This window comes from Gopherus evgoodei, chromosome 2, assembly GCF_007399415.2.
Source record: "Gopherus evgoodei ecotype Sinaloan lineage chromosome 2, rGopEvg1_v1.p, whole genome shotgun sequence".
NCBI classification, from domain to species: Eukaryota; Metazoa; Chordata; order Testudines; family Testudinidae; genus Gopherus; species Gopherus evgoodei.
This window is the reverse complement of record NC_044323.1, coordinates 213411175-213555353: the sequence shown is the minus strand read 5'-3', so window position 1 is coordinate 213555353 and position 144179 is coordinate 213411175. Positions and strand designations below refer to the sequence as shown.

General features: G+C 42.6%; 1 protein-coding gene across 4 annotated transcripts; it reads right to left on the bottom strand.

Annotated features, from left to right (window-relative positions):
• Window positions 1–58254: 58254 nt before the first annotated feature.
• RBBP8 (RB binding protein 8, endonuclease) lies at window positions 58255–136281 on the bottom strand. Of its 4 annotated transcripts, XM_030552907.1 has the most exons (20): window positions 128073–128197; window positions 126044–126167; window positions 124275–124496; window positions 116690–116732; window positions 105324–105419; window positions 98933–99045; window positions 97495–97570; window positions 92670–92839; window positions 90072–90176; window positions 86535–86623; window positions 79663–79790; window positions 77619–78513; window positions 77393–77519; window positions 76225–76316; window positions 75148–75259; window positions 74164–74328; window positions 72029–72098; window positions 69224–69320; window positions 63620–63761; window positions 58257–60305 (listed from the first exon to the last, which is right to left on the bottom strand). In XM_030552907.1, exons 3-20 carry the CDS (start codon window positions 124384–124386, stop codon window positions 60184–60186), a joined length of 2754 nt encoding a protein of 917 aa, XP_030408767.1. In that variant the 5' UTR covers window positions 124387–124496; window positions 126044–126167; window positions 128073–128197; the 3' UTR covers window positions 58257–60183. The 4 variants fall into 4 exon arrangements, with proteins under 4 accessions (XP_030408771.1, XP_030408767.1, XP_030408768.1 ...); XM_030552908.1 differs by lacking the exons at window positions 126044–126167; window positions 128073–128197 and adding an exon at window positions 136143–136281; XM_030552910.1 differs by lacking the exon at window positions 126044–126167.
• Window positions 136282–144179: the final 7898 nt, after the last annotated feature.

Below are 144179 nucleotides of genomic sequence, written 5' to 3'. Positions count from 1 at the left end.
TGTGAAGGGGAGTCCCTGTGCTGCATTTACTGGAAATTGAGTACATACCCAGCAATCACTTCTATTTCCTAAAATACGAGTTTTAACCTCGTGGGAATATCTAATAAAAGCATTATCTTCATAAGCAGAAAATAAACTGAAAAAGCATAAAAAACATACAGTTGTCAGAATAAAGGGTCCTCTCATTTTTTTCGAGTTAATTTAAGTCTAATGTCTGAGAGAGGTAAGCTGGTCCACTGGTCGAAGGCAGTGTCCTCAGTGGTGACAAGAGCTGCTGGTCCGTCACTGTGGTCCACTACGGCTGGCTTGACGTGGGAGTGGTGGATCCAAGATTTGCGTCCTTCCAGGAACACTGCAGTCTGGGTTGTCAAAAGAACCTGGTGGGGTCCAGTAAACCTTGGCTGGAGGGTGTCGTCACGAACGAACTTTTTGGCCCAGACGAAGTCCCCTGGTTGGAACGGGTGGATTTGTTCCTCCAGCGGCACGGTCTGGGAAAACTGCGAGGCTTTCCAAAGGGTACGGAGGCGAGCCTGTAGGGAGAGAAACTGACACGCAGTCATATGATCCCCTCCCAATAGTGAAACATCAGCACGTGGTAGCGCCCCGCCTTTGAAAGGGGGGTGTCCATAGAGCAGTTCAAAGGGGGATAATCCCAATGCGCGGGTTGGGCGAGTACGAAGGTGAAACAGGACCAAGGGAAGTACCTGAGGCCACTTTAATCCTGTTTCCTGACAGTATTTAGCCAATGTAAACTTAAGTTCCCTATTCATACGCTCAACTTTCCCGCTAGACTGGGGGTGGTAGGGTGTATGAAAGGAGTGTGAAATGCCCAGTCCTTGTTCTAAATGGCCAAGGACATGACCAGTAAAGTGAGGTCCGCGATCTGAGTCGAGCACAAGAGGGATGCCAAAACGGGGTACAATATCTCTAAGGAGAATCTTCGCCACTGTGGCAGCAGTACAATTAGCAGTAGGAAAAGCTTCGACCCAGGAAGTCAGAGGGCAAACCAAAACAAGGAGGTGCTTTTTCCCAAAAGCCTTTGGCATATCTACAAAATCAATTTGAAGATGTTGAAATGGAGCAGCAGGCGGAGGTCTTCCACCCTTAATTTTGTTAAGAGGTGGAGCAGGTCCATTACGCTGACATGTGCTGCATGCTTTCACTATTGATAGGCAATAGGGTTGAATGCCTGGAGCATACCAAAAGCGAGCGATAGTGTCCACGAGGGCGTGCGTGCCGTAGTGACCCCCTTTATCATGGTGCCAGCGAACTGCCACAGGGTATGTGGAGCGAGGGAGGCAGGCTCGGCCATCTGGCATAAGCCAGGTCCCTTTGACCAGAGTGGCCCCGAGGCTTTCCCATGATTTTAGTTCAGCAGCGGGTACTGGTACGGGGTGCGGTGGAGTAAAGGAGGAGGTTGCAATAGCCAATGTGGGCATGGCTAAAGGTAAGGTGGCAGCCTTCTTGGCGGAGGCGTCAGCCAGGGCATTCCCACGGGTAACGGGGCTGCTATCTTTAGTATGGGCCCGGCAGTGAACTACAGCCAGGACGGAGGGTTTTTGGAGGGCGTCCAAAAGCTTGTGGATGAGGGGGAGGTGCTGAATGGGTTTACCGGCAGCTGTCTGGAAACCTCGAAACTTCCAGAGGTGGATATGACAATGCACAACTCCAAAAGCATATTTGCTATCAGTAAAAATGGTAACGGTCTTACCAGCGGCCAACTGGCAAGCTCGGGCCAGGGCATAGAGTTCAGCGGCTTGGGCTCCCCAGTTGCCTGGCAGTGAGGCGGCCTCTTGAATGTCCCATTCAGAGGTGACAGCATAACCAGTGAAACGCTTGCCATCAACATAGAAGGAGCTTCCGTCCGAGAAGAGGATGCAATCGGGGTTGTCCAGTGGCACGTCAAACAGGTTGTCTCTTATCTGTAAGATGCTGTAAACTACTTCCACACAGTCGTGCTGGTCCTGGGGGACTGGCAGGTCAGGAAGCAAGGTAGCTGGATTAAGGGGTCCACACCTTTCAAAAAGTAGGTTAGTGTCTTCTAAGAGTTCGGCCTCTAGCTGTTGCTGACGATGGGCCGAAAAGACTTGGGTTGTGCCCCTACGCAGAAGGGCTGACAAGGCATGAGAGGTCCAAACCGTGGTAAAATGACCCAGGGTTAGGCTCTTTGCCTTTGTGATCAACAGGGCAGCTGCTGCCAGAGTCCGGGTGCAGGATGGGGTTCCCTGAGCGACAGGGTCGATTTGCTGAGAGTAAAAAGCAAGCGGGAAATGGTGGGGCCCGCTCAGCTGGGTAAGGACACCACTAGCAATTCCGCCCCTCTCGTGGACAAAAAGGTGAAAGGGTTTGCTGTAATTGGGGGGGCGGAGAGACATGGAGGAGGCCACACTGTCCTTGAGTAACTGAAAGGCTTGAATAGTGTCCGGGGACCACTGCAAAGGGTCAGGAGCAAGGTTAGCAGTGAGTCGGTGGAGCGGTTTGCTTAACTCCCCGCAGGACGGCAACCAGGGGCGACAGAAGCCAATTAATCCTAAGAAACCTCGAAGTTGTTTCTTGGTGTTCGGTAGAGGGCAGTTTTGAATAGTCTTTATGCGGGCTGGGTCCATCTGTCTTCCTTCTGGGGTTAACAGGAAGCCCAGATATCGGACCTTCTGTGAGACCCACTGAATCTTTTTAGGGTCTACCTTGTGGCCTCTGGTGTGTAGGTATAATAAAAGTGCCTTACCATCGATGCGGAGGGCAGCTTCTTCGCGATTACCTAATAGGATGTCATCTACGTATAGGACCAATGTGGATCCCTGCGGACTGGTGAAACCTTCCAAGTCGTGGCGGAGGCACTGGCTGAAAATCGTGGGGCTGTCTCTGTAGCCTTGAGGAAGTCGTTGCCAGACATAACTTTGTCCCTCCCAGGTGAAACCAAAGAGATACTGAGAGTCTGGGTGCACAGGAATGCTGAAAAAAGCTGATTTTAAGTCAATAACAGTGAACCACTCAGCATCCCAAGGGATTTGGCTGATGATAGTAGCTGGGTCAGGAACTACTGCATGAAGAGGGACCACATACTGATTAACAACTCGTAGATCCTGTACAAAGCGCCAACGAACAGGGTCTCCGTCCTTTTTAGGAGGCTTTTTGACAGGCAGTATAGGGGTGTTACAGGGAGTGCGCTGAGGGCGGACTAGCTTTTGCGCAATGAATCCCTCGATAATGGGGCGGATGCCCTCCCGGGCTTCCAGCGACAGGGGGTATTGAGGGACTGACGGGGGGGTTAAGGAAGGCTTTACCTGAATCCTTACAGGCTCTGCCGAAAGGAGCAGGCCAACATCAGTGTCAGAAATTCCCCAGAGGGTTGAAGGCAAGTCAGTGAGGTCAGGGGAGAGAGAGAGAGGTGTTTCCCAATTACCCTGAGTAGGGGCCGAATCTCCTAATACTGTCATCAATAATCCTACCCCTTCAGGAGTGCAGGTTAAAGTAGCCTCAAGCTTACAGAGTAAATCCCGGCCCATCAAAGGGATCGGACAAGCTGGGGAAAAAAGAAAACGGTGAGAAAAACATTTATCAGCATAAATAACATTCAAAGGCAAAGTGAGTCCCAGAGACTGTGGGTTGCCCTCCACCCCAGTCGCAGTTTTAACCTCAGAGGATAGCCAGGGAGAGGGGGCATGATTTAAAAGAGAGAAAGTAGCCCCAGTATCAATGAGGAAAGAGACAGGCAGTCCCTGGACTGAAAGGGTTAAACGAGGCTCTTTGCTGGGAGGGCAGAAAGTGAGAAAGGAGCCGGCTAAAGACATTAAGGAAATAAGACCATCACATTGTTTGCCTTCGCCCCCGGGGTACCGTCATTGAGGAGGCTGAGTTTGCTGCGGCTGCTGCTGTTTCCCGTAGTTGATCCAGGCCTGGGGGATGGGCTGAGCTGGTGGTGCAGGGGTGTATTCCTCACTTGTATAAGCATCTGCGGATGCAACCAGACCCTCTGGGCGTCCCCAGGGGCATTCACGTTTAAAGTGACCAGGCTGTCCGCACTGAAAACAATTTCCTGATGGCTGGGGTCGCCAGGACCCTCTTCCCCGGGCACCCTGGAATCCCCTGCCACGGCCACGGCCTTTGCCTCGAACACCGCCGTGAAAAGCTAAAGCCATCAGCTTATATTCTTCCTTTTTCTCTTTCTTTTTACTACTTTCCCTTTCTTTCTCCCAGGCAAAATCAGCTACTTCCAACACTGAAGTGACTGACTCACCTCCCCAACCAGGGCGAAACTTTAAGAAGTAATCCCTTACAGGGGGCACCGACTGATTCACAAAAAATGAAATAAGAGTAGGGTGGTCTGCTTCTCTCTCAGGATCCATCTGAGTGAACATTCGGGCCCCCTCCAATAGCCTCGACCAGAACTTTCTGGGCGGCTCATCATGCGCAGGCCTCCCCTTCCTGGAGGGTGTGAGGAATGCAATCGACAAGATCTGTGTCCTTTGATGCTACACAATACCCCATTTGCCTTCAAGGGGCCATCCTGTGTGCAGGAGAAGCCACACTTAATGCTTCTTTGCCTATTTGTTGCGATACACAATTACAGAGGTTTACAATGCAAGCTCTCAATACAACTTTATAACATGGAATACAGATATTATAAGTAGGATTAACACATGCAACATCCTAGAAGCATTCTGTAATGTCTAAACACTACCCACATTATTATAACACTAATATCTATTTTAACTATTCTAACCCACAGGTAAGCCACACTGGTTCCCAGCTATGCATGGGTGCCAATTTCAGTGGGTGCTCCAGGGCTGGAGCACCCACAGGGAAAAATTTGTGGGCGCTCTGCACCAGTGGCAGCCAAGCTCTCCTCTCCCCCTGCCCCACCTCACCTCCTCCCCCACCCCCAGCGCTGTGTCCCTGCTCTTCCGCCTACCTTCCATCTTCCTGCCACCAAACGGCTGTTTGGTGCCACTTAGGACTTCCGAGGAGTGAGGGGGGAGGAGTGGGGATGCAGTGCTCAGGGGAGGAGGTGGAGAAGAGGTGGGGCAAAGGCAGGGACTTGAGGGAAAGGGATGGAATGGGAGCGGGAAGGTGGCAGGAACTTTGGGGAAAGTGTGGAATGGGGGTGGGGTAAGGGTGGTGCAGGGGTGGGGCCAGGTGCAGGGGTGGGGTTGAGCATCCACTGGGAACAGTGGAAGTCGGTGCCTATGCAGCTATGCATTTGTCAGTGTTCTGTGAGGCGTGGGGCCTTAGCATGAGCTGACACCAGGCCTGCCAGCATCACAATCTCCATGCAACAATATTTCATCATTCTCCCCAGAAGCCCTCTACTCTGCTGCCTTCCTCATTCCCCTGATTCCGGCCTCAATAGACCCCCCGTCTCCTTCTCTCACACCTTTTTCCATGCTGTCGCTTAAACTTGAAACTCCATCCTTAAGCCTGTGTGTCAAGCCACCTTCCTTGCTGCATTTAAGTCCTTCCTAAAATTCACTTCTGCCATCCAGTCTACAGCAGTTAGGTGTGTACATGCCTTATTGAGAAACTGCATGATTTTTTTTTGTCATCCTTCTCCTTCTCCATCCCTTTTGCCCTGTCTATGACCCTCACTGCACCACACAGGATCCTCAGGTACCACTGTGCAACCAATCAACAGCCAACCGCCTTTACGCAGAACGCGTGTGGGACTTACATGGCGCAAAGGACCTTCTACTGGCATTCTGCACTGTGGGGAATTTCACTGATGAGTTGAATGAATGTCACTCATGTGATTTGGGAGATCATGATTGTGGCATCTTTTAAAAAAAAATACATTCCTGGCTTCATCAAAATCTACAAATATTTATCTAATTCTTTCCAGGGTCACTAGTGCTATCTCATTACCTGTGAAACCTCAGTCATCTTTCTTGTGTCCGTTTACATATACCTGGAAACATCACAATTCATTTCCCATGAAACAGGACTTTTTTTGTTTTGTTTTGTTTTGTTTAGTTGAGGTCATAATTTTATCCTATTTTCCCTCCCACACACAAACTGGAAAGTCCCAACGAGAGTACAACAACTTTCCACCACAAACGTTTTCTTCACAGCTTCTTTAGTTACACATGAGGCTGGAGAGCTTGACAAATTAAATGCAGATTCTGTTACCACAGATAGATTCAATTTAGTTTCCAGCTGGTGTTCTACTACATCAATCAGGTAAAGTTATCCCAGCTTGCCTTTTTAATACTTTTTTTTTACTTAAATGCATGTGATTGTTTTTTTAAATGGCAATTTCTGTTGCAAAATAATAATTCTTACTGACGTAGGGTGTGTTTGTAGTGTTGTTGTAGTTGTGTTGATCCCAGGATATGAGAGACACAAGGTGGCTGAGGTAATATCTTTTACTGAACCAACATGTGAGATAACCTTTCAGGCCACACAGAGCTCTCCTTCAAGTCTGAAAAAAGCTGTATAGCTCAAAAGCTTGTCTCTTTCACCAACAGAAGCTGGTCCAATAAAAAAAAATTACCTCACCTTCATTTTACATGGTATTTTAGGATTATCAAATTCCATTTTAGTTGGTGCTTGTTATTTCTAACATTTGATCTCTTTTTAAAACAATCCACCAGTACTTCAAAATTATGACATTCTGACATGTAGGGATAACATTATGACATTCCTCTAGTTTTACATCCTTTAAAAAAAAGCAAATCATACAGCATTATTAAAGTGATTCTCACTATTAGTAGGTCTAATCACACCCAAGAAGATAAAGTGGTGTGAAGGGAGGAACCTTGGGGATAAATCCCATAAAACAGGTGTTCTCTTCTTCCCCACCCAATTCAGCCTGTTTTTAAAAAATAATCAATCAGAGGCTTTGGTTGGCAGAACTTCTCCAGGAATTTCCACTTCCTTAGAGACACAGCTGCAAAAGAAGACTATCCCTGGGGAATCCCCACTAGGAGAGTCAAAGAGAATACATAAAGGTATTACTAACTCAGGAATGTGAAAAGAAAAATCCTTAAAACCTTAATATTGCCAGTATATTCATAAGAACATAAGAATGGCCATACTGGGTCAGACCAACAGTTCATCTAGCCCAATATCCTGTCTTACAACAGTAACCACTGCCAGGTGCGCCAGAGGGAATGAACAGAACTAGTGATTATCAAGTGAGCCATCCCCTGTCACCCATTCCCAGCTTCTGGCTAACAGAGGCTAGGGCCACCATCCCTGCCCATTCTGGCTAATAGTCATTGATGGATCTATCCTCCATGACCTTATCTAGTTCTTTCTTGATTCAGTTGATAGAAAAATATCTCTATCTTAGAATAGCAAAATAGGTAATAAATGCTGGCACTGGTACCCTTCAAAATACAATATCGGGCCTGATTCTGCAGCCTCGCTCACTCACACGTGGATAACTTCATTGGCTTCAAAGTGTTACTCAATGGGTGTAATTCATCCCAGTGCAAACAGATCTGCATCAGGGTTATACGACTTAAACAGGTTTATGTGAGACTTAGCGGTGCACAGGCTTTTTGCTGCTTCTTTGCCCAGGGGTGAATTTAAATACTTTCCTCATCGCCCATGAGTAAGAGTTACTGATTCAAGCCCACAATAAACAGAGTTCACTATGTCAAAAGAGTGTTTAAAGGATCATTACAAATTCCTTTGATAGCAATTCAACTTTAAATATTGACAGAAACACAAAAGTAGATTCTCACTGAAAATCTTGGACATCAGGCGGGAAAGCTGGGCCCTCGCAAAAACCCTCACTGAAGGGAAGCAGGGAAAGTCCAATGTCTTATGTATTAAAATAATGACTGTTCATGTTTGAGCCTCAATTTGAAGTCAGTCTTTCTTGAAGAGACTAGCTACAGGGTCGGGGTGGGGTGTCTCTATTGTCAGTAGAGTTGGTTGAAGTTTTTCACATTAAATAATTTCCTGTCAGAAAATGTGGTTTCATCTATGGTGACACTTTCCATGGAAAAAGTCAGTTTTGATTAAATGTTTCAGTTTATAGATTGGTTTTTTTACTCATGAAAGCTTATGCCCAAATAAATCTGTTAGTCTTTAAGGTGTCACCAGACTCCTTGTTGTTTTTGTGGTTACAGACTAACATGGCTACCCCCTGATACTTGAAAATGAAAGGTGTTGTGTCAACTAATTGAATCATTTAGTTTCGAGTGGAAACATCAGTTATTTTGTTTCAACATTTCAGATTCAAAATTTCCAGAATATTTTTATTCCGTGAAACTATTCAACGTTTTGACTTCCTGTTCGGAGTCAGAAGAGAAACTAAGTTAGAAAAGTCAAAATTTCTTATGGGAAGAAATTTATTTTCTGCATAGCTCTACCAGTAACCTCCTTTTCAAGGCATCCATAGTTTCTGTGAGTGGAATCATCTGCTTGCTCCACAGAGGAGCAAACCCTGCCTGTCAATAGATGATCTAAGGAAACCTACCCAGGAATAATCTCCAGCTTTCCTGCTCCATTTGCCATGTGTGGGGTGGGGTGGGCTGGAGGGTTATTCAAAGAAACAGTCTGTTTCACAGTTTGCTTTTATTGCTTACATGTTAGATAACATACAGTTCAGTAAGTCCCGTCCTAGTTTCAACAATAAGGGCTAACGTGTTAAAAGTCAGAATTTTTGAGACAGAATGGGAAATTGTTACCATTCTGAAAAGACTCCCATTGTTACATTTTTAACCATTTTAAATATTGTTGAAACCTACGAAAGGTGCAACTATCAAAGGTGAAGAAACAGAGCAAATTGCAGATGTAACGGTATTCTTTTGGTGGCTATGGGCAAGCTACCATTAGAACTTGAACCAGTCCAGTGAAGCATGTTATTATGCCTTGAAAACACACAACAAGAGAGCTGTTTGACTGCAGTATGATGAAATCATGCCAGTGAAAGTGAGCTCTTGCATCTGGGCAATCAAACTTGTAAAGCTCTGGAACACCAAAAACCTAGCTAAAGATCCAAGGAAATGAAGTTTGATGAAAACGAACAATGATTTTGTAAATCAAAAGGCTTCCCATGCATGTGTTTATTTCGCACACAGAGGTGCTGGAACAATTTTCATAGCAGGAATGAGAGCCATTGAACCAAATTTGTAAATATTGTATATAATGGAAACCACTTCAAGCCAGCGGGTGCAGCAGCACCGCCAGCACACCTAATTCCAGTACATCCGTTAGCACCATCCTGTATTCCCACTTGATACGGGCCTAAGTTAGTAAGGTTTTCCTGTCAACAAGAACTGCTGGAAATAGTAGCTTCTCCTCAGACTTAATGAGAAACAACTGTGTTTATCTTGCTGACCTTACCCTCACTCTCTCTCTCCCTTGCCTTTTCCTCCTGGTTCTCTGGAGATGTGTCACAGGAGTGCTTCATAAAGAGATATTTTAGATAGATGCATAATAGAAAAGAAGCCAGGAAATGGCGCTCAAGAATATGTAGCATAGTTCCTTGATTTTATAGTACCCATACAACTACTTTGTGCTGCAAATAGCTTCTTGTGTGCAGCCAGGACCGGCGCTAGGGGTTTGAGTGCCCTAGGCGGACGGGAATTTTGCCGCCCCGCGCGCTGGTCCGGGGCTCTGGTGGAGCTGCCGCAGTGGTGCCTGCGGAGGGTCTGGTGCTCCGCGGCTCCGATGGAGCTGCCGCAGTCATGCCTGCGGGAGGTCCACCGGAGCCGTGCGAGCAGCCGACTGTTCGCAGGAACCACTGCGGCAGCTCCACCGGAGCCGCCTGCCGCCCCCTAGGGCAAAACGGCGCCCATCATTTATTCTGGCACCCTAGGTGATTGCCTAGGCTGCCTAAATGGTAGCACCGGCCCTGTGTGCAGCTCTTACAATGTGTCTCTCCTTCATGAAGTGGAGGTCTGACCCATCCTAGGGGCCAAATTCTGCTCTTCTAGCTTGTATCTGGATGGCTGACCTTGGACTCTGATATGCTGAGCTCCCTAGGATATGCTGATCCCATAGGAGCTGGAGTGGGGACATGGCTGCTGCTTCTGGGAGCCGCTTGAGGTAAGCACCCGCCCGGAGCCTGCAACCCCTAGCCTTTCCCCACAGCCCAACCCCTTGCCCCAGCCCTGATCCCCCTCCTGCCCTCTGAACCCCTCAATCCCAGCCCAGAGCACCCTCCTGTACCCCAAACTCTGCATATCCAGCCCCACCCCAGAGTCTGCACCCCCAGTCGGAGCCCTCACCCCCACTCCCAGCATCCCAACCTTCTGTCCCAGCCCTGATCCCCTTCCTGCCCTCTGAACCCCTCAATCCCAGCCCAGAGCACCCTCCTGCACCCCAAACTCCTCATACCCAGCCCCACCCCAGAGCCTGCACCCCCAGTCAGAGTCCTCACCCCCCAGCCCCTGCATCCCAACCTTCTGTCCCAGCCCTGACCCCCTCCTGCACCCTGAACTCCTCATTTATGGCCCCACCCTGGAGCCCTCACCCCCTCCCGCACCCCAACCCCCGATTTCGTGAGCATTCATGGCCCGCCATACAATTTGTATTCCCAGATGTGGCCTTCGGACCAAAAAGTTTGCCCACCCCTTGCCTTACATGCATGGAATGCCCAGGGCTGTGACGTCTAGCTATTGCTCCCTGTGGAATTCTCACTGAGGAGCCACGTAGATCTAAAAGAATACTTCTCTGCAGGGCAGTAACTCTTTGGAAAGGGTTCTGCCTATAGCTAGTAACCAATCCGCATGTTTTCAGATACTGAACTTTCTTGCACTGGTCACCCAGTTATTTCAGCCTGTGCCTCCCTCTAAATTTAATTCCTCAGATACTATAAAATCAATCCCAGAATGACTCAGTGTATAGATGAGGCTTCAGTTTAATTCTGCCTTAAAACGGTTCTCTAATGCTTGTTACAATTATATTTAAAAATGAATACGTTGAAATGCATATGTGAGTTTCTTGTGTTTGTGCAAAAATTATGTAGCATCCAAAAGGTCATAACTAGCTGTTTGCAATTTATCCTGGGTTACACCACTTCCTATTTAGTCTTAAGCACATTTAGAACATTGCTATTTCAAAGAGCCCAGTCGGGAGCCTTGATTAAAAATGTGCATAAAAGAAAAATATTCAGAATCTGGTACTTCTGCAGACGAGTAGGGCAATGACCGTTTGTTTTTCGGTTATTGTGAATGTTATTGTGGTAGGCTGATCTCTAGTACCCATTAGCCATATAAACACAATATGGGGTCTGATCCAAAGCCCACTGAAGTCAAAGAGACGCTCTCCCCATGGGCTTTGGATAGGGTTGCAAACCCTCCCGGTTTTGCCAGGAGTCTCCCTGAATTGGACTCTATCTTCCTGAGGTTACTGAAGCCAAACTAGGAGATTTTAGGCCATTAAAAGTCCAGTGGTGCAGTGGGGAAAAGGCAAGCTTCCCACCTGCCCTGGCCCTACGCTGCTCTTGGAAGCGGCCAGCACATCCCTGCAGCCCCTGGGAGAGGGGCAGGGGGTTTCCATGTGCTAACTGCGTCCCGAGCATTGACTCCACAGCTCTCATTGTCTGGGAACTGCGGCAAATGGGAACTGCAGCGGCAGTGCCTGCATGCAGAGGCAGAGTACAGAGGTAAGCGTCACCTGGCCGGAGCCTGCACCCAGAATCCCTCCCGCACCCCAACCCCGAGCCCCGAGCTCCCTCCAGCACCCAAACTCCCTCCCACATCTTGTATCCTGTATCCCCTCCAGGACCCCAACCCCCTGTCCCAGCCTCAGTCCAGAGCCCCCTCCCACACTCCAAACCCCTCAGCCCCAGCCCAGAGCCTGCACTCCCTCCCACACCCCAACTCCCTGCCCCAGCCCCAGCCCAGTAAGTAAGTGAGGGTGGGGGAGTGTGAGCGATGGAGGTAGGGAAGATGGAGTGAGAGGGGAGGCACCTTGAAGAAGGGGTGGGGCAGGGGCAGGGGCATGGCCTTGGGGAAGGGGTGGGGCAGGGCAAGGGTGTTTGGGTTTGTGTGATTAGACAGTTGGCAACTCTAGCTTTGGTTCAAGCATCTAATCAGTATTTTCACTCACTTCCACTCTTGTGTGGTGGCTTCGGATACAGCATGCTATACTTTTTTGTTGTGTATATACACTGAGAATCTCTGTCCAATCAGCTCTCACACCAAACTTGTTCATCTTGGCAATGGGAAATAGCACACTTAGGTTTCTGTAGAAAGACTATGGTCCCAATAGGTAATCTAATGTGTGGGGAGAGTGCCTCTCTCGTCTTCAAAGGCTTTGTTCCCATGCTCAGTGACAAAAGTTGCATTGACTTTAAATGGAGTAGGACCAAGGAGTCCCCATAGTGCACCACTGAGGTAATCCATAGTCACAACAAACTGCTTATTACGGTGTAAGTTTTAAAACAATATCTAACTAATTAGTGTTTGGGTAAAATTAGCATAGTGTTTTGAGAGATGTACGTCTCATTGTCTTGTGAGTGTTGTTGGTTTTAATTTTGAAGGCCATATTGGACTTTCACAGACCACAAGGCAAGTGAGTCCAATCAAATGTTGCAAGTCAGCCTGACAGTTGCATAATGGCAGTGTAATTTATATGTGGGCTCAGCTTAGAGATTTGCATTTTGTAGCGGGCTGTTATTTATTACTGATCTAGCACCTTAGATGTGAATGGTGCTCAGATACTATGGGAGTGACGGCCATTTTAAGTACCTGAATAGGTAGCTAAAAATGGATTCCTGGGCCCAGTTGCAGGGCTCTGCATAGATGCAGGGTCCTGCCTGTGCAGGCACTGGGCCTTGGCTAAGAACAAACAGCAGATGACAACACAGTGACCGAGAGAGGGGCACATGCAGTTGTCAGCTGTCCAGTTGTGGATACTCTTTGTTTTGAAACAAAATAAATCCTTTGAAAGTAGAATAGACACATTTTCCAAGTCAACAACTCTTTAGTTAGTATTACAGGACTGGTCACAAGTGTTGTCGTTGGTGAAAGATCTAAGGTACCATTGACCTGGGTTCTTTGGGACTGGAAGTAACTTGGAAATTGTTGTGATTTTTGGTGTAAGGGATCACCTATTGAAAAGACCAGCTTGCCTAGGTGCAGGCTTGGATTAACCATTAGGCTAATAAAGCTATAGCTGTAGGCCCTCCTATTTTTAGGCCCGACTGGTCAGGTAGGGGGCGTGGCCAGGCCTGAGTGAGCGAGGTGAGCTTGCTCATGCAGCCCTGCTGGAGCGCTCCTGCCAGCAGGAAAGGCAACGCAGCCCCCTGTGACTTGGAAGGAGCACAGCCAGCAGGCAGCTGCTTCCACTCCCTATGTCTGAATCTCCCCACACCACAGAAACACACTTCCAGGTATCTGGACACTAAAAATCCAGTTACCATGGGAATCCATGCCAGTCGTGGGTGTAGTTTGAACAGGCATAGTCCTCCCCTGCTCCACCCCCAATTTCTCCAAAGCTCTGTTTAGCTGTCAGGGAGGGAAGAAACTCCCTCTGTCCTTCTCCTCAGCTGAGGCTGGCAGGCAGCTCCAGGACGCTGACTCCTGGGACCTAGTGCCCATCACTGTTATCTTCTATGTGTGCTGGGTCCCATTTCTGGACAACTGGTGAATGCCTGTGGCGGGGGAAAGAGGCAGTACCAGTGCGGTAGGGTGGGAAGCTTGCACAGAACCTGCACACACTCTATCCAGCTCCAGCCAGAACTATTGCCCCTTCCATGGATAAGGAACGAATTCCCACACATTTGTAGGAAAAACAATAAAAACATCCCATTCTGGATACCAGTACTTTAACTTGTACAGTACCTTCCATTGAGGGGCTTCAGATTTATGATGCATTGCATTCAATACTATATTGAACTGTACTAAAAATCAAAGAAATCCAAGTTTTTTTCTTTTATGTATTTTTCTGTACTGAGATGCACAGGCAATCAAGTCCTTTCCTTATGTTCAGCCTAGTTCCATAGGCCAACACAACTTTATACTTTTAAGGGGTTGCAAAAGCACTGGAGGTAGCTCAACACACAATGTTGTAGATTTCTCCTTGTAACCGTGCCCCAGTGGGCCACAACTGAGAATGCCAAAAACACGGCAAACACAACCCCAAACTGGTGGTTATTCTTCCCTAAGATATACCAAACCAGCAACAAAAGTAAACTTTGGGGTTTCACCACACTGGCTAACAAGAAGTCATAAAAGCAGTTTCCTTTGGCATTCTAGTCCTTATATCACCACCAAAAACACTGGATATAGAGATGAGTGGTCCTTTAAAACCAACCTCTTCAAATAAAAGGTTCTTCTGATCCCAAAGGACCAGCCACACACCCAGGTCAATATATAACTTAGATCTTACTCAAAAATCATGCTGATGCCAATCCTTTAGTACCTAAAATCTAAAGATTGAATCATAAAAAACAAGAAAGAAAGGTGAGAGTTAAAATTGGTTAAAGGAATCAAATACATACAAAATTGTAAAGTTCTTGGATCAGGCTTGTAGCAGTGATGGAATAAACTGCTGGCTTGTTAAGTCTCTGGTTGCTTCCAAATCATTGGAAGGACCTTAGTCCCTTGCTTAGAATGCTCCCATTAGTATAAGTCCAGAGGCTGGAGGAGGATAGAGGCAAAATGAGGGAGTTTCCAGGGCCTTTTATCTCTTCTGCAATGTAGAGGGACACCCGCTGTTTCAAAATAAAGCCCTCAGAACAGCTAGTGGAGAATCACAGGTGACCAGATCGTGTTTGGAGTCACATTGGCAAGTCACATGTTCATGCCCAATTTCTCTCAGTTATTGCAGGAAATTCCATTAAGTGTAGATGGGCGTATCCCATGGTCCATTGACAGTTAAATGTTCTTTCCATAAGCCACTCAATTTGAATAGTCCCTCCAAGCTGTGCTGGCTAGCTACCTTGTGGGTGGTACCCCGGGAGCAAACATTTAAAATCCAACTGTAACCCCCAAGGAGACTACATAGATTCCTGGAGCTCTGTCTGCTGGCCGCTCATGGAGGAGGAGCCAAGGCAAACTCAGAGTCTGCCCGGCAACCAATAGGGAGTGAGATGCCCTCCCAGGGAGCTGAGGAGAGGGGAGAAGCCATTTTGAAGAGGCGGGAGCCAGTGAGGGCCAGGGCAGGACTGGTTGTGTGGGGAGCTGGTGAGTCCCAGGCCTGCAAGCAGGGTTCCCCCTGCGAACTGGCCTCTAGGGACCTGACCGCAGATCCCTCAGCTGGGTTTTCCTTCCCCACACATGATTCCCAATTGGTAGCGATGGCTGAGAAATTTCCCCAGCCAGGCTGGGTTCACCTCCAGCTCCCCTGGTGAGACTAGTCACCACATGGTCAGCTCTGCTAGTCCAGGGAAGGGCTCGGAGGCTACAGTTTGGATGTTAGGGTAGTTGTATAACCTACACCTTGAGCCCTGCGCCCCTTGTGATGAGGGAAGATCTTGGGACCAACGCAGCCTGATTCCTGCCTGAGGAGGATCCCTGACAGCAGACAGCAGGCCCTCTGCAATGACTGCGGAGTCCAGCGTCATCTTCAAACCTGAAGATCATTCATGGAGTTCGTGAGTGCACTGACTTTAGTTAGCTAGTCAGGGAATTTGTTTTGGGGACCCTCTACTCCCTGAACTGTGTCCTCATGCCAGGAAGTAAGGGTTTGAGGATTTTATAACCTACTGCTTATTACACCTGTGAAGGGATTCACCACCTCCTCCCACTTGTGGGTCCTTTGGGCTGTACTGAACCCAGTCAGCCACACTGCTAAACCACTGCAGAGAATTTTATAGGTCATCAAGGGCCCCAGCAAAGTACGCGTACCAACAGGACACTAATTTTACACTTGTTACATCAAGTCACGGGTATTTTAAGTGTGGGCACCGGTGACCCTAAAAATAGTGTTTCACCCTGTTATATTGTATTTGTTGCCTGTTTAATATAATTGTTGTGTTGAATATATTTTTATGTGTTGTGTTATTTCTTGGAAGTCTCCAACTATCTGGCAAGTAAGTGGGGATTCCTCTGTAGTTAGAATTTTCCACCTGAGGTGCCCTGGTGACCCTGCCAGGAAGGAGTGAGAGGGGTGGAGGCACCGCCAAATAATTTCATAACAAAAAAGAAAAAAGATTCACCCTGCTGAGTGGGTGGCGGGCTCCAAAAGAACCCAGACTTGTCTATCAGAACCTGTAAGTGGATTTCCATTAAAGGAGGTAATCAGGTGGAGGGGGCGCTACATTGGAGGCACCACTGGGATCCCGTCTTTTAAACTCAGACCTTATATACACCCCTTCTGTCTTCCTGGGAAATTAAGTAAATTCCCACTATGGATTACCAGAAGAGGCTTGTGACTTGGTGTGAGTTGGAGGGGGCTGACCCTGAACGCCACTTCCTGCTCACTAATGTACCCACTGAATGGGAAGTTAGAAAAATTGTAGATGAGATTGCTAATGTTAAAGAATGGGGAACCTGTGTGGTTCAGAGTCAGATGCAAGCAAAAGGGGAAGCTACTTTATCCCTTCTTGTAGAGAGCAAGATTATCCTGTCTACTGTGGTGACTCCCCATGTAATTCTGCCAGATGGAGAGAAGGATGGATGGAAGGTGACCATACAAGCACAATCACGTTTTCCCTCCCCATCAGCCCCACCATCTGAAATGATCAATTTTCAGTCCAAATTGGGAGACTTGCTTAGGCAGGAAGGGAAGACCATGACTGAATTAAGACTCTTTTCGGAAGCAGTCCTGTGCCTCCCCGCAGTTCTACGGACCAAATAATTTTTGCTATGGGACAAGCAATAGGGGAGTCCATAAAGACAGCATATGAATCTAGTCCTTACAGAAAGCTGAACTTCTTTTCAGGTATTAAGCCAGTGCCTGTAGGGGAAGATGACTATGACACCTGGAGGCATCACCTAAATCAGGTGATGCAGGAATGGCAATGTAGTGAGGCTGAAAAGAGGAAACGTGTTGCAGAAAGTCTGCGAGGACCTGCAGGGAATATAATCTGTGCATTAAAGGCCAGCAAGCCGGTTGCCACTGTTGATGACTATCTCTCAGTAATGGAGGATGCCTTTGGGAGCCTAGAGACAGGGGAAGACCTCTACTTTCAATCTATCTTCCTATCTTCACAGATTGGAACCATCCCTTCAACTGTGCATCCGCCGTTAAGGCACTGAGAGGAGCAAGGAACACCGAGTATGACCAGAACAGGTCATACAAGGTGCCATTTATGACTTTCTAATTATGAAATTGAAACTTGTAGACTGCTTGGACAGTCCTCCAGAATTCCATCAATTGCTGTGAGAAGTCCAGGAGGAGGAGGAAAAGAGAACTGTTAGAGAAAGGAATAAGATCTTAGTGAGCAGGACCGTTGCTCCTAACAAACTGAAGGAAGATCCTTGTCTGTCCACCACTGAGGACCTCCATCAACAGCTTAAAACCCTGACAGCACAGCTCACGGAACTGATGATGAGTAAGATGCCTTGGGGGTCACCTAGCGAAATTCTTCCACCAACTTTGACGGAAAGAAAGTACCCTCCTTTTCGCCCGGGAAGAGGAGATCCCCAACAGAGACCCTGTAAAGAAAACCTTGATGGCCCTCCCAAGGAACAAGAGATTCTGCTACCGATGTGGTGAGGATGGGCACATTTCTACCCAGTGTGACAACCTGAGGAATGAAGAGAAGCTAGCACAATGAAAAAGGGAGCTACAGGGAAACTCCCAAGGGTCCCAGTAATGGAGCATACTGGGAGCCATCACAGGTCGAGCTCCACTAAGTTGTGTTATGAACAGCCTTCCTGGAGCCCATTCCCAGAGGGATTGATAGGCCCAGCCATGGTAGTTAATGTAATGGTGAAAAGGATTCCTTGTAGGGCCCTGCTGGACAGTGGATATCAGGTCACCATCATTACTAGAGAATTCCATCAGAAATTCCTGCCTCAAGTGAAGATCTATCTTCTAGAGGGATTGACAATGTGAGGTCTTAGCAATGCTAGTTACCCATACTGTGGGCATGTACTAGTGACTCTAAGTTTTCCTGCAGAACTGGCTGGATGTCTCCAGGATTGTGATACTCTGGCTTTGATTTGTCCTGAGACGCAAAATTCTGATGGCATTTCCATATTGATTGGAAACAACAGTAACATGTTTCAGTCTTTGGCCATTCTTTGTGGTCATTTGGGCCAGAAGACTCCAGGCCTGGTTCGCCCTCCATGGCGAGGGCTGACCCTGGGCTCATTCATGATGCATTATGACCATGATAGCTCTGTTGATGAGTCACTAGGGAAAGTTGAAAGAGTATCCAAAGCTGTTTTATCCATACCCCCACATGATGAGATTGACTTGAGAGGAAAACTTCAGAAGCACAGTCGCAGCCTTCCTCCCACAGTGATGATGGAGCCTTCTGATGGAGATAACCTCCCTAGTGGCCTGATGGTTCAAAGAGTTTTATTATCCTTACCACAGATGGAGGAAGCTGGCATTATGGTAAGAGTAAGAAATGAAACCAACCATCCTATAGCCATCAGGAAAGGAATGGTGTTGGCATGATTGTATAGGGTAGAGAGTGTCGTGAGCCCTGCAACTGCAGCCAGAAAGACCTGTAAAGCATTGGATCCTGATCTTTTTAATTTTGGTGATTCTCCTGTATCTCCCAGTTGGAAAGACCGATTGAAAAAACAGCTAAGTGAGAGACCTAATGTGTTTTCCACTGAGGAATGGGATGTGGGGTGTGCCATTAACATGGAATACACCATTCATTTGGCAGATGGCAGGCCTTTTAGGGAGAGGTCCCGAAGACTGGCATCTGCAGACACCGAGGATGTGAGAAAGCATATCCACAAACTATTGGAAGCAGGAATAATTTCTGAATCCCGTAGCCCCTATGCATCCCCCATTGTGGTGGTGCAGAAGAAAAATGGGACTGTACGCATGTGTGTGGACTATTGCACACTGAATAAAAGGACCATCCCAGATCAATACACTGTACCCAGGGTAGATGATGCCTTAGCTTGCCTAGCAGGAAGCAGATGGTTCTCTGTCTTAGATTTACGAAGTGGCTACAACTAGATCCCGATGAGCTCTGAAGACAAAGAGAAAACAGCTTTCATTTGCCCTTTGGGATTCTACCAGTTTGAGAGGATGCCCCAAGGTATCTCGGGAGCTCCTGCTACATTCCAGCGTTTGATGGAAAAGACAGTGGGGGAATATGAATTTGTTAGAAGTGCTGGCGTATTTGGATGACTTAATTGTTTTTGAGAAGACTCTGGCAGAGCATGAAGCTCGACTAATGAAAGTGTTAGACTGCCTGGAAGCTAGTGGGTTGAAACTGTCACTTGATAAATGTCAATTTTGTCAGATCCGAGTAAAATATGTAGGCCATATTGTGTCAGCAGGAGATGAGGGGACTGACTCAGAGAAGATTGAGGCATTAACCACCTGGCCTATACCCAAAGACCTGAAAGCTTTACAATCTTTCCTAGGTTTCTGTGGATATTACTGCCGATTGGTAAAAAATTACTCCTCCATTGTGAGACCGTTCACCAATTTGACAAGGGGCTACCCCCAGCGTGGAAGAGATCACCCCACCATAAGCTTGCAAGTCCTCCTGAGAGGTATTTCAAGGTGAATGAGCCCTTTGGGGACCGTTGGACTGAGGAATGCAATAACGCTTTCCATACCCTTATTGAGAAACTCACTACTGCACCAGTGTTAACCTTTGCAGACCCTACCAAGCCCTATGAACTTCACGTAGATGCCAGTCTTGATGGATTAGGAGCAGTTCTATATCAAAATTATGAGAATCAATGGAAACCCGAGGCCTTTGTCAGTCGAGGGCTGACTGCATCAGAAAGACACTATCCCGTGCACAAACTTGAGTTCTTAGCTCTCAAATGGGCTGTTGTGGACAAACTTCATGATTATTTGTACGGAGTGACCTTTGTAGTAAAAACTGATAATAACCCACTTACTTATGTGCAGACCACAGCTAAACTAGATGCTACTGGTCAGCGATGGATGACTGCCTTGGCTGCTTATGACTTTAAGCTGCATTACCATTCAGGTCAAACCAATGCAGATGCAGATACATTGTCCCGTCGCCCTCATAACCCATTTGAGAAAGAGTCTGAGTGGATGGAAATATCTTCTCCTGCTATTCATGCCACCTGCAAGACCATTACAGGAAACTTGCAGTCCCCTTATGTAAATGAGGAAAGATATGCTGATATACTGGGGTTATCTGACAAGGCTATACCTACAATTTATGCCAACCTCATTGGGCTAAAGACTTTTGAATTGCCCCATTTAACTCCGACTGAATTGGGAAGAGCTCAGTGGAAAGATTTAGACATTGGGCCTGAACTGGAAGCTGTGAAAAGGGTGAAAAACCCATCTCCAAAGCTAACGTTCCCCCCGGCACAATTCTTCTCTTAAAAGAGTGGGATCATTTAGTGATCAACAAAGGCTTGTTATTCCGGACCATCCAGATTATAAGGGGCCATATGCGAAAACAACTGGTCTTACCCCGAGAATACCAGGAGATGGTCTTGAAGTCTTTGCACAATGACCATGGCCACTTGGGGGTAGACAAGACTTTGGAATTGGTCAGAGCCCAGTTTTATTGGCCCAAAATGACAGCATCTGTGGAAAACCACTGCAACTGGTGTTCTCGGTGTATTAAGCGGAAGACCCTGCCAAAAAGGGCAGCACCTATGGTGAACATCACTACAGATGCACCCATGCAATTGGTGTGCATTGACTTTTTGTCATTGGAGCCTGATAGAAAAAAACACTCCAGTATACTGGTAGTTTCTGACCATTTTACAAGGCATTACCAAGCATATCCCACAAAAGACCAAAAAGCCAGTACAGAGGCCAAAATTTTATGGGACAAATTCTTTATACATTATGGTTTGCCTGCTCTAATCCATTCTGACCAGGGAAGAGATTTTGAAAGCAGACTAATTCACGAACTGACAAAAACCCTGGGAATAAGGAAGTCCAGAACCACTCCTTACCATCCTCAGGGAGAGCCACAACCGGAGAGATTCAACCGGACTTTGCTAAACATGTTGGGAACCCTGCATCCATCCCAAAAGACCAGATGGAGTGAGCATGTCAGTTACCTTGTGCATGCTTATAACTGCATTAAAAATGAGTCTACTGGATTTTCACCTTACTATTTATGTTTGGTAGAGAAGCAAGGCTACCAATTGACTTACGTTTTGGGATATCCTCTGACGAAACAAGCAAAACAACTTATCTCCAGTACGTTCAAAGTCTTAGATGTGACTTGCGGGAAGCTTACAAACTGGCCTCCCAAGCAGCCAGGAAAAGCAACCTTGCCAACAAGTAGAGATATGATAGTTGTGTCCGTGAACAGGATCTGCAGGTAGGAGACAGAGTCCTAATCCGAAATCTAGGTCTCACCAGAAAGCAGAAATTTGCTGACTGGTGGAATGCAGACTCCTACATAGTGGTTGATAAGCTACCAGACTTGCCTGTATACCGCCTTAGGATAGAAAATGGAAAAAATGTTTGTAATACTATTCACCGAAACCACCTCTTGCCAGTGGACAGTTAATAGGTGAAGAAAACAATAGTGAATGTGGTCCCTCCTGGTGACCCATTACTCGTTCTAGACTAAGGACACAAGTTCCTGCAGAAAGAAGCCTTACTGCACAACTTGAATCTGCTGAGGAGGCAGATAGCGAGTCTTTAACCTCTCCTGGAGAAAATGATCCTCATTCACAGAGTAGCAGTGAGAAGGAATTCTTCTCCTATTATCCAACACCTCCTATGCTTCATGAGCTATTACCTGAGGTAGAAATTATTAAAGAGGGAGAATCTGGGCCTTCTCTAGCTCCAATACTGAACCCTGAAGCTGCACCATTTGTCCCCCATCAGTCAACAATACAGCATGATAACCCCTGCTGGCTGGCACCGCCTGAAGAAGTGGTTTACCGGCTAGTACGGTTCCACCTCTAGAGGATGTGAGAGAAGCCATGCAACCTGCAGAGAGGGAAATCATTGATTGTCCTACAGTCATTACTATTGAGAGCCCTGAGAATGAAGAAGCTCCTGTACTTTGACGTTCAGAATGAGAGCGAAAACCTGTGCAAAAACTCACTTATGACATTCCAGGGACCTCCACCTCTCTCCCTTTGCACTTAGTAAACAGATGGGTGTGGGTGGTCTATTATTGTTTGTGTCTGATAGTTAACAATGGAGACTCCAAGGTTAAGTCATTTATTTCAGTATAATAAGAATGTTATTAAGGTACATTGAACAATAATTTAATGTTATTTGAAATTAATATTGTATGTGGACACGGCAATACCTACTTGTTGGTAAATGACATTTATGGTCCACTAAGCAATGTCTATTATTACCTGATGAAGAGGACCTTGCATGCTGTGTTGTGGTTAAATGACCCTTGCCGAGGACAGCGAGGACTTTTGCCCAGGGAGAGTGTAACCCCCAAGGAGATTACATAGATTCCTGGAGCTCTGTCTGCTGGCTGCTCACGGAGGAGGAGCCAAGGCAAACTCAGAGTCTGCCCGGCAACCAATAGGGAGTGAGATGCCCTCCCAGGGAGCTGAGGAGAGGGGAGAAGCCATTTTGAAGAGGCGGGAGCCAGTGAGGGCCAGGGCAGGACTGGTTGTGTGGGGAGCTGGTGAGTCCCAGGCCTGCAAGCAGGGTTCCCCCTGCAAACTGGCCTCTAGGGACCTGACCACAGATCCCTCAGCTGGGTTTTCCTTCCCCACACATGATTCCCAATTGGTAGTGTTTGCTGAGAAATTTCCCCAGCCAGGCTGGGTTCACCTCTAGCTCCCCTGGTGAGACTAATCACCACATGGTCAGCTCTGCTAGTCCAGGGAAGCTGTCTGCGGAGTGTGTGACTAGAAGTTGGGCTTGGAGGCTACAGTTTGGATGTTAGGGTAGTTGTATAACCTACACCTTGAGCCCTGCGCCCCTTTGTGATGAAGGAAGATCTTGGGACCAACGCAGCCTGATTCCTGCCTGAGGAGGATCCCTGACAGCAGACAGCAGGCCCTCTGCAGTGACTGAGGAGTCCAGCATCATCTTCAAACCTGAAGATCATTCATGGAGTTCGTGAGTGCACTGACTTTAGTTAGCTAGTCAAGGAATTTGTTTTGGGGACCCTCTACTCCCTGAACTGTGTCCTCATGCCAGGAAGTAAGGGTTTGAGGATTTTATAACCTACTGCTTATTACACCTGTGAAGGGATTCACCACCTCCTCCCACTTGTGGGTCCTTTGGGCTGTACTGAACCCAGTCAGTTGCACTGCTAAACCACTGCAGAGAATTTTATAGGTCATCAAGGGCCCCAGCAAAGTACGTGTACCAACAGGACACTAATTTTATACTTGTTACATCAAGTCACGGGTATTTTAAGTGTGGGCACCGGTGACCCTAAAAATAGTGTTTCACCCTGTTATGTTGTATTTGTTGCCTGTTTAATATAATTGTTGTGTTGAATATATTTTATTTCTTGGAAGTCTCCAACTATCTGGCAAGTAAGTGGGGATTCCTCTGTAGTTAGAATTTTCCACCCAAGGTGCCCTGGTGACCCTGCCAGGAAGGAGCGACAAGGGTGGAGGCACCGCCAAATAATTTCATAACAAAAAAGAAAAAAGATTCACACTGCTGAGTGGGTGGCGGGCTCTGAAAGAACCCAGACCTGTCCATCAGAACCTGTAAGCGGATTGCCATTAAAGGAGGTAATCAGGTGGAGAGAGGCACTAAACAAGTATAGAGCCAATACTTATAACTTCAAATACAAAAATGATACATGCATAATCATAACCAGCAGATCATAACCTTTTTATACACACCTCACTTGACAACTTTTGTACAAGATTTGCTGCAAATATATACCAGTGGTTACAACAATGATCTATATGGTCATATTTTAATCAGATAATGTTACACTCCCTCAGAGATTTTAAATTCACTTCTTAGCAGGCTATACTAGAAAGACTGGCTGAATAGGCTAAAGGCAGCTTCTGTCCATTTGCTGGTTCTCTAGCAGTTCAATCCTCATAAAAGAACCTCTTTGGAGTTTTATTCCAAAATCTTAAAGCTAAATAAACCTGAAGTTAGTCCTCATTTTTCTGCCCCAACTCAAACTAACTTCTTTCCCAAATGGAAAATGTTGGGTAAGCATGGATGTGTGATTTGAGAAGGGGAAGGAGAACACTGGCCAATTCCTGCTGACAGTTACACCTGTGTAGCCTTATTGACTTCAGGGAGAACAAATTTTTGCACAAGAATAGATTTTGGTCCCTTCTACTTTTTCACACCTGGTATAAGCAGAATCTCATTCACTTTCCTCCCGTAAACTCTGAGCACTTAAGGAAAAAAAATAAGCAAGGTCTGCTTGAGTTACACATGCAAAGGAAACAGGAAGTTCTCACTTAATTTTACACCAGCCTTAAATAAACACCAGACCTGATGTAACAAGGGTGTCACTACAGCAGCCTTGGTTGGACTGTTCTTTTGAAAGATCCTTAATGGTTCTTTTAAGATGCTGATTTTCAATTAAGTTTTTTTGTTCAGGGGGGCAGAGAACACAACAGGGAATAGTTCTGTTTTGTTGACTCATAGACTTTAAGGTCAGAAGGGACCAATAAGATCGTCTAGTCTGACCTCCTGCACAACGCAGGCCGAGAATCTCATCCACCCACTCCCACAACAAACCCTTAACCTATGTCTGAGCCATTGAAGTCCTCAAATCATGGATTTAAAGACTTCAAGGTGCAGAGAATCCTTCAGCAAGTGACCCCTGCCCCATGCTGCAGAGGAAGGTGAAAAAACCCCAGGGCCTCTGCCAAGCAATTAATTGCCAAAATTCAAGGCCGCCTAGAGGATTCAGGGGGCCTGTGGTCTTCAGTGGCGGGGGGCCCCTGCCACCAAATTGCCACCAAAGACCTGGAACTTCGGTAGTGGGTCCCGGCGCGGAAGGACCCCCCCGCCGCCGAATTGCCGCCGAAGACCCAGAGCGAGTGAAGGACCCCACTCCCGGGGCCCTGAAAAACTCTCATGGGGGCCCCTGTGGGGATTGGGGCAAATTGCCTCACTTGCCCCCACCCCGGGTGGCCCTACCAAAATTAGGCTATCCCATCATACCATCCTCCCCATAAACTTATCAAGTTTAGTCTTGAAGCCAGATGTGTCTCTTGTCCCCACAGCTCCCCTTGGAAGGCTGTTCCAGAACTTCACTCCTCTGATGGTTAGAAACCTTCATCTTATTTCAAGTCTAAACTTTCTGATGGACAGTTTATATCCATTTGTTCTTGTGTCCACACTGGTACTGAGCTTAAATAATTCCTCTCCCTCTCTGATATTTATCCCTCTGATATATTTATAGAGAGCAATCATATCTCCCCTCAGCCTTCTTTTGGTTAGGCTAAATAAGCCAAGTTCTTTGAGTCTCCTTTCATAAGACATGTTTTCCATTCCTCGGATCAGTCTAGTAGCCCTTCTCTGAATCTATTCCAGTTTGAATTCATCCTTCTTAAACATGGGAGACCAGAACTGCACACGATATGCCAGATGAGATCTCACCAGTGCCTTGTATGATGGTACTACCACCTCCTTATCTCTATTGGCAATACCTTGCCTAACGCATCCCAAGACCGCATTAGCTTTTTTTCATGGCCATATCACATTGGCGGCTCATAGTCATCCTGTGATCAACTAATACTCCTAGTCATTCAAAAGCTGAAAGGCTTTAGATTGTTTGTTTAATGTTTGTACAGTTATTTTGAAGAGCTAACATAATACAGCAGTGCTAAATATTATGACTGGGCAACCATCTAAAGATCTGTGTCACTTCTAGCTGTTATCTTTTTCTTACAGAAAGCTTAAAACAAACAAATGCAAGCCTTAGGGGGCTGGTGCACACCGAACTCACACTTAAAAAACCTCATATCAGAGCTGCTGATGACACATTCTAGAACAGATAATACTTAGTCCTGCCATGAAGTGGACCAGACTAGATGACCTCTTGAGGTCCCTTCCAGTTCTATGAGTCTATTCTATAATTCTAGTTGTGGAAGAGCTTGGTGGCAGAATGGCCTGATGTGGTGAATCACTGGAGATTGACTATACAAACTGGGTATCATCCCACAAATATTTGGGTTCAATGTGAAAATAGTAATTCATTGTCCTCAGCTAGTGAAACACTGGGAGGGAACTTTCAGAGCAAGACAGCCTAAAATACAGTGCCACCCAACATAAGTGAATTTTACACCTGAGTGGTTTTCTTTAACATAATAAAAGCTGGCTGCCTCGCAGCCTGCAGTCAGAGTGAGACAGGGTATGTGGTATAGAGTCCATAACTTCGGGGAAGCACCTGCAGGGCTTGGCTTTGTACTGCACCATGTGGAGAGCTGAGGGTAGAAGCACAAGGTGGAAAGAGGTGAGCAGGATGGGGAATGTTGCAGTATTCATCCTCGTACAGAGGAGCACTCCACTACCTCGGAGGAAGGAGGCCTAAGAGAAAGACAGCGCAGCATCCCTCATGCAACCTCTGACTCAGAAGTATCTGTCTGGAGAATTGAATATAGTGAGAGTAGAACAAACTTAATTTTACATAAATAAATGATATGTAAATATGTATGTAGATAAACGTTTGATGACTTCATAAACTTTTTTGTAATGTGTAATTCCTATTTAGGCTCCTCGTAACCTTAATCCGGCCCTGCCTGGGTGCTGAGATAGACCAGAGTGCTCAAGGAGATTATCTGTGACTCTATGTCAAGGCTGTTATGGGGTTTGAAGAGTTCACACTTTATATTTGGTTGGTGAAATCTAGTTATAAAGCACACAACCAATTTGGGAGGTTGTGGCCTGATTCGTAAGAGCCTGCCCTGAGGTTGGCACCCAGGTTCATGAGCTTGACAGAGGCTATCAGCCCTGTAATGCTGACAGTCTACCCTCATGTGTTGGATCAGTTGTCCCAAATACAGGCAGTGTTTACAGCTTGATACACTATCGCAGGAAATTAAAGGTGAACAGTTAGTTTGATTTTGTTCTTAAATACCTTCCAGTCTTTTTGTGTTTCAGAAAAGAGTCTCTTGAGCTTTTTACTATGTCATATTCATGAGTGTATATTCATTAGAAACAACCTGGTGTTCACAGACCTGAATAAAATAGACAATGATCAGAATAATCTGCCTCTACCACACTATCCAGAGCTATGCAGCTGAAGTAACGCTCTAAATAATGCAAACAAGTTCCTTTATGTAGGACCCAATCTTGCAGACCAGGATCGGGCAAAGATCCCACAGCAATCAGTGGGAGTTGTGCCTGCGCAGCATTGTGTAATATGTAATAAGGGTTCTCTAGTTCTTGTTTAGAAGGTGCTCTAAATTATTTACTAGTGTGCTCAGCACAGGATGTGAAATGGTTCCTCTCAGGTTGGTTGTTATCAGCGACACCTTCCTGGCCTTTCTAGGGGAGGGGATCACTTATTGGAAAGTTCCCACGTAACACTGGGCAGCCAACAGCAGAGGAGGTATCTGCAGCCTCAGGCCCTCTATCTGTTTAACTTGGTTTGGAGTTGCCTAATCTGCACACAGTGAGGGAGTAAGGCTCAGAATAGTGACAAATAGCCAAAGGATTGATCCTGCTCCAGCTAAAGTCAATGGCTAAACTCCCATTGACTACAATAGCCATAATATCCAGTCCCAGATACCCTCACACACAATTTCTTTCTCCATTCTATTTGTAAAGTTTGGGTACAGCCTGCCAGCCTATGGCTTTGGGTTGAGATATGCCACTTTAGTGACATCTAGGGCTAAGTTTTCAGCCACTGGCCTCCTCCTTTTTGCACAGTAATCATTAGATTTATAAAAACAGTTACAAGAGATACTTATATGGACACAGTAGCTGCCTCTGACGTCTATTTTAAAAATATGATTGGAAAAGATTGGAAGTCATACAAACAGCACTACCATAACAACACTCTAGACCCTGCCAGCACAAAAAGGAATCCAAGTTTCCTCTATTACATTAAACATCCCCCCAACAACACTCATTTCTTCAGCAGCTCTTCTATGGGAGTGCCCAGCAGCCTAAGCCCATATCTGTGCCTCTGTAACTCATGTCTGCTTGGAGTGGCATTCTGTCCCCCTCTAGTGGTGGCTAGATCTGCTAGAGATTGATGAGTCTGCTACAGGTTTGGCTGAGAGAGCTGTGCCTTTCAGTTCAGGCAGTACAGGCTTATGTATTAAGCTCTAGAAGGCTTGTGTTTGATCCCTGCTGCTGAAGACTGGGGTCTGTCAGCATTACAGCTGCATTTTGTATGTGCCAACTCCTGCACCGCACTTATATCCCCAGCTGCACTTTTTAGTTGGATGCCTATGTCCAAGGATTTTGCATGTGCAAAGACTAACACTTGTGTGTGCACTGCTATTATAGTACTTTAAGGTGTACGCACAGGAGTTGGACTTCCTACAGTACAAACACAAGCTTTACACATACACTTTTGTGTGTACACATCTGGAGATTGAGTAGTGGCGTCTCTGACAAGAAAAGGTGGAAGAAGTTAGTGTCACAGTGGTGTGGTGTAGCTTGTGGTTTTGGGATGTGAGTTACTGCTGCATTGCAGGTGACAGTCACTTCAGTGCTGAGGGTCCAGCATATGCCCCACTTGAATTGGACTCGGACCCAGGGCCAGTGCAACCATTTAGGCGAACTAGGCGGTTGCCTAGGGTGCCAAGATTTAAGAGTGCCAAAAAATGGCGCCCCTCAAAAATTTTTTAAATGGTTGCAGCCGCTGCCGCTGGAGAGGCAGTCAGAGCTGCCCGCGGCAGCAGCTACCTACAGCCGGCAGCCCAGGGCGCCCCCGGGGTCAGCGAGCAGCTGCGGCAGCCCAGCAGCCCGGGGCGCCCCCGGGGTCGGGGCGCCGGCGCGGCAGCCCGGCAGTCCAGGGTGCCCCCGCGGTCAGCGCGCAGCCGCGTCAGCCCAGCAGCCCGGGGCGCTCCCGGGGTCAGGGCGCCGGCGCGGCAGCCTGGCAGCCCAGAGCGCCCCCGGGGTCAGGGCGCCGGCGCGGCAGCCCGGCAGCCCAGAGCGCCCCCGGGGTCAGGGCGCAGACACGGCAGCCGTGGCAGCCCGGGGCGCCCCCGGGGTCAGGGCGCAGCCACAGCAGCCCAACAGCCTGGGGCGCCCCCGGTATCAGGGAGCCGCTGCGGCAGTCCGGCAGCCCAGGGTGCCCCCAGGGTCAGGGCAGCAGCCCAGCAGCCCAGGGTGCCCCCGAAGTCAGGGAGCCACTGAGGCAGCCCGGCAGCCCATGGCGCCCCCCGGGGTCAGGGCGCCGGCGCGGCAGCCCGGCAGCCCAGGGCGCCCCTGGGGTCAGCGCGCCGCTGCGCGGCAGCCCAGCAGCCAGGGGCACCCCTGGGGTCAGGGAGCCGCTGCGGCAGCCCGGCAGCCCAGGACACCCCCGGGATCAGCGTGCCGCCGCGGCAGCCCAGAGGTTTGGGCTGACCGTGGCTGCACTGACCCAGGGGAATCCCTGAGCTGCAAGCAGAGGCTCAGAATCCCTCTCCCTCCCCGAGCAGGGGCTCCAGCCTCTGCAATTTTTCTCGTTGCCCGGCAGGGGCGCCGGCGGCTGGGCAGAGCTGTGCAGCTCTGCTTAGGGCACGTGGCAGGGGCCCTGCGACAGCGGCGCAACACCAGGGCTTTGCTTCTGGAGGAAAACCGCAGCTGCCCCCTGGCTCAGCCTCCATGTCAGCCCCAGCGAGGGGCACGGAGAAGAAAAGAGCCTCAGCAGTGGTCTGGTGGAGCGGAGGAAGAAAGAGGACCCTAGCACTCATGCATTGGGCAAGGTAAGCAAGTGCCTCCCCACAGGTCGGCCTCAGGTGCCTGTGCTCCTGCCCCCTTGGTCCTTAGCTGGTCCCTGCTCCTGTTCCCCTTGTGCCTGGACGGCTGGAGGGAACAGCAGCCTGCAGAGCTGAGCTGCCCCAGTGCCCCCAGGCACCCCCCTGACCCCATCCCCCCCACAGCCCTGACCCCCCAGCTCCGAGCCTAGTCCTTCTGAGCTGAAAACCCCCTCGACCTCATCCCCCCACAGCCCTTACCCCTAGCTCCGAGCCCAGTCCCTCTGAGCTGGAAACCCCCTCGACCCCATCCCCCCAACAGCCCTGACCCCCAGCTCTGAGCCCAGCCCCTCTGAGCTGGACACCCCCCTGACCCTATCTCCCCACATCCCTGAGCCCAGCCCCTGTGAGCTGGGCACCCCTGAACCCAGAGCCCAGCTCCCCACCCAGCCGTGGGCAACAACAGCACCACCCCCAGGCAACGACAGCCCATTGGTACCAACTATCACAATCACCCAGCAACTGCCCATTATGTAATTGCAAATGTATACAGACCATTACAGCTTTTAATGTTTTTAAATAATGTATTTAGTTTATTTTCAAATTATTACAAATTAATTTTTGAATGTATTTCACTAGTTATTTTTTACATTTCCTAATACATGTTACTATAGTATTGCAAATGTTTTATGGAAGGGGCCCCTGATTTTGCTTTGCCCAAGGCCCCCTGAGTCCTCTGGGCGGCCCTGTCTGAGTTTTAAGCCCTGCTGCTGTGTTTTGCCTGTAACAGGCAGGCCTAAGCCTGTGAGTGACCCCCATAGCAGCTGCCTGAAGAAGTGCTTGGGGGAATCATGCAGAAGGAGCGTGATATTTGTTTGAGTTCTCTCTTCATGGAGGCTGTGCTCCACTTGGTGCAGGACAGCAGTCTCAGCAGGACTCTAGGCCCAGCACCTTGCCTCAGTTTGTAGATTTGTAGTGCACCCATCACCGGGCTCAGTCTGGCACCGCTACCCCTCACCAGTGCCCAAGAAGCAGTCAAAAAAGTTGGATGGACTGGTTAGCTTAGTTGTCATGCTGTTGCTTGGCCACTGTAGAGACCACTGAATGCATAGTATTCCTCTATGATATTCTGTCCTGAGCAAAATTGGCATGTTATGAGGTAGTGCCTGTGAGGGACAGGTGTCTGTTTATGTATCCAGCCATCATGTCTTAGGTCTTCTGCGGGGGGAGCTTTTCCATCCTGCTTTCATTGGTGACATCTGTGATGCTCTGGTAGACATCTATGAAGACAATACTCTGACAGGATCATCTGGCAATACATCACGAGTTGATGCAAAGGCTCTTACAAAAGCCATTTCTAGTTTCAAGTTTCTTGTTTCTCTTGTTTTGTGGTATGACATATTGTTTGAGATCAACATTACTAGCAAACAACTTCAGGCAAAAGAATTTGATATATGTGATGCCATTAATCAACTTGGAGAAACCAAGAAGTTTCTTGTGGGCCACAGAAGTGACGCAGCCTTTGAGAAAACATTGGTAGATGCAGGTGAACTTGCGGAGGAGTTGGATGTACCGGCACTTTTTGAACCAGATCCAATCCGTATTAGAAAGAAGAGGAAGCAGTTCACATATGAAGCAGATGACGAACCTATTTATGATCCGAAAGAAAAATTCAAAGTGAACTTTTACTTTGCAGTCATTGACACAGCAATACATTCGGTTGAAGAAAGATTCACATTGATGCAGCAAATTAGTTCAGTATTTGGCTTCATATATGATGTTTACAGTTTGCAAAATAAAACACCAAAGCAAATTATGGAACATTGCTTGAATCTGGAGAAAGCTTTGCAACATGGTGAATCCAAGGATATTGATGCCTTTGACTTGTGCAATGAATTGCAAGCTATTGCAAGACAAGTCCAAAGGAGTTCATCACCGCAAGATGTATTGAACTTCATATGGGAAAATAAGCTGACAGATAGTATCCCTAACACAGTTATTGCTCTTCGCATCCTCTTGACTCTCCCAGTTTCTGTGGCCAGTGGTGAGCAAAGCTTCTCGAAGCTCAAGTTGATAAAAACATATATGCGAACATCAATGTTGCAACAAAGACTTGTTGGGCTATCTACCTTGTCAATAGAACATGACATTGCTCACAGCATTGACTTGGAGGAACTTGTTTCTAAATTTGCTAAACTTAAAGCGCGGAAACATAAATTCTAAATTATAACGTTACTCTGTGACCGTGTATTGCGTATAATGTATGTGATGGTGGGGGGGGGGCGCAAGATGGAATTTTCGCCTAGGGCGCAAAATATCCTTGCACCGGCCCTGCTCGGACTCTATGTTGAAGGCTGAAGTAGCACATAGACCTTCTGCTAGGTCAGCTGCAGAGAAGTGAATTTGTGAACTCAGGCAGTAGAGGTCTCAGTGCCTCTTGTCCTGTATAATGAATACTCACTCCAAGTGCTTCTGGCACAGCAGAAACCCTGATCTAAGGCAATTATACTTCAGCTCACATGAAGTTACATTACACATGCCACAGCAATCTTGGCTCCTATCAGTCGTCGTAATCATTTAAAATGAAAACCAAGGTGCTCATGTAATCACTTGACTCTTGGAACAGAGGCTTTAAAAAATGCAATAAATAGTGCGATATTCATCGGAGTTGCCAACACAATAATGACAATGAGCAAGTGAATAAATACAACAAACTTAACATGCACACAGAGTGCTTGGCTACACTGGAGAGTTGCAGCGCTGGTGATGGGGTTACAGCGCTGCAATTCACTCTGTGTCCACACTTGCAAAGCACAGCCAGCGCTGCAACTCCCTGGCTGCAGCGCTGGCTGTACACCTGGTCTGCTTGGGGTGTAGCGATTCCAGCGCTGGTGATGCAGCTCTGGTCATCAAGTGTGGACACCAAAAGTGCTGTAATTGGCCTCCAGGGTATTAAGAGGTATCCCAGCATACCTTTTCAGCCACTCTGCTCATCGTTTCGCACTCCACTGCCCTGGGCTCAGGTGACCCGCCCTTCAAATCCCCTTCCTGTTTGCTCAGCCAGGTGTGGAGTGCAATCAATCAATCAATCAATCAATCACTGACCATTCCTCCATGCCCCAAACGAGCCCGAGCATGGAACATTTGCGAGCTGCAGGACCTCATCAGTGTTTGGGGTGAGGAAGCTGTGCAGTCACAGCTGCACTCCAGCCGTAGAAATTATGATACCTATGGCCAGATATCAAAGTCCATGCTGCAAAGGGGCCATGAACGGGACGTGTTGCAGTGCAGGGTTAAAGTAAAGGAGCTGCGGAGTGCCTATTGCAAAGCCCATGAGGGAAACCGCCGCTCAGGAGCTGCCCCCACGACCTGCCGTTTTTACAAGGAGCTGGACGCTATACTTGGGTGTGACCCCACTGCCAATCCGAGGACCACGATGGAGAGTTCAGAGCAGGGAGAAGAGGGGGAGGGTGTAGAGGAAACCGAGAGTGAGGCTACTTGGGTGGAGGGAGACACCCCGGAGTCCCAGGAGGCATGCAGCCAGGAGCTCTTCTCAAGACAGGAGGAGGCTAGCCAGTCGCAGCAGCTTCTTGGTGAAGAAGAAGCAGAGGAGCGGGTTCCCGGTAAGCAGCTTTTATTTTAAGGATGGAAATGTTTGGGGGGGGGCTTATGGCTGCATGCATGCATGCCTAGGTGTGGAATAGCCCATTGATTTGGTCTATCACGTCTCGGTAATTGGCCTCAGTAATCTCTTCAAAAGTTTCAGCCAGAGCGTGGGCAATGCGCTTGTGCAAGTTTATAGGGAGAGCCACTGTGGTCCTTGTCCCAGTCAGGCTAATGTGTCCTTGCCACTGTGCCATGAGGGGTGGGGGGACCATTGCTGCACACAGGCAAGCTGCATAGGGACCAGGGCGGAATCCACATTGCTGTAGAAGACCCTCCCGCTCTTCCCAGGTAACCCGCAGCAGCGATATATCTGGCAGTAGAAAATCCTGTGGAAAATGTAGGGATAGTGTTCAGTGCAGTTTCTCCCCAGCTGCTCTCTGCTTTCCCCAATGCACAGAAACCCCAGTGAGCCCTGACTCAAGCAACTTCCCTTCCCAGGTGAGTCGCGGCAGAAACACTGGTTCGAGGAGTAACTGCTGTGGCAATTGTAGGGGTGGTGTTCAGTGCAGTTTCCCCCTAGCTGCTCTCCGCTTTCCCCAATGCACAGAAACCCCAGTGAGCCCTGACTCAAGCAGCTCCCCTTCCCAGGTGAGTCGCGGCAGAAACACTCACCCCATTACTCACCATGTCTTCGCTGCTGTGGCCTCTCTGTGCTATGTTTGCTATGTGTAAATGATGCTACAAATAGTCTATAAACTCCTTCACTGTGATTATAAACAATGCAGCCTCTGTATTAAATGTTTCTATTTCTGTTTTTTTTATGTGTCCTTGAATCCTCCGGCCCTATCATAGCCTGCTGAAAGACTACAGAACTTGAAGCGGAAACCAAGGAAAAGCAAAGAAGATTTGGTGAAAGCAGTTATGAATCAGTATGCCAGAGAGAACACTGCTCTACAGCCAAAATGCTTCTGAAATAAATGTAGTCCAACTTTACTAATTCTGGGTCACTGAGAATGAAAATGATGCTTAAAATTGTTGATTGGCTCTAGTTTTCAAGATATGCTATTGGGTCAGTATATACGACCCTTGACTTGGGAAGGCGGAGGATAAGTGAGTTATAAAGGGAAGAGATCTCAATTTAAACCAGAAATGACTAAAATACATCTTTGTCTGGATCTATAAATAAATCTATGACTGGGTTTGGACAGTACTTGCTTTTTAGGCAAAACAATGAATGATGCAATCTGAAGCTGGTATTGCATCATACATGATATGAATTGCATCATGTTATTCCTAGAAGTCATGGATGATGCAATCATAACGAAGCTTACATCACTCTGCTGAACAAATTGCCCTATATCAGCTCTAGAAATCATACAGTGTCGTGCTCTCTTATTTATCAGTGTTTGAATTTGCAAAGGGACACATTTCTGTGTGAACAATGCAGATAACTTCTGCTATGTTTGTGGTGAAGTGACTTTTGCATCACAAAAGCGCAGTATAACCACTGTGTTTAAGAAAGCCTATCACCTTTATTTTGGCTGCAAAATTGGAGATCAGGACAAGAGGTGGGGCCCACACATACGCTGCGACACTTGTGCAACAAATCTTCGCCAGTGGTTGAACAGGAAAAGGAAATCTATGCCTTTTGCAGTGCCAATGATTTGGAGAGAGCCAACAGATCATACAAGCAATTGTTACTTCTGCGTGGTGCCTCCAGCTGGGAAAGGTGTGTCAAAGAAGAAAAAGTGGACTGTGCATTATCCAAACATTCCATCAGCTATATGCCCAGTACCCCACGGAGAAGGACTGCCAGTTCCTGATGCACCAGAATTTCTCACTTGAGTCAGACGAGGAAGAGGAAACTTCTGGTCCTGACCCATCAATGTCACAGGACCCACATTTTCTCCCATCCTCCTCCTCTGAACCACACCTCATAACACAAGGTGAACTGAATGACCTTGTCAGGGATTTGGAACTACCCAAGAGTAAGGCAGAGGTGTTGGGCTCCAGACTACAGCAGTGGAATCTCCTGACAGGCTATCAGGGCAAATGGAGCCCATCAATGCTTGCAGACTATTGCTGGACAGTGACAAGAGACGCTCCATTTAATGAATACAAGAGACAAGCCAAGAAGCGCCGAGTAGACACTGAATAGGACTAAACTATTTCCATAATAAAATGTATTATGAAACAAAAGGCAAAAAACTATTTATATAACCCTTTTGCTGATTTTTAAAGTGTTACATAAACAGGACAGGTGAAATATTATCATGTAAAGCAACCATAAACACATGAAAAGACCTAGGTTTACAATTTATGATTAAAACTCTACTATCTACACAATATACATAGACATAAAATGTAAAAACTTAAATATCTTAGAAACAGTAGCCAATCAGTTGTTTTAATTGTCATATTTGAATTCAGCACATCAAAATACATAAGAAATATCACATTTTATCTCTGAAGCAGACGACTTTTCAAAAATTGTAGACCAGTGGAATAAGAGGCTGCAGGACTGGAGAGAGAAAATGCATCAGTGGAGGGAAACACAAAGCAGAAGAAAGGAACTGGCTACCAAGAAAAGCACAAAGCAGCTGATAAGCCTCCTGGCGCGCCAAACGGACTGTATGCAGTCACTTGTAGCCATGCAGGCAGATCACTACCGTGCTAACCCCAACCCGCCCCCCAAAGCTCTCTCCCTTATGCCCCAGCGTTTGCTCAAAACCCCCTTCTCCAGCATCCTGGTTCTTACCACCACCAGCTGCCCCCAACACCTGTACGTTCACCTACCAGCCCTGAGAACTACCACCCTTACCCTATGCACTCAACCCCCATCACCATGCAGCATATTAATCCTGAAGTGCAGCAGGCATTGCGCAGCAATCCAGGCAGGACATATTCAAACCTCTGAATGTACAGTTCAGCACCCTACCCCCCTGCCCTTTTATGTACTGTATTTTGAATAAATGATTTCTTGGCTTTTAAAACATTTTTTATTATTGCAGAAAGTGAAAGATACTGTACCCCACGGGAAAAACAGGCACTGCAAATCATTGTAACCACTGCACTTCACTCCCGTGCAAGGCACCAAACATTACTGTTGACTTTCAGCCTCAAATTGCTCCCTTAAGGCATCCCTAATCCTTGAAGCCCTGTGCTGGGCCTCTCTAGTAGCCCTGCTCTCTGGCTGTGCAAATTCAGCCTCCAGGCGTTGAACCTCGGAGGTCCATTCCTCACTGAATGTTTCACCATTCCCTTCACAAATATTATGGAGGGTACAGCACGCGGATATAACCACAGGAATGCTGCTTTCCCCCAAGTCTAGCTTCCCATAAAGACATCTCCAGCGCCCAATTAAACGGCCAAAAGTACACTCCACAGTCATTCTGCACCGGCTCAGCCTGTAGTTGAACCGGTCCTTGCTCCTGTAAAGCTTCCCTGTATATGGTTTCATGAGCCATGGCATTAACAGGTAAGTGGGGTCTCCAAGGATCACAATGGGCATTTCGACATCCCCTACTGTGATCTTGCGGTCTGGGAAAAGAGTCCCTGCCTGCAGCTTCCTGAACAGGCCAGTGTTCTGAAAGATGCGTGCATCATGCACCTTTCCAGGCCATCCTGTGTAAATGTCAGTGAAACGCCCACGGTGATCCACAAGCGCTTGGAGAACCACAGAGAAATACCCCTTCCGATTAATGTACGCGGATGCCAGGTGGGGTGGTGCCAGAATAGGAATATGCGTCCCATCTATTGCCCCTCCACAGTTAGGGAAACCCATTTGGGCAAAGCCATCCACAATGTCCTGCACGTTCCCCAGAGTCACGGTTCTTCTTAGCAGGATGTGATTAATGGCCCTGCAAACTTGCATCAACACTATTCCAACGGTCGACTTTCCCACTCCAAACTGGTTCGCGACCGATCGGTAGCTGTCTGGAGTTGCCATCTTCCAGATTGCAATAGCCACCTGCTTCTCCACTGACAGGGCAGCTCTCAATCTCGTGTCCTTGCGCCGCAGGGTGGGGGCGAGCTCCTCACACAGTCCCATGAAAGTGGCTTTTCTCATCCGAAAGTTCTGCAGCCACTGCTCGTCATCCCAGACTTGCAGGACGATGCTTGTTTCCCGAGCCCAAAGGTGGTGTTCCACGGTGCTGAGCACGTCCGTTACTGCCACAAGCAATTTAGTGTCACGCGCGTCAAGCGAATCGATATCATCGTCGGACTCCTCACTGTCACTTTGGAGCTGAAGGAATAGCTCAACTTCCAAACATGATGTGCTGGCGACATTCATCAGCAAAGTCCTCAGCAGCCCGGGCTCCATTTCTAACAGAAATCACTTTGCAGACTCACAATGGCACCAAATTGCTGGGATGTGTAGCGATGCACCACGGGGCATTGGGACAGGAAGCGGAATGACCCGCACCCTTCCGTCCCCTTCCCACAACCCACAGCGCCAAAATAGGACGAGGTGCTCTGTGGGATAGCTGCCCACAATGCACCACTCCCAACAGCGCTGCAAATGCTGCAAATGTGGCCACACTGCAGCGCTGGTAGCTGTCAGTGTGGCCACATTGCAGCGCTTTCCCTACACAGCTGTACAAAGACAGCTGTAACTCCCAGCGCTGTACAAATGTAAGTGTAGCCATACCCAGAGAGAGAGACATTAAAAGAGATGGCAGGAGGCCAGGCAAAGTCTCAGAATTGCCTTATGGGACATGGATTTCTTGACATACACAGGCCACTGTTAAGTAACAAATGACTGTCTTCTCTACAGCAAAGCTTTAAAAATGAAGTAGGGCTTGGCTACACTGGAGAGTTGCAGCGCTAGTGGTGGGTTTATAGTGCTGCAACTTAGTAACTGTCCACACCTGCAAGGCACATCCAGCACTGCAACTCCCTGGCTGCAGCGCTGGCTGTACACCTGGTCTGCTTGGGGTATAACGATTGCAGCACCGGTGATGCAGCGCTGCTCGTCAAGTGTGGCCACCAAAAGCGCTGTAATTGGCCTCCAGGGTATTAGGAGGTATCCCAGAATGCCTGTTCACAACAAACCAGAAGAGTGGCTGAACTCCGGGCTCCCCGGAGCTGCTTATCTAAAAAACAAACACAGCTTCTGTTTGCTGGAGAAGAGGCAGGCAGGGGAATTGCTTTGGAATGTTCACAGCTGTTTGCTTGAGGAGAGAAGCCACACGGCAGAGGGGGTGGGGGGAGTCCGTGTTGAGCAGCTGCTTATGGGGTCTGAAGGCGATTTAGGAGTGCATAATTTGCATTTAGTGAATAAGAGAGGGGTGGGGGAACGGGTCGAAAATGATTGAAGGTAGGTGCTGTGTATCTTCCAGTCCTTAGAACTTGCAAGGCAGGGAGCTGACACGTCAACTCCAAAAATCCACTCTCTCTGTCTCCCCCACGCTCCCTGTCACACTCCACCCCACCCCCGTCTTTTGAAAAGCACGTTGCAGCCACTTGTATGCTGGGATAGCTGCCCACAATGCACCACTCCCAACAGCGCTGCAAATGTGGCCACACTGCAGCGCTGGTAGCTGTCAGTGTGGCCACACAGCTGCGCTTTCCCTACACAGCTGTACAAAGACAGCTGTAAGTCCCAGCGCTGTACAGCTGTAAGTGTAGCCATGGCCGTAGTCAGTGGGCTAAGCTACTGTTCTGATGCACAAAATCCTCTCTTGGAAACACTCGCCTTTGGATCACTTGTAATGCTATAGCTTTAGATTTTCACAGTCAATCATCTTGCCCTTTGAAAGAATGACAAATCTGAAGCCACCTGCATGGCAGTCAAGTGTAGTGCCATGCAAGGGTGTGCCAGGTCTGGTTCAAAGACTCAAAGGTCTACGTGATTGGAGACTCCTTACTGAGAAGAATAGACAGGCCTGTGACTAGAGCTGATAGGGAGAACAGAAGGGTGTGCTGTATGCCGGGTGCTAAGATACAGGATGTGGACCTGAGGCTGAAAAGGATACTAGCGGGAGCAGGGAAGAATCCGTTGATTGTCCTTCATGTGGGAACAAATGATACGGCTAGATACTCTCTGGAATGTATCAAGGGAGACTATGCCAGACTGGGGAAGATGCTTAAGGAAATCGAGGCTCAGGTGATCTTCAGTGGGATTCTGCCGGTTCCTAGAGAAGGGCGACAAAGGTGTGACAAGATTATGGCGATCAACAGATGGCTCAGGCAGTGGTGCTATAAGGAGGGCTTTGGGATGTACGACCATTGGGAAGCATTTACGGACAGAAGACTGTTCTCTCGGGATGGACTTCACCTGAGCAAGGAGGGAAATAGACTTCTAGGATGGAGGCTTGCCGACCTGATTAAGAGAGTTTTAAACTAGAAATTTGGGGGAGATGGTTGGGAGATGTTCGGGAGATCTCCACGCCGGAATTTAACCTTGAGAGGGAAGTAAACAAAGTAAGACGGGATACAGCCGTGGACAGAAGAATTGGCATAAGGAGGAAGGGTAGTGTAGATAACAGACTAACAGGTGATGTTGGTGGTAGAATGTCTGTGCCTAACAGGGTACAGAATGTGAGTGAAGCCAAACGGCAAAAATTAAGATGTCTGTACACTAATGCGAGGAACCTAGGGAACAAAATGGAGGAACTAGAGCTACTGGTGCAGGAAGTGAAACCAGATATTATAGGGATAACGGAAACGTGGTGGAATAGTAGTCATGACTGGAGTACAGGTATTGAAGGCTATGTGCTGTTTAGGAAAGATAGAAATAAAGGCAAAGGTGGTGGAGTAGCATTGTACATCAATGAGGAGGTTAACTGTAAAGAAATAAGAAGTGATGGAATGGACAAGACAGAGTCTGTCTGGGCAAAAATCACACTGGGAAAGAAAGCTACTAAAGCCTCCCCTGAGATAGTGCTTGGGGTGTGCTACAGACCACGGGATCTGATTTGGATATGGATAGAGACCTCTTTAATGTTTTTAAGGAAGTAAACACTAATAGGAAATGTGTGATCATGGGAGACTTTAACTTCCCAGATATAGACTGGAGTACAAGTGCTAGCAAGAATAATAGGGCTCAGATTTTTCTGGATGTGATAGCTGATGGATTCCTTCACCAAGTAGTGGAAGAACCGACAAGAGGGGATGCCATTTTAGATTTGGTTTTGGTGAGCAGTGAGGACATCATAGAAGAAATGATTGTAGGGGACAACCTTGGTTCGAGTGATCATGAGCTAATTCAGTTCAAACTAGATGGAAGGATAAACAAAAACAGATCTGGGACTAGGGTTTTTTATTTCAAAAGGGCTAACTTTAAAGAATTAAGGAAATTAGTTAGGGAAGTGGATTGGACTGAAGAACTTGTGGATCTAAATGCGGAAGAGGCCTGGAATTACTTTAAGTCGCAGCTGCAGAAACTATCGGAAGCCTGCATCCCAAGAAAGGGGAAAAAAACTATAGGCAGGAGTTGTAGACCAAGTTGGATGAGCAAGCATCTCAGAGAGGTGATTAAGAAAAAGCAGAAAGCCTACAAGGAGTGGAAGAAGGGTGGCATTAGCAAGGAAAGCTATCTTAGTGAGGTCAGAACATGTAGGGATAAAGTGAGAAAGGCTAAAAGCCAAGTAGAGTTGAACCTTGCAAAGGGAATTAAAACCAATAGTAAAAGGTTCTATAGCCATATAAATAAGAAGAAAACGAAGAAAGAAGAAGTGGGACCGCTACACACTGAGGATGGAATGGAGGTTAAGGATAACTTAGCCATGGCCCAGTATCTAAATAAGTACTTTGCCTCAGTCTTTAATAAGGCTAATGGGGAGCTTAGGGGTAATGGAAGGATGACAAACGGGAATGAGGATATGGAGGTGGATATTACCACATCTGAGGTAGAAGCCATACTTGAACAGCTTAAATGGGACAAAATTGGAGGGCCCGGACAATCTTCATCAGAGAATATTAAAGGAACTGGCGCATGAAATTGCAAGCCCGTTAGCAAGAATTTTTAATGAATCAGTAAACTCAGGGGTTGTACCGTACGACTGGAGAATTGCTAACGTAGTTCCTATCTTTAAAAAAGGGAGAAAGAGTGATCCAAGTAACTATAGGCCTGTTAGTTTGACATCTGTAATATGTAAGGTCTTGGAAAAATTTTTGAAGGAGAAAGTAGTTAAGGACATTGAGGTCAATGATAATTGGGACAAAGTACAACATGGTTTTACTAAAGGTAGATCGTGCCAAACCAACCTGATCTCCTTCTTTGAGAAGGTGACAGACTATTTAGACAAAGGAAATGCGGTAGACCTAATTTACCTCGATTTCAGTAAGGCATTTGACACGGTTCCACATGCGGAATTATTAGTCAAATTGGAAAAGATGGGGATCAATATGAGAATTGAAAGGTGGATAAGGAACTGGTTAAAGGGGAGACTACAACAGGTCGTACTGAAGGGTGAACTGTCAGGCTGGAAGGAGGTTACTAGTGGAGTTCCTCGAGGATCGGTTCTGGGACCAATCTTATTTAACCTTTTTATTACTGACCTTGGCACAAAAAGCGGGAATGTGCTAATAAAGTTTGTGGATGACACAAAGCTGGCGGGTATTGCTAATATGGAGAAGGACCGGGATATCATACAGGAAGATCTGGACGACCTTGTAAACTGGAGTAATAGTAATAGGATGAAATTTAATAGTGAAAAGTGCAAGGTCATGCACTTAGAGATTAATAATAAGAACTTTAGATATAGATTGGGGACGCATCAGTTGGAAGCAACAGAGGAGGAGAAGGACATTGGGCTATTGGTAGATCGCAGGATGACTATGAGCCGCCAATGTGATATGGCCGTGAAAAAAGCTAATGCGGTTTTAGGATGCATCAGGCGAGGTATTTCCAGCAAAGATAAGGAGGTGTTAGTACTGTTATATAAGGCGCTGGTGAGACCCCACCTGGAATACTGTGTGCAGTTCTGGTCTCCCATGTTTAAAAAGGATGAATTCAAACTGGAACAGGTTCAGAGACGGGCTACTAGGATGATCCGAGGAATGGAAAACCTGTCATATGAAAGGAGACTCAAAGAGCTTGGCTTGTTTAGCCTAGCCAAAAGAAGGCTGAGGGGGGATATGCTTGCTCTTTATAAATATATCAGAAGGATTAATATTAGGGAGGGAGAGGAATTATTTAAGCTTAGTACCAATGTAGATACAAGAACGAATGGGTATAAACTGGACACTAGGAAGTTTAGACTTGAAATTAGACGAAGGTTTCTAACCATTAGAGGAGTGAAGTTCTGGAACAGCCTTCCAAGGGGAGTAGTGGGGGCAAAAGACATATCTGGCTTTAAGATTAAGCTTGATAAGTTTATGGAAGGGATGGTATGATGGGAGAGCCTAATTTTGGCAATTGATCTTTGATTATCGCCAGATAGGTATGCCCAGTGGTTGCTGATGGGATGTTGGATGGGATGGGATCTGAGTTACTGCAGAGAATTCTTTTCTGAGTGCTGGCTGGTGAGTCTTGCCCACATGCTCAGGGTTTAGCTGATCGCCATATTTGGGGTCGGGAGGGAATTTTCCTCCAGGGCAGATTGGCAGAGGCCCTGGAGGTTTTTCGCCTTCCCCTGCAGTGTGGGGCATGGGTCACTTGCTGGTGGATTCTCTGCAGCTTGAGGTCTTCAAACCACAATTTGAAGACTTCAATAACTCAGGCATAAGTTAGGGGTTTGTTATAGAAGTGGATGGGTAGGGTTCTGTGGCCTGCTTTGTGCAGGGGGTCGGACTAGATGATCACATTGGTCCCTTCTGACCCTAGAATCTATGAATCTATGCCCCCCCCCGCCTTCTGACCAAACCCCACCCCCCACAATCATCACTGGTACTTTTACAAGTGACCTTCCTAGTTGTATCTGAAACAATCTCATTAATTAGCTCTATCCGCCTTGCTGCTGAGTTCTCTGTGGAAATGCCTGCCAGATAGTTTAACCTTTTCTGCCCCATGCATGTTCTTAGCTAGCTCTTGATTAATTTTAGCTTGCTGAAACCCCTTTCATTAGCAGCCATGGTTACAGGAAGACAACAACAAACATATGGTGCCATTTCTGTGTCAGGAGAACTTGTATCTAAAACCTTTTTGTGAATACAGCTAAGGAGATCAATGGGCATCTTCATTTCCAAATCACCCTTAAAGATTTGCTTGCAAAAAATCACAAAGAATTCAGTTTTGTTCTCAAAACATTGAGTTTAAATTCTCAGGGTAGCTCTTGCTAAGTTTTGAGCATGCTGCTTTATGATTTTTCTGCTGAGACTTTGCAGTTTCTGGCTCATCAGAAAAGCAAACCTTTCTCCAACTCCATTGTGCTTATGCATCCTATGGTCCATTTATATTAATATTGCATCTAAGATGGAGTTGAAAACCTCATATTCAAAACCTTTTTGGGGGGGATCTGATGATCTTTCATCCTTTGAAGGATCGTCTGGCATTACTTTTCTCCTTCAAGATCAAGGCTTTTTGAACTGCATGGTTATTCCTACCATTTCAACTTGTGAAGCAGCTGGTTCCTTACATGCAACAAACCCAGATTATCATTCTGATAAAGCATTTCAAAGCTATCAAGTAAACTGTGAGCCATTTGACTGTCACCATCCGGACTTGGCAAGTTTTTGCTCCAAACATTAATTTTTGATAAGATAGCATGCCACATCTTGGCAAAAACACTGAAAGGTTTGTTTGCAAGCTATCAGCTTCTGATTTAAGCTCTCGTGTAAGAGTGCATGAAGCCTTGACCTTATCTAAAACGTGATGAACACCCTCAACCTGACTTGATAGTGAGCAGCTTGCCTTCTCCCTCCCTGTCATGCTTTGGCCTATTAATGTAAGGTAGTATGATTTTGCAACACATCTCAATGCTTAGAAGTGGAAAACAATTCCAAAAAATAGAACAATGGAGGGCACAACCGTTGTGGTAGCTTCTCCAATAAGATTCAGTGAATGGGCAGCACAGGGAATGAAAGAAGTATACTAATTTACCTGCTGAATTTGATTTTTGATCCTGTCTGTGCTGCAGCCATGTTAGCTCTGTTTGCAAGAAACAAATCTAGGACATCAGGCAAATGCTAAACTGTCATTTTGCTACTTCTCTAAAATACCCTCTGTACTACCGTTCCTTATTCTTGGGTGCATATTATAGGTGCCTACTCCACGAGTGCTCCAGGGCTGGCGCACCCATGGAAAAAGAAACAGTGAGTGCTCAGCACCCACCAGTCACAGCTGTTCAGCAGAGACTCCAATCAGTTGTTTGGCAGCACCCCCAATCAGCTAATCAGGGGCGCTGCCAAACAAACAGTTGATCGGAGGCTTGGGGGATGGGGGAGAGCAGTGGGCAGTGGCCTCAGGAAGGGGGTGTGAAGAGGCAGAGCGAGGGTGGGATCTTGAGGAGGGGTGGGAGTGAGGGAGGGGTAGAATGGGGACTGGAAGAGGCAGAGTGAGGGCAGGGCCTTGGGGGAAAGGTCAGAGTGGCCTTAGGGCAGAGTAGGGGTGGAGCACCACAGGCGAAAAAGAAAAGTCAGCATCTATGGTGCATATCAATGAAATCTACAAAACCCAAAATGGGGCCCTGACTACACCATTCAGTACACTAAATGGAGCTGGCTAGGGCCTCATAACAGAACAAAAGAGCGAGGACACAAAATAACTCACAAAAATATCAGGAGCCCTGCCTGAGCCTGGCCTGGGCCTGGTTCTACTGGAATTGGCTGAACTCTCTTTGCATGGCCCTGGTCAAGTGTTTGTACAGGGGAACTAATAAAGCAAAAATGGTTACTTTTAAATTTTCATTTATCTTTGTACTTGTGATTTGTCCCCTTTTATTATATAGAAGGGCATAGGTGAGAATTTATTCTAAACTTTGCCCATGAAAAACCATAAGGGCACCATCCCTGGTTGAAAAAATAATGACATTTTCAAAACTTTAGCTCCAGCAATCGTGTCTTCCCCTTCACGTATAAAACATGCTACTGACTTTAAACAATGCATTTTGGGCAAATAAACTAGCAATTGAATAAAAATTCACTCAGCTGTAGCACCCACAAAAATATATTCCCTTTGCCAGTGACAAACCCTGTGGCCAAGACTTTAAAAAGTGACTTGTGACCTTGGATGCCTCAATTTTTTGCATGCTCAATTTTGAGGTACCTTAAAGGGGCCCTATTTCCAGAAAGTGCTGAATTCCCACCTTTTGACACTAGGCCCCTTTAAGTTGTCAAGTTGGGTACTAAAAAATGGGGGCATCCAAAATCACTAGTTGCATTTTGACAGCCTTGGCTTATGTTCTATGGGTGCAGAGCTTGGTAGAGGTGCTGGGAGATCATTAAATAAAAGAAAAACAACAAATCACAAAGAAAGCAGCCAATGCCACTTGCCAAGTAAATGCCACGTGCCGGAAACATTTAAATTTTGTTCCTGAACTGTACACGGAGTATAACAACCTGTATAGTAGTACTCAACTTATGTACAAAAACAAATCCATCTGTGCAAGGGGTATGAAAATGTTCATGGGTGAGAATTTATTTTTAAATTACTGGATGCTCTGTGCAATCAGGAACATTCCAAAGCCCCCCAAAATGAACCCCCTCCCCTGGCTCTTTAGATTTTTTTCTGAGCCCTAGGATAAAAGCCATCTCTCACAGAGGTGAGCTAACAGAATTCAGAGCAGGTGGTGATTAAGCTAAAGGCAGGAAAATCCTCTCTACCTTTAATTTACGTGGCAGAATTTTGAACGAGAGGCTTCCAGGAGCTCCTGAGCACCCCCTCTAGTGCATTGCTGGCTTGTAATTAGGAAGCCAGTTGATACTGCTGATTTCACACTGCTCCTTCATCGGGGGTAAAATCCTGACCCCACTGAAGACATTGACAAAACTCATTAACTTTCATGGATCCAGGCTTTCATCCCAGATGTGCATGGGTGCTGGTTATTTACTGTTAGTATCCCCGCGGTGGGACTTGATACTTGTGTTCTTTGCACTTTGCCACCAACGTGATAGATGATGGGGTTTGCCATAAAGACTTTATAGGCTGCAAAACTGCCTCATTTATAGAGGGGGCAACTTTCCCCGCTGTAGTCAAGTGTAAAACGTCTGATTCTCCGCCACAAGTGCTATCTGTAGCTCTGGGGACATAGCCATCCTTTTCAAGAGCTCTTGGTATGACTTAAAGTCATCTGGTATCGGAAGAGACATCTCTGCTACCAGGGTCTCACCCAGTGACAAGGATGAGGTGTTCAAAGGAGGCACATTAGAACCTTCTTGAAGCTGGTGTTGAACTGCCAAAGTAGGCCTGTCCAAAGCAGGTAATGGGTAGTCCCAATCCTCTGTTCCCCACAGGAGCTCAGTAGTAACATCGAGTTGCCTGTCGGTATCAGGTAGAGAAACTTGACCCCTCAAGGCTAATGTAGTGGTTGCCTGGTACTGACTTTGGACTGACTATCTGCACCAAACAGGGAAACTTTTCTTCTCTGATATTGATTTCTGTAGTACAGCAGAGACGAGGCCTTGATGCCAGAGGCATCCCCCTTAGTATCCAGTAGGGCTAGTATGATACCAAAGGCCAATTGTGCCTAGATCAGGCACTGTACTCCTTCGATCTACCCTTGTCAAGGTGACTCCTACAATGCAGGGATGATCCCTGGAGGAAGACCTGGTTTCCCCATGGGAGACATAGGAACTCACTTAGACTCCAAGGAGGAGGAAAAGTACGTGGAAGAACAGAGCGGAGCAGTACTGAGCATCGGTGCCAGAGATTGGGACTGTGATCTGCGATGGGCCTGTGGTACCAGCAGCAATATCTGAGGCATCCTGGCTATTGATACTGTGCACTGGAGCAGACTGATTACTTGTGGTCTCAGGGCTAGCACACAGATTGCTGGTAGTGGTACTAGACCTGAAGTTGCTGGTGCTGTAAGAGGTCCTGACATGGAAGCCAGTGAGTGCTCCACATGCGACAGCCCTGCCTGGGCATTGTTTCTGAATGATCAGTGAGGGTGTTACCGGGAGACTCAGCAGATCTTTTGCAACTGTATAGGCCTCTGGGGTGGTTGGGCCTTTGCCCCACTGTGAGCAGGGGCAGTGGCTCCAATGCGTGCCACGGAAGTAGCTGGCCTAGAATGCCCTGGCCTGAGAACCAGAGAGTCAACAGCTCTGTTCTGAGTGGGCTATTGGAACATTGTAACAGGGAGCACCAGACTGAAGGATGTGCTCTGCCTTCGGTATCCGAGTGGCTAGCCTCTGTAGTTGAGGAGTCCTGTACTGAAGATTTTGATGATGAAGCTGTCTTCTTTTTTGGCTTCAGAGGCTGAGGGTGCTCAGAGCACTTGTACCTCTTTTAGGACTGCTCCAATGAGGGGTCTTCTCCAATGTCCGTCCGCAGGTAAGGCCAGGGGAGCACTCCTGGACGGAATGAACGAAGAACTCCCTTGAGCTGACCCCCAAGGGGTTCTGATGCTGAGTGAAGGATGGCCTCCAGGAGATGTACCAGAGATGCTCTTCTCTTTGCTGCTTAGTTCTCATCTGGAAACCCTGGCAAACTGGATACCTGTTCCCAATATGACCCTCATGCAGCGCACTTCAGACAGCAAGAGTGAGGGTCACTCACAGGCATTGGCTTGTAATGCCTGGAGCCAGGGGACCTTGGCATAGGCTCCCTGATACTGGGTGGAGCCCCAGAGTCCACTGACTACTGACAGCAGGAACAACTAGTAGGAGAAAGAAAGAACAAGAAAGCAAAAAAGGATCCAAAACTGAACACTACTAATGGCATGTTCACAGAAGGAATGAGCTGACAGGATGTGCTGACAACAGATGGGAAAAAGGAATTGGAGGATGGGTGAGGTGGCTCTGCCCCTTTATATCCTGGGCTCAGAGCATAAAGCATCATGCCAGGACACAGGCATGACTGCCCTATGGGTACCACTAGGGAAAAATCCCCAGCCCTGATGTATGAGATGCATGTAGTGTAACAGATATACGCAATCACTCAAAGAACATCATCACCAATTGCTTTGTTTCAGTGCCAGCTTATCTTTGCTGTAAAAAAAATTGCAGTCAATCATAGTAAATACCTTTCTTTAGGGAAAACTGTAACAGTTAAATCCTACTAAGTGTATAAGTGGCACAATTACTAATTTACAGGGAGAATCGTATGGTGGGGAGGCTGGACTGCTCACTGAAGAGTAGGTTTGAGTTTTTGGTCTACTTCCATTGTGTTATACTGATCCCATTCACACTAATATAAAAGAAAAAAAGCATTTCAAAAAGGTTGGTTTGATAGTTCCAAAACTAAGTTAGTCAGAAACTTTGTTTTGCAGGAATTTTTTACTTTTTATTCCCATTTGGGACAAAAAGAAATTGAATAGTTGGAATTTCCCAGAGAATGGTAATTATAAGATGATTATAAAATTGTGAAGTAATTCTTACTTGCCTACTTGTGAGGATTAATGTTATTTCACTAATGCAGTTATTGTAGCAGTGCCTGCAATTCCTCAAAATAATTTGTTTATAATTCAGATTTTTAATATTATTGGTAGCTTATCAGTTCTAGGACATCTGGTTAAGATTAAAAGGAATATCACTTTAGAATCTATTCTGGTTGAATTCTGCACAGCCTAGCTTCTTGTGGAGTCATTTATGCTTGTGGATAGTGGATGTAAAATACCACAGTTCTGAGCTGGTAACACTTTACCTCCATTCTAAGCAGGGCTAAAGGACTATACACAATGGACAAAACAGTGTCCAGGCAGGCCCACTGGACTTATGGAAATGCTTGACAAAAGTGTGTTTCAGGAAAACTAGTTCATGCTACCACTTCGGGAAGAGATTTAAGACCTTACTTTCTACCTCTTGCAGCAGTTGCCATTTCACGCTTCATGGCTAAACTGAATGTATGGTGGTATATTTAAGGCACTCCATGGTCATAGGAGTGTAGTGGTTTAACCCAGGCTATGGTGAGATGCCACTTTGAAACCTGTCAAATGTTTCATATGGGACGTGAATATGTATCATCCTCAGCCGCATAATTTTTCCGTGTCCTGTATATGCAGAGGATGCAGATTGCTCTCAGGGTGTGTAAATGAAAGGAACAGGAACATTTTTAGTAATAGTTTACCTTGCAGACCTTTTGCCTATCTAATCATTTAGTTACATCTTCCACAGAGCCTGAATTTAGGTGTGATTCTCTGCTGCCTTGGCCCCTTCCTTGTGTAGCTATTTCTATTTGTGCAAAGAGTGTTAGTGTTCTGATTTGTTAGTTTTGCATCATGTCTGTATGAGGACAAGGCATGAACAGTCTGACTTTAATATTACAAGTGCCTTTGTATGTATCCAGTCTATTATTTCCAGTTATTACCTGAATTGATTTGTGGGTTAGCATATGAACCTGATTTATTGAACAGGGATGAGAAAACAAGGCTGATCTCCTTGGGTTAGTTAACAAGGAGAAATCAGATCTTTGAGACTCCATGATAAAAATCTGAGGATATCACATACTGGATTAAAAAAAATACATAAAATATCTAAAACAAGCTGTGGAGGTCTTCTGCTGTAACTTGCGTCCCTGGCAGGTGTCTGGCGTGATCCATCATCAGAAGGACATGGCCTGCTTCCTGCTTCATTATTTTTGTTCTTTTTAAACATAAGGCACTGTTAAAGAAACAATTACTTCTGAGTTACTGAATTAAATTGGGTTAAAGTGATTGGAAACTATTTTTTCTTGGAGTGGGTATCCACTGTAGATGTACATGTGCCTCATGCATAACAGTGTTGTTGGGATTTTTTATAGCAGTGTGTGAGGTGGCTGCGGAGGATGGGATGCCTGTGCCCTGTACCTCCTCGTGCTCCCATACAAGGGCATGAAGTTACTTCAGAAATTGAGGCCGATACTTACTGAAGAGCTCTTGGTACCGTGGACGGTACTGGATACGTAGTGACATCCTCCAACTCTGAGTTAGCCAGAATGACAAAGGCTTCCGTTGCTGGAGCCTGCAGTGTTGCAGGTACCAGTTGTTGGTGTGTTGAGTAGTTGGTACGGGATGTAGGTACTAGGGTTGTCTTGCTGCTACTCTGTGCTGGTTTAGAAGCCAAAGTTTCATCATGTGCCCTAACAGTATGGGAAGGCCTTCTGATTAACTCCTGGGAAGAGAGGGAAGGCAAGTAGCTCGTGTCATAAACAGATAGCTAAGGGTTAATGTCTCTTTCACCTGTAAAGAGTTAACAAACAGTGACCTGCAACACCTGACCAGAGGACCAATCAGGAGACAAGATACTTTCAAACCTCGGTGGAGGGAAACCTTTGTTTGTGTTTTTGGGTTTGGCTTTGTTCTCTCTGGGTCCTGGATGGGACTAGAGGTGCAACCAGGTTTCTGCCAATCTCCCTGCTACAGTCTCTTATCTATTCAGAATAGTTAGTAAGTAAAAAGGAGGTTATAGTCTTTTAACTTGTTTTTCTTTATTTGCAGATGTGTACTTGCTGGAAGTAGCTTAAATTGTGTTTCTGCTGGAGAAAGCTTCTTTCTATTGTCTATAAGCTAGAAAGACCCTGTAATATTTCATCTTGGTTACAGAGACAATTTTTATGTTTTTCCTTCTTTATTAAAGTTTTCCTTTTTTTTTTGTTAGAATCTAATTGATTTTTTGATTATCTTTTGTAAGACTCCAGGGAAGGGAGTCTGCACTCACCAGGGAATTTGTGGGAGAAAGGAAAGGGAGGAGGGAAGAAAAACCTGCTCTCTGCATTTATTTCTGTATCTCTCTCCGGGGAAGAAGGGAGGGGGAAGGTAACATTCCTCTTGGTGTGGGGATTCAAGGAATTGAATCACAGTGGTCTCCTAGTGTACCCAGGGCGGGAAAGAGCTGGGAGGAAGAAAGGAGGGGGAAGGGAAATGGTTCATTCCCCTTTGTTGTGAGACTCAAGGAATCCAGGTCTTGGGGGTCCCCAGGGAAGGTTTTGGGGGGACCAGAGGGTATCAGGCCCTGGAATTCCTGATTGGTGGCAGCGCTACAGAATCTAAGCTGGTAATTAAGCTTAGAGGACTTAGGCTAGTACCCATATCCTGGACGCTAAGGCCCAGAGTTGGGAATTATACTATGACAGCTCGCCTTAGACCTCTCCATTTTCCCTTTCATGGAAGAGAAAGAGCCATCTGGTGCTTTGATATACCTTGGCTCAGAATGGAAGAATTGGTGTCAGGGCAGCCATTGGTGCTCAGCTGGTCTTTGGCAGCCATGGCTTCTGTGTTGATGCTGAATCAGATCTCCTACCAGTAGTGAGAGTGGCATCCTGGCTGACAGGGGAATTGACTGGGAATTTGAGACAAAAGGTCCTGATATAGGGCTTGTTCTTAATTGGAAATGCCCCTTGGATTTATCCAGAAGATGTCATTTCAGCCTTGTCTCTGTGGATTTTCTTGTTCTTGATAAGATGTACTAGCAGATGGCAACATTGGTCAGGCACATGGTTTTCACTTGAACAAACCAGGCAGCAGCTATGACTGTGAGATAAAGCCATCCTGGGATGTGCAGGGTTTAAATCCTGAAGACTCTGATGCCACTGTTAAAGCAGCAGGGCACCAAAATCAAATAGGGATTTTTTTTTTTAAAGCTGAAATAATTTTTATGGAAATTTTACCTGGATTATTAGAAGTAAATTGTAAGGGTATGTCCACCTTGCAATGTAAGCCCAGGCTGAGTAGAACTCAAGTTAGCAGACCTGGGTAGCGTGACCAGATGTTCCGATTTTATAGGGACAGTCCTGACTTTTGGGTCTTTTTCTTATATATGCTCCTATGACCCCACACACCGTCCCGATTTTTCATACTTGCTCTCTGGTCACCCTAACCTGGGGTTTGTTAATGAAGAGCTTGAGCAGCTACAGTCATTTGTAACCGCAGGTTACGGATTGTTGAACCCTGGATCCCAACCTGGCACGCCGGCATCTACACTGCATTATGGGGACTTGAGTGCAACAACTCATATCCCAGACTTCCTGATGCCCTCTCAAAATGTGGCCACTCTAGCCATTTGTTCATGGTGCAGTGTGGGGAAACTTGACTGTCCAGAGGACAAAGACCATCAGCATGTGGGATACTTTTGGCAGACTCCCAAAGTCCAGTGAAGCTGCATCTAAACTGCAAAGCCATAGGGCTTGAACCCTGGGTTCTCAGGCTCTCCCATGGGGACAAGGGACCCTGGGTCCAAGCCCTGGCTTAGCGTGATTTGTGTGTAGATGGAAGTTAGGCTTGAGTCTGACTTCAAACCTTGGGCTCACATTGCAGTGTAGATGTACCCTAAGCTGTTTTATTAACTTTTCTTAAATCATTGGAAATGTATAAATGGTTGCAGCACTGTGCCTTTTGGAGAGTGATGGAAACCTGATTGCTCAGTGTTTAAACATACACCCTATTTTAAAAAAAGCATAAGGCTACCCCAGGTTTTTGAAAATTCCTGGGTATTTTTCTCTCTATTTCTGGAAAGTGTGATGTACATCTATCATCTTACCCATTTCTCCTGTTATTACCCGCTCTAGCTTTTTCTAGCTGTCGAGGTGCAGTCCATTGTGGTGAAGCTGTGTCGGTCACAGGATATTAGAGAGACAAGGTGGGTGAGATGTCTTTTATAGGACCAACTTCTGTTGGTGAGAGACAAGCTTTCGAGAAAAGCTGTGTAGCTCAAAAGCTTGTCTCCCTCACCAACAGAAATTGGTCCCATAAAAAAAATTAGCTCAGTCCCCTTGTCTCTCTAAGATGCAGTCCAGTTTATAATAGCAAAATAGCCTTTTGTAAGAAAATGACAGCTGTGCAACTCATCTTTATTGTATACAAACCCCTAGTTTGTGCAGAGGCTACTGAAGGCAGAAAATTTTTTGAAAAGCAATTTGACTAAATTCTAAGTAAAAAGGAGACTTAAAAAAAAAACTTTCCAAAGAACAGCCACAACTGAGTTCATGACAATAGGCGTAACTTCCATAGAAATGTAGGGCTGGAAGGTCTCTTGAGAAGTGATCTGGTCCACCACCCCTCTGCACTGAGACAGGACTATCTAGACATCACCTGTCAAGGATGGTCTAACAACCTCTTCTTAAAAACCTCCAGTGATAGGAATTCCACACCATCCCTTGGCAACCTACATCAGTACTTAGCAACCCTTACAGCTAGGAAGTGTTTCCTAATATCTAAACTAAATCTCTCTTGGTGCCATTTACTACTTGTCTTCCCTTCAGGGGACATGGAGAGCAATTGAGCACTGTCTTCTTTATAACAGCCCTTAACGCATTTGAAGATTGATCAGGTTTCTCCTTGTCATCTTTTCTCTAGATTAAACGGAACATGCCCAGTTTTTTTTTTTTAACCTTTTCTCATAGGTCAGGTTGTCTAAACCTTTTCTCATTTAGACTCATAGACTCATAGGTCAGAAGGGACCAATCTGATCATCTAGTCTGACCTCCTGCACAAGGCAGGCCACAGAACCCCACCCATCCAAATTTATAACAACCCCTATCCCAGGACCGAGTTATTGAAATCCTCAAAATTGGTTTGAAGACCTCAAGCTGCAGAGAAACCACCAGCAAGCGACCCGTGCCCCACGCTGCAGGGGAAGGCGAAAAACCTCCAGGGCCCCTGCCAATCCGCCCTGGAGGAAAATTCCTTCCCGACCCCAAATATGGCGATCAGCTAAACCCTGAGCATGTGGGCAAGACTCACCAGCCAGCACCCAAGAAGGAATTCTCTGCAGTAACTCAGTTCCCATTCCATCCAACATCTCCCCGCAGACCATTGAGCAGACCTATCTGGTGGTAATCCAAGATCAATTGCCCAAATTAACAATCCTATCATAACATCCCCTCCATATACTTATCAAGCTTTGTCTTAAAGCCAGGAAAGTCTTTTGCCCCCACTACTTCCCTCGGAAGGCTGTTCCAGAACTTCACTCCCCTAATGGTTAGAAACCTTCGTCTAATTTCAAGTCTAAACTTCCTAATATCCAGTTTATACCCATTCATCCTCGTGCCTACATTAGTACTAAACTTAAATAATTCCTCTCCCTCCCTAACGTTAACCCCCCCTGATATATTTATATAGAGCAAGCATATCCCCCCGCAGCCTTCTTTTGGCCAGGCTAAACAAGCCAAGCTCTTTGAGTCTGCTTTCATAAGGCAGTTTTTCCATTCCTCGGATCATCCTTGTAGCCCGTCTCTGAACCTGTTCCAGTTTGAATTCATCCTTCTTGAACATGGGACACCAGAACTGCACACAGTATTCCAGATGGGGTCTCACCAACACCTTGTATAACGGTACTGACACCTCCTTATCCTTGCAGGAAATACCCCGCCTGATGCATCCCAAAATCGCATTTGCTTTTTTAACAGCCGTATCACATTGGCGACTCAGTCATCCTGCTATCAACCAGTACCCCAAGGTCCTTCTCCTCCTCCATCGCTTCCAACTGATGCGCCCCCAACGTATATCCAAAATTCTTATTATTAATTCCTAAATGCATAACCTTGCACTTTTCACTATTGTATTTCATCCTATTTCTATTACTCCAGTTTACAAGGTGGTTCAGATCTTCCTGAATAGTATCCCTGTCCTTCTCCGTGTTAGCAATACCCCCCAGCTTCGTGTCATCCGCAAACTTTATTAGCACATTCCCGCTCTTTGTGCCAAGGTCAGTAATAAAAAGGTTAAATAAGATCGGTCCCAAAACCGATCCTTGAGGGACTCCACTAGTGACCTCCTTCCAGCCTGACAATTCACCTTTCAATACGACCCTCTGGAGTCTCCCCTTTAACCAGTTCCTTATCCACCTTACAACTTTCATATTCATTCCCATCTTTTCCAATTTGTCTAACAGTTCCCCGTGCGGAACCGTGTCGAACGCCTTACTGAAATCTAGGTAAATTATATCTACCGCATTTCCTTTATCTAAGTAATCCGTCATCTTCTCAAAGAAGGAGATCAGATTGGTTTGACACGATCTACCTTTACTAAATCCGTGTTGCAATTCGTCCCAATTACCATTGACCTCTATGTCCTTAACTACTTTCTCCCTTAAAATTTTTTCCAAGACCTTGCATTTCTGTTGCTCTCCTCTGGACTCTCTCCAATTTGTCCCCAGCTTTCTTAAAATGTGGTGCCCAAAACTGGACACACACCTCCAGCTGAGGCCTCACCCCTGCCAAGTAAAGCAGAACAATCTCTCTTGTGTTACATACAACATTCCTGTTAATACACCTCAGCACATACGCTTTTTTTTGGCAACTGCATCACAATGTTGGCTCATTCAATTTGTGATTCACTTTAACCTCTGGATTCTTTTCAGAAGTACCACACACCCAGTTATTCCCCATGGTGTACTTGTGCACTTGATTTTTTTTCTTTCATAAGCAGGAGTACTTTGCACTTGTCTTTTTATTGAACTTCATCTTGATTTCAAACATATTCTCTAATTTGTCAGGAATTCCTATCTTGTCCTCCAAAGTGCTTGCAGTCCCTTGCTGTCATCTGCAAATTTTATAAGCATACTCTCTACTTAATTATCCAAGTCATTAATGAAAATGTGGACTAGCAACAGGCAGAAGACAGGCCCCCTGCAGGACTCCACTACATTCATCCTCCCAGTTTGACAGTGAACCATTGGTAATTACCTTTGAGTAGGGATTTTCAACCAGCTGTGCACTTATGTGACAGTATTTCATCTTTCCATGACAGAATATCAATAGGATTTAACACATGAACACAGCAGGAGATGTACATCAGCATCAGAATTTAAGCATTATTTTTTTTCCCCTTGGGCTGGGAAAGTTTCCTATTGAGACCATAAGTGTTCTGCATAGATAAGTTTATTAACAAAAAGACACGCTTACTGGGTACTATTTATAATTTAACTATTCCTGTCTTTTTATTGTTTAGATAAAACTTTCCCAAGTACTGTGGTTTCTGTGCTTTCTTGGATATTTCAATTACTTTAAAAAAATTCAGTTGTCCTAAAATTAAGAATTTAGCAGCAATAGAATATTACATATTTCCTTTCATTTATCTACCATATTTCTCATGCAGTCGGTTTTTTTAATCCTTTGACTTGGTTGACCAGCATTCCTCCACTTGCAACTTAAACTCTGTCAGGTCAGTCATTTTAGCTAGTCTATGTTATCAAAACATTGTACTTCTGCTTAACATCAAATACTCGAAACCGATTAATGCAATGGGGCAGTTTAACACATGCAATGTGCCTTATTTACAACAGCATTAACTTTCACCCATGCTCATTGGTTATGAGGGCTTTGAGAAGATGACATAGCTAGCTCCCATTTCTATTTTTCTAAACAAAGTTTTAAAAAACAAATCTCTGAATAATTGCCCAGTTTAAAAGATTTGGTTAACTGGAAGTACAATGGCAGTTTCTTCCCCATATTTTAATAGAGAGCAGATCCTTGCTGTCCTCTGGTGGAGTACTAGCCTCATAGAAATTAACTGCCTTTTAAAGCAAACTGCATTATTAGACTTTGGTTTATATTGCAGAAAACATTTATGTATTGAAGAATTATGTAGGGTCCCTCCCCTTCTACTTTTTAAGCAACCCTAGAAACACTGGATGTACTAGTGATCTTAAAATAAGCAGAAATTACTATTAAAAATGGCAGAAAATCCAATAATCAAATAGAGGGATGTTTCAACATTAAGTATTAGAGCTAAAGATTTAGGGGGCATAGGTGTCATTGAATATGCAGCAAACCTTAACTCTAGTTGTCTAACCTATTTCTGTGTTGGTGTACAGACCAGGCGACTTAATACCTCACATGCACATATAGGAACCTCCCAGAGATAGGAATGGTATCTCTAACAGTTATGCCCGAGCAAGAGAACGGAGGCCTCTCGTTGGCACTGTGAACATTTGATGGACATAGTACTAGCAGACAAGAACCTTATCACATCTAAAAAGACACAGAAATGAGAAATAGTTCTGGATGGGAACACGGTCAGTGGGAGTTAAGCTCTTTCCTGCTACACTTTTTTTAAAACCATATTATTTCTATGCATGAAGGTTGAAGTGGAAAATAAAGCACACACCTTCACACTTTTACCAGTTTTCTAGTTAATCCACAGACATCTGGTCACTTCTTAATACAAGAATCACTACAGAATGGTGGAAAATGGTGTCCTGCAGACGTACAAGCTAACTGGATGCATGGAAGGGAGAAGCCAAACTCTTTAGTACCCAGGCAAAGCTTTCAAGATTGGGTTAAGACTACAGGATCAAGCCCTAAATGAGCTATTCGTATAATTGTTTCTGAGTGGCATTTATACTTTACATTCTCAGCTATTCTCTCCCCTCAGTCTTTGTTGCTAATAGCATCCTTAGGCAAACAAATATTTGTTTACAAGTTCAAGTGTTGTCAATCCCTACTTTCTTAAATCAAATTAATTTTAAACCATTAATGTGTTTGACATCTCAACTAATACGTGTGGAGGTGACTGTCATTAGGGGACTAATTTGGCTGTAAAGAAAACATTGTAAAATAAAGAACCTAATATAGTACACACTGAAGAACTACATTAGTGAGCGGTAAACAAGTATGGTTGTGAAGATACCATTTACTCCTGAGGCACTGGGAGCACAGGCCACTGGCTGCACAGAGGTGGGAGATCACTGTACAGCCTCCCCTGACCCTGGGACCCAGATTTGGCAGTGAAGTTGCACCCAACCCTAACACAGCACAAAAACTGGGTCAGTCCCAGGAGTAACCATTATAGTGAAACAGCAGCAACTATATAAAAGCTTTGTCACGATATTTCATGGCTATAATGATCTGAGGAGGAACAACTAAATCAAGTAGTTCCAAAATAATTTAGTTTCAAGTTTTTGAAAGTTCACAATTTTCTAAAAGTATAAAGAAGTGTTACAAAAGCAACTTTATAGATGTAGGCAATAGTACTCAAATGGCAGGATTTAAAGCAGTTATAGCACACCCCAAATTTTGATGAAAATAAGAGAAAAACTAAAGCATACCCATTATGGCCTCTAAACACCAAATTAAAGCACTGCATATTTAGGATTTTATTATATATCTGCAAATACTGAGAAAGTAAAACTTTGTTAGAGTGCAATAATTTTTAAACGTTTTAGAAAATGAGCCTGATTTTTTTACACTAAAGGCCCATTTTACACTGCCAGGTAAGTGTAAAGAATTAGTATAAATGAGATTTGGGCCCAATAACTCTAGCACAACAGTTTGTCTCTTAATTTTTATAAACAGGTTTTTACAGTTGTCTGGATATTTCAAGTTATTTATACTGCAAGATTTCCAGGGCAGGAATGGTGTCTTCCTATTTATATGTACAGTGCCTACTACAATGGGTGTCTAATAAGGTCATCTCTAACCATCCAAGAGCCCTTCTGAAACTAATTAGAAACATACCCCACACTTACAGCTTCTGATGCAAGGATCTGAAAGCATTTTGCCAACAAAAAAAATGTCTTCAACACTGCTCTGAGGTAGGTATTAACTTTCTTCTGTAAAATGGAGATAAGTGACATGTCTCAGGCATAACATAGTACACGCAAAATAGCTTTTCAATTGATAAAGATAGTTGTGATTAGGGGTTATAAATAAAAGCCGTTTTAGTAATTGTATTAAAAATACCATTGGCTTTATATTCTTTTGCTTTTGTTATTCACACAAGTTGGATAAAAGTCTTTTTGAGTGGAAGGAATATTTCCTTATAGTGCTGTATATAGGAGGTATTTTTAAACTAGAAAAATCTCTCACTTTGGCATTGTAGACATATTCTGCTGAGGTTTAAATATTGCAGCTCTGTCATCTTAACGATGTTTCACAATACTACATTCCACCTTTTAATTTAGTGTAGTACTGAGACAGCTGGACTATATGGTGAGGTATCAACTTGTGCACTTTGTTGTGCAACATAGAAATTTACAACACTACATTAGAATACATGTCTTAAGAGACCACTCAGTCTAGTGGATAGTGTTGAAGATCTTTAAGAGGAGTCTGGGCACAATACATTCCAAATGGTATTGACTCTTCCCTCAATTCAGACATTCCTAGCGATAGGTGAGACATTGTAACTTTGGGTACTATGAAGGAAGGGTATACAGATGACACTGAATTAAAAAGACAGCCATATATGATAAGCTGGAGCAAAAAATTTTAAGATTCCAACTTAAACCACTGAAATTGTGAGGACATAAGTACCATTTTGGTATGCACCAATGGGACAAGAAATTATGACTGGCGATCTCTGCTGGAGAAAGTTTTGAGGTGATGAAATCATTAATAAATACTACTTTGTTTATTGCAATTAGATATATCACAATTATTACAAAAAAGGGAAGGTGATAAATCCTTTAAGTTATCCAGTGCAAAATGGAAGCACCCCACCAGGTCCAGTCCTGCTCCCACTGAAATTTATAAGCAATGTTTAGACTTAGAATGAGCAGGTAGAACTCCACTGAGCTCAAAGAAGTCACACCCACCTTACTTAAAGTTTGGATATGGTCCAATGGGCATTTAGCCATTGACTTCAATGGGAGGAAAAACAGGAGCAGATCCCCTGTCTTAAAGGTGCAAAATCAAGACAAAACATTTAACACAAAATGAAACAAAGACACATTAAATAGTAGTGTTTCCTGATACATACTTCAGATTTTCAAATGAGCTTTCTAAGAGGGAAATGATTTACATATCTAATGAAATGATTTATCATTTTGAAAAAATCCATAGTATCTTTATTTCAAGTTTATATTAACTATAAATATCTAATGACAGGAAACACTTTCCCCACATTTATGTGCTTTGTTGCCCCATCATATATGTCTTCTGTTCTTTGCCTTTTGGAGAAAACATCACATTGTAAGGCTGCCTTCTTTTTGGACGGTGACAGGGTGCAAGATCCTCTTTAATATAGCCTTAAAAGAATAAGAATAAAATCAAGGTAAAGATTTCAAAACAATCTGGTTGAGAGATGGTACAGTATAAAAGCAAAAGTAAAATGCATTTAACAGACCACTAAGTTTTGCCTACCACAAAGATTTTTGTTTAAAGTATTTTTCATTTTTGGAAACTAATCTGACCCTGCCAGGGATCATTTAGAATGCCCTCAGCCAATGAAAACATTATCTATTAAAAAATTGAACATATAGTTATATTGATTTACAGTAGTTTCCTAATAGCTAATACAGATTGAATATACTGAAGTGCTACTGAGAAATCAGGTGGTCAAATGTTCAACTATTTTGCAACTCATTACACATTTCACTGTCCTCCCTAATAGAAGCTTTTATATTTTATTTTAGTAGGTTATTTCTGTAAGATATATAGAAACACTGCAAAATATGAGTTATTTAACACAAGAAATCTGTTTCTGAAAATATTCGCTACATTCTAATCTATCAAAAGCACTCAATACAACTTCTCTGGACACATGTATCATACTTAACATAACACAGACCTCTAAAAAAAGGCTGCTGTCTCTGCTTATTTTTGTGGATAAGTACAGGATTTATATCTGCCTTCATATTTGTCAACTTTGCTCTGTTCACAAGTACTAAATTCATTAAAATCAAGTTTACTGGTAGATTCCTTCTTTGCAACTGGTGAAATGCTTTGTGTGACACACAATTAAAATATACAAGATCACTTCAAGGGATTGCCAAGGACTAGCCATAACGTACCACCCATTTAAATAATGACATTCTGGTTTTGAGTAACAATTTCAAATATCATATTATATATATAGTGTTCCATTTAGGGAACGCAGCAGTGACTTATGACTACTAATAGGACCAATAGTCTGAGCCCAAAGTTTGAAATTCCTTAGAACAACAGGTTCAAATTTCAGTAAGATTGACTTAGCCCTTTATCCTTTTTAAGTAGCTTATTTAGTACTGCTGTTCATTGTTTGACAGTTTATTGCATAAGACCTTACACATCAAAACCTAAATTCCCTCTAAGCTGTGCGGCCGCGCAGAAGGCTATCAAGGGCCATGCAGGCGGGGAGAGACGCCTCTCCCCTGGCCCCAGCCTTGGAGCTGCTGCAGCCAGGGAAGAGATGCCGCTTCCCCGTCACTCCCCATCACAGTCCTGGGGCAGCCTGCACCCCAAGCCCCTCATCCCCGGTCCCACCCCAGAGCCTGTACCCCCAGCGGGAGCCCTTAGCCCCCTGCACCTTAACCCTCTGTCCCAGCCTTGAGCTCCCTCCTGCACACCAAACCCCTCATCCATGGCCCCACCCGAGCCCGCATCCCCAGCCAGAGCCCTTACCCCCTCACACCCCAACCCTGTGCCCCAGTCCTGAGCCCCCCTCCCACCCTCCAAACCCCTCAGCCCTGTCCCCACCACAAATCACCTCCATATTAATGCACATAACAAAATTCATTCTGCACATAAAAAATTAGGAGGAACATTTATCAAAACTCCATCTCTTCTGAGAGTGGGCTGAAGATCCCATAGCACTTTTTGACAAGGTATAGCCAGTCACTTAATTACACTTGTGGCTTAACGTTGAAAATATTCAAGCAAAGCTTAGTCAGTTAATTAGTCAAAGACAGAGTAGTACAATATGAAAAGGAGACATACACACTGACAATCAGTCTTGCAGCGTTCACCTTACACAGGTCTTTTTCAAATGTATGCGTTTTCGACTACCTATATTTATACTACAGTTGTTTCTCTGTACATCAGCCAAGATTCAACCCACCAGTCTGTACCAGTTTTTTGTCTTGTTTTTCTGTATTGTCCTCTACCTTCCTTATCTTTGTGTTGGATACCACATACCAGGTACCAGGAGGTGCCTCCATGGCCTACTAACTGTATGAGAACACACTATGTGTACACATCTTGTCTCTGACAGGTTCTGTATTTGCCTGAACCAAGAGCAGAGTTGTGCTGTTGTAAAGCGCTATGGGATATACTTTTGTATGAGTGAACAGAACTCTAGGAAAAGCATAATGCAATTGACATTGATATAGCTTAGCATAAACTACCCAATGTTCATACATGATATAATGTGTAATACACATTAATGTCATGTGCAGTATGCATAATATATGTTGCCTAACATTCTACTTGGAAAACATGGGGATTCAACCAATTATCCCAGGTTAAGTTTTCCTGCAATCCACCTTAAAACCTTGGAGAACAGATAGCTCTGCATACCTCTATAATTATGTTATAATTTATTAACATTTAGAATGTAGATGTATTGTTGTAATTAGATAAAGAGCTCAAAAATGCATAGGGCTCTTAATTCAGAATTTCAGTCCCTTTGAAGATATAGATGCAACTCCTTACAAAATGTACATGTTTTAAAGCCATGACCCCATTCAAGGGAATGGTGGGATTGTTTGGTATAATCAAAGTGAAAATTCTAGCACAGGAACATCTTGTCAAACAAATCTTTCAACTACTTCATTGTTTTCCACTCAAAATATCTCAGTAGTTGGATCCACTCTAAAGGAAAGCTGCCTGCAAAATCTGGTTTTAAGGCTAGAGTATTTGAAATGTGAAATATTTTGAAGCACCATTACTCTAGAACAGCATAATAAAAAAATCCACACATTTTTAATCCAAACAGTAGATCCATGTGTTAGTAACTCATTACTGTGCCAACCTACAATGGCTTCTTTAAAGCTATTTATACAAAGAAACTATAATCTGTGTAAAGAAAAGTCTTAAGAGCAGTTTGTGTTTTTGCAATAAATCAGGATATATGCATAAGAAAGAACAAACCACAATGTTCAGAAGGCAACCACAGACAACTGTTGACAGTACAGCCATTTTATCGTACATCCCCATTCATTGTGGTACCTAAGAGAGCTATGAAGACATATCAATTCATCTTGTTATTTGAGGCCTTAAGTAACACAATCAACCAGATTTTCACCACTGAAAATTCAGTTCAAGTCTAGCTCTAGGTTAGAAATAAATATGGTCTTAATTTAGTTCTGTGGGAATTCTTCCAATATCCTCCCACTCTATCCCAGTTCTTAGGACTTCTCTTCACATTCCCCTTTCCCAATATCCCAGAAGCCATTGAACAAATGGCAACATTTACTCAGGACTTAATAGCTGGTGGTCAAATGGAATTTGACAGAGCTGTGTAGGGAATCTTTCATTATGAAATGAGCATTGTCTTAGTGTTTTTAATACTTCAGTTTTCTCAGCATCAAGTTTAAAAACAAAAACATACAAACTTTCCAACACAACGATTTTATATACTCACCTCTTTCCACACAAGTTTGAGTGGAAGGAAATCCAACCTCCCAGAAGTTTTCTGGTGTACTAGGAGGAATGTAACGGAATCTATGTCTTGAACAAGCAGCTAGCTTCTTTTCTCTCTCCCCTTCTGGAATATCTGCATAATACTAAAAACAGAAATTGGAAAATATGTAATAGGTCATAAAAATGAACAATGATATATAAGAGGCAATTACATTACTTGTATCGCACTATCACTACTGATTATTGTGCTTAAATACATACACATTGGTGAGGCTGGCCAAAATTACAGATTTAGGTTTGCATGTCCCTGACCTCAAGTGTTAGTTTGTTAAACTTGACTTATTACATATTTCATCCTTATTACTATAACTTTAAAAATGCACCCTAAACTAGCAACTGTGTTAGTTCTACACACTGTAATATGAAACAAAACAAACAAAACAAAAACACACACGTGTAACTACTCGTGTGTAAAATTAAGCATGTACATAAGTCTCTGCAGAATTGGGGCTTAAAACAGTTTGGAATACACACATAGATCAATAGAAGAATCAAAGTTAACCAATAAAAGTAGTAATATTCAGATTAAGATAATTGCATTTTCAGGTATTAATGAAACACAAATAGTCCATGGGCCAGATTCTATGTTGCAAATACAAGGCACAAATTAGAGCAGCTAAGCAGCTGGTCTAACCTATGCCCACGAACTATGATCCCTGATGAACTATCTGGAGCACACAGTGATCTGGTTTCCTCTTCTCCCCTCCCCACCAACTGTGCTATGGGCTGCAGGGAGAGAGGCATAGCAGTTAGTTCTATGCCAGCTGGAAACTCCCCACTCACAGGGAGAATCCCATGCAGGAGACTTATGGTGACTCTCTATATTCCGTTTGTGCTACCTGAACAACTCAAAAGAATTAGATCAGGGTGAAAATCTGCCCTACATACACTGAACCAAATTCTGCCTTCATTACAACTAGCGCAATGTCACTGACTTCAGAAAGAACACAATATATTCCAGTACACCGTGAGTAATACAATAGTTAAAAATAACTTTTTTAAGAGTCTGGTTTACATGATTCGGTCATTTATTAGAGTGGCTATAATGTGCATCATGAAAGGGAATAATTTTCATCCTTCTTCTAGCATTATAGACCATGCTTCTGGCCAAAAGCTCCTGTTAATGCCAGTCTGCAATTTAGACATTATGAAGTACTGCAGTATTTATGCATCCAGCACTGTCTTTCCAAAGCTTGAATATATGATTTAATTCAATTAGCAATCCAACAGTCTTGTGCTATCCAAACTTTTATAGTTGGAGCTCATCAAAAGAGTAAGTAATCTTGCCAAAATACTACAATGGTATGACCAGAAGAGAGAAAATCAAGTTAAAATCTTAGTCCAGCCAGGCAGAAAGTAATCTGAAGTAAGAGACAGGAAAGAAATGGAATGCTCATCCAGTACAGGGTTGCTTTTATTAACGGGATGCCCCAAAGTTTTGTTTTGTTTCCCATCTCCATCTAGTGCTAGTAAGATGCCACACAAGGCCTGCCTACTGGGAATCCTAAAGAACACTTGCAAACTAATTCTCTCAATAGTTGTTGGAGAAACATAAAACAGTCAAAACCCAAAAAAGAAAGGGTGTCAGTAGTGGTGATGGTGTGGACAGCAAAACAACCAGAGCACTGAGAGAGTTAATGAGAGACGACATACAGTAAGATGAAGACACGATTGATTGTACTGTTTCTGTAGTATGGGGTAAGTGCAGGCCTGCCTAAGACTGAGGTACTTTAATATAAAGTATTATATAAGATATAAAAGGTTGAGTTGGTGTAATCCAGCATCAATCTGACAGCAGAACAAAATCTGTTCTAAATGTCATAGTAAGTACATATTCTCATCATCTGGTGGCAATCAGGCTCTCTGGGTCATCAAAGAAGCAAGAGGTCTTAAAGAGATTCAGTTCTTTAATAGGCTGTACCAAGACGGTCAGAGTTTCCCCTTTCTATCCTGCAAGACTCCTGGTTTGCAGGTTACACAGAAGAGCTAGATCTGCAGCCATGATTAATTTAAAATTATTTTTTGCTTTGAACAGAGGTTTTGGTAGAAAGTCTGCCAAGAGAGAAATCCTAAGCACTTAAACATCAGGAATCTACCTGTGTTTTAATCGCTCTACTGATGCAAATATGTTTGCCCCTCTCTTTTACATCCAGCCAAGATGTCTTATAGGTGCTATAAAACTGGTTTTGTTAACTTGTATGAAATTAGACATTGCTCACGTCCATCTGGAGAACTTCGAAACTACAATACTATGCTTAGAAAGCTAGATTAAAATTTCTTCCCCACCACACAAATCCACAAAAGAAGTTTAGCAGTATGTGTTTGAGATTATAGATAGACTGATGAAAGCAGAACAGCAAACAGGTAATGACTATTTGTACAGTCAGCTTTCGGTGGCCAATGTTAGAAAACATATCAGAATAACTTTTTTTTTTAAAAGCAGCCAACTAAATTAACAAGAGATCTCATACAATGTCTGTTCAAAAAGAAAATCCACATCAGCCAATCAGATTAATGATAGCTAAATATTCCTTAAGGATAATTAGAAATAGGTCTAAATCCTAAACTGTCCTAAAACAGTTTATTAGGAATTTTGAAACAGTATATTAAAAACCTCATATTTTTCTCTATCAGGCTTGCTGTAAGCAAATTTTAGGCCTAAACTTGTAAATTGTCTGAACCGCTGAGGAACGGAGTGAACTGGGATTAAAACAATTTAAAAGCTACAGTACTATTTTCTGTGGAAATTAAAAAACAAATCAACAGTAACAAACTGAATTGTCATTGTTTTGAAAGAACCAGAAAGTAAGGCTTTTAAATTTTAGCTCCATTAGAACACTGGGGACAGGGGTGAATATTTGCCGAACAGCAGAAGAAAACATTGACAGAAGCTTCTAAAGTGGCAGTGTAGCTAAAGGATAGGAAAAAAAAAAAAGTATAAACAAGCAGCCAGTGTCCTATTAAAAATGACATTTCAAACCAAAAATATGTATTTTCATTAAAAATTGGGTATACAGTCATCATGACTGAGAATGCAGTATCATCAGGGAAAAATATAATAGGGAGTTACCACTAATTTGCAAAAATTCTGTTTGGGAGCAGTCCTGTTGGAGTAGCTCTTATAGATATCTACATACTGAGTAAAAATGAGAGTCAAAATGTGATGTTAACATATATTGTAGTGTTAGGTGCCAGAACCGGATATGGAAGTGGCTTCTTATCTAATGAGGACTATGTTTTCAATATTGATTCTCTTTTGGAATTGTGAATGGTCCAAGTATGTAGACCTATGCAGACAATTAACCAAGTGGCAGCTTCAGTTAAGAATTTTTTCAAATCCAGTCATTTTAGTGCAGTGTTATTGCCAAGTATCACGTACAATCTTGGATGGTTTACGCTAAAAATAAATAAATAAATCTTTCCTTAAAAAAAAAAAAAAAAAATTAGAATAAAAACAGAATTCGAATGCTTGTACATTACGAAATAAAGTCTACAAATGTTTCCACGATGTTACTTGCCAAAATATAATGAGAACTGGGTTCGTTGAGAGGAAAAGTCCTGTAGCATGCAGAGACAGGAAATTAAAATTGTTAATGCATGGCTCTTGGCACAAGAAACAGAATAGAGAGCTGCTTTTTTTTAATGCTCTCTTTTCATTCAAACTCTCTAGATTTCACATATTTTGAACGGAGAATTTATTTTTACAGTCAGCTGAAAATAAAACAATTTCCATTAAAAATGCATTTTAGTGAAGGTTTTATCAAAGGGATTTTTCATGAACTTGTTTTGTTCAAGAACATACTAATAAGTCGCATTAGTCAGCTGGAGAAATTTAGCTATCAGTAGGATAGAACGGATGTTAAGAAAAATATTGGTTCTAAATAAGAGTGGAAATTAAGCAATAAAACTCAACAGGAACTCTTATTAGCTCATTAATCCACACCTCAGACATGTTGTGAAGTATGAAATTGTAGCTCAATATCTCCAGCAGATTGAAAAGTATATTAATGACCAAATGAAGCACAATTTATTATACACATAAAATAAGAGTAACACATCTATAATGTGCCTGAAAGCATTTCAATTACTTGAAAGGGAGAAAAAGAAATGTAAAAATGTCTTTACAACTTTTTTCTCTACCATTTACATCAGTGGTCTGAAAACTTTTCCAGTGCTTCCCCCTCCCCCTTATCATTAACGGAATCTGTCCACGCCCCTCCCCCCCTTCCATTACTGCACAGCCAAGGCTTCCTCAGCAGCAGAGCTTGGGCTGAAGACAGGGTGGGGGTTGAACTGGGGATAGTGAAGGAGCTGGGGCTAGAGGCAGAGAGGGAACGAGGGCAGAGCTGGGATGGGGGGAGATCAAGGTGCAGAGTGGGACTGGAGGCAGAGCAAAACTGGAGGCTAAATAGGGTTGTGGGCAGAGTGGGGCTGGAAGTGTGGTGTTCCTCCTTGCCTCCCTTGGGAGCTGGCCTGGGCCCTGCCACACGATCTCCTGAACATTCCTCTGTGCCATGGGGGGTGCATGCCCCACAGTTTGGGGACCATTGCCTTACATTCTACTTTACATTACATTTGTTGCTTAATCTAAAAAATTGGTGAGTTATACAACATAACATGTATAAGTTTTGGGGACTGCAGATATGTACCGAATAACCCTAAGAGTCAGACTGCTGCTCTGACAGTCAGTGTGCAAAACTACTGTAACAGTCAGTACTGACAAATCATGTTTTTAAGAGGACGACAAGCAGTTGCGGTGGGTTTATAAAGATACCTGAAATTTTGACAGGCAAGTTTTGTACGCATTCGTACATATACACGCATGTGCAATTTTATTTGAATACTTGTTCCAGTATATACATACAGAAAGAAGAAAACAAAACTTGAATATACCATGAAGTGCAGCTTAACATTACAATTCTATCTTGGACCCAATTCTGGATATCTCAGCTTTAGCAGAAGTAGTGCTATCACTCTCTTGCTGAGATACTGGTGGATCAACCATTCAGTGGTTCTCAAACTTTTGTATTGGTGACCCCTTTCACACAGCAAGCCCCTGAGTGTGACCCCCCCCCACCCCTTAGAAATTAAAAACATATCTTTGATATTTAACGTTATAATAAATGCTGGAAGTAGAGTGGAGTTTGGGGATGGAGACTGACAGCTTGCGACCCTCTGAGGGGTCACAGCTCCCAGTTTGAGAATCCCTGGGGTAGTTGATTTATTTTTTGTTAATTGAGGCCTCACTGACATGACGATTTGCAATGCCTGTTCCTTTTAGTAGATACAGGAAAGATAAGCAAGTAAATGCCAATGCTATCATTCCAAGATGTTGTTTTATCTAATTATTTTCCATTATTACAGTACCTAATTTTTATTATGGATCTCTACCATGGCCAACAGCTTTAGTACAACTGACTTCTTTGCCACTTGATTTACCAGTACTCATGCTTCTATGTTTTTAATTTGAAAAGCATTTCAGGCTTCTAGTATCAAGCAAGTGAAAATAATGCAAGACTGACCAAAACTTAAGAGTTTTACTTACTATTTCACATTCCTTACAGGTATGGCCCAGCAATTTTCTTCTCTCTTCCCTCTTCCGAACAACCTCAATATGGGGAAAACCTAACCCAGCATTTTTTCTGGAAAGCAAAAGGAAAAGTTACTAGGGGCATGTCTACATTACTCCGCAGTGCAGACTACAGGGTTTGCTAATTGCAGAGTGCACCAAAATTCTGTGCTCTACCTGCCCCCATTCAACTCTTTCGAACAGGACTATGTTAATGCAAACCAAGCACCTTTTACTTTACGTTAGCAGCATCCACATGGGGCAGTTAGAGTGCAACAGTCTGGTGCACTCTGTGATTCACCCATCATAGTCTGCACTGTCGTGCAGTGCAGACATAGCCTAGGTTTTCATTTGATAATGTATTTCTTTGGGAAATTGAAGTGTTTATTAACCCAATGAAGCAGACAGCAGCAAGGAAATAATAGCATTTCACTGGGACAATTTAACAGATTATCTGAAAAAACCTCAGCTTCCTGACAATTGGCATATAAAAAGCTATCTTTCACATCAGAACATAAAGGAATAATCTGTAGTCAAAAGAAGCTGGAAAGTTGTCCTTACATGTATCTATGCTCCTCTGTGAAAGAGGAGCTGCTGACCATCTCATCTCTACTTAATCTTGAATTGTATTAATTTATCGCCTGCCCCACTTAAGGTTTTAGGTTTTTTTAGTAAATGCTTCATGAGTGCCATGATGTTTCTACCTGTTTGCTCCAACTGCATGGGATTTTTCAGCTTTGCATTTTCTTTTTAGCAAGACACAATGTCAGTCTCTTTCCTTTGCAAAGTTAAAACAGGCTGGGTATAGAATAGTTGTGTGAGCCAGGCACTAAATCGAGTGCTTAATGGTATATTGAAATGAAGACTAAGAGGTTCTGATGAAAACAGAAGACGAATGGCAAAAGCGCTAAGATATATAGTGGTCTGTTGAATGTTCCTTATTTAATGTCCACAGGAATTTCAAAAAGCTTGATACAAAACAAAAAGATTGAGACAATGAAAAAACCCTCACTTATAAGAAATCTGTATGTTCTTTGGCCTGGGAGAAGAATTCATAGACTCTAGGACTGGAAGGGACCTCGAGAGGTCATCGAGTCCAGTCCCCTGCCCTCATGGCAGGACCAAATACTGTCTAGACCATTCCAGATAGACATTTATCTAACCTACTCTTAATTCCACAACCTCCCTAGGCAATTTATTCCAGTGTTTAACCACCCTGACCCTTACGAACTTTTTCCTAATGTCCAACCCTAAACCTCCCTTGCTGCAGTTTAAGCCCATTGCTTCTTGTTCTATCCTTAGAGGTTAAGGTGAACAAGTTTTCTTCCTCCTCCTGATGACACCCTTTTAGATACCTGAAAACTGCTATCATGTCCCCTCTCAGTCTTCTCTTTTCCAAACTAAACAAACCCAATTCTTTCAGCCTTCCTTCATAGGTCATGTTCTCAAGACCTTTAATCATTCTTGTTCTTCTCTGGACCCTCTCCAATTTCTCCACATCTTTCTTGAAATGCGGTGCCCAGAACTGGACACAATACTCCAGCTGAGGCCTAACCAGCACAGAGTAGAACGGAAGAATGACTTCTCGTATCTTGCTCACAACACACGTTAATGCATCCCAGAATCACGTTTGCTTTTGTTGCAACAGCATCACACTGTTGACTCATATTTAGCTTGTGGTCCACTATAACCCCTAGATCCTTTTCTGCCATACTCCTTCCTAGATAGTTTCTTCCCATTCTGTATGTGTGAAACTGATTGTTCCTTCCTACGTGGAGAACTTTGCATTTGTCTTTATTAAATTTCATCCGGTTTACCTCAGACCATTTCTCCAATTTGTCCAGGAATACGTTAGCTAGCTACTCCAGGAAGTAGAAATAGGAGCAGCCAAAGTAGGGACTTTTTTCAGGTTTGGACATTCCACTCAAAACTGTAGGAAGTTCTCTGACTTGCTCTTAGGGTGACCAGAGAGCAAGCGTGAAAAATTGGGATAGGATGAGGGGTAATAGGAGCCTATACAAGAAAAAGACCCCAAAATTGGGACTGTCCCTATAAAATCGGGACATCTGGTCACCATACTTTCTCTTCCTTGAGCAAATAGCCTGTTTACGCCAACCCTACCTGCCCTCCAGTCTCTTCACCACAGCTTCACTCCATACCTGCCCCTCCTTCCCTTCTTCTCACCTGCCCTGTCCCCCCTTGCTCTCCTTCCCTTTTCTTTCCATTTAGCTGATTCGTTCCTAAGTACCACTCCCTGCCCCACCAGTCATGGAACATACCTAATGTTCGCTACCATCACATTGTTTATTCTCCTTGTACGTTATATCTCTTCTCCCACCCTGTATCTGTCTTGTCCATTTAGATTATGAACATTGTGGGGCAGGAACCATCTACTACTCTATATATACTATTCTAATGGGGCCCCGTTCTTAGCTGGCCCTTAGGCACTACCATAATAAGCACGATAATACATAACTTGAGCTACTATGTGTTTTGGAAAAACATCACAGATTACAGAAGCATGCTTTTAGTAAAAGAGTAACATTTCCTTCTCTTTATTAAAAAGTGACAAGCATTCCTCTCTTCTAACATTCTTTAGTTTCTCTTTCCGATTCATCTTCCTTTTTTGTATTAATAACCAGAATTCATATAGAGATTTTCCAGTTTTACACCTTCAGTGTCTTTGTATGGAATGATTTTGCAGTTTTAGTTTATGAAAGGATAAGGTCTCTTCAGAGGGGAAACCCCAATCTTCTTACATTAATAAAAATGTTGCATTACCTTTCATCACTTTTAAAATATGGCTCCACAAAAGCTTTCTGCTTGGTTTTATCTTGTTTATTCTCATGCTCTGTAAATAAATAAAAACATGCCATAAGTCTGTTAATGAACTTGCCTAGGCAGAATGACCATAAAATGATTGAGCGAGATATACTGCATAAATTGCAACAGTGTTAATTTTAAAAATTTAGCACAAAATTATTTTAGTTAACCATTATCTACCTGAACAAAACCATACGCAGATTTCTTAATTTTAATATTTCACAATTATCTAATTGTCCTCTAATGTGCTGAATGACAATGACAATGTCCTCTAATGTGCTGAATAAGATCAAGCTTCATGAAATACACAATCAGCTTTGAGGCAACAGATACAGTGCAGTAAAGGAAGCATGAAATGGGGTGAGCAAGAGAATTGAAATGGTGTGTGAGTGAAAAGTAAAGAGATAATAGTGGGAGATGTAAAGTGGAATGAGGAAGAGTAGGAAAAGGAGATCACAAAGAAGAGAGAGGTTGCTAGGATGCAAAATATTCAAATAGTCTTAGAAAGAGCTCCTTGAAAAAAGAATTACCTCTCCCCTCATTAAATTGAGTTAGTAACTGCAACCAAATCAACCCACTAACATCAAGAATCGGGGATTCCTAGAACAGACATCCTACTGTATAGCCCCATATGTTAACTTCTGTGATACTTCCCTGCTTCTGTATGAATGCTAAATAAGTCACTTAATGCAGCAGCTTTTAAATGGCTCTCTATTCTCTTAAAATTGTGGAATCCTGAATGAATTCCTTTGAGTTCTGATAAACAGAATAATCACTTATTCGGCATATTTCTGATTCTAGTGGGATTGTGTCCCAATTAAGAAGATTCTCCTTTAGTTTGACCAATCTAATTACAATAACTCCTCACTTAAAGTCATCTTGGTTAATGTTGGTTTGTTCTTACATTGCTGATCAATTAGAGAACATGCTCATTTAAAGGTGCGCAATGCTCCCTTATTATGTTGTTTGGCAGCCGCTTTGCTTTGTTCACTGCTTGCAGAAAGAGCAGACTGTTGGAGCTAGCTGGTGGGGGCTTGGAACTAGGGTGGACTGGCAGCCCCCCTATCAGCTCCCTGCTCCCAAAAGTTCCCTGTGCGGCAGCCACCCAGCAGGCTATCAATTGCCTGACAGTTCAGCTGTCCCTCCCCGCACTGCCGTGTGCTGCTCCTGCTCTCTGCCTTGGAGATCCTCCTGGGAGCAGGGGGAAGAGGGGTGCTAATGTCAGGGTGTTTCCCCCCCTCTCTTACCCTATTTCCATAGAGCGGGAGGGAGGGCACAACAGGGCTCAGGACAGAGGGAGCTTGCTGGCAGCGGCAGCTGTCTCAACTTGCTGATCTACTTAAAAAGACAATGTACTTAGAGTGGGCTTAGCCTACTTAAAGGGGCAATGCATGTCTCTCTCTGCCATGCTGTGTCCCCTCCCTCCATTTGTGCTGCCTTGTAGAGTGTGAGGCTACAGTAACAACGTGTTAACCCTTGAGGGCTCAGCTAAGTGCATCATTTAGCAATAAGGCATTCCCTGGGAAATATCCCAGCCTATTCCACCCTCTGACTTCTCCACCTCAACCATGCTTCACAATCATCATTGCTGTGTACAGTATTAAATTAGGACATACACACACACACGTCTTAAACAATAATACTGTACACACACGCACGCACAGTATATCAGCGGTTCTCAAATTTTTTTTACTGGTGACCCCTTTCACATAGCAAGCCTCTGAGTCTGATCCCCTCTTATAAATTAAAAACATGTTTTTATATATTTAACACCATTATAAATGCTGGATGCAGAGCGGGGTTTGGGATAGAGGCCGACAGCTCACAACCCCCCCACCACGTATTAGCCTTGTGATCCCCTGAAGGGTCCCAACCTCCAGTTTGAGAACCCCTGACATATATAGTCTTTTGTCAAGCAAAATTTTTTTCCCTGGAATCTGGCCTCCACTATTTAAACGAATTCTTATGGGGAAACTGGATTTGCTTAACATCATTTCGCTTAAAGTAGCATTTTTCAGGAACATAACTACAACATTAAGCGAGGAGTTACTGTATTAACACTATAATTAAAGGAAAAACAAGTGTATACTTACTCGTTAGTTTGCTTGCTGATGACACTTCCTCATTTTCTTCCTCAAGAGGATTTTCTTTTTCATCACATGCGGAAGGACTATCATCTTCTAAACAAGATTTATATTCTTCATATGAGGTCCGATCAAACATTTCTGCTAAGCTGTCATTCATTTTTCTTTCTCCCTCTATAAAAAAGGTCAGAATAAACATCCAAATCAGTCTTTCAACAAAACATGTTTTTGGAGGAACGTTAGTCAAAAGAACAGAGTTATACTGTACTTCCAGCTCTGCACTGACTCACTACAACAGCTTGGTCAACTCACTTAATTTCTGTGTGCCTGTTCTTCATCTTTTAAATATGGATTATGCTTTCGGACCTCAGAAAGGTTTTTTGACTGATAAGTGCACATATGCAAAGTGATTTCACAATAATAAATCCTCAACCTTAGCACTGCATGAATAGAGGTATTTTGTTGATAACTACTATTGTGGAGTTATCCAAACACAAATATCTGCATTCTTTACTGGTGAATGATAATCCACCTCCATCCGACTTAGGTATTTTAAATACAGTCAAATTGATTTATATATGACATGAAATAAAATAAATATCTACACAGACACAATAACTGTATATATTTAGTATATTAAAATGAGATCTTTCTACAGATAAAGGAAGTTTGATAGGGTCAATAATGGGGTATTTTTTGTGTCATGACAGTACTTAAATATTTAACATGTTTATTTCAGGTTAGACAACAAGTACTATCTGAGGTATATTTAATTTGTTTATAGAGGTGTAGAAAGGAAGCACAATCTCAGCCATAAACTATGGACCCTAGCCAAGTCTTTGACCTCAATATAAAGTCTTCTATTGACTTCAACAGGAAATAGATTAAGCCACCACGATAAACCTATAGTCTTTACTGCAATGCTACAAAACAAACTATACTGTATCATCAGCCAATTTTCAATCTATTTATGAAGAGGAGAAAAATACATACTTGGACTGCTTTCTCCTTTCTGCTCTTGAGTTTTCATTTTTAATAGCATGCTTTCACTAACGTACGGATAGTCCATATCAGTCTCTCCTCCTACTCTTGATTGAGAGCCTTCCTGAATAAATGAAGTATAAAAATGGTAATCACACTTAAAAGTTACAACTAATTGACATATTTCAGTCTCATATCAGGTACCTGAAGTTCCTTTAAGAAACAATTCAGACAAGTCTCCCAAAGAAATTTAACAAGTTCCCCACTAGCAGAGCGAAGAATCTACGGAAAAAAGTTTCTCTCAGTTATCTTCAGAGAGTAACATCTGCATGGCAGAGATACAGAAACTTGTTGTATAACCTGGCATTAGCAACTAGATTTGAAATTGGGGTAATCTGGCGAACATCACTAGTCACTGAGATCACATTCTACAGATACCTTCTGTAAAGTTTTATGAAAGAAAAATTTATTTATGGATGTATAAAGCAATTCATCAAACTGTCAAATTTCATGGAAAAAATTCCTGCAATTACATGAAAAACCAATACATTAGCAAACAAATTAACCTTTTAAGACAAGCAAGAATGACAAAAACAATTACCATTCAGGAAAACACTCAACAAAGCCATGCTTCCTTACTGACTAAGTGTCAGTGATCCAAATAAAGTTAATAAAGCCAAGTCTTGTAAGTCTCCAACTATTTACAATAGCGTTCACAGTGAACACTTACAAAAGACAAGTTGTGTAATTAAGAACATTCATTAATTTTTTTACAAAACATTTTAGTAATGACTGTTCCCTTTTCCACAGCTACCGGGAAAGCACTCAGAAAATGTGGCACTATCTTTGTAATGGATAATTGAAAGCTTTGGGAGACAAATTGAGGATCCACTTTGCAAAGTTTTGTTCTAAAAATAAGTAAAATGTATTTGTAATGTTTAAGTCTACTCTGGCATTTTTCAATTTTTTCTAAACCATGTTTTAGATATGCAGCCTATTATCAACTTTTTAAAAAAGAGTAAATTAGGCTAATTTAAGTTTATTATTTATTTTATGGGATATGAGGGTGTGACTCAAATTTCTGCTTACCTTGGTGTCAATAACCGTAATATCCATTTTGTACTGGGAAAGGTCTGCTCCTGGATCTATACTCCACTGTATATTTTCTAAGGATGGTTTATCTTAGAGGTGGTGTTACAGGAAGCAAGAGAGAAAAGATAAATCAGAATCAAACTACTGACATCTAATGCCAACCTTAGGTGTATTTCCTTTTTAGCTATTCATTCTTCCGTTAGGCTTGATTTTTCTCATAAAAAGGTTGAAATAGTGTAGAGTAAGTACATTAATTTGATATAATTTAGTTTGGATATAAAGAATTTTAAAATAATCCTTTAGATTCTTCTGTACATTCACCGTATACACTGTTACTGTAATGATGCACTCTCTCTTTTGTATAGTACATATAAATATGGTGGTCAGATAATATTACAATAAAAAGTTTCAGGGGGTCTGTCAGCTCATCCTATCTATTCAATACTGATGATGACCATAAAAGTAAGGTACTACTCAATGAATAGCTACGTTGGTGGTCTGAGTTCTTTTATTTCAGAGTTGGCTCCACAAGAATGCTGCTGAGTGAAGAGTTATCGAGAGAGAGTGATTCAGACATTCCTATTAGAAAAGTGAAAATATATAGTATAATTCCTGTAAATAGGGGTATTTGGTAGCAATGCTCTCCATTACTAAAGAACAGGAATTTCTTAGAAAGGATAACAAACGCAAACAAACATTCAGACAGACTTATAGCCAGCTATCAATTTTAAATGTCTATCTATACACGAGAAAGTTGATGTACAATAAAACGCCAAACTTATTTTGTTTCAACATCTTATTCATATACTGCAGCAAAGTGCTATATGCAGCTACAATATAAAGTAAGCTAGATAAAAAAAAAAAAAAAATCTTTCCTGCCCGTAACAATCTAAAGCCATGAACAAAGATTGTCTAGTGAACACAGAATGACGGGACACTATTGATAAAAGCTTCATGAAACAGGTATGTTTTTAAAAAGTGATTTGAGGCAAACAAGGATGGATATAATTAATGTAGAGGTAATTCTAGGAATAAGAGGTGGCATATCAAAGGGCATGAAGTTAGGTGCAGGATTAGAGGAAGAGAAGAACAATAGGAGCACAAGAACGAAAATGTGAACATTCCACTCCTTTAAACTACAGGCATGGGATGAAGAATAAGTTACCTTGTTCATTTTGCAGTGGTTTAGGTTTTGTTGCTCTACAAGGGTTTGGTTGAAGCACAGATGCCAGCTCACATTCTCCATGTCCTGTCCTGGTTTTCTTTCTAATTGGTTCGTGGCCACTGGCAACCTAATAACATACTACAATTTTAACGTTTCTCAGGTTTTAAACACAACATTTGGAAAGGAAAAACATAAAATACACATTTCCCTCAGAGAAGCAACATACCTTCATGTCGTCAAAAAGTAGTTCTGTCTCTACTGTGTTTGGCAATGATGGGATTTTGAAAGCAGAGATTTCTTCTTTTATTTGCATCAAATGTTTTTTATCTGGGCACGTTTTGCCACGTGACTGGAGAATCATCTCCTGTTCATAGGGATCTTCTTGTGACTCTTTTCCTGACAAATAGCTTACATTGTTGATATTTTGGATGGATGAAGAACCCTTTGGAACAGGCTTCACCAGCTGTGAAAAAATATCATGCAGCATCACCTGTCTTAGTCTATTTTTACAGATCTCATCACTTCTTGAGTTTTTTTCTTGACAGCGAATAGTAGAAAAACGATCAGACAGGTCCAGAGGCCTATCAATTATATGATCTGCATTAAAAGGCTGAATGTCTGCTTGAAAAGGAAAAGAGTTTTCTTTGTTGAAAGATGTTTTTTCACAGCTAGTCACACGCTCATCTTCTGTTTTCTTTCTTTTAATAGATCTGTCTACTAAATGTTTGTGGGGTGCAAGGAGGAAGTCATTCTTGATCATCTCATCTTTACCTGAGCAAGTGTTGACCACACAAGTTATGGATTCATTTGCATCCCTTTTCACAACCATCTGCCTATTGGCTGAGGCCTGGCTGATAACAGAGTTCACTTCAGTCCCAAGGTTAAGTGGTGCAACAAAAGCAACATCTTCAGATTTTGATCTAACTTTATGAGATCTAGAATTAAAAGTACTGTTGAAGGAGTCTTTTTTGGCATTGGACTTCAATCCTGTTTCTAAAACAGAAGGGGAAAGACTTGAAGTCAGGCTGTTCTTCACGTTGTTAGATGCTCCAAAAACAGGAGAAGCTACCTGAGAATCCCAATCTACATCTGTTGGAGTGTTCTGAGATGGATCTGAAAGTCTGAACATATTGAGAGATGAAAGACATTCCTTGTGCCACTGGGAAAAATGATTTTTTTTAAATTCAGTCCCCTAAAATATGAGCATTATTCAGCAATTGTTAGGCAGCAACTGTATAAATTGAGGGGGAAATTATGTACATCTACCAGCATGTATTCTAGTAGCTGAACAGAAAATTAAAAAGTTGTAATGGCTTTAGTTTTTTGTACAGTATTATCTACAATTTTAGTAGTTAGTACTAGTAAAGGGTTACCTCCCTGACAGCTGTAATACAACATTATTCCTGGCTGTATTTCTTATTGGATAAAAAGGAAAGATGAGAAATGAACATTGTTTGTACGCATATGAAATCTGGTCAAGGATCAGAGTTAAAACCAGAGGACCAAAACTAGGCAAAAACAGATCTGGTTTTCAATGTGACCGAGTCCTCCCCTGGCTTCTCTCAAATCTGGAAGAGGAGTCAACATGACATAGAAATCTCTCCACCCAACAGGCCATGGCTTTCATTCAATCTATTCAAAGGATGGAAGGTGGAGAAGGTCTTGGAGAGAGGCCTATCTAGGTACTTATATGAACCGTACTATTGTTGTAACTGACTGTTTCAACAGCATGAGACCTATAACCTCCTCAATAATGTTTGTGGGGCAGTCAATGGTTCCCTCTTATGATCTTCAGGTGGCAGCCAGCTCACTTACCAAATGGCCACTCCTACCCATGCCATCTCAGAGAAGAAATTAAGGGGAATGGCCCACCTGCCTGTCTCTTTTCAGCAAGAATGAAATCCTGGTGCCACGCCACTATCTTACCAGAGGCTGAAGGTGCCCCAGAACGCACCATGCAATAACTAAGGAAATCTCAGAAGCGGGGACTCATTGCACTGGGATACTTCCCCCTCAAACATTTGATGTCATCTTGGTAAGAAAGTAGTAAAAAATCAATGGTTTTGTAAATCTCTCCAAGTCATAAGGAATTTTGTTTGGTTTTTAGAACACTGACCTGTTCGGGTCCACGAAGCCCACATAAAATGAAACTAGTGGGTTTTGCAGAGCCGTAACTTTAAAGACAGACACCATATTCTATCAAAACTAAGATCTGATATAAGCCAGTTTACTCTATTCATTTTTATTTGCTATAAATTAAAATAACTCACCCCAAGTTGTCGTCATTTCTTGATGATTCATGAGCTAGCTGTTTTCTGGAATCTTCCTGCTGTGGGCTCTGAGGCACCTGGGTCATCGGAATGTTACTTCTAAGAGAATTCAGTACACTCTGGGACTCCTTGAATGCCATAAAAATAAAGTACATTTGTGTGAAAGAATAGAAAAGAAGAATTAAAACTATAAATATTAGACATGAAAATTAGAACACCAAAAATCCCAAACTAAATAATTCAATTTTGAAAGTCTTGGGGTGAATAAGTAGCTGAAGTTTACCAGCCAGCTATTATACTACTACTTTAACAATCTGCTTTTAAATGAGCCCTAAAAAAGTGCTTTAAAACATTTTTCAAGACAGTGAGCTACCACGTTTCATGCATGCAAATCAGTAAAGAACTTGTTTCATTTTGTACTGATAAGAAAAACACTATTTCTATACAGATTCTTTTACTACCCTCTCCATTGTGGAATCCGAGGGTATGTCTACACTTCAATGTAAGTCTAGGGTCAGTGGGACTTGAGTCGTGGACCCAGGACTTGAGCATCTACACTGATTGTCAACCCTAGGCCCAAAACCAGGGCTCAAGCATCCACACTGCAGTATGCAAATCCAAGTCTAACCAGCCATATGCCAGACTTCTTAGCACTCTCCTGAAATGTGATTGCTCTAGCCTTTCTTTGTGGTACAGCACAGGAAAACGTGACTGTCCACCCTACACGTTACAGGAAGTTTGAACAGCCCACAAAACATCCTACCAAACATTTATCTGTCAAGACCTCATTTTGGTCTGCATGCTCCCAGAAACCGAAGCCAGCAAGGCGTCATTTGAAGAATTTCTCTCACATGCACTTTTATTCCTGTTCCAGGAAACAGGCAGAGGTCCCATGAGATGCTGGTGGATTTCTGAGGCATTTTCTGACCCACTGAAGGCACCAGACAGAGCTAATGACGGAGCAGGAGAACACAGACATGGCAGATTTGAACTGGCTGATGTTGCTCATGACACTTGGTATAGCTGCTGATAACTCCAACATAGACTGATGCTTCTGGGAGCAGGACCACAAGCACAGACTGCTTGCATATCTAGGATGACCAGCAGCAGGTCCAGAATTTCTGCATGAAGAAAGCTCCATTTCTGGAGCTTTGTGAGCAACTTGCCCCAACTCTCCACTATATAGATACATACATGAGGGCGGCAAGGCTGGTCCAGAAATGAGTTGCTATAATCATCTGGAAGCTGGCTACCCCGGAAATACTATATGTCTGTTGCCAACAAGTTTGGTGTTCGAAAGTCAACTGCAGATAAAGTGGTGGCAGAGGTTTCTGAGGCAATCAGGTGTGTGATATACCCCACAGCGATGGGCGTAAAAGATGTTCTGGAAGTAACTGCTGGCTTTGAGAGAATGGTGTTTTCAAGCTGTGCTGGGGCCACTGAGGGCTGCATGTGCCCATACTTTGCCCCCCCTCAAAGAGCACGAGTACATAAACTGCAAAGGGTACTTCTCCATTGTTATGCAAGTACTTGTGGACCACGGTGGCCAATTTATGAACATCAACATGAGTTGCACTGGAAAAAATCATGATGCCAGGGTTTTCTGCTGATTGGGAGTCTACATTCATGGACAGACTATGACACTATTCCCACCAAATGACATGGTCATAAATGGAGTTAGTGTCATTCTCGGGGACCCCTTGTCTTAACTGTATGCTGATATCAGAGGCCCTGGCAAAAGGTTTAATTACACTCTTAGCAGGTGTAGAATGATTGTTGAATGTGCACTTGGCAGATAGAAATCTCATTGCAGGTGTCTACAGACCTGTTGTCATCAATGCTGTGCTCATGCTATGGCTTGCTGTGCTCTTCATAATTTTTGTGACGCCAAAGGTAAGCCATTTCCCCTTGAATGGACTGCTGAACTGGTATACTCAGCCAGAAAAGTGCACCTACCACAGATGGAGCTGGATGCACATGGGCAACAGAAGTTAGGGATGCTGTGTGCTTCCACATTACAGACTTGCATGGGCCAATGAAGAGGGAGAATAGTCCCTTTATGAATATGCTTGTAGAGGGGAGTAAGGGGGAGGCGTTGATTGCCATGAAATGTATTTATGAATGACCTGACAGCTTATCAAATGGAGGATGAGAGAAAGTTAATTCACAGTATGAACTGATGTAAGGAAGTGACTGATGTATGTATTGATGTAACTAACTATTGCAAAATAGCACTTATATACCAATTCGCAATTATCTCTGATCATGTATTTATTTACCTTTATTATTGAAACACACATTATATGATGTGATGCAGTGATAGCAATGACATTTCTTACTAAAATAAAAAGCTTTATTTAGAAACATTTATTAAAAAATACAACATTAACACATTGCCAGGCAGACCAGCTGCCATCACCACAGCAAAACACCAGTAACAGAACCTTACAAACAAACAATGAAACCATCTACAAGACAGAAACCCCTTACTGTTGCATGTCCCCTGGCTCCCCAATCTCCTTTCCCTTCCTCCCATGTTTCCCAAGTGCTAGGCTGGGAGGGCAGTAAAGGCATCCATGGGGGAGGATGAATGGGGCACTGCTGCCCTGCCCAGCCACTGATGGGGCTCTATTGCATGGGCCACTCAGTCATGGAGTTGTCCAAGCTGCTCCTGGACTGCAGCACAGGGCACTGCAAAGGGGACTCAAGCCATGATGCGGGTGCAGCAGGAGCCAGTATTCATGCGGACATTAGTGATAGCAGCCATTCAAATAGTTCTTTCTGCTGAGTTTTGTAATCCTCCCTTAGCCATGGTTCCTTTTCTAGAAGCTAGGAAGCAAATGTCAGCTCCCATGCTGCAACCCTGTCCTCAAGCTGTACAGCCAGCCTGAACCTTTCTGCTTGCCTTTCATCATGCCTTTCCTCTAGCCATAAGTCCCTCTATTTTAGGTAATAGACCTTCTTGTTGGCCTTGTCCAGAACTACAACTATAAGTTCGTCACAGAAATACTTCCTTTCTGAATGGTCCATGAAGGTACACTGACACAAGCTTCTTCTGTGCCGTAGAAGTACCAGCCTGTAGAAGTTGAGGGACCTGGAATAAGGCAAGACACAGAGGGTTATTGTCTCAAATAGCTCAGTGCAGGAACACAGTAAAAATCCTTGTGGAATTTCAATGACAAACTGTTACTTTTAAAAACTGAATTTCAATATATTGTGAGGGGGATGCTTCAGCCCACAGAAGCTCCCTGGACATAGCCAGGTTGATCGCAATGAAATAATACAGAGACAAAGACAAGTTAAAAATCACAGCTGCTTTCTCCCCTCCCCCAAGAACTGCAGAACAACTTGGGCTGTGGGAGAACAACGGGGCTGTTAGTGGCTATTCTACAAAAGGTTGCTCTATCATTTCAGGTATTCCACATTTTGGAAGACATACCAGTTCTTGTGGTTCCCAACTGGCAAATAGAGGTGTTACTGCAAGCTGCGCATGGGAAACCAGGAATGTATGCCAATGAAATATGCAAAGTAGTGACTGAACAGCACCTCTATGAGTAGAGTGGGATGGTCAGCTACCAGGATGGCCCTGGAAAATATGCCCTTCCCCAGAACATGACTACCTATCTGGAGCTCCTGCTATGGGAAAAGTTATCAGCTGGGATTGGGCCAGAATTCATGAGGGAATCAACAAGATGATGTGTGAGCATCCACATGACTGAGCCTGTTATGACTGCATGAAAATACCCAGAACTCCACAGCCACATCCCCGGCACATTTCTGGACCAAACTTAAAACCCCAGTTGTATTTGGGACAAATGATTTTGCCACCTATGGACTGCATGAACTACATTTAGCTGAAATGGACCAGATCTGTAAATGGAACACGTTTTCATAATCCCCCCAGTTCACTGTTTCCAAGTGCCTCATTACACAGTTGAGTGTTTACAGAGCAGTGTACTTATGGAGATGGCAACGTAAAGTTGTTATTTTTAACAAGAGAAATGTGATCTCAAAAATGTGTGGCTTTCCAGTAACAACTCACTTTTAAATGTGTTTTTAACTGTTTGCATTTCCTGGTCTCTTGAATTCCGTTTAGTGGTAAACACTGTAAGAACATAAGAATGGCCAAACTGGGTCAGAGCAAAGATCCATCCAGCCCAGTATCCTGTCTATCAACAGCGACCAATGCCAGTGGTCCCAGAGTGAGTGAACTTAACAGGTAACGATCAAGTGATCTCTTTCCTGCCATCCATCTTCACCTTCTGACAAACAGAGGCTAGGGACACCATTCCTTACCCATCCTGGCTAACAGCCGTTAATGGACTTAACCTCCATGAATTTATCTAGTTCTCTGTTCTAGCCCTAGCCCAGGCGCTGACATACAATCTGCAGTTAGTGAATACACACTGCTACCCAGGGCTAGTACTAACTTTTACATTCATTCATAGAATAGACATTGCTCCTATTTCTATATTAACAAACATTAAAATGGAGCTGGAAACTTACCAGGCTCCGTGGCAGGCCGTTCCTCTATGGGGCACAAAAAAACTCTTCTGAGTACAGCCCCGAGATGAGCTGCAGCTGCTCCTGTGGCAAAGCTTCTCCTGGGACTGGTGTCAGCAGCAGTCACTTTACTGACTTCATTTGGTGCCAACTGCTGGTGCCAACTGCTGGACTCTGGGGGATGCAGGTTGCTCTCTTGACTGACCAAGTCATCATGCACCACCATTGGCTCCATGCTCAATGCAGCACATAGCATCTGATCAAACTCATCATAAAACAGGCATGACTGTTGGCAGGTTGCCTGACATGCAGCTCTTGTTGCTATTTTTTCTGGTACTCAGTCTTGAGTCACTTAATTCACTCTCTGCACTGGTCACTGGTGTGATAAGTTTCCAACGCTGCCAGCTTCTTTGCTATTTGGTGTTATACGTAGTCATTCCTTGTACTCTTACTAAAATCCACTGTTTAGCTGGACTCACTGGAGAGATTAACCAAAATCTGCCTGTGCTCCCACAACCATGAAGCAACGCATTTTGCAAAGGATTCCTTCTGGTCAGCATCCACTGCAAATGCAGAAGGCTCTCCAAAGTTGTGTTTGCAGCTCAGTGGTCAGAATAAAATGAAAGGGCTAAACGCCAACTTTCTGAGCTGCTGTATTAGAACCAGGAGGTTGCTTCCGTTTCCCTCAAGTTGATTGTCCTCTCTCTCAAAGAATGTCAGCTCAAGGGATTGTGGGATACTTTTGGCAGACTCTTAGGACCCGAGTCCAGGGGAGACTATGTTTACCCAGGTTTGAACCCTGGGTCTTGGTTTGACCCTTCCAAACTTGTGGGGTCCTAGAACCCTGGGTGCAAGCCCAAGTCCAAGAGATCTGTGTGCAGACAGAAGGGAGCTTTAGGTACAAACTCGAGTATGGGCTTACACTACAGTGTAGACATGCCTTCCAATAGTTCTTTATGTGAACGTGACTAATGTCATACAAAACTATGCAACATTTGCTCATTCTCCCTTCTCCCCTCCACTTCCCTGAAAAAAGAACTGCATGTGCAGTGAACTGTTTTGGTAGGATTTGGCTTTTTTGTTTTGAAATGTGTATATTGCTACGTGTCTGTCAGAGTAGGGAAGGTTGAGGCGGTTTGTGATGGTCCTTTGTTCCTGTGGGAGTTTGTTCCAATGCCTTGGAACAGCTCCTGAAAGTTCTGTCTCCATTACATATGAGTGTTACCCTTATGCTAGTGAGTGTAGAGATCTCCAGAATGATTTTTTTCATTAAGCTCCTACTTGTTTTAAGAAGTAAAACAGAGAATTTCAATTGTTCCACTATAATTTATACAGTTACTATAATTAAAGTTTATTTATCAGAAAAGGTGAATTTATTGAGCCAGACTGAGGCCACCTGTTCCACTTCCTTGGACTATGCCAATGATGCAAGGCCAGAAATCTAAACAAGTAGCTGGATTCTGGGGATGCCATGAAGCCACCCTAGTCACCTCTATGCCAACAGTTCCTCCTACTTCCCAAAGCACAAGTTTTGCATGGGAAAAAGTATGCTGTACTCTGGTGATCCCTAGCAGCTGGGTCCTTTAGGGACTATTCTAGTGGCAGCTCCAAGTTACAATGAGGGCTGGGTTCAGTCCCCAGACAGCCCTGAAAACCAGGGGTACTATAAATGCGACTGAGAACCACCCTTCCCCCATCCCATCACCTCAGTTTCTGCACTGAACACAGGTTAACCAGATCTGTGGACTTGGCTCATTGTTTTATTCAAATGAAGAGTTGTAAGTAGGGGGGAAAATAGTGCATTTTATAAAGCTACTTAAAACCTGTGGCCAGGAAGCTTGTTCATTTCTCTTTCTCGCTAGGCCATTACATCAGGAGTAAGCAAAGACAGAACAGTATTTAGAATACTGAGCCCTGGTCTACACTGGGTGGGGGGAATTGATCTAAGTTATGCAACTTCAGCTACGTGAATAAAGTACTTAGATGGACTTACCGTGGTGTCTTCACTGCGGTGAGTCGACTGCTGCTGCTCCCCCGTCAACTCTGCCTGCGCCTCTCATGGCACTGGAGTGCAGGAGTCGACGGGAGAGGGCTAGGGGGTTGATTTATTGCGTCTTGATTAGATGCGATAAATCGATCCCTCTTGAATCGATCACTGCCCTTAGAAAATGCATTATTCAGAAGGCTTTTGCTTAATCTTAAAGTGAAAATAGTCAAGAAACAATTACTTTTCCTCTTAGAGTGACTTTTACCTTCCTGGAGCTCAGCAGTTCCCCAATAAGGTCAGTTACATAGCTTGACAAACACTGCATTACATAATAACTGGCTTATAAGATTTATTTTTTGAGAAATACGGGAACATTACTTACAGATTCTTCTTGAACGAGTCCAATTGTTTCTGCAACAACTGCAGCCAAGTTAAAAGATGGCTTTGCAACAGGATAGCTTCCTTGTTTATCTATGTGGATAGAAAAAGGCATAATTAATACATTATATATACATGATAATTTTATTCTACTCTTACACAGAGACTGTGTAAATTGATTCAGATTTAAAAAGAGTCCATAAATTGAAAACCACATCAAAGTGACAGAAGTGTGCTGAGCTGTTTGGGACATGGCCAATTTAGTGAAAACTTGGGATTCTTGTCTATACAGAAGGGAAGATATCCCTTCTATTTATATGCGGTCCCCCAAAATCAAACTGTACAGAGACAACCTGAGCAGAAATTACCCTTTCAAGCTTCCCATCTATAGTATGAGTGCCATTATAGTGGCAAGTGGACTGGTGCAGTACATGTCAGTGGTGATAGTGCACCAGAAAGTAAATGTAGAAGACTTAAAAAAGTTTACATCTAACTTTTCTAACATTGCACGTATTATAAAATATTTCACTCTCACGTGACTGGGAAGACTGAAGTAAAGCATGACATTCTACATTCTTTAGAATAAGATGAACATTACCTACAGAGGCAGAGTTCTATGCAAGGTTACTTCTTAGTTACTGCATTTTTAAGATGTACTTAAGATACCTAATTAATTCAGTCTTAACGATTACATTTATAAAATATAAACTGTAAAATCTCACTACAGACTTAAGCACTAAATATATCTGATCTGATTTTAGTGGTTAAGTAGACAGCAGAAAATAAGAATATTAAGATTTCAGTCAAACTACAGAGCTAAAGAGTCATTGCCTTTGGCTAGCTTCAAAGACTATGCTTCACAAGCTGTCACAGATTTCTTTCCTGAAGTCTCTGCATATCTGGAAATGGCTACCTTTTCCAACACACTTCTCTTCTGGTAGCCAGGCAGAAAAGTAGAATGCTGAGCATAGCAGCAATATCCAAATAGATATAGAAGCACAGAGCAAATGGACTCAGAAGAATGGATTGGGTTCCCTTTGATTTCCGCATTGTCCCCAAAACCCCTCCTTGTCGATCATAAAGGAAGAAAAATCCTGAGTAGGGAAAGCAGATGATATGGTATTATCATGCCTCTGTGACAAAAGCCCCCAAAACTCTACTCCCAGGTACCAAAGTACTTCCATCTCAATTCAAGGGAAAATTGAGTTTAGGAAGTGGTGTTAGGAAAAGTATGCTGAAGTAATAATAGAACAGTTTTTATATGGTCATATACTGACTTTTTAAGGATGTTGGGATATATGATGATATCCTTTACACCTACACCAACCACAGTCATTTTAAATTTCTGCAGAAGACATAGCAACTGATAATACACTAATTGGCTGTAATCTTCAGTCTGCTCTTTAATTAACTAATTGAAAAAGATTTTAGAATTAGCTACATAAACTGTAAATTTAAATACTCATTTGCTAATGCAAATAGATAACTGCAGGCCAAAGCATGCAGCTACATGCACAAAATAGGTAGTGTAACATGCAATTATCTGCACCTGACCATGCCAATTAAGAACATGCAACTTGGCTATTTTGGAAAATTTGGCCCTGAGTAACGCAGTTTTACCAGGCTTATTTAACATCAGATTTTTTTAAAACTGATCATTAAATTTAATTATTATATTGCATTTCAGTACGATGTTATGCTACATAGTGCTCAAAACCACATTTTATTTCACATTTTCCTGGAAATTCTTCTGAGTGAAGAATTTTTCCATTTTGAAAACATTATCCAGAGTAAATTTACTGCCAATGAAACTCAGCATTTCAGGATGGCCCATTAATCTATGGGCAAATTACTCCAACTAGGTTAAAAGAAAGACCTTATTCTAACTGTCCTAACATATTTTAGAGTATTTACTATCTCTAAACATTGACTATCTGCTTGTAATATAGAGGAATTTAAAATTCAAACTAAGATTATTGCTCCAGACAGTTAATTACTTTAAAAATAATCTCACATTGAAAGAAATCTACGCTGTCTGCTAAAAACAAACATGGCGACAGACATGAGGGAATGATCTGCTCTAAAACAGGTGCCTGTTAGATCCGACAACTTAAATTTTATTTTTAATGCCATATGGTTTCACAGAATTTCTAATTATTTAACTGTATATATGGAATATGAAATGTTCACAATTTTGTAAAATTTTTACACAATTTATTCACTGCATTATATGAAACAGTGAACTGACTGAATGCATATTTCCATTCAATACTTGTAGTTTTTTTTCCTTTAAATTTATTCATCTAAGATTTAGATTAGGGAAATAAAGGCAAACTTGCCTTCTTACAGAGTTGTAGAACAGCTCAGTTCATTAAATCAGGGGGCAATAATGGGCTTTCAGATGACAAACACTAAAGAGTCCTACAGGAATACTTTCTGAAACAGTGCCATCTCCAGTCATCTAATTAAATATTTCCCAGAAAAATCCAGAAAACTGAAATGTCTGGAAATTACAAGCTTGACATTTGTTTCTAAAGTAAATTAGAAAAAAAATTAAGCTACACCAACTCATGATTATGCCAAGAATACAGGAACAGAAACCAAGTTTAAACATTTGGAATCAAATGGGAGAGAAGATTTTAGTTATAACTTCTTGTACTGGAGACAGCGCTGGACGACTACAAGAATAGTAAGTTTTAGCACTTTCAGTATTTTAATCTATTTTATAGACATTAGACGCATATACTTTAAGGTCAGAAGGGATCATTATGATCATTTAGTCTGACCTCCTGCACAACGCAGGCCACAGAATCTCACCTACCCACTCCTGTAACAAACCCCAAACCCATGTCTGAGTTATTGAAGTCCTCAAATCGTGGTTTAAAGACCTCAAGGTGCAGAGAATCCTCCACCAAGTGACCTGTGCCCCATGCTGCAGAGGAAGGCGAAAAACCTCTAGGGCCTCTGCCAATCTGCCCTGGAGGAAAATTCTTTCCCGACCCCAGATATGGTGATCAGTTAAACCCTGAGCACGTGGGCAAGACTCACCAGCCAGCACCCAGGAAAGAATTCTCTGTAGTAACTCAGATCCCACCCCATCTAACATTCCAACACAGACCATTGGGCATATTTACCTGCTAATAATCAAAGATGAGTTAATTGTCAAAATTACGCTATCCCATCATACCATCCCTTCCATAAATTTATCAAGCTTAGTCTTGAACCCAGATATATGTCTTTTGCCCCCACTACTCCCCTTGGAAGGCTGTTCTAGGACTTCACTCCTCTAATGGTTAGAAACCTTAAAAGACTTTCCCAAAATGACAGTGGAACTAGGTGACAAGAATGGGAAATAGATCTCAGGAGTGTATGCCAGCTCACTGAGGAAATATCCACATTAAATTATGGGATTAAGATTACTCCTTTTTTCTGGATCCTGAGCTCGAATTGAAAACTACAAATTGAATTTGAGTTACTGGTTACCCATAACTGCCTGTGTTTTTTCCCTTATGAAATAAATATGATTAAACCTAGTATTTACTTGCTATAGGGGACAGTTCTTGGTCACAGGTGTCAGCCACTAGTATTTCCTTTCCACAGTGCTTAGGAATTTGAGTGGATGATGACAATGGAACTTTTCCAAATGCTAGATAAAGGAATAAAAATAAAAACGTTAAATTGGATATGACATGGATTCATAATAATAAATAGGTACAGACTAGGGTTTCAATTCTGTAAACACTTGTGCACACACCTAACTAAGTATGTGAGCAGTCCCATTATCTTCACATGCTTAAAATTAAAGTGTTTCCATGATCAAGACTTGAAGGGAAAAACAAACAAAAACAACAACAAAATAGAAGTTACATTTCTTGAGATGAAATTGTGCTCAAGAAAAGTATTTTAACATGCAAGCATAAAATAAGCCAGCCAAATAACATTAAAGATATTCTGACAGATAATTATCATTTATCATTGATGCAACAAATCACAGTTATGTATGTAACACGTTACAGTTAGACCCCATTTACTCAAAGCCTATGTTCTGTACACCTGCCAGCTGAAAGGGGAGGCAGTTGCTTAAAAATTTTACTATTAGAGGGGATAATTTTCAGCTGTCCCACCAGCAGGTCAGTGAAGACAATGGTGAATATAGTGAATAACTTCACTTTGGATTACAAGCATGACATTTTGTATGGTTATACACTGATACATAGTTAACCTTTTCCAGCATGGTACCAACAGCCTGTAAGAATAGTTAATATACTTTGTGATTAATATTTTCTATTTTTATTCCTGAAAAGAAAAGAGCCTATTAAAAATTTATATTTATAACTATTCAGAGGCTTCTATATTTGCAGGATACATTCTTATTTCACAAGAAATAAATTAACATAGTATGAGCATCTGGAATACAATATTCAAATCTAGTAACAAGCATCCTGTGTATCATAATAATATATGCAGGAAATCTTACTGCACCTAAAAATAGTTTATATTGTTATTAAAGTAGTTTACACTTGTTAAGTGCAGGGCTGGCGCTACCATTTAGGCAGCCTAGGCAATCGTCTAGGGCGCCAGAATAAATGGTGGGCGCCGTTTTGCCGGAAGGGGAGGCAGGCGGCTCCAGTGGAGCTGCCGCAGTGGTGCCTGCGGAGGGTCCGGTGCTCTGCGGCTCCGGTGGAGCTGCCGCAGTCGTGCCTGCGGACAGTCGGCTGCTCACGCGGCTCCAGCAGACCGCCCGCAGGCACCACTGGAGCTGCGGAGCACCAGACCCTCCGCAGGCACCACTGCGGCAGCTCTACCGGAGCTGCGGGGCGCCGAAATTGCCGTCCGCCTAGGGTGCTCAAACCCCTAGCGCCGGTCCTGGTTAAGTGAATATCTTAGACCAAGTTTAGATTCATCTAAATGCCTGCAGTATTAATGGGTTTGTGTACAAGACAAATGTAAGCAAGATTTCTATAGCAGAAAAACATGTTTTGCAGTTGCTCAATTCAGATGGCTCTTTTGTTAATTTTGATGCTGCTTCTCTGCAATAACTGAACATGGCAGATTGGCTTTTCTTTTGTTCTCCACTAGGTGGTGTAACAAGCATACATACAGCAGAAAGTGCAATTCCAAACTTTAGGTAAGTGTTACTACACTAATTCAGGGATGCCTAGATGGTAGAGTGAAGTCCTGAATGGTTATTAACAAATATCTAACAATAAGTAACACCTGGTTTACACAGGTGTTAACTGAGGGTACAGCTTTTACTAAATAAACTATTACTAGCAAGGTTGTATGTGAAGGAAAGAATACAGCTAGACTTCCAACTTTTTAATGGTGAGGGTTATTAACAGCAGCACAATTTACCTAGGGATATGATAGAATTTCCATCACTTGTCTTTAAATCAAGACTGGATGTCTTTCTAAGAGATATGCTATAGCTGAAACAGAACTAATAGACTTGATGCAGAAATTATTGGGTGATGTTCTTTGGCCTGTGTTATGCAGAATGTTAGACTAGATCATCATAATGATTCTGGACTTTTAAAAAAAAAGAAAAAAAAGAAAAAGTCTATGAATTTATGATTCCTAGGCACAGTTTTCAGAGTTGATTTGATGGAAAAAAAATCTTTGTGCCTACAAACTGAACAAGTTTGATTCTGAAGTCTCTGAAACCTAAACATGTATCCCGAAGAGGCCATGTTTTGCAATTACTTTTAAAATAAATTCCATTTAAAATGTAAATCAATTGATCTATTATAACAATGGGTGCATTATCACATCTGTTAATTATCTGAACAAGATCTGGATTCAGCCCCTCAATTTCTTTTTATTATTTAGGAGTTCTAGAAAGAGTAAGATTCAGAAAAATCTATTGTCTGCCAAAATCATATACTAATATGGGAATTCAGAAACCTTGGGAGAGTAGGACACACTTTAAACATACCACTAGCATATTGGTTAATATCAAAACAACTTTTCACCCTAGAGCACAGGCACAATTATTACAATACATAACCAATTCACTTTTTTTGAATTTGCATAAATTTTAAATCTTATGAATTCCAAATTAAATGTGGCTTTTGTTTTCTTTTCCCCTTTAAAATCTTGAAAAGCCACTATAGAAAAAGATGACTAAAAACACTCTTACCATTAGTGCTGTCAGAATGCTCCAGGTCGGTATGTGTTTGCTCTGTGTATCGGACATGCCTGTTCTCTTTCTTTCTTCGGATACGATTAACCACTGATAGTGAAAGTGATTGAACTGGTGAATCTGGAATGATCCCTTCCTCCAATTCCATTGCTTGTTGCTCTCTCCCCCTAAGGACAGAACTCAGAGCTAAAATAAAACCTGAAAACAGCAACATGAAGAGCTAAATCTTTAAATTTAAGAAATTTATGAAAATCAGCTTAAGAAAATGATAATCACAGATTCAGAATATATATCATGACTCCAGACTATTAGAAGAGACAGACCTAACAAGAAATTCAGAAAGGCTAGATCAGGGGTAGGCAACATATGGCATGTGTGCCGAAGGCGGCGCACAAGCTGATTTTCAATGGCACTCATACTACCCGGGTCCTGACCACTGGTCTGGAGTGCTCTGCATTTAAATTTAATTTTAAATGACGCTTCTTACACATTTTAAAAACCTTATTTACTTTACATACAACAATAGTTTTGTTATATATGTTAGACTTATAGAAAGAGAACTTATAAAAATGTTAAAATGTATTACTGGCACGCAAAACCTTAAATTAGAGTGAATAAATGAAGACTCAGCACACCACTTCTGAAAGGTTGCCGACCCCTGGGCTAGAACATCCTGTGAACTTCATAAACTTTCATGCTTCAGGGCTTAAGTCAATTTCTTGCAGTAAGAACCATTAAGTACTTGTCACCTTTGATGTCAAGATCTGGAAGAAGATAGACTACTGGTCTGATCCATTATGGCATTCCTATATTCCTCAAGAACATAAAAAATAAGAGAGATGCTACCAGGCAAATTTGAAGTTCCTTAATGTTACTAAAATTGCTCAGAGACAATCTTCCCCCACATATTATTTCATGCTACGGTTTACTGACTGCCCTATAGAGACGTTTATTTAATTTGTTTTTAGATGATTAAGACAACTCCTAAGAGAGCCCTATACTCCAAACTGTGCCACCTTTTAGAGAAAGAAGTCACCTGATACATGTTTAAAAACGCATAGATCAGTAAGCGTGAAGTTCACTTGACCCTGTTTTGTGTGGTCTCAGAGTCTACTCACATGATGTGCAAAAACCGGTTTAATAAAGTGGTAAACCGCTTCTCCCAAGAAATCATATCTAGAAGTGGCAGGGATCACAGAGGGAAAGAAGAAACTCTAATTAGAGAGCTCTGAACTAGATAAACAGAATGTTTTATCTTTTTTTGTCCTCTTACGGGAAGTACTTTTCATTGTCACATGGGAAAAGAAAATGAAAGAAAAGTGAAGACAAAGAGTTAAGGAAATCAAACTCAGTCAGGCCGCTTTTGCCATTTTTCCTTAATGTTACTTCTCCTTTTGACCTCTCAAGAGGAAACAGAGACTGGAGACCACTTTTTTGTCTTTGGAAAGTAGGTTGCAAGGACTTAGATCTAAAGGAAGAGGAGGAGGAAATGTGGAGAAACTGCCAAGCAAAATCTTCAATGACTGAGGGAACTACCTAGCTATACAATAAAATAAAATAACAAAAGAGGAAATAAAATTCTGTATGTTTATAGTGCCTTTAAACTGGTGATTTCAAAGTACTTTACAAAGATAAATTTTCACCACCCACAAAAACTGACACACAGATTAGTGAGTTGTGCAAAGTCACACAGCAAGATTTGATCAAACCGACAGGGGAAAAAAATGTTGTGTGCGCATTAAGGTAACTTGTAATGACTTCTGTAAAAGCAGCTGGAAATACAATGAAAAAAATGTAGAAATCTATCAACTCAATCAACAATAATGACTGAGCTGCTTAGGCTTAATTTGTCTGACAAGTCTAAAGGCAGTCTAAGTGTCAACTTGGGTACATTTTTTACCTGCTAAGTTTGTTTCTTTGAACACTTCAAGGTGAGTACTTATGTGTGGGTTATGCTGCTTCTCTTCAAATAAGTGGTCACAGAAAATATTGAAACCTTAGAGCTATGCCAGGGCCGGCTTTAGGAAGTGTGGGGCCCAATTTGAACATTTTTGGCGGGGTCCTAACAGGGATGATTTAAAAAAAAAAAAGTGGAAAAAAAAGCCTTTCATTTCTTTCATGTATTATTTACTTTCCATAACTATATAAATAATAAAATTATATATTATGTACATTGCATCATATATGCTGTTGATTGGTTATTAATGACTGCTGTTTCACACGTGTGGGTCCCAGCTGCTCCCTGCCCCCCTCATTGAAGCAGGTGTGCAGGGTTACTGCCCTGGGAACTGCAGGGCACAAGTGGACATGGGGCTGGCTGGAGGCAGGGCAGGGGCTGACTGGAGGTAGGGTCTGGCTGCAGGCAGGGCAAGGGGTACGGGGCTGGTTGGAGATTGGGGGTGTGTGGGGTGGGCTGGCTTCAGGCAGGGCCGCGGGGGGATGCAGCAGGGGTTGGCAGGGCTGGAGACAGAGGAGTGTGAGACTGGCTGGCTTCAGGCAGGGGGGTGCAGCAGGAGTTGGCTGGAGACAGGGCAGGGTGTGCAGGGCTGGTGCGGGCAGCAGTGTGTGTGGGGCTGGTTGGCTTTGGGCAGGGCCACAGGTGTGTGTGGCAGGGGTTGACTGGAGACGCGGCAGGGGGTTTGACAGGGACTGGCTGTGGGCACGGGGTGCAGAGCTGGCTGCAGGCAGGGGGAGCGGGGCTGGTGTGGGCAGGGCAGGGGATGCAGCAGAGGCAGCTGGAGCCCCAGCCCTTTAAATAGCCCCCAAGCTCCCTACTATTCCAGGGCTTTGGGGGCTATTTAAAGGGCCCGGGGCTCCCCAGCTTCTACCTCACCCTGGACCTTTTAAATAGCCGCGGAAGCCCTGGGGAATGCATGGAGGTGGCGGGGCTCTGGCGGCTATTTAAAGGACCGGGGTGGCAGAGGCAGGCAGCTGGAGCCCTGACCCTTTAAATAGCCCCTGGAGCCCCTCACTACCCCAGGGCTCTGGAGGCTATTTAAAGGCCCAGAGCTCCAGCCGGGAGAGAGCAGGGCCATGGGGCTTGCCGCGCTCTGGCTAGAGCTCCAGCCGGGAGAGCGGGGCTTCAGCCGGGAGAGCGGGGCCGCGGGGCGTGCCGCGCTCCGGCCGGGGCGCCAGCCAGGAGAGCGGGGCCGCGGGGCGTGCCGTGCTCCGGCCGGGGCGCCAGCCAGGAGAGCGGGGCCGCGGGGCGTGCCGCACTCCGGCCGGGGCGCCAGCCAGGAGAGCGGGGCCGCGGGGCGTGCCGCGCTCTGCCCGGGGCGCCAGCCGGGAGAGCGGGGCCGCGGGGCGTGCCGCACTCTGGCCGGGGCGCCAGCCGGGGCTGCGGGGCCTACCGCGCTCCTGTCTGTACTTCGCTCAAGGGAGCGGGACTACAAAAGACCCCTGAGCAGATCGCAGCCAGGGACCCGGGGTAAGTTTAAAAAAAAAAAAGTGTCTAAGGCGCGGGGCCCTCTTAGGCACGGGGCCCGATTCCTGGGAATCGGGCGAATCGGCCTAAAGCCGGCCCTGAGCTATGCCACCTGCTATCAAACACTTTGCTTGACTTGAAATTCTCTACATGAAATTCACTAAGTACTATCAAGAACCAGTTACGAAAGCAGTAATACTGGCTACCTATTTTCTCAACTTTTATCCATTCAGTTATCCTGCAAACATGAACTAACTGCTGGAATCTCCATTCAATATTAGTAGCTACTCAGTCTTGTACAAGATAACTGAGAAACTGAAATAGCATGTAAGAAATATTTTTCTCTACCTTTCTCCTGATCTATTTCAGACAGACTTCCAAAATAGAACAACATAAAACAGCCAGAGAAGAAGGGTTTAAAGTTCAGTTCAGATCCTGCTGAAAAGGATCTCCAACATATAGTGTCCATAAAGACACTACACCAAATACATAATTCCTGAAATATAGAAAGACTCCCAGAAACCACCCAAAATATTTGAACATGGAAGCCTCTGATCTCTCCATCCACGGATGGTAGCAAGACCTCTAGTAAAATAGGATTTGAACACACAATACAGTTTTCCTATAATCTAGACTGCCTTCCTCTATACCTTCATAAGTGTCTTTGGAAATAGTAATTTTAGACAGTTTTAGACCTTGCTAGGATGACAACCACACAGTAAAGATCTCATTTCATTATATATGCTTGAAAAAGAGACCTATTAGTTTCTCTAGTCTACGTTCCTGCCATCACAGGACTGATCACTAGAAGACCAGAACTGAACAAAATATTTCGAGTGGTGTTGCATCATAGCTCCATGAAAGAATACTAGCTCGCTCTCCCACAATGCAACATCATCTCTGTGTTAAGTACAATATTACATGTGCTATTATATTACATTAGTGAATAAGTAGGTCATTGGACTGCATTTATACTTGGGGTCTCTTGCAAAATGTACTGCTTGCCAGAGATGTCCCCCTCTCACTAAATATCTAATTTAGAAATCTCTTTTCTAAAATCTCATCTGGGCGAGAAAGAATAACCTGAGTATTTACACTGATATAAGTGAATATGAATTTAAATTCCATATTCATAATGACCAAGATCTCTTAAAGCTATCAATAAGTCCAATCACTTGGTTACAGAAAATTCTTTCCCTCTCACACATACACACACACAGTGTAAAATAAGGGAAAATGCTGCATATTGAGATAGCAAGATATTTGTTTTCAGTTCTTTATTAATTCCAAATGAAAGTGGACTTTCATTGGACAATTTATTAAGAGATCTGACTCAAGTTTGAGGAATTAAACAGACGTCATGTTTTCTGAAATTAATGTTGAGAAAAAGGAACTTACTCCATCTGCTTCTGCAACTGCTGAAGATGTTCAGATATCTTTTTATTTTCATCCTGTAAGTTGTTTTTTTCATTCACTGCAATATATAGTGAAACATAGCACACACACTAATCTTATGTTGCATTTGACCTTTGTTAGTTCCTCTGAGTCTAACATGACTAGGAAGCAAGAGATCAGATTATTACACAATTGTAAAACTGTAAACTTCTACTTTTTTATTGACATTCAAAAACAGAAGTATTCAAGTGAGTCATTGTTGTAAATTAATTTTTTACAGCAAAGTTACTTCAAATTACTGGATCACGTTAATTAGTTCCATGTAATTAGTAGTTACTTTAATTTTGGATGTGAGTTTTTTTCAGTCAAACTGAACAGCTAATTCTGGGTTCCTTGACATAACTGCCTAGACTGGGGACAGAGAGACCATGGAAAGCAACATAATCAAGGCTTAAACTTTGGTCCCCAAAATAACCTGATCATCTGAGAAACAATAATGCATTACTATGATACTGGAAGCTGTAATAGTAGAAATTAAAACTAGAAAGACTCATCACAATTCGCTGACTTACATCTCTGATATCATCTCTTCCATCTCTCCTATTTCTGCCAACACCTCACACTTAGAACACACACAGTCTCATCTCCATGCCTCTTCCCATAATGCCCCGATTGCTGCAATGCCAGGTCCCACCTTCCTCTGTTCATTTTCTCTTTATTGTCATGCTTCTGTTCCTTTTTCTTCTTATATATTTTCTTTGTATTTATTTTGTTTTTATTCTCTCATGGTTATGGCCCTATCAAATTCACAGTCCATTTTGATCAATTTCAAGGCCAGAGGGTTTTTAAATCAGTCAATTTCACATTTTCATATGTTTACATCTGAAATTTCAGAGTGTTGTGACCCTGGGGATTCCAACCCAAAAGGGGATCATGGGGTGTGTGTGTCATAAAGCTGTGGGTGGGCAATCCTGTGACCCCCTCACCAGCTTTGCGACCCCAATGGATTTTCTTTTGGGTCAGGACCTCCAGGATTACGACAGCCTGAAATTTCAGACATAAACATCTGAAAACATTAAACTGACCAATTTCAAAACCCTCTGGCCTTGAAATTGATCAAAATGAACTGTGAATTTGATAGGGCCATAACCATGAGAGAATAAAAACAAAATGCATACAATGAGATTACAGCAACAGGATTTCACTCCATGTTAATATGAAAGTAAAATGACTAAAAACTGCCTCTTTTATTTATTTTGTTTTGTAGACCACAGATGGGAGTGTTCTTGCTTTATTGAACTTCTTAGGCTCATTAAAGGCACAATATGGGAATTCTCTCAACCTATAGCAAGATGTATAATCACCAGTTTACAAACAATATAGCAAAGTTTATAACAGACTGTATTTTGTCTTGGGGACTATTATACTAGATAATACTCACTAAGTTCCGTTATAAGTTTAAGATTCTGTTGCCGGATATTTTCAAACTCCTGCTGTTTCTTTCTCATATGCTCCTCAGTTACTGCACAGCGATCGCATAATCCTGCTCTTAATCTATGGGAAAAATTAAAAACTAAATTTTCCATCTGTTAGAAAGAATGTCATACATAGGACCCTACCAAATTCACAGTGCATTAGGTCAATTTCACAGTCATAGAATTAAGAAAATTATAAATGTCACGATTTCAGCTATTTAAATCTGAAATTTTATGGTGCTGTAATTTTAAGGAGTCATGGTGGGGAGGGTAGCAAGGTTATTTTAGGGGTGGTTGTAGTACTGCTACCCTTACTTCTGTGCTGCTGCTGGCGGTGGCACAGCCTTCAGAGCTGGCTGGCTGGAGAGCAGCGGCTGCTGGCTGGGAGCCCAGTTCTGAAGACAGAGCTGGCACCAGCAGCAGCGCAGAAGTAACAATGGCATGGTATGATATTGCCACTCTTACATCTGTGCTGCTGCCTACAGAGCTGGGCCCTCAGTCAGCAGTCGCCACTCTCCACCACTCTGAAGGCAGAAGTAATAGCGGCACAGGGGTGGGTCTGGAAGCTTGCCTGGCTTGGCTGCGTGTAACCATTCCCACCCTCTTGGCCCACTTTACCTGGTTGGCCAAGTCTTCCCCCAGTAGCATGGGGATGGGATAATTGTCACAGACTGCAAAAGTCCACATTCCTGACCAGCCTTTGTACTGGACAGACAGTTTAGCTGTAGGCAAGTTTACAGATTTTGACATGAAGGGGTAAATTGTCACTTGGACCTCTGGATTGATGAATATGGGGTCCAATAAGGATTGGTGGATAGCTGACACTTGTGCCCCCTTCTTTCCGCCCACTCTCAAAGTCTCCCTTCGCTCTGAGGGTATCTAAGAGGCATCTGGGCCTGGGGATCTTTGGTGTGACTGTGGTGTAATGAACTGCACTCGGTTGGGGTTCTTGGGGCAGTTGGCCTATATATGTCCCAGTTCATTACATTTAAAACATCGCCCAGCTGACTGGTCACTGGGCCGAGGTGGGTTGCTGGAGACTGGTGAGGTGGGACAATAGGGTGTCTGGGGCTTTCCTTGGGTTGTAGGTGGGGTCTTGGGTTGCCCTCGGTGACAGGGTTTATTTTCTGTTTGCCCCGTGATATTTGCTCCCCGTGCTAGTAGCTTTTTTCTTTTCTGCCACTTCCACCCATCTGGCTCCAATTTCCCCCGCCTCGGTTACAGTTTTGGGCTTCTCATCTAGGATGTACCTTTCTATTTCCTCAGGAACACCATCTAAGAACTGCTCCATTTGCATTAGGAAGGACAGCTCTGCCAGAGAGCTAGCATTTGCTCCTGATATCCAGGCATCCCAATTCTTTCCAATGTGATAGGCGTGTCGGGTAAATGACACATCTGGTTTCCACCTTAGGGCTCTGAACCGCCGACGGGCATGCTCAGGTGTTAGCCCCATTCTGATTCTGGCCTTGGTTTGAAAAAGTTTATAATCGTTCATATTTTCCCTAGGCATTTCAGCTGCCACCTCTGCTAAGGGTCCACTAAGCTGTGGCCTCAGCTCTATCACGTACTGGTCTGTTGAGATGATGTACCCAAGGCAGGCCCTTTCAAAATTTTCTAATAAGGCCTCAGTATTGTCACCTGCCTTGTAGGTGGGGAATTTCCTGGGATGGGGAACAGTACCTGCAGAAGGGTTGTTAGGGTTGGCTGGTACATCCAGCCTAGCCTGTGCTAAGTCCAGTTCATGCTTTCTCTCTCTTTCCCTCTCTTCCATTTCTTTTTCTTTTATTTCTATTCCTTTTTGTTTCATCTCCAGCTCTTTTTCTTTCATCTCTATAGCTCTTCTGTGGGCAGCCTCTTTGGCTTTTTCTTCTCCGTCCAGCCTAGCCATTTCCTGTTTAACTGCTTTCTTGGCACTCATTTTTCTGCTTTCTTGTGCTGCCCGCACCCCTCTGCAGCTCAGGCTGCTTGGTTAACAGAGATTTTCTAACTAGCTATACCCGAGAGATAGAAAGAAAGAAAACAATTCACTTGTAAATGCCTTTTGCTGTCTGTCTGCTGGCTCACAGCTTGAAGCCTCTTCTTAACAAAGATCCTTGTTAAAAAAACTTAACACCTCTGCCCTCAGGCTGCTTTCCAAGCAGCTAGAAAAGAGAGAAAAAGACATCCTACTGGCTTTTGGGTCCTAGAAATCCCAACGCTACTCACCATGTCAAGGTTTTTTCTCCTACTTTGAACTTTAGAGTAAAAATGTGGGGGACCTGCATGGAGCCTTCTAAGCTTAATTCCTAGCTTAGATCTGGTAACACTGCCAACAGCCAGAAGTCTGTGTCTAGCACACTTCTGTTCCCTCAAAACCTTCGCTGGGGAACCCAAAACCCAAACCCCTTGGGTCTTTACAAGGAGAAATTAACCATCCCCTCCTTTTCCCCCCAGACTTTCCCCTCCCTGGGTTGCCTTGGGAAGCTTCACACCGATCCAACTCCTTGGATCTTAAAACAAGGAAGAATTAATAATCCCCCCCTCCTTTCCCCCACCAATCCCTGGTGAGTTTAGACTCAATCCCTTGGATTCTAAAACAAGGAAAAATCAATCAGGTTCTTAAAAAGAAAGCTTTTAATTAAAGAAAGAAAAAGGTAAAATTTATCTCTGTAAAATCAGGATGGAAAATGCTTTACAGGGTACTCAGATTCATATAGACTAGAGGGACTCCCCCCGCCCCCACCTGAGATTCAAAGTTACAGCAAACAGAGGTAAAAATCCTTCCAGCAAAAAGACACATTTACAAGTTAAGACAACAAACATAAGACTAATACACCTTGCCTGGCTATACTTACAATTTTGAAACATGAAAGACTGATTCAGAAAGATTGGGAAAAACCTGGGTGTACGTCTGGTCCCTCTTAGACCCAAGAGCAAACAACGAACTAAACAAAAAGCACAAACAAAGACTTCCCTCCACCAACATTTGAAAGTATCTTGTCCCCCCATTGGTCCTCTGGTCAGGTGTCAGCCAGGTTCACTGAGCTTCTTAACCCTTTACAGGTAAAAGAGACATCGACTCGTAACCCTCTGTTTATGACAGGCATGGTATGGTATTGCCACCCTAACCTCTGCACTGCTGCTGGTGGGGGTGCTGCCTTCAGAGATGGATGCCTGCAGGGGCGGCTCCAGGCACCAGCACGCCAAGTGTGTGCTTGGGGTGGCAAGCCACGGGGGGTGCTCTGCCGGTTGCCGCGAGGCAGCAGGCAGGCTGCCTTTGGCAGCCTGGCTGCGGAGGGTCCGCTGGTCCCGCGGCTTCAGCGGACCTACCACAGGCAAGCCGCCAAATCCGCGGGACCTGGGACCTCCTGCAGGCAAGCCGCCGAAGGCAGCCTGCCTGCCGTGCTTGGGGCGGCAAAATACCTAGAGCTGCCCCGGGTGCCTGGCCAACAGCCACCACTATCTGGCTGCCCAGTTCTGAAGGCAGTGCAGAAGCAAGGGTGGAAATACCACAACCTCCCTAAAATAACCTTGTGACCCCCCTGAAACTCTCTTTTGGATCAGGACCCCTAATTTGAGAAATGCTTGTTTCCCCCATGAAATCTGTATAGTACAGGGTAAAAGCACACAAAAGACCAGATTTCATGGGTGGGGGGAAAGCATATGTCATGGTCTGTGACGCATTTTTCATAGCCACGAATTTGGTAGAGCTCTAGTCATACGTAAGTCAGACATTGGTACTTAATTGGCTTTTGAAACAATAGAAGTAGTAAGCTGTTGACAACTATGCAGAAGGTTGCTAATTGGAGACATTCCATATTTTGATGTATTGATACTTGAATAATGGTACATAAACAGAATTGAACGTTTACTTTGCATTGAGATTTAAAAGAAGACTTCAGTAATTAGTCATATGTTAAATAGCCAAGGAAATATGAGATGAGAAAATTACTACATGTAGTCTATGTGAGTTTGTGTAATTATATACACAAATTTTCAAAATGGGTTTTTTGAAACACCTATCAAGTTATTTCCATTTAGTGAAGAATGCTGATTTATTTCAGTGAGAGCCTATATTAATATTTGTATATATGCATTCTAGTTATTTCAGCAGCATCCAAAATGTGTTAGGCAATTTTCAAACAAAAGGCAAGAGACATCCTCTTAAGCATACAATCTAAAAAGAATGATACAACATACAAGCAAAGCGATCAGGGTTATAATATACAATACAATTCTATAATATATAAAAGGAGTTATTTTTATAAGTAACGTTAAGTTACACACACTATGCTGTACGACGCCATGAAACCCTCCTGCTTATTGCCACTGCAAAACCAAGAGGTTCAACTCTGTTGTTCTGACACCTCTCTCTACCAACATTCAACCTCTTCTCTCCACTTAAATGAGCAGCTCACCTAACGCAAGGTAAATAAATAAGTAGATCACTTTCTTGTAAGCCTCAGTTTAATGAAGCATTAGACATTTAATAATTGTAATTCTAATGTTTAGCTATTTTCTATCTAAAAATTGTCCAAAATTATGCAAAAATAAGACACACGTTGAACATAAAATATGAACATGATAAATGAAGCAAAAGAATATGCAAGTTGTACCAGTAATCAATAATAACCACTCACTATGGAATAATAACCCCATGTAACTAATAACTCAGACACACATACTTAGGGTCTGATCCAAAGTCTCCGAAGTCAATGTTTCCACCGATTTCAATGGGCTTTGGACCAGGCCCTTAAAGTATATTTGTGGTCAGAAAAGGATTTTGTCTGAATATCACTTTTTTACTTGACATATTCTCTCCCTATTACGTTATATTTGTTCACTTTGTAGGCAAAACCAAGTGTTTGTTTACTATTGTTAGCAATGAAGAACCAAAAGTGTTATGGAACACAGAGTTGGATTCTGTTTTACTTGGGTTATCAAAATAATTGCCAGTTAATACTGTATTTCTGCAATAAGAATTTATTCCTGGTAACTTAAGAAGCAGAAAGAATACAGCTGAATTTTCAGATCTTAGGTTGATTTTTCTTAGGGCTAATGCTCATCTTGGCTTTTAAACTGATTATGTTTGATACTATAGCAATGGATAATGACTGTAAAAAGGATGGTTTAGTAGTCTCTCTTCTTATCATAACCACATTAAACACATGGTATTCTGAAAGGTAAATTTGATGTTTGTAATATGGTTCTCCTCCTTGAATCAAACAGTCTTAAATACTCTTGCTTTTTCAGAACAAGAGTACCTTGTCTGCTAAGTAACAAATGGATGAACTTGCCAGGTATCTCTTTACTTTGTCCATGCAGGGTCAAAAGTTCAGGACCTTACACTATTGAATGGTCTTATTCCCCTTTACAAAGAATTTACAGGTATAAAGCAAACTATAAGGCTTTTACCTTGTTGTGGATTTTCACCTAGCAGATAAGTAGGAAAATAGTCCCAATATATTATGAACTCCTGCTTTCAATGCATTCTAAAAGCCTTTAAGTAGTGAGTTTTATACACAAGTAACATAATACTGGTCCCAGACACTTTTAAAGACTAATAGGAGATTTGATATAATTTTATGCATACTAGTTTTGTTCAATACTAATAGATTAAACAAACAAGTCACATGACATCCAAACTTAAAGGAAAAAACAGAATGGAGCAAGTAGTGATCAGTGAACAGCTGAGTATGAGAAAAGATTGGGGGAAAAAGACAAAGCTTAAAGGAGCTTGAAAAGAACCCTGAAAATCATAATCTACTGTAAGGATGTCTAATCAGTTGTCATGAGATTTTTAAAATAGAAAATGTAATCTAATAAATGCTTTCTAGTTTATTTTGCCATTTCCTTTAGAATCCTGGGCAGGATCTTGTCTTGCTCTGGAGTTTTGTCAATTTCCCATTTAATTTACACCTCTTACAGCAATTTTTGTAGAGGATATGAATTTGTTTAGAAGTTGCCACATTGTTTCCAGGTTGACCTCTTTCTTTTCTATGTATCTGTATTGCACCAAGCACTGTGGTACCTGTGAAAAAATACAATTACACCTCTACCCTGATATAACACTGTCCTTGGAAGCCAAAAAATCTTACCACGTTATAGGTGAAACCGTGTTATATCAAACTTGCTCTGATCTGCCGGAGTGCGCAAACCCGCCCCGCACCCCCCCGGAGCACTGCTTTACTACGTTATATCTAAATTCGTGTTATATCGGGTCACGTTATATTGGGGTAGAGGTGTATGTAAGAGGATTTTCACTTTCTACCTCTCCCTTTAATTATGATGTTCTGAGTATACATGAAAAAAATTTGGTCCAGCCCTTCTCTCCTCTCCCTCCAGCAAAACAAAAACAAAACAAAAAACCTCACTCACCTGTCTTCTAAAACTTTGATAGTGTCATGAAGTCCTTTCTGTTGCTCTCTCAGCTGCTGATTTTTGGTATAAAACTCTTCAAGCCTCTCTGCATCCCTAAAATAAAGGAGCAACAGGTAAATGCTTTTAGAAATAGATTAAAAAAACCTCTTCAGTTGTGACTAAAAGCTATTAAGTTTCAATAGATAATTCTGCTTATGGTTATGGCAACTTTGCTCTCTGTAATGTTTCTTCTATCTGAGAAGTGTGATTGATAATCAGCAAAAATATTAAGTTGAAAACAATAAATGAAATACTTGCATGTGTTTATTGTGAATGGCTGGTAACTTAAGATAATGTTTGAATTATACAGAAATAGTAGGTACTCCATAGCTCATGTTGAAACTAAATTTACACTAATGTCTGATTTTGGACACTTCCCCCATTTAAACCCACAAAAAGAGTTATGCCACTAAAAGGGCCATTAAAAGTGGTAGGTTAGATCTGGGGCCAAAGCAAAATTTTTCTACAAATCTCCAAATAAACCAGACAAAAGTCACCCAAATTATGGTACCTTACACACTACTTCTGGGGGGATTCTGCACCAAGAAAAATCCAAATTCAGCACCAACAAATTCAAAATTTTGCATATTTTGTCAAAATAAAGCAATATAATCACACCAGTTTCATTTGTTTTGGTAATTTATTTAAACTACAATACAGAAAAAAAGTCTCAATAACTATTTAGCATTTCCAAAACACACGAAAACTAAGTTACAAACACTTGGTAACTAAATACCCTGCATTCCAGTTATAACCCTGGATTTAAATTACATTACAGAAATCCAAAGAGAAGGAAAAAAGTAGAATGTCATTTTAAATTGCTCAGACTTTCACACATGAAAGTCATACAGTTTTGCTATTCATTGTCCTGGACCTGGCTGGGTACTTCGGGAAGTGCTTGGTTCTGACTGTCCTGACATTTTATTGGCTGCTTGGTAAATATTTATTTGCCCTTAGTATTTTTTTTAAATGGGTAAGTAAAATAAATCCTGAGATGTACTATAACCCCATTGTGGCACTTTTGCACAGGAAAAAAATTGAGAAAACACAGAGATCTTCCTAGCTGAGGATTCCCTTACCGTCATTTATAATAAGGCTCCTTTACATCACTTGAGCAATGTAGGGACCTTAAAACTTTCACAGGTTTTATGCTCCTGGGGGAATTGACAGAGCATGGGAACAGTTAACTAACAATAGGAACATTAACAATGTTACTACGTAGGCAGGCTGCTACATTTCTGCCTCAGAGAATGATTAACTAGCAGGCAGGCTGCTACATTTCTGCCTCTAGCCTGTCTCCTGCATAATAAAAAGCCCTACACTTCCATGCCAGCAAGCTGCAGTAAAAAGCGAGAGGGACAGAGGCACTCTCTCCCTCTCATTGTATGCCTTTCTGCTATCTTGGGGGCTACCTGTAACTAGTCAATATAGCGTTTTGGGGGCTTTTTTAGACATATACAATTTTCAAGTTGATGCTGTCCCTTTAGATGTTTTCAAATACATTTTACAACTCACTGATTTTGGGCTGCTGGAGACTGGCATTCACAAATGTGGTAGGAAGATGCTTCTGCAGTGTACTACCCAGATTTTCTTCTTTTATTGATTTAGAATTTTAAAACAAATTAATACCTTGAATGCTTTCCAACTTCACTTATTACTCAAATCGCTATCATAGATCCAAATAGTGCTTTACAATACAATTAAATTATCCTCTCGTGTAAGGAGTTTACGGTCTGAAGGGCCTGATCTTGCAAATGCCCCTAAAAGCACTAATACAGACTCTTATCTCCTTGTGGAGTGAAAAGCCAGGGACGAGTAGTCTAGATATTCCTGATATTTAAGGGGGAAGCCCCTGCTCCGTTCCCCCCCCCCACCTTTCAGGCCTACGATATGCAGAAGATCTAATCTACCTGGATTTTAGTAAGGCATTGGATACAGTTCCACATGGGAAAGTTCGAATTAAAATGGAGAAGATGGTTATTAATATGAGAACTGAAAGGTGGATAAGGAACTGGTTAAAGGAGAGACTACAATGGCTCATGCCTGAAGGATGAACTGTCAGGCTGGACTGAGGTTACTAGTGGAGTTCCTCAGGGATCCGTCTTGGGACCTTATCTTATTTAACATTTTTATTAATTATAGTGGCACAAAAAGTGGGTGTGTGTTAATAAAGTTTGAAGACAACATGAAATTGGGAGGTATTGCCAACACGGAGTATCATAAAAGAAGATCTGGATGACCTTGAAATCTCATAGACTCAAGGACTAGAAGGGACCTCGAGGGGTCATCGAGTCCAGTCCCCTGCCCTCATGGCAGGACCAAATACTGTCTAGACTACCCCTAATAGACATTTATCTAACCTACTCTTAAATATCTCCAGAGATGGAGATTCCACAACTTCCCTAGGCAATCTATTCCAGTGTTTAACTACCCTGAGAGTTAGGAACTTTTTCCTAATGTCCAACCTAAATCTCTCTTGCTGCAGTTTAAGCCCATTGCTTCTTGTTCTATCATTGGAGGCTAAGGTGAACAAAACACTCTTTTAGATACCTGAAAACTGCTATCATGTCCCCTCTCAGTCTTCTCTTTTCCAAACTAAACAAACCCAATTCCTTCAGCCTTCCTTCATAGGTCATGTTCTCAAGACGTTTAATCATTCTTGTTCTTCTCTGGACCCTCTCCAATTTCTCCACATCTTTCTTGAAATGCGGTGCCCAGAACTGGACACAATACTCCAGCTGAGGCCTAACCAGCGCAGAGTAAAGCGGAAGAATGACGTCTTGTGTTTTGTTTACAACACACCTGTTAATGCATCTCAGAATCACGTTTGCTTTTTTTGCAACAGTATCACACTGTTGACTCATATTAAGCTTGTGGTCCACTATGGGCCCTAGATCTCTTTCTGCCATACTCCTTCCTAGACAGTCTCTTCCCATTCTGTGTGTGTGAAACTGATTGTTCCTTCCTAAGTGGAGCACTTTGCATTTATCTTTATTGAGCTTCATCCTGTTTACCTGGAGTAATAGAAATGGGATGAAATTTAATAGTGCAAAGTGCAAGGCCATGAACTTCGGGAACAACAAGCATTTTTGCTGTAGGCTGGGACTTATCAGTTGGAAGCGATAGGGGAGGGGGAAAGACCTGAGTGTACTGGTTGATCACAGGATGACTATGAGCTGCCAGTGTGATGCAGCCTTGAAAAAGGCTAATGTAGTCATAGGATGTATCAGGTCAGGTATTTCCAGTATAGACAAGGAAGTGTTAGTACTATTATACAAGGCACTGGTGACATCTCATCTGGAATTGTGTGCGCAATTCTGGTCTCGCATGTTTAAGAAAGATGAAGTCAAACTGGAACATATACAGAAAAAGGGCTACCAGGATGATCCAAGGAATGGAAAACCTACCTTATCAGAGGAGATTGAGACAGCTTGGCTTATTTAGCTTAATCAAAAGAAGACGGCGGGGAATTATGATTGCTCTCTATAAATACATGATTGAGATAAATACCAAGATGGGGAAGGAATTATTTAAGTTAAGCGCCAATGTTGACACAAGAACAAATGGATATCATCAAGAAGTTTAGGCTTCGAATTAGATGAAGACTTCTACTCATCAGAGGAGTGAAGTCCTGGAACAGCCTTCCAAGAAAGTACTGGGGGGCAAAAATCCTAACTGGCTTCAAGACAGTTTGATAAATGTTTGGAGGGAACAGCATGATGAGACTGCCTATAATGGCATGTAGCCAATCTGCAACTGCTAGTAGCAAATACTGCATCTCCAAAGGCTGGTGGTAATGGTGAGGGCTCTGAGCTACTACAGAGAATTCTGGCTCGTGGGTCTTGTTCACATGCTCAGGGTCCACCTGATCACCATACTTGGAGTTGGGAAGGAATTTTCCCCTAGGTCACATTGGTAGAGACCCTGGGGTTTTTCATCTTCCTCTGCAGCATGGGACATGGGTCATTTGCAGTGTAAACAGTGGATTCTCTGTAACTTGAAGTCTTTAAATCATGATTTGAGAACTTCAGTAACTTAGCAAGAAGTTATGGGTCTAATACAGGAGTAGATGGGTGAGGTTCTGTGGCCTGCAGTGTTCAGGAGGTCAGACTAGATCAGTGATCTCCAACCCTTTTATGCACAAGATCACTTTTTAAATTTAAGATCAACTCAGGATCTGCCTGCCCTGCTCACTCCATTCCCCACTCCCTCCATCGCTCGCTCTCCCCCACCCTCATTCACTTTCACCAGGCTGAGGCAGGAAGGAGTGCAGGCTCTGGGCAGGGGCTGAGGGGATCAGAGTGTGGGAGAGGGTTCTGGGCTAAGCCTGGGTCAGGGGATTGGGATGCAGGAGGGAGTTGGGGTGCAGGGTCTGGGAGGAAGTTTGGGTGCAGGAAGGGGCTATGGTGCAGGAGGGGGTGTGAGGTGCTTGCCCCCTCCCACCGCCAGGGCCGCAAATGCCACCCTCAGATCTCTCACTAGCCGCAGTTTCTGGCCAATAAGAGCTGCGGAGTCGGCGCTGGGGGGCAGGGGCAGCGCGTGGAGCTGCCGGCCTCCCCTGCCTAGGTGCTCCAGAGACATGCCAGTTCCTTCTGGGAGCAGCACAGGACCAGCCTTAGTGCTGCTGTGCCGCTGGACTTTTAGTGGCTGGAAATCAAGACCTACTGGCAGAGGCTCCAGGATCGACCAGTTGATCGCAATCTACTGGTTGGTGACCACTGGAATAGATAATCATGATGGCTCCTTCTAGCCTTAAAGTCTATGAGATTCATAAACATGCAAAAAAGGAATAAATCTAATTTTAAAAGTCATTTATAGGTCATCTTTAAATTACCAAACTATAGACCTGAATCCTGTTTTACATAAAATACTTAAAAGAATATATAAAAGTACACTTCCATCTCCTTTTAAAACTCAGTAGATTTAGTGATTTGATCCTAAACTTTATGTTCATGTTTTAAAGAAATACAATGGAAGGAACAGAAAGAAGTTTTCAGGATTTGGGTACTGCTTGACAAGAGTGACTGACAATTTGGCTAAGAAGCTAGTCTTTGTAATTAATAGTCTCTGACCCTGCATTTACAAGATCATTAGTTCCAACACTGAACCAGGATACAACATAAGGAGCTCATTGTCAGGGTGGTTATCAAGTCTGAAATATTAAACCTCAGCTATTCAAAAGCATCAGGGAAAACAAAAACCCCTATGTAAGACTATTGTATCTACAATGTGGTACTTGTAGAACGACTCCAGCAAACAATAATTACGCCATTTGGTTTGATATGTATTAAATCACAACAAAATATCATCAATAATACAAATCTTCTAGAGACTAAATTACTCAATAATGTAAACTTCATTTTACACGGATGTAGAAACAGGTCAGGATTAAGTCAGTAACAGCACCAACAGTCAATCTCACAATTTTAGACTGGAACTGAAGCACATTTAAATATATTTTTGGAAGCTGTACATAATAATAAATAAAAAGGGTGGTGCTTAATTTGATTTTTCAAGATATTTGTAACTATTACATAAAGCAAGAAATAATTCAACTGAAAATCACTTACTATAACTGATGGTATACAAGTGTTGTAGTGTAAAAAGTCTGATTTGATTTATAGCTTGGTTCCATTATTGTCTGTGAAGTTACACAGTCACTGTATTGCCAAAGCTATTTTGTTCCTGACATATAAACTGTAGATATACACTATTTGGATTTTCACAAAACATCTGACAGGGTGTTTCATGAAATCCTACTCTCAAAATTAATTCGAATTCATTTTGATACCAATGTCAAATGGACTGAAAACTAGCTGAAGGACTAAAAAGGCACAGCCCAATCTGACAAATTCTGTTCTGTTCCATGCATTGTGTTTTATACAAATTTAATGTTTGCATAGTAGCAGATAATTTGCATTACTATAAACTGAAGCCTAAACTGACAGTCAACACACGCTGTCCAATCAAAGGTAGGAGTAGGACTTGCAGCTGCATAAAACTTGGCAACACTGGCTGGCAAAGCTGGGTGAGTGCTGAAGATGGAAGCTAAGAGGTAGCTGTATGTGTGGTTACTGGGGCTGCTGGTACTGCTGTGGGTTTGTGGGTTGCTGGAGAGATTTAGAGAGTGCTGAGGATGCTAGGGGAAGGATGGGCAGGCTGCAGATGTGGGAGCTTGAGGATAATACATCCCTCACCTTATGTTGCTGTCCTGCCTTCTCCTTCAAATGCCACTGCTAAATCCTCCTAGCTGCCCTTTTCAGATCCTGATCCAGCAGAGGAAATGGCAAGAGAGGCAGCAGGCAGATGACTACTCAGTAGGTGCCAAATTGACACCAGGTGGCCAAAACATAGGACAGCAGCTCAGATGGATATGTAAGAACCAGCTAAGAAAAGGGAGTGTGTGACAGAACTGAAATGCCTGACATTTGGCAGCATGAAAGGATAATGACAACTAAGTGGGGTGTGTTTAGCCGGAATATGCATACAACACTAAAATTTTACTGCAAACACCAGTGAGGATAGACAAAATGCACAGGGCCTATAGACAAAAATCAAACTTTATTTAATTTGGAAAAATGCAAGCTAATGCAGCTGGGGAAATACAAATCAAGTAACGAATTTGATAGATGGCAAATAACTGAAAAGTAGTAGTTCTGAAAGTGGACAGCAACTTAAGCATGATTTCTCAATGTAATAGGACAGCACAAAAGGGCAATGTAATCTTGATATACATGTAGAGATTTCACACCACAGAAAAGGGAAGTAATAATTCCATACTATAGGGCTTTGGTGCATAGCTGCCCTGGAAATCTGCCTTGATCTCCAAGACCCTCACTACCATAATGATACATACATTGGAGGAAGTCATAAAAGAGCCACCAGAAAGATGATCCTCTGGGAGTTATCATTGTACAAATAAATACATAACTGGAAGACTAATAAAGATACTAAAGAGTAAATCTGGACAATGTTGGGGAGGGTTCATATCTATTTGAAAGGTGCAACTATAAAGGAAGGAGAGGAATTATTTATTCAAAATAGCATAACTAGGAAAAATGCAGTGGCTGAAATTAACAATGGAAAAACTAGTTAACATAAGTACACATTCATAAGGTATAATTTGTTTTAGAAGAGCACAAAGAAACTGAATACAGAAAACTATGTTAAGAGTATTATGGTTGCATATTTAAAAATAAAGAATGAATATCTTGACCATATTGCACATAGGGAGTATTTTGATTACTGGTTAGAATAGAATACCTTTGTCGCAGCCCTAAGCCTATGCCACATATTCTACTCATTACCACATCTGAGGTAGAAGCCATACTTGAACAGCTTAATGGGACAAAATTGGAGGGCCCGGACAATCTTCATCTGAGAATATTAAAGGAACTCGCGCATGAAATTGCAAGCCCGTTAGCGAGAATTTTTAATGAATCAGTAAACTCAGGGGTTGTACCGTACGACTGGAGAATTGCTAATGTAGTTCCTATCTTTAAGAAAGGGAGAAAGAGTGATCCGAGTAACTATAGGCCTGTTAGTTTGACATCTGTAGTATGTAAGGTCTTAGAAAAAATTTTGAAGGAGAAAGTAGTTAAGGACATTGAGGTCAATGGTAATTGGGACAAAGTACAACATGGTTTTACTAAAGGTAGATCGTGCCAAACCAACCTGATATCCTTCTTTGAGAAGGTGACAGACTATTTAGACAAAGGAAATGCGGTAGACCTATTTTACCTCGATTTCAGTAAGGCATTTGACACGGTTGCACATGCGGAATTATTAGTCAAATTAGAAAAGATGGAGATCAATATGAGAATTGAAAGGTGGATAAGGAACTGGTTAAAGGGGAGACTACAACGGGTTGTACTGAAGGTTGAACTGTCAGGCTGGAAGGAGGTTACTAGCGGAGTTCCTCAAGGATCGGTTCTGGGACCAATCTTATTTAACCTTTTTATTACTGACCTTGGCACAAACAGCGGGAATGTGCTAATAAAGTTCGCGGATGACACAAAGCTGGGGGGTATTGCTAATACGGAGAAGGACCAGGATATCATACAGGAAGATCTGGACGACCTTGCAAACTGGAGTAATAGTAATAGGATGAAATTTAATAGTGAAAAGTGCAAGGTCATGCACTTAGGGATTAATAATAAGAACTTTAGATATAGATTGGGGACGCATCAGTTGGAAGCAACAGAGGAGGAGAAGGACCTTGGGGTATTGGTAGATCGCAGGATGACTATGAGCCGCCAATGTGATATGGCCGTGAAAAAAGCTAATGCGGTTTTAGGATGCATCAGGCGAGGTATTTCCAGCAAAGATAAGGAGGTGTTAGTACCGTTATATAAGGCGCTGGTGAGACCCCACCTGGAATACTGTGTGCAGTTCTGGTCTCCCATGTTTAAGAAGGATGAATTCAAACTGGAACAATTTCAGAGACGGGCTACTAGGATGATCCGAGGAATGGAAAACCTGTCATATGAAAGGAGACTCAAAGAGCTTGGCTTGTTTAGCCTAGCCAAAAGAAGGCTGAGGGGGGATATGCTTGCTCTTTATAAATATATCAGAGGGATTAATATTAGGGAGGGAGAGGAATTATTTAAGCTTAGTACCAATGTAGATACAAGAACGAATGGGTATAAACTGGACACTAGGAAGTTTAGACTTGAAATTAGACAAAGGTTTCTAACCATCAGAGGAGTGAAGTTCTGGAACAGCCTTCCAAGGGGAGTAGTGGGGGCAAAAGACATACCTGGCTTTAAGATTAAGCTTGATAAGTTTATGGAAGGGATGATATGATGGGAGAGCCTAATTTTGGCAACTGATCTTTGATTATCGCCAGATAAGTATGCCCAGTGGTTGTTGATGGAATGTTGGATGGGATGGGATCTGAGTTACTGCAGAGAATTCTTTTCTGAGTGCTGGCTGGTGAGTCTTGCCCACATGCTCAGGGTTTAGCTGATCGCCATATTTGGGTTCGGGAGGGAATTTTCCTCCAGGGCAGATTGGCAGAGGCCCTGGAGGTTTTTCCCCTTCCCCTGCAGCGTGGGGCATGGGTCACTTGCTGGTGGATTCTCTGCAGCTTGAGGTCTTCAAACCACAATTTGAAGACTTCAATAACTCAGGCATAGGTTAGGGGGTTGTTATAGAAGTGGATGGGTAGGGTTCTGTGGCCTGCTTTCTGCAGGGGGTTGGACTAGATGATCACATTGGTCCCTTCTGACCCTAGAATCTATGAATCTATGCTCAAACATGGCGTCTGTATGGTCAATTGTTAGTCAAAAGGTCACATTGCTCTTTTTCTCTGGTCACCTAAGGGTCAGGCTAGTGCGGTGTGCAACATTATACTGCCATGTGCATTTTCCCGCTCTTTTTGCCTGGTTACCTAGGGGTCAGGCTAGTGCCTTGTGCAAAAATACCAGCGTGCCGTGTGCATAAGGGTAGTGTGCCGTGTGCAGATCCTGTTTATGTGGAGGGCTCCAGCTCGGAACCTGGAGGGCGAAGGAGCTAGGGACCAATCAGATGCTGACACGAGTAAGAGAGCTTTTGAATAAAACCATGTCTCGCGCCAAGATCTAGAGGAGTATCCGCATGTTAGCTGGAAGGCCTGATCACCCTTTCAGCCAGAAGGGTCTCCTGCGTATCTTGCCGGCTCGTGTTGTGTCCCGCCAATTCGTCATGCCCTTGGTGTCTGTACCGCTGGTCAGCTGCGCCTGGAGTGTGGTATTTGTATTCTAATTTCTGTGAATATTCTGTTTGCTTAGCCTCTTCTCTTTCTCCCTCCCTTATTTGGCACAGAACTGTATATATTGTTGTTACTTGGTACCAAGTTATGTATATAGTATATGAAAGTTAAATTGTTGTATTAATTGCTAATGTGGTTAATTGTTGTACTTTACAGTATTTGGTTAATGTACATAGTTTACTCAGTTTGGTGTATCTGGTTTAATTTCTGATGAGCAGTTAATCACAGATCATTTGGTTTCCTGTTGTTGGTTGTAAATAGATTGTTTCAAGTTGTGTAAATATTCTTGTTCTAATAGTATTGTTAGTTAGTAAAAGCACTCCTCCCCAGCCCAAGTTGCAACTCCTTCCCCATCAATAAACGGCCACGTGGTTTTGAACTTTCAATCTGTCACATTTTGATTTTCCTCATTTGATCAAAAACTTACTCGAACCTATATTGGTCTCGGACAAACTTAATTTCTTTAGTGTGTTTAATGCAATTAAGTCCCCCCCACCCCTATGGAAAGAAAATTATAATACAAACACATTTTTTCATATAGCAAACATAGTATACACTACTTATAATGCAGTCAAGTTTTTGAAACTTTCATTTTCCTTTCCTGAAAGCCGGGGTTAACATTTGCAAACATAATATTGAATTAACATAGGATTTGGCATTTAACTGAATTATGGCATCTGGTGTGAGAACTAAAAATAAGCTGTTTTAAATTTGTAAACATAGTACATGGATTTTACTATGTTTACTTTTATTATCTTGGTTAAAATACACATTTTGTAGTTAATGTGTCTAATAAGCTATGTTCAATATTGTTAAAGAGGAAAAAAATAAATTTTTCACAGCACAGGAGTGCATAAACCTTCAGGCTAGGGAAGTAAAAGGTTAATTAGTTAACCAGTAAGCATTAGTCTTACTGGTTAACCTGCCTTAACGGTTAACCCCGGGCCAGCCAGCCAGCTGACCCCAGTTGTCCCGCATTGGCAGGCCGCACAGCCCCCAGGTGTGCCACTCGGACTGAGGGGCCCTAGCTGCACTGGCCGATCACCCCCAGCCGCTTAACCATTTAAACGGTTAACTTTTTAAACGGTATTTACATCCCTACTTCAGGCTGGAGTTCTTTATACAAATCACTATGACCCAGCTTAGGGGAGGCAACACTTAAAGGTACACTGCTAAGCTAACAAAAATTTAAAATATGGTTATGCCACTTGCTGCTCCTTTATAATGTACAAAAGTGACTTCACCTTAAAAAAAGGTTTCCTACTTATTTTTTTTCATATTTGAATTATCAACACCCTTGATGGGCACCTTAGAAATACCACAGAAGACTGCATCACCAACCGCTCATGCAAGCGATGGAGAACTGGAGTTCAGGTTATAGATCCTGCAAATATTTATACATGCATATTACTGACGTCAACATTGCTACTCATATGAGTCAAGTTATGCACATGGGTGTCTGCAGGATCAGGCCTCAAGTCCTCAACTCACCATGTAGGAATTACAGTTTATTAATTATACCAAATTTTCCTCCTATGAAATCTCTCTGTCTGGCATATGAACAGGTACTTACAAACACCTTTCCTTTTTCAGTTTGGATATTTTCAACTGTAATCCTGGAAAGCAAAAAGAAAAAACATGGATTATCTTTTGACTCTTTTTAAAACAACTGTATAGCTGAATTGTCCTTTCAGTTATGAAAGCTTTAAAAATCATTCATAACATTTAACCACTCCCTTTTCTCTTGTCCACAGGTAATTTATAACTCATTCTAAAATTGGCCCATCAGATAGGAAGCAGCATTGTTGTTTGCAAAGCCCTACTTTGGAAATGGCCTCAGTTTCCATTTTTCCATTCCAGTGGGTTTTAGTCACACGAGGGATGAAATTTATTCAGGTGTATGTGATGCAAAAGTCATTTTGTTCCATGAGTGTTTCCTGGTGTCAATCTCTATGGAAATATGCTTGCCTGCCATCTGTGAAAGAGGAAAAAATGCTGCAACATAACTAATGGAGGAGGAAAGTAGTGGCTCCTGGACTAAGAGGGTAGCGCCTATTTGGACCTTGCCATGATATCTGAATTAGTTCTTGGTTGAGTTCAGGAACAGCTATAAAGATCCCATTATTGGCTCTCTCAGGATCCTTAATAAATAACACCTGCTTCTCTTTTAAATTAATATAGAAATTTCTCCTTTGTAAAAAAATATACTTCACCTCTATTATGCTGTAAAGGTAGGGGGTATTGTGTACTATTCATATGAAAAATTTTCTTGGACTTTGCAGACATGGAGTGTACACAGTACTACGTGGATATATAAAATTGCAGAAAAGATTTGACATTAATTTTCAAATATTACAGTATCCGGTCATGTAATTAAGGCCAGAATCATGGATACACACAAAGCAGCAATGTTAAGGGACCATCGCTTAAGGTTCCTACATCCCCAAGGAGGGCATGCTTCTGGGGCTACTACTATTCTCCCAGTTCTAATGGAGCCATGCTGCTGGGGATTCCTCAGGCTGAAGCTTCCCAGAAAGCCACTTTAAGATAATCTGAGGAATGATGCACATCATTCTGTGCCTTCCTCACTCTCCTCCTGTTCAGTCATTGAGGATCTGAGACATCTACTCTGTGCAGGAGAGGGAAGATTCATATATGTAGGGGACCCTCCAAATGTAACTGTTGGGGAAAATCAGATGCTAAGTACATGACGAAGAAAATTAAGAATGGAAAAATAAAACATGTGAAGCCAATGAATAATGAAATTTCCTCCCCACTCAATGCCTTCTTCAAACATGCTACCAAAAAAGGACCAGTTTAATTCATATTTTAAAAAACTTTTGAACTAAAAATGTCTGTGCCAGCATGCCATTCACAAAAAAGGATATTCTTTAATGTTATAATCTCATGAAATCCTTATTAAGAAAGCACTGACATAGTAAAGACATAACATAACATAAAAACGACGTAACATAAAAACACAAAAATAAAAACTGTGACCTTGCTTGGAGAATAGAGGTTAGAATTGTCGAGAAGTTTCTCCCCTCTCCCCCAGGAATAGCTGAATAAAAAAGTCTACTTGCTGACATATATGCTACTCTTTATTCTGGCAAACCTTCCAGTATTCAGGCTTCCACTTGAAAAGTAATAGTCAAGACAAAGATTCAGTGAATACACACTATAGACTGTTACAAGATGATGAGGTAACAACGAGATAGAAAATCCATGGAGACTACTTCAAAAGAACGTTCTTGGGACACAGGTAAAGACTTCTCTTATCTCATAAGCACTCAACACCTGTGAGACTTTATGTTCTGTCACGCAGTACAGAGAGAGGGGTTACTTTTTTATTTTTTAAAGTGGTTGCTATTGATAAAGTCAATTAGATATCAGCAATTAGAACCCCTATAAAGTGTGCTTTAATCCTACTCCACACCCTTCGGAAGGAATGAGGCTGCACAACAATGTGGCTCCTGTATGAACAGGTAGTCTGTTCAGTAAAGTATTTAAGATTGTAACATTGGCAACCTGAGCTGCCAACTGAAGAGGCAGTGCTCAAAAGGCCAAGTACTATGCTACAAGTAACACTATCTCCCCTCTCACCTGAATTCAGGAAGAGCTAAACTGGTGACTTAAAAAAAAACTTAAGTAATGACTACAATGAGAAGGCAGGAATCCAGTTTGTTACATTTATCTAAGAGTGTAGAATTACTAATGTTGCCCATAATCTCTTCCTTTTTGTCTTTCAGGGTACCAGAAAGCTTTGACTGAGCTAACTAATAGGACTTGTGTTTCCAAAAAAGTTTTATGTTTCCAGTATTCAACATATAGCAAACCAAATATTTGTCTAAAGTGGAAAAAAATCCTCAATTTAATCACAACCACTTAGTTTCTCCTTTCCAGATACCTTCTTGCGAAACAGGTGGATGATTTGGTGCAAGGGGTCTACTGCTGGGATGTTAGGCTTTAACTGTTTTAAGGTGAACAATTTGTAGGTGACTTGATGAATATTTATTAAAGCTCTTTATATGTTTTAAATCTAATTTTTAAATTAACATTTAGGTTAATATAAATACACAACATTCAACATTTAAAAGTTAATGTTATGAGACTTGTAACTAGGCTACATTATGCATATATGTAATATTTTTCATTAAGGATTGTGACTTATTTATACCTTAATGAATACTTCATAGAATCACAGAATATCAGGGTTATAAGGGACCTCAGGAGGTCATCTAGTCCAATCCCCTGCTCAAAGCAGGACAAATCCCCAACTAAATCATCCCAGCCAGGGCCTGTCACTATCCTTAAAAACCTCTAAGGAAGGAGATTCCACCACCTCCCTAGGTAACCCATTCCAGTGCTTCACCACTCTCCTAGTGAAATAGTGTATACTTAAATATAGTAGAGTTATCATAGCTACAGGAACTTCAGCATTTTAATTTCTTGACCTGTGTACTTAAGTTTTCAGTATTAACATTGCATTAGCATATGGCTTGGCATCTAACTCTACTGTCTGAGAAAAAAATGAAATGGAAATACTTAAGAGAAACCAGAGAAAAAATTATAGTAGTTCATTCAAATGTATGCAATTTTACATTCAAACAAATCTATCTGAACTGCAGTTCTTGGAATATGAAATACAGTTTTTTCTCTTATGGGACTAGTGTGTTCTGGGGCTTCCATCTGAGGGGTTATAGGCTGATTGGGTTATAATTGGTTGATTGGGTTACAATTATATTATGCAGATGCCTGTCCAGAAACAATTCTACTGAGACCACATCTATCATATGGTGACAATTTCTGATCTTTATTAACATGGATTGTGTTTTAAACAGTGACTTAATAGGGAAAAGGTTCCAAATTCCATTATACATACAGTTTCCTAATAGCACCTCTTTCTTATCCTAAAAAGCCAAGCATTTTAAGTAAAAGGATGTAATAGAATGGAATGTGGCCCACAACCTTCACCATTGTGGTGAATGAATTCTTTCTTGCTTTCTCTCATCTATTAGTTACCCTTCCACATGAGAAAACAAGCGATAGCTGAAAACCTTTTGAAGACTTCCATGTGTCTTATGTTATCTTAAAACGACGTACGGAAGACATTCAGTGTAAAAGTTTCAGACTGGTAGTTGTGTTAGTCTGTATCGGCAAAAAACGAGAAGTCCTTGTGGCACCTTAGAGACTAACAAATTTATTTGGGCATAAGCTTTCGTGGGCTAGAACTCACTTCATCAGATGCATGGAGTGGAAAATACAGGAGCAGGTATAAATACAGGAAAAGATGTGATTTGCCTTACCAAGTGTGAGGTCAGTCTAACAAGACAATTCAATTGACAGCAGGATACCAAGGGAGGAAAAATAACTTTTGAACTGGTAATGAGAGTGGCTCATTTCAGACAGTTGACAAGGTGTGAGTAACAGTAGGGAGAAATTAGTATTCAGGAAATTAAGTTTAGGTTTTGTAATGACCCAGCCACTCCAAGTCTTTATTCAAGCCTAATTTGATGGTGTCCAGTTTGCAAATTAATTCCAGCTCTGCAGTTTCATTATCACTTTACTATGTAATTTTAAAAGTTATAGTTCTAATAATCTTTCATTATTCTACTGAAGTGCTAAATTCTGCAGGACAAATTTTTGAAAATACTTCTAAAGATATCAAAAATATCTTTTATGAGGCACCTGAGAAACAGAAAATTTACTCTGAATGGATGAGAGGATAACTTAATGCTGAAGGTAAGGATATAATGCAGTAATGAAGAGCATGAAAAACGCAATTTCAACATAATTTTATTTATTTTTTCCATAGTCTTCAACCTTCACATCTCCCATAGGAATCCTTCAATGCAAAAATGTGTTTTATTTTTCATGATCCTATCTGTCCTAAGACTCACATCTTCTTTACCACAGGCTCCTGGTTTTCTATGGATGTAATGGGGAAGAACTGGATTATTTATTTCATTGTTCTACAAAAACCTCCTTTTGTTTGTTCGATGTGTTACAGGTATATTTGTTTCCTTCAGTACACAGCTACAGATTTAGTTTTAAAGGTTATGCTCAGATACAAAGTTGATGAGGGACAAATCCTATACCTGCTTAGAGACTATTCATATCATGTATCTAATTTGTAATTAGTATGTAAGTACAAATATCTGTAGGAGGATCTGGACTCTTCACAAATATTAGTATTAGATAATATCCTGTGTGAAGTTGAAAAGTATTAATTGCCATAAACATTTCACAAATGGGAAATGGAAGCACAGAGATTTACTGACCAATTTTCAGAAGTACTAAGCACCACAAATTCCACTGAAGTCAACAGGAACTACAGGTGCACAGCCCGTTTGATAATTAGGCCTTGCTCAAGGCCACACAGGAAGTTTGTGGCAGAAACTACTAGCTATTTTGCCAGCAGAGAAGCAGCTTTTCAAAAGTGAACAAATTGGCCTGATAAAAAATGAAAAAGCCTCAATTTATCCTCCAAAGACAAAGTACAGAAGCTGGAAAATTACATTTGTTAAAAAAATAGCTGTTTTTTATTTAGTGTGATAAAGCACACAATGGGGAGTGCATAGACTTTTTTTTTCCTCCAATGTGCTAAAAAAAATCCAACATAACCAATTTAAAGCATTCTAAAAAATTACAACTTTTATAAAATTTCAGGCAGTTATAATTTGTTAACTTGCAAATCCCTAGAAAGCAGAATTTGTAATAGAAATAACTATCCTCTGATAGTTAGAACAAGCACACATAAAGTACTTCACTTCTTGAGCAAACATTCTATTTCTCCTAAACATAACCATATGTAATATATTTTTTGCTGACATCTAGATTTGAAACTCATGAATCAATTTTAATTCTTATTTATAGACTTCAGAAACAAGCAAAGTCCAGGCAAGTCTGTGTTTGATGTGTCTTAAATATTCTCTTCTCCCCACCTTTCGAAAAAATTAGCTATCCTTCAGGCATGCCTTTGATGTTATCATGGAAGATCTAATTTTACCCAACACTGTAGGACACGCTACCGAAGGGCTAGGCATGAAAAAGTTTGCCTAGTGGCAAAATTACCTGGCCCTGCCCAATACACATTTTAAACAGAACCTGTAAATGTATAAAGAAAACCAAAAAACTTTATGCACTGAATGTCCCAAATAACTATAGAAAGGGGCATTCAACACTACCCATAAGTCTTAGTTTTTTTAAGTTCACGGTTAGACAATCCCTCTCTGATGCTCCAACATATGATCTGCTGATGACATCACATCCACTACTGAAACCTAGCTGAAGGTTGAATCAAATCAACCAGGGTAAAGATAATATTTTAAGAAATAAAAACAATGTTGTAGTTTTTCAGGACATTCTATAAACTTATTTTTTCTCCCAGGATACAAACTAAGATTTTATTTTTTTTAAAGTAACCAGAATGCAATTGGCTGGTAAATCTTTTTCTTTTAATTAATGTCAAATTAATTTCCTTTTAGCGAACAACAAATTAACAAATGTTTTTGACCATGTACACAAACCCTCAAGGCCCAGCCTTGCAAGTTGCTAAGTGGGATCAAACATCCCACTGAAATTAGTGGGAGTTATGAGGACAAATGCATCTTATAAGATTGGGCCATTAGGTATTTGAAAACTAAGGATCCTGCAATCCTGCCTCCACAGAGAGATCCCTGTAATCCTGCAATCAGGCCTCCATAGACAGATCCCTGTACTCATTTTGAAATCAGTGAGACTCCACATAGGTGGAACCATCTGCCTATGAGGATCTAATTGCACGACTGGGGCCTACGTTAATTCCTAATAAGTCATCTGCTTCTCTTCCAAAGTGATTTGCATTGTCTTTAATGTACAATGCATTTTTTGACCTTCAAGTCAAATGCTGTTCTTAATCAGTTCAAAAGAACTAATCTTGCATTAACAACTATTCATGTGATTTAAGGTTTGAGAGACCAGGTTTTAAGTTTGGACCACATTTTTAGAAAGAGAAAAAACACACATGAGAATCATTTAAATAAATATTATAAATATGATAAAATATAAAAATTATAGGCTGTGATAATTCCTCTCATATTTGGATGTTTTTTAATTCTCTCCAATACTCAAGAATGCAGATGTACAATGCCTTCTAAGAGCCATAATCATGGTACAACCAGTAGCACAAAGGTTGAAAATATAATGCAAGAATAAATAGCTTCTATTATAAATTTATAAATTATAAATTCCTGCTTCTATTATAAATTTCATTGTGAATATTTAAAACTAGAGGCATTACCACTTGGCATTTTCTCACATCAGAACTACTAGCAGGGCCAGCTCCAGGCACCAGCTTATTAAGCAGCTGCTTGGGACGGCAACTCGGGAGTGAGGCGGCACTTTCAGGGATTCGGCGGCAATTCGGCGGAGGGTCCCTCACTCCCGATTGGAGCGAAGGACCTCCCGCTGAATTGCCGCAGAACATAATTGCGATCGCGCTTTTTTTTTTTGGCTGCTTGGGGCAAACCCCTGGAGCCGGCCCTGACTACTAGTGTTAATATATATACAGTTCATTGGTTTTATGTTTCTGAAGAGGTAAGTAGTAAGGGAAATCAAAAAAGAGAAAAAAACATTGGGCTTGGTAACTTGTTTTTCCTTTAAAAATACTGAGTTTCAACTATGAAGCTTTATTATCAAATAGCGCTAAGTGCCTCCAAAGCAACTGTAACTGTCAGTTCAAGTTAAGTAACTTTACTTGGTAGATTTATGAGCTCATTTATAGAGTTTATTTGCTTAGGTTCCAACCCTGCAAGAATTTTCAGATTTTTAAAGCCAAAAGAGACCATTGTGATCATCCAATCTGACCTCCTGCATAACACAAGCCGTTGTAGTCAGAGACGTTTTGTACTGGCTCACCTGCAGGATTGCAGCCTTAGACTAAACTTTTTTACTTCTAAAAACTAGCACAGCTGCTACAAATAGCCTCCTAATCTAACTGTGAACAAAGTTTCTTCATACTAACAGTTACCATTTTACGTACACAGGGACATAGCATAGGGAGAGACTTCTGAGTCATCAAGTCCAGTTTCCTGCTGTCACAGGCAACACCTTCATATAATCTTGTTCATAAATAAATCAAACTCTATCAACATACAGCATCAGTTGGAATAATTTACCTTGTACTTCTTTATCATGACATTCTTTTAGTTTGGACCACAGATCCTTGAAGATGTCACCAGTAGATTCAGCAGAGCTAGGGCTTCCACAACCTCCTCCAGAAGCATTCATTTTGTCTTTTCCAATGTAACTTTTTTCGCTTACCTATGGTACTTGTTCACTATCTTTTTTAATTTTAAATTACATAGCTATGAAGTTTGTTTCTGAAGACAGCCGCATGCCTGTAATGAGAGATTGACAACATTTACATTTGCATGTATGTATCAGAGTATGACTTGAAGCCATGGATGAAATACAAAGCCCACTGCCTGTCATTGTCAAGTTGTGCTTATTTAATGACAATCATTCACCTTAAAAGCTTGGTAAGTGCTAATTATCTTGCCGAAAGCTAAAAACTACTGTACAATAAAAGCTGTTATTAAAAAAAAAAAAGCTACCAAATTCAAATTAGACAATGGATTTTAAGGATCGTTCACTCTTTTTCCATGTTTGAAAACATTTTAATCTAATTCCTGATTACCAAAATTACCTTATGATTCCCACATTTTACAATTTGAAAATGCTTCAATACAATTTTGTAAAAGGGGCCAACTGGCTTAAAAAACCCCACAGGGTGTGCACATGTATTTCTTTATGCATATAATTCTAGATACAGGCCAAGAATGCTCATTCCTAAAGGAGGAAATCAGATGAAGATGAACACTCAGGTTCCCCTGGTAGTTTTCCTCTAAATTCTGCCACCAGGAATGGGATTGTGTCATCACAGAATAGGAGGTTGGTCTCAGAACTTGCAGATCCCCCAAAATCCATAAGGATCTTGGGATTCATCAAAGTCACAGGGTCCTGTGTCTCTGCACTGAATCAGATTCCTCTGACTCCAGCAATATGACTCACATGGAGTCACACTGCAAGGAAATTCCCAACCTACTGCTGCTCCTGCTGCCTTATGAGGGGTTCCACAGTGCAGAGGATCTCCTCAGGTAATCTAAGAGGCAGCAAGATCTTTCCTCTCTCCCAGTCTCTTTACGTTGTAAACTTTTGAGGTCAGGGACTGTTTCTTATATGCTTGCACAGTACCTACCCACAATCGGTCCTGATCTGGGTGGTTATTGTTCTGCAGTACAAATAATAAATAAGTACATGAATAATCCCCCAGTCCTTTTGAGATATTCTTAAACAATGATTCTGATCGAGCATGCAACTGGAAGGGGCCAGGGCTCCTTGAATTTCTGAGGTAAAATGCAAAGCTTCTCCTCATAACCCAGCAAGACCTAGGAGTAACAAAGCAGCTGTACTTCCTAATGTACAAGTCCAAGAGCTACCTAAACATAAGTATTGAGGCTGCAACTTCTCTCACAAATAGGTCTCACAAACAATAGGTCTCTTCATATTAGAAAGGATTGTTCAATGGTTTGAGGGCTAACTTAGGACTTGGAATACCTGGCTCCAAGTCTTTGCTCTAACACATACTTCCTGTATGACTTTGGGTAAGCCACTTAACCTCTCTGTGCCTCACTTCCCCATCACTAAAATGGGATATTAGTACTTCTTTATTTTACAGCAGTGTTTAAGGATAAATACATATAAAAGAGACTGTGTGGAGGCTCAAAATGTGCACCTTACATAAACCAGACATCAGACAACCCCAGATATGCTTGAATCTGCTTTGGCTCTTGCAGATTGAATTATGTGACTTATTGCACTGGCTATAAATTTCAAGTTAGCGAAGGTTCTCATATTAAACACAGCTCAACAGAAAACAAGTTACCTTTTAGAATTAGGGATAACTAATGGTCACCAACTGAAGTCGTGATAGAGGTCTCCATACATCTTCACAGCTGAAATGCTTCACTTTGAGCCATCATACAATGCTTCTTTGTAGAACTCATTGCCTAATAACATTAGGAATGTCTTTTAGACATTTGTTTTCATTAGCTTTTAAATAGAGCTGCCTGAGAAATCACCTCTCTCTCTATGAGCAGTCAGGACAGTGGAGCTCAGATGATGTGCCCTTGCTTATAGACTTAGATGTGAACATCTAGGGTCTGTCATTTTCAGTTGGAGGGCATGTGATTCCAGAGTTTTCTTCCACTTTTGGGGATTGTCTTTAAGGTTGTCCTGCACAAGTTTCCCACTACATTTATATTCAGTGGTACATAATGCTGAAATTAAAAGAATAAAAGTAGTGGAATTGTCCTAAATTCCATCAGCTTTGTGACCCCAAAACGAGATGCCACTCATGGCAAATGTTCAACACATGATCATGCATACTCTGCTTACGTTCCTGCCTCTAGCAGTCAGTGTTCAGGAATATCCCTGGACAAAGCTGGGCAGCTGCATAAGCACAATGGGCACATGATAAAAATGAAAAAAGCTGAGTCTGGATATTAAGAACTGATTCTAAAACAGCCTTCATGGCTCTGAAAAAGAGCTTGAAACACTGAACTAAATGTCTATGAATGCATAACTGCCTCCAGCAGAGGGAGGAGCAGCAGGAGAAAGCTGCCTGATACCACCCGCTGCTCTAAAGAAGAAAAGGCCTGCTGCTTGGGGTTCCAACCCTTTCCTCTAGCCCATTGGCTTTATAGCTCAAACTGGGATAATTTTTCTTCCCTAAACATTATCCATTTTGGCATCAAAATGAGAGGTCTTTCCCAGTACACTGCGCAGGATTTTGTAAGATATTGTCCATCTCTTCTCTTACATGTTTTCATCAACAGTAGCAGTTACTAGATGGACAATTTAATTACTGTAACTAGATGTCTGTTTAACACTTCATTGAGATTAACAGGGCAGTTCCTTCACTCAGCTGTATTGGTGCTGCTCTCTATTTGTTACCAACGTTGGGTGCACTAGCTTAAGAAAGTATCAGAGGGGTAGCCATGTTAGTCTGGATCTGTAAAAGCAGCAAAGAGTCCTGTGGCACCTTATAGACTAACAGACATATTGGAGTATGAGCTTTCATGGGATGCATCCAATGAAGTAGGTATTCACTCATGAAAGCTCATGCTCCAATACATCTGTTAGTCTATAATGTGCCACAGGACTCTTTGCTGCTTTAGCTTAAGAAAAGCTCTTGCAGCCAGTAACATTCATTAACACCATGACACTGTTGACACTCCAGCGGTTAGACAACTATTAAAATTGCAGGCAGCCACAAAAAAACTGTCTATACAAGGACTCCCAGAAGTAGGTATTTTTGCAGGACACAGCCTGAGTGCATCAGCTTTAAGGCCACATGCAGCCTTTAGAGCCACCAAGGTTGCCCAGAGAGGATGCATCACTTCTTCTCCAGGCTGAGAAGTGGGTACTTCACAGGAGCCCAAAAGGGACAGCTGTGTTTGCAGCCCTGTCCATGGGCTGAGAGGGCCCAATTTCATCTTCACTTCCTTACAGTAACTCTCACTGTCACTGTAACAAACTAGCAGAACACCGGTCTGAGCGGGGAGGAGGGCGGATTGCAGTGTTATAACGGGGGGTGGGGGGGCGAGCAGTGGGCATGGGGCAGTATCGAGGCGCTGATTCAGGGACCCCAGGGAGGTATTTTGAGCTGGAGGGGGGGCGGCACGTGTTCTTGTGCGGCGGGGCCGGGGAGCCCAGGGGAGGCACCTGGGGGCGGTTGTTCGGCGCCGGCACAGAGGGGCTGTTTCTGGGAAGGGGCCGCCCAGGCCCCGCCTCACCGCGAGTCTCCCCCGAGCCCACCGGCCGCGCGGCAGGGCTGCCCCGCCCGCGTCTCAGCGACACGGTGATGGGAGCTGCGCGCAGGTCGCGCTACCACCGAGGGACGGGGCGGTTACCTGGCGGCGGCTGGTTGGTCTCCGGCGGCTCGGCGCACAAGGCGGGAAAGAGAAAGGCGGGCGGAGCAAAGCGCTGCTCTGCGCCCCCTGCCGGGCGCCTCAGGAGCTGCCTCTGACCGAACAGCGACTTCTCGCGAGACTCCCCTCACACTCTCGCGAGACTGCCTGGTTCCCGGGTCAGGAGGCTTTTGGAAAGCGATAATTGGTGATGCTCTGAGGTGCGGGGCGCGCGCCTGGCAGGCAGCCGTAGGGCAAAAAGCAGAACCTCCTTGCCGCAGTCCGCCGAACGTCATCATGGGATGCAATAGCCAGCATATGAGTGGTGGGGTCTTGGCACCGGCCTGGAGGGCGCCGCTCATGTGCCCCCCAGCCTACTTCTTAGAAAGTCCCGGGTCTCAGAGCGCCGTACGCCGGCTCCCGCTCCCGGGTCCCAGTCCCAGTCCTAGAACGCCGCATGCCGGCTCCCGCTCCCAGTCCCAGAGCGCCCCATGCCGGCTCCCGGCCCCGGGTCCCAGTCCCAAAGCGCCCCACACTCGCTCTCGGCCCCCAGTTCCAGAGCGCCCTAGGCCGGCTCCCGCCCCGGGTCCTGTTTCCAGAGCGCCCCACGCCCGCTCCCAGCCGCGAGTCCTAGAGCGCCCCACGCGGCCTCTGGATGTCCCCCTGGGTTTGTGAGATCCCCGCGTGAGGGGCTCTGCATTCCAGCCCCGTGGGCTTAAAGGAAAACACCATATAGCGAGCGAAGAATCACGGAGCTGGCGGCGGGGGAACCATCGTGAAACCCCAGAACAGGAGCCAGCGCCTCGCTCAAGACAGCGCTGAGTGCCGCACGTGTAAATCCATCTTGATGGGAAAATGAGGTTGCAGTTTGGGAGCCTAACCTTAATTGAAAAGTGTAATCCACGAGAAAAGGCCCTACGTGAAAAGGGAATAAATTCACCCCTGTGGTATCCAGCATAAAAGGCCCTGAGCTTTGGAATTTATTGGCCCCAAGCTTTGGAATTCCCTTGGCTGCTAGAGCCTTAATCTGTTTCTCATCAGGTCATGCTGAAAAATCCATCTTTTCCCCAGACTTTTGGGGAGGGAAGGGTGCATTGAGGGCTGGGATCTGTATAATGACAGTTGAAAGCTGTGGTTTGAGAGTATTTTTTTCTTTCCCTTCCTGATTTAGGGGAGGCTCTGTATTTATGGTTAGTGTAGCAGAAATGCCTAGAGCTCAGGAAGGTACATTCTTAGGTTTTATATAAGGGTATAAACATGTAGGGCTGGATTCTCCTTGTAAACTCTACTGAAGTCTGTTCTATACTTACTGACCTCTATTGAGGAACTAGCCCCTAGAACATCTTCACCCAAACTACAGGGAAACACTTATTGAGTCCAAACCTGTTCTCTGCAGGGAAGCAAAACTAAGGGACTTTAATTTGGAAATTTACATATGTATAAACTGAAGGATCAGATCCAACTTTATACTAACTATATTCTTCCTTTTCAGTGCTCCATTGTACACACACAAAAACATCAAAAATACTGTAGATATGGCTTCATTATGAGTTTGGAAGACATGCCCTTGCTTGGCTGTGGGCCAGTCCTACAAAGACATGCTATTTTACTCACATTAGTAAATGAGTTATATGTTTTAATGTTTAACATATCAGGTCTTAATTGCTATTTCACCTTCCCCTTGTTAGATTATTCAGTTAGTCACATACTTGAAAGCTTAAGTCACTAGAACAGTGATACTCAGACCTCAGTTGTTCTGGAACCAAATTAGTTATCAACATTACCCAAAAGATCCATAGGAGTGTGAATTCATTGTTTCTCTTACTATAATACTATGTATTCATAATTAAACAGTATGATGCAGGGAAAATTGTATATTTATATAAATTGTATTTATATAAATAAATACAGCAATAGATATATATATGTATATAAAAATACAGAAAAATGATTGAACAAGTATTATTTTATCAACTACAAAATGAGTTAATAACATAGTAAAAGCATCTTGATTGGTTAATAACATTGGTTAATAATTCACAGTTTTATTGTATGTGCTGCAAAGAGCTGCAGGGGATACATTAAAGAGCCAATTGCAGCTCAGGGGTCTCAGTCTGAGTATCACTGCACTAGAAAGTAAAGATAGCGATAAACTATTTCTAAATCACAACTAGATCTAAAATATAAAGAAAAGCTTTCTGAAATATGGTCAGATTAGAATCAAAGTGGACTTGTGCATACACTTTAACTATGTTGAAGATTTTACAAGTCTCAGTTAGGTACATACCTATAACTAACAAAGGCTTTGAAAATCTTCGTAGCTCATTTTCCTTCTCACTCCTCAATATTGTTTGTTTAATCACTTTTTAACAAAAATAAACTTGACTTTAGCGCAACAGCTAAAGCAGAAGTGCAGTTAGTCACTGTAGGGATTTTTGTGACTTCTGTATCATCTGAAAACCTAAAATATGCTCCTACATTTTTCTTTTGAAGCCTTCAAGCTTTGAGAGTTCAGGACTAGGATGACTTTGCTTGCAGCTTTCTCATACTGAAGAAGGAAAACTGTCCTTGAATTTATGCTAAGCTCTGATAAGTAACAGTAAAAATCACCCTGAATTGCTAGGTTAGTAATGCTACCATGAATCAAACTCATGTTTTGGTCTATAAAGCTGCTCTAGGAGAGATTATACACATCACCATGCTTGGACTCAGATTTCTTAGGAATTAACTGCTTAGTAAAATTAATTATGTCTTGGTTCTCCTAAGCATGAGAAAATAACTTTTTTCTCACAGGTAGTCAAGTTTCCATGCATCTCAAAGTTTGTGGAAATAGGACACTCCTAGTAGATTTGCACAAAACCCTACATCTTAGAACATAAGAATGGCCATACTGGGTCAGACCAAAGGTCCATCCAGCCCAGTATCCTGTCTACTGACAGTAACCAATGCCAGGTGTCCCAGAGGGAGTGAACCTAACAGGTAATGATCAAGTGATCTCTCTCCCGCTGTCCGTCACCACCCTCTGACAAACAGAGGCTAGGGACACCAAACCTTATCCTTCCTGGCTAATAGCCATTAATCTTATCGTTCAGTTAGATGGTGTGAGCTGTAAAGTTCATCAAAGTTAATTTTGAATTATAATTTTACTTCCAAATATGTATTTGTAGCTAATGAGCTAATACTGCAATGAGGAATCTAGGTGGTCTAGTAGAAGATTTAAAAACAAAAATAAAATAAATTGATCTGCTAAGTTTATGAGAAGTATGATATGGTGGTACGCAAAAAAAGCATTGCAATACACACAGAACAAATCACTACTTTATTAGTATCGGTAATTACAGACACTTCTGCAATTTTTTTCCCTATAAACTGCATGATCCTAATTCTCTTATTGGTTTTTAAGGCAATGTAACTCCACTGACTTCGTTGGAGTTACTCCTAATTTAAACTGCGGTAATTGATACTAGTATAAGTATAATAGTGTTTGAAAATCATATTACAGTGAACTTTTCCTTCCGTACCTACTTTCCACTAAGGAGTCATTTATTTGAATTTCTGCAGAAAAACCTGACCCATGGTGACAAACTTGGCCACAACTTACTGAGTTACCTGACTAATTAAATGTACTAATGAACTACTGAAAAGCATGCTATTCCAAATTCATTTACACTAGATGTTTAAGTTTACTAATTGAACTGGAACACCATATCATTCATTTAACAGGAGTAAATATCCACACCTAGACAATAAAACTGTGGGAAAAGACTCTGGCATTGTTGCAGAACAAATTCAAAAGTTTCTGTGGACTCATGGCTCATGGCCAGATTTCAGAGGAGCCCTTTACCTGACACATTAACCTTGGTGTTAAAATACTTATCTAAAAACAACTCTGAAATGGGTGGAGTCTAGTTAAATTGATGTAAGGGTTGCTGTTAGTATGGAACTGTTAGTTATCAATTATAGGCTAATATTAACGTCCTTGTTACTGAGTGACCTGGATTATTTACCAGCAATTCAGTCAAGCTATTGATTGAATTACTATTATTGCAGTGTTCCCAGAAGAACAGATATAATGAAAAGCCTGTTATTGCACCAGTAGCTTAGGTGCTGCATCAATGTCTAGTAGGCATTCTTAGAACATTAAGTGATCCTATAGATCATATACATGAGTGCAATAGGGCTAGGGCAGATAAGCAGGTAACTCAGAATTCTGTGCTTTTATTAGCTTAATTTAGATGCAAAGATTAAAAACAAAGTTGAGTTACATAGCTTAATCACCACCTAGAAAATCTACATTTGAATTTTATTTTGCCATATTATCAAAAGGATGAGGAAAATGCATCTTTTTTACTCTAAAAAACGTGTGTATGCATTTTAGTGCTCATGAAAGCTACTGGCTCAACCGTTCTAGCAAGTGAAATCCCCATTTATCCACATAACAAGTAAAGTACATTTCTCCCCACTGCATGGCTAATGTGTTTATGACCTCTCTGAACTCTGGAAGATCCACTTCCTGGGTAAATGTGTAGTCCAAACCTATTAATTCTTTGGTCTGTCTGTTGACAGCCAATAAGGATGTCAGTTAGCTTCAGTTGTAATGGTGCTTTTGTAACTAGGTCTTTTGCCACAGGGACCACAGGGCACTGGACTGAGATCACCAAACCACCAAGAGATGGAAACACTAGATGGCATTTGAACGAACAGACTAGAAACTGGCAATTCTATGAGCCACCCAATCCTCTCTGCTGGGGAGCAGATAGAGTTTGCTAAAGCTCTGTGTTGCTGAAAACAGTTACTCCTGGTGCAAGGATTAACTCCACCAACACTTGATTCTAGTTCTGCTCAGAGGAACACTCCTTAAACCAGTTTCCCCAACCACTTTTGAAGCCTTGTCAGCATCAATTCTTCCCTTCTAGCACAGTGGAGAAACATGGAGAGAGAGAAGGCTGAATGGGCTCCCTCTCCAGATTGCTTAGGGTTATTATCATGCCAGTTTAAGGAATATGAGCCACAGGACTATGATACTAGCTCTGATAGATAGCACCCAGTTCTGCACATACTGGCTACCAATTGTAGAGCTTAGTACAGTTATTTCGATGGGACTACTTAAGGTAGTAATAACTACACTTGCTAGAAGGACCAGCTCCATAGTTACTTCCAAAACAAAGGGCAAGTTGACACTACCGCACTACAGCTGTGCCACTGTAGTGCATCTAGTGAAGACACGCTATGCCAGCGGGAGAGCGCTCTCTCGTCAGCATAATTACTCCACCTCCATGAGAGGCGGAATCTATGTCAGAGGGGGAGCATCTCCTGCTGACATAGCATGCTATGGACACTGCTTTAGGTCGATGTAATTTATATTGCTCAGGGAGGTGTCGTTTTCACACCCATGAGCGGTGTGAGTTGCATCGACTTAAGCGGTAGGGTAGATCAGCCCTTTTAAAAAATTATTTTTCCCTACCAGTTTGATCTTCATTTATTACACAGTTATTATTCCTCTGTCTTACCACTGGAGCTTAACTTGGAATATTTGGCAAGCATGCCTAGTAACAGATTTGGGAATAGTGTATGTTAATATCAGTGACAGATCAGAGAGGAACCAAAAGTGCAAAATATGTTATTGTGTAGCTGTTTTAATGGCAGATTTGATTTACTCTAGCTTTTCAAAATCATCATGAACATTTACCATCATCCTTTACTGTGATGAATGATGGAACTTTAACAGAAACACAAACAAAACCCTCATGTAATACTGACCTGTCCACCCCCCACTCTAACCCCACCCCCCAAAAAACCCAACCCAAACAAACAAAAAAATCACTCTGGGTGAGTGGGCAAGTAGTATTTGAAAGTCCAATTTATATAGTTGGAATTTTAAAAATGTACTGTGTTCCTGTGCTCTAGATTTAGAAAACAAAGTGCTACTGGAGTAATTTATAATCTACAACATCTCCCCTGACAGACTGTAGAGTATATTATAAATTAGAGCAAACTCTGGACTTACACTGCTTGACAATATCCCTTTCAATATAGCAGGGCTGCAGGCATATACAAGTAATACACTGCTATGATAACACAATAATAATCATAATACTTTAAACTTCTATTGTGGTTGTCATCTAAGGATCTGAAAATGCTTGGGAGATATTAACTAAGCCTTGGAACAACCTGCAAGGTATTACCATCTTTATTTAACAGATGGGGAACTTAAGCACAAAGAGACAAAGGCTAGATCCTGACTGTAATGTAAGTTGAGCACGCTCAGTACTACACAAAAGGCACTCAGCCCTTTGCAAGCTTAGGCCCTGACTTGTCCAAAGTGTCACAAGCAAGCCATAGCCAGAGTTAGAGGCCCAGGAGTCTTAACTCTTATTCCCTAACTCTCTGATTTTGGTTTGTCTATAGCACCCATCACCATGGTGTGTGTCTACTAGAAAACTGCCACACAATTCCCATAAATTAGAATGCTGAGTCAAACACATTTGATCTACCTGTCTGTATATACAAAGGCACTTTTCCCAATACTGATACAGAAAACATTTTTGTGAATGAAACATATCATCTGACACAATAGGTATATTTATATTTCCTTTTTTGGGAAAAAATATTTATTCTTTAAAGTATGTAGATAATAGTTTACAATTTTCAGCAGCAAAGGACAATCACAGATTTTAGCCCCTAAAAATGAACCAAGTTTTCTGAACTGTATTCTTAGTCTCCATGAGAGTGAAAAACCTTTCCTTTTGTTCTTTTCCTTTTCCCCACACTTTGAAGAAAACATCTTGTTTTATCAAGCAGACACAGTGCTGCCAATGAGAAGGTCAGTTCAGCCCGTCATTCACAGCATTTTTATGATGTTCAGGAGGCCTATTTACTGGCATTCTATCAGAGAGTAATAAAGATAACTGTTCACTTTTACATCAACCTGGAGTGCCAATCTAGTAAGCAATCACTTGGATGAGACTTCCTGTTGTGAGGTTATCTCAAATTCTCCTATACTCTGCATAGATCATCATTCCCACAAGCTGCTCTAAAACATAACCCACTAGGTACAGAATGTTTCTCTACATCTCACAGAAGACCTATAATTATTTTCTCTAAAGATACACTTAAATAAGCTTCCTGGGGAGAGGGAAGTGGTTATAGGATTGTTTTCAAAAGTATAGTTACATATATGACAGGAAGATTCACATTTACTTCAGATTAAGAGTTATTTGTTCTAACAGGCATGATAAAACCTGTCTTCATTCCGTTCTATTCAGCTCAAGTACTTCTGAGCGCCAGTAGTTAATCGGTTACCAAATTCCATAGCCTTTGTTTTCTATCTATTTTATTCTTATTTGACACTGTACCTGTGAATATACTCAGATTCGAGACACTCACAATTTTCAGGGCTGTGTGGATCTGGGGTTCTGATTTGGGCTTTACTCATACTGCAACTATGAATTAGTTATTACACATCAAAACATATTTAAAGTAAGCTTCTTACATCTAAGAAACAGCAGGCTTCCTAACATTGACCATTAAGTCAATTATGGTTATGCTAACTCAAGGTTTGTGAATTAACAACCCTCCATAAAACTGAATTTGTTTTTAAAAGTTGGTCTAAGAGAAATATAACAGTAGTAGCACTTTGTGCTTGTATAGCACTTTACTTTGCCATAGCAGCCCCCTGAGTTAGATATTATCACATTTACAAATAAGAAAACTAAGGCAGAGAAGTTAAGAGACTTTCCCAAGTTCACCCACCAAGTCAATGGCAGAGCCTAGACTAATTCAGGAGTACCCATCTCCCACTCCTGTGCTTAGTCTAGTAGACTATGCTCCCCATTTAATATTATAGACAGAGTAGTTGATGTTCAGCTAAATACAGAAGTGTCAAAAGTTATACTTTCAAAAATGATGTCACCAACAACCACAGACGCTGGAATTAATGTTATTTAATAAATAGATAAATTAAAGAAACAGATACTCTACATCTTTAAGTGAAAATAAGTGTGGTAACATTGATTTTCTATGGTGCGTTTCTTAAACAAGTTCAACATTTAAAGAAAGATTTTTAAAACTCACCCTTTTGTTTTAAGTGTGAAAAGTTCTGTTCTCGATCAGGGATGATGAATATTTCCTGCTGATTTTCTCTCAAGCTATAAACCACAGGCATAAATGAAATGAGGAAGCTGCTGTGGACCACACTAGAGAATGCTGAGAAGAGATCTGCTGCACCTAAGATACATACCATGTGCAATGGATAACCTAATATGTCTTTCATTTAACTGGCTGGGCAGGTTTCTACGTTCTGTAGAACATGGAATCATACCAGAATTTGTTGGCATAACAGGCCTGTCAAACCGGTTCCTCAGCAGACCAGGAACCTGTCCAACCAGTCTGCATCAAAGGCCAGCCCAACATGCTGCAGCTCAACTCAGTTCAGCTAGGCTTTGTACATGGTGAATCATTCACGCCTCCATCAACTCCTAACATACTACTTTGATAGAATGATGTAGCCTCCAGCAAAATAATTTACCAGGGGGTGGGGGAATGATATATTTGTGTCACATACAGCAAGATCCTATTGTAAATTCTCCTTCATTACATATGTAGATGCACTAGTCTAAAAGGTTTGCATTTCACTGGCATCAAACACAGAGAAACAGGGAAGAAAACCATTTATTTTAAAGCAAAAGTAACACAGGCTAATTGTAATTAAATGACAGTAAATTTTTAGCACAAACAAAATGCTAAAGTCAAATCCTGCCCTACTCTCCAGACCCCTTCATGAGTTCTACCCTGTGTACTGGAACCAAAGTAGTTCCTTTGCACATGCTCAGAGCCTGCAAAGGAGTCTGGTGAGCTGTGTCTGCTGGGTTTCTTCTGCCTCACTGCAGGGTTTTTTTGGAGGTGAGGCAGGTCAGAGGAAGGGCAAGGTATGGGCAGAGTGTCCACAACTATCCAGAACTACTTGCCAAACACAATCCTCCTTCCATATAGGGGGCACAGACTCCGGCAGTGCTACTGTAGCTCATGGCCTGTTGCACTGCTGCCAGGCACTTCATGGCCTGGGACCAAGGATCTTTCGGGAATTGCCCTGAGCACATCATATTTATTCAAGCTGCAGGAAGGAACCAGGATTTTCCTCAATAGAATCTTGTCCTTATAAACCTGTATTTTCTTCCATGTAAGAACACAGGTCATAATTTTCAAATCTGGTGGCGTGATTTTCAGAAGTGCTGAGCACCCTCAACTACCACAGAAATCAATGAGAATTGTGGGTCTCACCACCCTTGAAAATTAGCCCACTGGTACCTGAAGTTAGACTTCTAAGCACATACTTAGGCTTCTTTAATTTAGGAGCCTAACATTAGGCATCCTGTCTTGAAAAATGTCACCCTATTTTTTCTGACAAAAATGTTGGCCTAGGTTAGAAACAGATGTGTGTTTGTTCATGATGTGATCTAACCCTGCTATTTTTTATACTGCCATAGATCCCCATTTTTATCAATTTTAATTAAGCTATTAGAGATTTAGTGCAAAGTACAGAGGAAATTACCCTCCCCTTTAACCAGCCTTGTGTAAGGTATCCCTTGCCTTTTTATCATAGACCAGGATAGCTAAGACAAAGGAACGGACGTGTTAGCACAAGACCCATGAAAATATTTGTTTTCATGTGAGATGGCGAAGCAAAATGTGAGACTATGTTTTGTGAAGGATTTGGAAAGTAGACGCTAACTGTGAAGAAAGCAACCAGATTGGTACATCTCAGCTGAAATGACAGCTGTGCACTGTTTATGCTTGCAGTCACACAACCTCAGGCTATGATTTCATACAGCTAAGCAGGGCTGGGCTTGGTCAGTACTTGGATAAGAGGTTCACAAGTAAATCTGCTGCAGGAAGTGGTTTTGGTGATTCAGTGATTCACTTAGTAGTAATGAATCAATGCCATATATGATAGGGGCATTGGGTGCTGCCATATTTCAGTCAAAACATAAAACAGAGGTCATGGCAGATTGTGATTATTAAATCAAACTGTGAAATCAATGACCTGATTTTTCCTCTGAGCCCACTAATTTACAACAGGTCTCCAAAATATACTGTTAGAAATCAATGTTACAAAGTTACATTGTGCTTTTGGTTCTCTTTGATGCAGATTTTGATTTTTTTTCCCTACTAAAGAATGCAAAACAATTGCTTCATGCTGAAAACACAGAAATCTAAAATATCCCCTCTCTTGTTTCAGATAGTCACTTTTCATAGAATATTAGGGTTGGAAGAGACCTCAGGAGGTCATCTAGTCCAATCCCCTGCTCAAAGCAGGATCAATTCCCAACTAAATCATCCCAGCCAGAGCTTTATCAAGCCGGGCCTTAAAAACCTCTAAGGATAGAGGTTCCACCACCTCCCTACGTAACTCATTCCAGTGCTTCACCACCCTTCTAATGAAATAGTGTTTCCTAATAACCAACCTAGACCTCCTCAACTGCAACTTGAGACCACTGCTTCTTGTTCTTTCATCTGCCACCATTGAGAATAGCTTAGCCCCATCCTCTCTGCAACCCTCTTCAGGTAGTTGCAGGCTGCTATCAAATCCCCCTCATTCTTCTCTTCTGCAGGCTAAATAACTCCAGTTCCCTCAGCCTCTCCTCATACGTCATGTGCCCCAGATTGTCCTAATCATTTTTGTTGTCTCCACTGGACTCGCTCCAATTTGTCCACATCCCTTCTTAGTGGGCACAATACTCCAGACATGACCTCACCAGTATAGAGAGGAATAATCACTTTCCTCAATCTGCTGGCAATGCTCCTACTAATACAGCCCAATATACCACTGGCCTTCTTGGCAACAAGGGCACACTGCTGACTCATATCCAGCTTCTCGTCCACTATAATCCCTAGGTCCTTTTCTGCAGAACTGCTGCTTAGCTAGTCGGTCAGTTTTGATGAACTTTGAATAAAGAAGGCTACTGTAAGGGAACATCACAGAGATACACTGCTTCAACTTGAACACATTGCTATGTTTCTTTGCAACTGAAAAAAAAATTACCTTCATTGTTTATCACCCTCCAGCTTCACTCCTTAAAAGCCACACTAATGATCATCTGTAAGCTCTTCCAGTTTATGTAACATTCACAGAGAATCTTCTTATGGATAAAAGACTCAAAAAGTGACACAAATCTAAAGTAAAACAACCTAAATGGTGCAGGCACAGACTTGCTCTTATAGTAAAAGTATGCACATTCATATCTCCAAGTATTCATTACAGAGAGTTTACAACATACCTCCCTGTAGCTATCAAAAGCTGCTCAGTACTTTCACGAACAAATTCAGATAACACACACAAATACCCCTATTGGAATTAGCTAATATATCTCTCTTCATGACAGGTTATGTGGCAGGGTAAGGGCAAAGATAATTTTGATGCCTAGAGAGGCATAGAGAATAGAGAGAATAACCTGATAAATGGCCCAAGCCCTAGCCTGGGTGATGCAATGAAGTGGATCTAACCCTTTGCTACAGGAAATCTTGCCAGCCAGGGGATTCCTCAAGGCAGGCCAGGGAATGAATATACTTTGGTGCTCCTCTAAGCAGGAACTGTGTTGGGTCCTGGTTAGCATTTGCTACTGCTGATAATTTGCTGATGACCATTTCTCAAGTATTTCCTGAGCAGGTATTGCAGGGTTGGACAGTGGTAGCATATCAAGCCAAGTCAGAAAAAGAGAACTATCATTTTCACTACTCTCAACACAGGAGTGAGATTGAATCAAAAATGGGGGAATTTTTCCTCTCAGAGAAACAAACTTTGAAATGTTATTCCTTTGCATTTCAGTTCTGCCTCTTCGTCCACAGATGCAAAGGGCCCTCTTGTAGCAGAACTAGTGCAGTTTACCTATCAAAGGGGGGAAATTAGGGTCTGGGGAGTTTATGCACTGTTGTGTGATATCAAGCCCTGCTTAGGATAGAGTTCCTGTGGGTTGTTGAGAAGGCAGATTTGGAATGCGGGAGAAGCGGGGCTGTAGGATTTACTCCAATGAGATTCCAAGGCCCTTTCCACCTTCAAAGGAGATGAGATCTTCTTGAGGGTCTCCTATCCAAGTGGTGACCAGATCTGACCTTCCTTAGTTTATTGGAGCACCTCAACTCTTATTATGCAGTGATGTGACTGCAGATACTAGTGCTTCCTTCTCTAGATTTTTAAAACTTATTGCTTATAAGATTTATCTTCTCCTTGTAATAATTCATCTTTACTGGAAAGCCAGGTATTTGTTATAAAAATGATCAAGGTTAATAACTGGCCATTATTTGTCTTCTCTACTCTTGACTAACAAATATTTTTGTGTTGCCTACAAATTGGCTACCTCACTGTTTACCCCTTTTTCCAGATCATTAATATATTAAGTAACAATGGTCCTAGTATGGGACCTTGAGGAATCCCACTGCTAACCTTTTGCCATGTTGAAATTTGATAATTTATTTCTCCATCTTGTTTGCTTTTTGTCTTCTGCTTTTCAATGACCATTTCTGTAGGGCTAAATAAAAGTAATTTGTCAAGGATTTATAAATATATAAGTTTGGTGAAGCAGTATTTGTACCATATTTGTAAAGCTGCTAATCTGCTTTTAACCAGCCTTGCAAGTCACAATCTAATATTTTTAAATTATAGGTCATTACAAGCAGGGCTTGTTAAACCCACAGCTAATCACCGTTGTTTCAAAAACATGTCACTCTCAGAACAAAACAGTAACCCAGACAAGACTTGGAGAAACTGGCATTTCCCTAGCTCATGTGTTCCATTCCTGAACAATGCTCTTTGTATTTCTCATGGAAATTAAAAAGAAACAGGCTCTGCTTGCACAACATTAATATTTGCTCTTTGCTTGGAGAGTGAGGTATATTTATGTTTTGGTGGCCATTATTTATTTCACAATAAATCTAGTCTATCCTTGTGCCTCACATACAGTGAATTTAGTTTGGTCACCTCTTCATTGGGCACTCACTAGTCCTATTTTACTACATGGACCATAACCTAAGCCTTGGCATAGTCATAGTGGGCTCAATCAATCTCTCAAGTAACACCATTATATTTAGTGGAGTTAAATCAGGAATGAATTTGGGCTATTTTTCCCTACTTCCCCCTCACTCCTACTTATTCAGTCATTTATTATTAACCATTTTTATTTAGCAACTCTAATATAGTTTTGTCTTCATTGAAAAATCTGGATCTAGCTTTCAACTGTCTCAGGATAACTTTTAAAGAAAGACATTCTGACCAGAACTTCTGTCACTGAAATAGGTTGAATGGGGCAGTTTGTTCTTTTGACTTAACAACCTGCTACTATTTTCCTTCTACATCCTGCTTCAGGTATCAGTTAACTATCGGTATCTATCAAGCTGGAGAAAGCAGCAAATAAATTGCAGAGGAAATTAAATTCCCTAATGTTCAGTGTAATTAAATAAAAACACAGAAAATGTACATCTGAATGTTTCTATTCTGAGCAGTGGATCTGGAAAACCAATTTCCATGAATTACACTGACTGTCAGCTAAACAGATTAGCTGTCGTGCATGTAAGTTTGTGAACCTGTTGTTGATTTTCAAACTACCACTTTTGTATATTTCTCTGGAGTATGCTGAGGACACAATGGTCAAATCATTGTTCAAACTACCATGTTATAAGGACAAATGACACTTGCTTAGATAAATTGCAGACTGTCCAGGACAGGAAAGAAAGAGTGCTATTGCTTATTCAAGATCTTACTAGAGCAGAGGTGTCAAACAAGCAATCCATGAGCCAAATCCCAGTCACTTGATGTATTTATGTGGCCACAGAGGGTAGATTCAGAACTGAAGTTTTCATTTAAAAATAAAAGGCTCATTGGGAGCTGCTCTATGCTGAGCACTTTTGAAGATCTGTCCACTTCATAAATGGAAGTTGACTTCTTTGAAAATCTTGACCTTAAACAATAATTAGAAGTATATTTCCTGTTCATACATTCCCCAGGCTGGAAGGGACCAAAGTGATCATTTAGTCTGACCTCCTTTATAATACAGGCTATAGAACTTCCCCCAAATAATGCCTAGAGCATATCTTAAAGAAAAACAGCCAATCTTGATTTAAAAATTGTCAGTGATGGAGAATCCACCATGACCTTTGGTAAACTGTTCCAATGGTTAATTACTCTCACTGTAGTGGGCCGGCATGGCTCCCCTCCTCCCCGGAGAGGGTCGAGCCCCAGCAGAGGCCAGAGTGGGCGGAGCTACGGAGCTCTGAGCCCGCCCCTCAAAGGGTCAGGCAGCGACCCGGAATTATAAAAGCCAACCCTCAGAGCTTAGTCAGGCCCCAGCAGCCGGAGAGGACAGACGTCTCTCTGGGAGCTCAAAACTGGGAAACGCCGACGACCCAGGGGAGCTGCCTGAGCTTCCCTGCACCTACTATCCAGAGGAGCTGCCGGAGCTTCCCCGGGCATGCTGCTACCCAGAGAAGCCACCGGTGCTACCGTGGTCCGAGTATCCTGAGGAGCTCCCGGACCTACCACCCAGCCCCGGTTGCGATGAGCCTGTGCTCCTGGACCCCGCTGAGGCCGACGTTAGGACCCAGGTAGGTCCCGAGGGGGAGTACGGAAGCAGCCCGGGGGCAGCCGACCCCAGTCAGGCTGCGGAGTTGCCGGAGCCTATGTCAGTGTGTTGCGGCCAGGAACCCCACTGACTGACCAGCGGAGTGACAGCCGCTGTTAGGGCCCCGGCTGGGATGCAGTGGAGTGGGAGGGCCTGCGTCCCCCCTGCCATCCCACTCCGGGGTGGCAGACTCCTCCTCTCCCTGGCCTGAGGAGGCCGATGACGGTTATTACTGATTCAGTGTTTTCTGTCCCGCCCTGACCAAGGGCTGGGCCTTTAAAACTGCTGTTGTTGCTCGGTCCTGACCCAAGGCCCGAGCTTACTGCTTCAGCGTTTGCTGCCCGCCCTGACCAAGGGCTGGGCCTCTAAACTGGTACTTTTGCTCAGTCCTGCCCCTAGGCCTGAGCTTACTGCTGACTCAGCATTTGCTGCCCCGCCCTGACCTAGGGCTGGGCCTTAAACTATTACCGTTGCTCAGCCCTGACCCAGGCCTGAGCTTACTGATTCTGTGTTGCTATCCGCCCTGACGTAGGAACCGGCGCCTCGCGGTTGTTACAGCTCAGCCCTGCCGGAGGGCCTGAGCCCCTCGTCCATCTTGCGGACAAGTACAGCAAGGACTGCTGGGCTAACTTCCCGGGCCAACTGGAGCAGAGTGGGCCGGCGTGGCTCCCCTCCTCCCTGGAGAGGGTTGAGCCCCTGCACCCACTCGTTTACACTCACCAATAAAAATGTACACCTTATTTCCAGACTGAATTTGTCTAGCTTCAACTTCAAGCCATTAGATCATGTTATAAATGTCTTTGCTACACTAAAAAGCCCATTGTTAAATATTTGTTCCCCATGTAGGTACTTATAGACTGTAATCAAATTACCTCTTAACTTCTCTTTGTTAAACTAAACAGATTGAGCTCTTTGAGTCTATCACTATAAAGCATGTTTTCTAATCCTTTAATCATTCTCACGGCTCTTCTCTGAACCCTCTCCAAATTATCAGCTTCCTTCTTGAATTGTGGACACCAGAACTAGACACAGTATTCCAGTAGTGGATGCACCTGTGTCAAATAACCTCTCTATTCCTACTCAAGATTCCCTGTTATACATCCAGGATTGCATTAGCTCTTTTGGCCACAGAATCACCCTGAGAACTCACGTGCATCTGATTATTCACCATAAGCCCCAAATCTCTTTCAGTCTCACTGCTTCTCTGGATTTTAATCAACATGTCATGTGGTACCAAGTCAAATGCTTTATAGAATCTTAGTGTATTACATCAACATTTACCTCTATCAACCAAACTTGTAATCTCATCAAAGGAGATATCAAGTTAGTTTGATAGGATCTATTTTCCATAAATTAATTAGCATTAATTACATTACCCTCCCTTAATTCTTAATTAATCAAGTCCCAGATCAGCTGCTCCCTTATCTTGCCTGGGACTGATGTCAGGCTGACAGGCCTGTACTTACCGAGGTCATCCTGTTTACCCTTTTCAATAACTGGC

Bases quoted from the DNA above. Each gene is read 5' to 3' on its own strand.
- RBBP8 (XM_030552908.1), bottom strand. From the start codon at position 124,386: ATGAATGCTTCTGGAGGAGGTTGTGGAAGCCCTAGCTCTGCTGAATCT. The intron at 105,420-116,689 runs GTAAGTACCTGT...CCTTTATTTTAG, and splicing joins CTGAAAAAGGAAAGGTGTTT to GGATGCAGAGAGGCTTGAAG. The intron at 69,321-72,028 runs GTAATGCAACAT...TTTGCTTTCCAG, and splicing joins TATTTTAAAAGTGATGAAAG to AAAAAATGCTGGGTTAGGTT.